The sequence below is a fragment of the Petromyzon marinus genome, chromosome 4 (assembly GCF_048934315.1).
Source record: "Petromyzon marinus isolate PM22_M1 ecotype Great Lakes invasive population chromosome 4, UKy_Petmar_22M1.pri1.0, whole genome shotgun sequence".
Taxonomy (NCBI): domain Eukaryota; kingdom Metazoa; phylum Chordata; class Hyperoartia; order Petromyzontiformes; family Petromyzontidae; genus Petromyzon; species Petromyzon marinus.
This window is the reverse complement of record NC_133670.1, coordinates 6,662,108-6,789,366: the sequence shown is the minus strand read 5'-3', so window position 1 is coordinate 6,789,366 and position 127,259 is coordinate 6,662,108. Positions and strand designations below refer to the sequence as shown.

General features: G+C 45.4%; 2 protein-coding genes across 12 annotated transcripts in view; both read left to right on the top strand.

Annotated features, from left to right (window-relative positions):
• Positions 1 to 6,266: 6,266 nt before the first annotated feature.
• LOC116938802 (insulin-like growth factor 2 mRNA-binding protein 3) lies at positions 6,267 to 90,956 on the top strand. Of its 5 annotated transcripts, none has more exons than XM_032946457.2 (16): positions 6,267 to 7,349; positions 13,431 to 13,491; positions 54,586 to 54,634; positions 56,145 to 56,196; positions 58,740 to 58,803; positions 62,351 to 62,647; positions 63,460 to 63,594; positions 66,668 to 66,790; positions 68,778 to 68,913; positions 72,980 to 73,102; positions 73,891 to 73,962; positions 75,940 to 76,056; positions 78,089 to 78,163; positions 78,686 to 78,817; positions 81,703 to 81,816; positions 85,687 to 90,956. In XM_032946457.2, the coding sequence occupies exons 1-16, from the start codon at positions 7,172 to 7,174 to the stop codon at positions 85,786 to 85,788; spliced, it is 1,830 nt and encodes a 609-aa protein (XP_032802348.1). In that variant the 5' UTR covers positions 6,267 to 7,171; the 3' UTR covers positions 85,789 to 90,956. The 5 variants fall into 5 exon arrangements, with proteins under 5 accessions (XP_032802348.1, XP_032802353.1, XP_032802347.2 ...); XM_032946456.2 differs by lacking the exon at positions 6,267 to 7,349 and adding an exon at positions 10,249 to 10,468; XM_032946462.2 differs by lacking the exon at positions 73,891 to 73,962 and having other exon boundaries at positions 6,270 to 7,349.
• Positions 90,957 to 118,871: 27,915 nt separating this feature from the next.
• Positions 118,872 to 127,259, top strand: part of TYSND1 (trypsin like peroxisomal matrix peptidase 1) — a 12,219-nt gene continuing 3,831 nt past the window's right edge. For 2 of the 7 annotated variants that reach the window (XR_012930485.1, XM_076055195.1), the window contains exons 1-4: positions 118,873 to 119,028; positions 120,050 to 120,115; positions 121,487 to 122,736; positions 124,798 to 124,928. Coding sequence is in view for 5 of the 7 variants with exons in the window: in XM_076055195.1 (XP_075911310.1) it covers positions 119,020 to 119,028; positions 120,050 to 120,115; positions 121,487 to 122,736; positions 124,798 to 124,928 (1,456 nt within the window). In the remaining 2 variants the exon portion in view is untranslated. The other 5 variants (XR_012930488.1, XM_076055211.1, XM_032946463.2 and 2 more) reach the window with 5 other exon arrangements.

Sequence of the window (127,259 nt, the reverse complement as noted above, 5' to 3'; positions counted from 1 at the left end):
CACTCCCCCCCCCACACACCACACCCCCCCCACACACCACACCCCCCCCACACCCACACCCCCCCACCCACACACCCCCCCCCCCCCACACACACACACACCCCCCCCTCCCCCCCCCACCCACACCCCACTCTCACTCACCCCACACCCACACACTCCTCCTCCCCCACATCTCTACCACTCCCCACCCACTCTCCCCACACTCTCTACTCTCTCCCCACACTCTCCCCACTCTCTCTACTCTCTCCCCACACTCTCTACTCTCTCTCCACACTCTCTACTCTCCCCACAATTTCTACTCCCCACACTCTATACTCTCGCCCCACACTCTCTACTCTCTCCCACATTCTCTACTCTCTCCACACTCTCTACTCTCTCCCCACACTCTCTACACTCTCCCCACACTCTCTACTCTCTCCCCACACTCTCTACTCTCTCCCCACATTCTCTACTCTCTCCACACTCTCTACTCTCTCTCCCCACACTCTATACTCTCCCCACACTCTCTACTCTCTCCCCACACTCTCTACTCTCTCCCCACACTCTCTACACTCTCCCCACACTCTCTACTCTCCCCACACTCTCCCAACTCTCTCTACTCTCTCCCCACACTCTCTACTCTCTCCCCACACTCTCTACACTCTTCCCACACTCTCTACTCTCCCACACTCTCCCCACACTCTCTACTCTCCCCACACTCTCCCCACACTCTCTACTCTCTCCCCACACTTTCTACTCTCCCCACACTCTCTACACTCTCCCCACACTCTCTACTCTCTCCCCACACTCTCCCCACTCTCGCTACTCTCTCCCCACACTCTCTACTCTCTCCCCACACTCTATACTCTCTCCCCACACTCTCTACTCTCTCCCCACACTCTCCCCACTCTCCCCACACTCTCCCCACACTCTCTACTCTCTCCCCACACTCTCTACTCTCTCCCCACATTCTCTACTCTCTCCACACTCTCTACTCTCTCCCCACACTCTATACTCTCCCCACACTCTCTACTCTCTCCCCACACTCTCTACTCTCTCCCACACTCTCTACACTCTCCCCACACTCTCTACTCTCCCCACACTCTCCCAACTCTCTCTACTCTCTCCCCACACTCTCTACTCTCTCCCCACACTCTCTACACTCTTCCCACACTCTCTACTCTCCCCACACTCTCTACTCTCCCCACACTCTCCCCACACTCTCTACTCTCTCCCCACACTTTCTACTCTCCCCACACTCTCTACACTCTCCCCACCCTCTCTACTCTCTCCCCACACTCTCCCCACTCTCCTACTCTCTCCCCACACTCTCTACTCTCTCCCCACACTCTCTACTCTCCCCACAATTTCTACTCTCCCCACACTCTATACTCTCGCCCCACACTCTCTACTCTCTCCCCACACTCTCTACTCTCTCCCCACACTCTCTACTCTCTCCCCACATTCTCTTCTCTCTCCACACTCTCTACTCTCTCCCACAATCTCTACTCTCCCCACACTCTCTACACTCTCCCCACACTCTCTACTCTCTCCCCACACTCTCTACTCTCTCCCCACACTCTCTACTCTCTCCCCACACTCTCTCCCCACGTTCTCTACTCTCTCCCACACTCTCTACTCTCTCCCCACACTCTCTACTCTCCCCACACTCTCTACACTCTCCCCACACTCTCTACTCTCTCCCCACACTCTCTTTCCCCACACTCTCTACTCTCTCCCCACACTCTCTACTCTCTCCCCACACTCTCTACTCTCCCCACACTCTCTACTCTCTCCCCACACTCTCTCCCCACACTCTCTACTCTCTCCCCACACTCTCTACTCTCTCCACACTCTCTACTCTCTCCCCACACTCTCTACTCTCTCCTCACACTCTCTCTCCCCACACTCTCTACTCTCTCCACACACTCTCTACTCTCTCCCCACACTCTCTACTCTCTCCCCACACTCTCTACTCTCTCCCCACACTCTCTACTCCCTCCCCACACTCTCTACTCTTTCCACACTCTCTACTCTCCCCACACTCTCTACTCTTTCCACACTCTCTACTCTCTCCACACTCTCTACTCTCTCCCCACAACTCTCTACTCTCCCCACACTCTCTACTCTCTCTCCCCACACTCTCTACTCTCCCCCCACACTCTCTACTCTCCCACACTCCCTACTCTCTCCCCACACTCTCTACTCTCCCCCACACTCTCTACTCTCTCCCCACACTCTCTACTCTCCCCACACTCTCTACTCTCCCCACACTCTCTACTCTCCCACACTCTCTACTCTCCCCACACTCTACTCTCTCACCACACTCTACTCTCTCACCACACTCTCTACTCTCTCCCCACACTCTCTACTCTCCCCACACTCTCCCCACTCTCTCTACTCTATCCCCACACTCTCTACTCTCCCCACACTCTCTACACTCTCCCCACACTCTCTACTCTCCCCACACTCTCCCCACACTCTCTACTCTCCCCACACTATCCCCACACTCTCTACTCTCTCCCACACTTTCTACTCTCCCCACACTCTCTACTCTCTCCCCACACTCTCTACTCTCTCCCCACACTCTCTACACTCTCCCCACACTCTCTACTCTCTCCCCACACTCTCCCCCACTCTCTACTACTCTCTCCCCACACTCTCTACTCTCTCTCCACACTCTCTACTCTCCCCACAATTTCTACTCTCCCCACACTCTACTCTCGCCCCACACTCTCTACTCTCTCCCCAACATTCTCTACTCTCTCCACACTCTCTACTCTCTCCCCACACTCTCTACACTCTCCCCACACTCTCTACTCTCTCCCCACACTCTCTACCTCTCTCCCACATTCTCTACTCTCTCCACACTCTCTACTCTCTCCCCACACTCTATACTCTCCCCACACTCTCTACTCTCTCCCCCACACTCTCTACTCACCCCACACTCTCTACACTCTCCCCACACTCTCTACTCTCCCACACTCTCCCAACTCTCTCTACTCTCTCCCCACACTCTCTACTCTCTCCCCACACTCTCTACACTCTTCCCACACTCTCTAGCTCTCCCACACTCTCCCCACACTCTCTACTCTCCCCACACTCTCCCCACACTCTCTACTCTCTCCCCACACTTTCTACTCTCCCCACACTCTCTACACTCTCCCCACACTCTCTACTCTCTCCCCACACTCTCCCACTCTCGCTACTCTCTCCCCACACTCTCTACTCTCTCCCACACTCTCTACTCTCCCCACACTCTCTACTCTCTCCCCACACCTCTCTCCCCACACTCTCTACTTCTCTCCCACACTCTCTACTCTCTCCCCACACTCTCTACTCTCCCCACACTCTCTACTCTCTCCCCACACTCTCCCCACTCTCGCTACTCTCTCCCCACACTCTCTACTCTCTCCCCACACTCTCAACTCTCCCACAATTTCTACTCTCCCCAACTCTATACTCTCGCCCCACTCTCTACTCTCTCCCCACACTCTCTCCCCACACTCTCTACACTCTCTACTCTCTCCCCACACTCTCTACTCTCTCCCCACACTCTCTACTCTCTCCCCACACTCTCTACTCTCTCCCCACACTCTCTACTCTCTCCCACACTCTCTACTCTCTCCCCACACTCTCTACTCTCTCCCCACACTCTCTACTCTCCCCACACTCTCTACTCTCTCCCCACACTCTCTACTCTCCCCACACTCTCTACTCTCTCCCCACATTCTCTACTCTCTCCCCACACTCTCTACTCTCTCCCCACACTCTCTACTCTCTCCACACTCTCTACTCTCTCCCCACACTCTCTACTCTCTCCTCACACTCTCTCCCCACACTCTCTACTCTCCCCAAACTCTCTACTCTCTCCCCACACTCTCTACTTCTCCCCACACTCTCTACTCTCTCCACACACTCTCTACTCTCCCCACACTCTCTACTCTCTCCCCACACTCTCTACTCTCTCTCCACACTCTCTACTCCCTCCCCACACTCTCTACTCTCTCCACACTCTCTACTCTCCCCACACTCTCTACTCTCTCCACACTCTCTACTCTCTCCCCACAACTCTCTACTCTCCCCACACTCTCTACTCTCTCCCAGACTCTCTACTCTCTCCCCCACACTCTCTACTCTCTCCCCACACTCTCTACTCTCTCTCCCCACACTCTCTACTCTCCCCCCACACTCTCTACTCTCCCCACACTCTCTACTCTCCCCACACTCTCTACTCTCTCCCCACACTCTCTACTCTCCCCACACTCTCTACTCTCCCCACACTCTCTACTCTCCCCACACTCTCTACTCTCCCCACACTCTATACTCTCTCCTCACACTCTCTACTCTCTCCCCACACTCTCTACTCTCCCCACACTCTCTACTCTCCCCACACTCTCTACTCTCCCCCACACTCTATACTCTCCCCACACTCTCTACTCTCCCCACACTCTCTACTCTCTCCCCACACTCTCTACTCTCTCCCCACACTCTCTACTCTCCCCACACTCTCTACTCTCCCCACACTCTACTCTCTCACCACACTCTCTACTCTCCCCACACTCTCTACTCTCTCCACACTCTCTACTCTCTCTCCCCACAGTCTCCCCACACTCTCTAATCTCTCCCCACACTCTCTACTCTCCCCCCCCACACTCTCTACTCTCTGCCCACACTCTCCCCACACTCTCTACTCTCCCCACACTCTCTACTCTCCCCACACTCTCTACTCTCTCCCCACACTCTCTACTCTCTCCCCACACTCTCTACTCTCCCCACACTCTCTACTCTCCCCACACTCTCTACTCTCCCCACTCTCTCTACTCTCCCCACACTCTCTACTCTCTCCCCACACTCTCTACTCTCTCCCCACACTCTCTACTCTCTCTCCCCACTCTCTCCCCACACTCTCTACTCTCTCTCCCCACACTCTCTACTCTCCCCACACTCTCTACGCTCTCCCCACACTCTCTACTCTCCCCACACTCTCTACTCTCTCCCCACACTCTCTACTCTCTCCCCACACTCTCTACTCTCCCCACACGCTCTACTCTCCCCACACTCTCTACTCTCTCCCCACTCTCTACTCTCTCCCCACTCTCTACTCTCTCCCCACTCTCTACTTTCTCCCCACACTCTCTACTCTCCCCACACTCTCTACCCACACTCTCTACTCTCCCCACACTCTCCCCACACTCTCTACTCTCTCCCCACACTCTCCCCACACTCTCTACTCTCTCCCCACACTCTCTACTCTCCCCACACTCTCTACTCTCTCCCCACACTCTCTACACTCCCCACACTCTCTACTCTCTCCCCACACTCTCTACTCTCCCCACACTCTCTACTCTCTCCCCACACACTCTACTCTCTCCCCACACTCTCTACTCTCCCCACACTCTCTACTCTCTCCCCACACTCTCTACTCTCCCCACACTCTCTACTCTCCCCACACTCTCTACTCTCTCCCCACACTTTCTACTCTCCCCACACTCTCTACTCTCTCCCCACACTCTCTACTCTCTCCCCACACTCTCTACACTCTCCCCACACTCTCTACTCTCTCCCCACACTCTCTACTCTCCCCACAATCTCTACTCTCTCCCCACACTCTCTACTCTCCCCACACTCTCCCCACACTCTCTACTCTCCCCACACTCTCCCCACACTCTCTACTCTCCCCACACTCTCTACTCTCCCCACACTCTCTACTCTCCCCACACTCTCCCCACACTCTCTACTCTCCCCACACTCTCCCCACACTCTCTACTCTCCCCACACTCTCTACTCTCCCCACACTCTCCCCACACTCTCTACTCTCCCCACACTCTCTACTCTCTCCACACTCTCTACTCTCCCCACACTCTCTACTCTCCCCACACTCTCCCCACACTCTCTTCTCTCCCCACACTCTCCCAACACTCTCTACTCTCCCCACACTCTCTACTCTCCCCTTCCACCCTCTCGCCCTCCGCTCCACGTGCTCTGATCGCTGGCCCGCTGCTGTTGTGGTGGTGGCCGTGGTGCAGGTGGTCGTGGTGCTGGTTGGTGGTGGTCGTGTCCGTGGTGGTCGTGGTGGTGCTGGTGGTGGTGCTGGTGGTCGTGGTTGGTGCTGGTGGTGCTGGTTGGTGGTGGTGCTGGTGGTTGGTGGTGGTCGTAGTTGGTGGTGGTGGTGCTGGTGGTGGCCGTGGTGGTGGTGCTGGTGGTGGCCGTGCTGGTGGTGGCCGTGGTGGTGGTGGCCGTGGTGGTGGTGGTCGTGGTGGTTGGTGGTGTTCGTAGTTGCTTGGTGGTGGTGGCCGTGGTTGGTGGCGGCGGCGGCGGCAGCAGCGGATGCGATTTTCCGCGCATTTTTCGGGAGCGATTTTATTTCGAGGCGGCGCTAAAGCCCCGAGCCCTCCTCATGTCGGCTCGGCGACATTTTACTCGCACTGAGCTCCCCACCATCACCACCACCACCATCACCACGACGTGCGGCCACGCTCGGCCGCTCCACCTCTTCTCCTCTTCCTCAACATCGTCCACCACCACCAACAACAACAGCAGCAGCAGCAGCAACAGCTCCACGGACATCAGCAACAGCAGCCACCGCGCTTCTTCCATCTGCCCCGTCGCCAGCTATAGGGCTGACCTCGGGTCGTTCGACCATCAACCACCACCACCATCAACAACAACAACCACCAACAACAACAACAACCACCACCACCATCAACAACCACCACCGTCGTGTAGCGCCAGCAGCAAGGCGGAGTTGGCGGTGGTGGTGAAAGGATTGTGTGTGTGGGGGGTCGGGGAAGGGATTCCACGGGAACGACTTCTTTCCGGCCAACAACAACAACACCAACAACAAACAACAACAACAACCAACAGCAGCAAGCATCAAGCATCAAGCAGCAGCATAATCAGCAAGCGCCTTTGTTGTGTTTCATCTGAGCGTTGTGAGTTGTTGGGGCGAGCCGTGGTGGTCGTGGCTTTCGAGTTCCGCTCGGGGTGCCCTCTTGTTGTGTGGGGGGTGGTGGTGGTGGTGGTCGGTAGTAGTTGTTGTTGTTTATATCGTCGCACGTCCGTCGTTGATTTCTGACCCACGCGGGCGACTCAAAACAACCAAACAACCAAAACAACCAAACAAAACCACCAACCCAACGCCGCCGCCCCCCCCTCCCCAGCAGCCCCCCACAGCCCCCCCCCAGCAGCCATGAACAAGCTGTACATCGGCAACGTGAGCGAGGCAACGAGCGCCGCCGACCTGGAGGGGCTCTTCGCCGAGCGGCAGCTGCCCTGGCTCGGACACTTCGTGCTCAAGGCGGGCGGCTACGCCTTCGTCGACTGCCCCGACGACACGAGCGCTCTGCGGGCCATCGAGACACTCTCGGGTGCGTTGCGGGCACCACCACCATCATCATCGTCATGATCATCATCGCCGTGGTCGTCGTCACCATCATCATCATGATCACCACCACACTCCCTGAAGTCATCCCCAGTACATCATCCACCGCCAACCAACCAGAGTCTTTCGCAGACGTTCACTCGCTCGGCAAAGCAACCAGCAAACCCGTCCGTCACCCGCCACTACCAGCAACAAGATTCACGCCGGTTGCTCGTTCGTTCACTCGCTCGGCGAAGCAACCAGCAACCCATCCACCAACCCATACACCACACCATACATCACCAGAGTTAAGCTTGGTGCTCGCTCGCTCGCTCACTCGGCAACCCGCCACCATCCACCACCGCCACCACTACCAGCAACAAGATTCACGCTGTCGCTCACTCACTCATTCACTCGCTACTCACAGGGCGCCACACCACCCAACCATCATCCACCACCCACCCATCATCATCCACCACCACCCATCATCCACCACCCACCCATCATCCACCACCCACCCATCATCATCCACCACCACCCATCATCCACCACCACCAGCCAGTCACGCTGTCGCTCACTCACTCATTCACTCACTCGCTACTCACAGGGCGCCACACCACCCAACCATCACCCACCATCCACCACCCACCCATCATCCACCACCCAACCATCACCCACCACCACCAGCCAGTCACGCTGTTGCTCACTCACGACTCGCTGGGCACCCCACCATCCACCCATCATCCACCCATCATCCACCCATCATCCACCACCCATCCATCACCCACTACCACCGGCCAGTCACGCTGTTGCTCACTCGCTCACGACTCGCCGGGCACCCCACCATCCACCCATCATCATCCACCCACCCATCATCATCCACCACACACCCATCATCCACCATCCACCCATCCATCATCCACCACCACCAACCAGATTCACGTTGGTGCTCACCCATTCACTCACTCGCTATTCACAGGCGTGTTAGAGACGATGCAAACCGATGTGCTCATTCATAGCCATAGAGGATACAGAGACTCATTCACAGACATCGACTCACAGACACACTGAGATGTACTCATTCACAGCCATGCAGGATACAGAGACTCATTCACAGACATCGACTGACAGACACACTGAAATGTACTCATTCACAGCCATGCAGGATACAGAGACTCATTCACAGACATCGACTCAGACACTGAGATGTACTCATTCACAGCCATACAGGATACAGAGACTCATTCACAGACATCGACTGACAGACACACTGAGATGTACTCATTCACAGCCATGCAGGATACAGAGACTCATTCACAGACATCGACTGACAGACACACTGAAATGTACTCATTCACATCATACAGGATACAGAGACTCATTCACAGACATCGACTCACAGACACACTGAGATGTACTCATTCACAGCCATGCAGGATACAGAGACTCATTCACAGACATCGACTCACAGACACACTGAAATGTACTCATTCACATCATACAGGATACAGAGACTCATTCACAGACATACACAAATACATTCACTCACGTACACAAACTCATAGAGTAGTACATAGAGACAGCCTCACATTGACTGACTGACTTGTATAGATAAACAGCATAGACACATTCACTAATGCAGCAGTACGGACCCAACAATACAGATTCACACTCTTAAATTTCACACGAACACTTGCAGTTATCACTCTCGCGTAACGCACTTTAAATATAAACTCACGCAACAAATATAACTCTTAACATCCTCACTTACATATTACCCCATCACACGCTTCTCTCTCGTGTAAACACAACACCACACGGAGTCAAAGTCGGCTTTACATTGGCTAGAACGTCGCCTCTTATACGCTGGTATTATATTTTAGAATTTCGGTGATTTTTTTTTATTGAAGAGGCTCGTTCGTGTTAAATGTTTGCGCAAGATGTAGGGGATTTACCCATAAAACTAGGACGCGCAGTGGTTCGTAGGGTCGATGGTCCCCGTGGTGGTGATGATGGTCCCCATGTGGTATTGGTGCGGTGGTGGAGTTTTGGTGGTCCGTGTGATGATGGTGATGTGGTCCCTCCCTTGTGTGGTTGATGGTCCCCTAGTCTGGTGGTCCGTGTGATGGTTGGATCACTGATGGTCCCTAATGTAGTGGGCCCGTGTGATGATGGTCCCTTGTGTTGTTGATGGTCCCCTAGTCTGGTGGACCCTAATGTGGTGGGCCGTATGGTGATGGTCCCCATGTGACATTGGTGCGGTGGTGGAGTTTTGGTGGTCCGTGTGATGATGGTGATGTGGGCCCTCCCTTGTGTGGTTGATGGTCCCCTAGTCTGGTGGACCCTAATGTGGTGGGCCGTATGGTGATGGTCCCTTGTGTTGTTGATGGTCCCCATGTGTCATTGGTGCGGTGGTGGAGTTTTGGTGGTCCGTGTGATGATGGTGATGTGGTCCCTCCCTTGTGTGGTTGATGGTCCCCTAGTCTGGTGGACCCTAATGTGGTGGGCCGTGTGTTGATGGTCCCTTGTGTTGTTGATGGTCCCCATGTGTCATTGGTGCGGTGGTGGAGTTTTGGTGGTCCGTGTGATGATGGTGATGTGGTCCCTCCCTTGTGTGGTTGATGGTCCCCTAGTCTGGTGGACCCTAATGTGGTGGGCCGTGTGTTGATGGTGATGGTCCGTGGTGTGGTGGTGGTGGTTCGTGCTGTAATGTTCTATGGTGTGGTGGTGGTGGCGGTCCGTGCGATGGTGGAGCGCAACATCCACACTGCAGTCGCAAGGCATCACACTCCGTAACATTAGCACACACGTGAGCGTGTGCTATGTTGTTAATATAAATATGTACTGCATGCCTGTGTGTAAACTAATGATTATTATATACACCAGCAGCAGTGGTAGCAGTGTGTGTGTGTTCTCCCGCCATGTCCCACCCACAAGTTGACAAGAGGCGGCCCCCTTCTCCTGCTCCACTGCCTTTCCCCTGCTGTCTCCCGGGCCAACTCGGCGTGCAGGGAGACGGGGTGGGGGGGTGCCCCCCTACTATTAAACCACCACGACAACAAACTATTATCTTCTTAACCAACACAGCACCGACTCGCACTAGCCACGGTTATCGCGAAAATAAGGGTATGGTGGTGGTGGTAGGTGCGTGGTGGGTTGGTGGTGGTAGTGGGGTGGTGGTTCGTGGTGGGTGGTGCTTGTTGGTGGCGGGTTGGTGGTGGGGTGGTGGTGGTGGATGGTGGTGGATGGTCGGTTGGGTGGTGCGTGGTGGGGAGGTGGTGCTTGGTGGTAGGGTGGTGGTGGTGCGTGGTGGGTTGGTGGTGGTAGTGGGGTGGTGGTTCGTGGTGGGTGGTTCGTGGTGGGTGGTGCTTGGTGGTGGGGTGATGGTGCTTGGTGGTAGGGTGGTGGTGGTGCGTGGTGGGTTGGTGGATTTGTGGTGCGAATGCCACCACCAGCACCACCACCGCGGGCTAGCGGGGGGTGGGGGAGAGTTTAAATTTGTACTATTTTTTTCATGGTAAATACCACATCGAGCGACAAGTAAAAAAAAACCCCGCCCGTCGCCGTCGTCATTCCCACCACGCGATGATTTTGGTGTTAGGCGATAGTTGTAGCCCACGTGTTTTGTTTCTGTCGGGGGGATTTTAATTCTCTAATTCTCGGGGAAAACCGCGAGAGGAGGGGTGGGGGGGGGTGTGTTTGGGGGGGCTTCCCCGTGCTTAAGTCGAACCGGGGATTTGTCACCATCGTTTGGGGGGTTCACGCCACCTCGGCCCCTGGCACCCCCACAACTCTCGATCCTCGTTGACCATGCGACGTCGGGTTGACGTGAGAGACACGTCGGGTTGACGTGGTGGTGGTGGTGAGGCATGGTCGTGACCGACTACCTCTGTCCTCGTGTCCACCCATCAAGCCACCATCAACACCACTACCTTCATCACCACCATCACCGCCATCGCCACCATCGCCACCACTACCTTCATCACCACCATCGCCACCACTACCTTCATCATCACCACCACTACCTTCATCACCACCACTACCTTCATCACCACCACTACCTTCATCACCACCACTACCTTCATCGCCACCACTACCTTCATCACCACCATCGCCACCACTACCTTCATCACCACCATCGCCACCATCACCACCATCGCCACCACTACCTTCATCGCCACCATCGCCACCACTACCTTCATCACCACCATCACCGCCACTACCTTCATCACCACCTTCATCACCACCACTACCTTCATCACCACCACCATCGCCACCACTACCTTCATCACCACCACCATCGCCACCACTACCTTCATCACCACCACCATCGCCACCACTACCTTCGCCATCACCACGATCACCATCGCCATCACCACCACAGTATTCTTCACCGCCACCATCTTCACCATCACCGCCTTAACCGTCACCACCACCGTCATCTTAACCACCGTCAGCACCATCTTCACCATCACCAACATCATCACCAAACATCTTCACCATCACCACCATCATCACGTCTATTGTATGTCCTGTATGTTAAACTTCTTTCCCACCGTACCTAGCCAACCGCGCTAGTCGGAGGTGCGGGGGAAGGGCAACAAACTAAGCATTGTTATTGTCGTTACTATTACAATAACACTGTGATAGTATGCCGCAATTCTTTATCGCTATAGTGTAATTTCTCTATTCCCACTCGCTGCACTGAAGTGCATGCGTGTGTATGTGTGTGTATATATACTGTAAGTTCTTTATAACAAAGCGAGAAAGTTTTACCGTGCCTCCTTTTGTTCTGCGTTTAACTTGGGTTAAGTTTACGGATTTCTCGTTTAAAGTCGTGGTCGTGATTGTTGTTGAGGGTGGTGACCGCCATCACCACCACGACAACCACCATCATCACCATCACCACAACAACCACCATCATCACCACCACGACCACCATCATCACTACCATCACCATCATCACCACGACAACCACCATCACCATCATCACCACCATCACCACCACGACAACCACCATCACCACCACGACAACCACCATCACCATCATCACCACCACCACCATCACCACCACGACAACCACCATCATCATCACCATCACCACCATCACCATCATCACCACCATCACCATCACCACCATCACCACGACGACCACCACCATCACCACGACAACCACCATCACCACCATCATCACCACCACGACAACCACCATCACCACCACGACCACCACCATCATCACCACCATCACCATCACCACGACCATCACCACCACGTGTGTGTGTGTGGGGAGGGGGGTTGCACGCCATCTCTCGTTCGGTAACGCGTTCTGTAAACGATGTTAATCTTTAAGAGAGAGAATCTGCAAACAAACGAGCATATATAATACTACTACTACACGATCTTATAGATGCGACAGGGGGGGGATGGGTACAAGTGTGGTGTGGTGTGTAAACCACCGGGGCCACGGTCGCGTAGAGAACAAAGCGCCACGCTTAAGACTTACCGAGTTTGATGCCCGCGCACCACAACCATCAACCAACATCACCATCAACCAACATCACCATCAACCAACATCACCATCAACCAACACCACCATCACCACCATCAATCACCACCACAATCAACCACCACCACGACCATCAACCAACACCACCATCACCACACTCGCCACCACCATCAACCAACACCACCATCAGCCAACACCACCACACTCACCACCACGACCATCAACCACAATCACCACCACGACCAACGACGACGATTATCTCGACCCTACCCTAGGTCGGCTCGGCCTCAAACGAGCACCTGGCGTAGCGGTGTGTAGTAAACATCTCCACTGGGGGGTGGGGGAGACAAAGGCGGCCGGGCGTGGTGCTGGCCACCCAGCACCCCCTCGTGTGCCACAGTTCCGACCTTCGTGGCTGTTGCTACTCGCTAACAGCACATGCCCTCCCCTCCATCATTCTGTTGATGGCTACACGGGGGGATCTTTGTTGTGAACAAAAGGTCCCGTGGTGGTGATGGTGGTGATGTTGGTGGTGTTGGGGGGGCTTTGCTCGACTCTTGGTCTCCTCTTCCTTCTCCGCAGGGAAAGTTGAACTCCACGGGAAGGCGCTCGACGTGGACTACTCCGTGGCCAGAAAGCAACGGTGAGCAAACACACAAACAAACACACACACGCAGAATGTTTAAATATCTAGAGGAAATGTCGTCGACTTCCGATGCAATTTTAATGTCAAATTGTTAGCTGCACGCGTTGCAATTCGTGGTTTAAAAAAAATCAATGCGGGTTACATATCAGCTGGTAAAGTTGTAAACAGGTTTTTTAAAAAAAAAAAGTTTGAATGTATATTCTTGGTTCTTTCGGTAAAGTCACGTAGAAGGGAAACAATAAAATAATACAAATATAAAACAAGCAATTGCTTGTGTTGCAGTCGAAACGTCGTGAGAATTGTATTGTTTTATATATTTTTTATTATTTTATTGTTTCCCTTCTGCGTGGTGGTGACTTTACCGAAAGAACCAAGAATATGAATCCCTGCAGTCACGAAAGCTTTAAATCAAAGTTTGAATGGTTTCGGTACAAGATCCACGTGTTTTGCCTACTGGTTTATCCCCCCAACTGCGTGTCGTTACTATTTAAGCGCTATTCCCATTAAGAACATGTCCCACGGTGTGTTTTTTTAATGTCAGCAGTATTATTACTCAACGTATCTGATGACAAAGTGTAGAGTTTGTTGTTGTTGTTGTTCATACCTGTCAATTAATTCGTGTACAGGGAAATTGAGTTTATCAGGCCCATACGGCCTGCGGACGTTTCAATACTGACAACAACAACAACTAAACATTGTTTATTTGTGTTGTGTTTCTCCCTTGTTGTGATGGTACTTTGTAAGGATGAACTTTGAAATGTATAAGGGCACGGGGGTTGACCATTAAGGTCTGTGTTAATGGTCAGTAGTAATAAGGTAGGACACTGATAAGGGGGGGGTTGACAGCTATTGATATTTTAGTTTTTATTGTCATCTTTGAACGGTGACATAATCTTGCACAACTTAGGCTAGCCCAGAAACGTGAAAAACAATAAATTCGTTGTTGTAAAAAAACGTTACAGTTGTTGTTGACAGTAAAGAGCACCAGAGTTGCTTGAGTTAAAACTTAAGCTGACAGCTTCAAGCCATGCTTTGTTGTTGGTTCAACGCGCAGTAGTCGGGGGAGGGGGGGTTATTTGTGTCGTTAAACCCGCCACCACCCGACACGGCCCAATTAGTAAGGGGGTTTTGTCCGCACAAAACGTGACAATTCGTTCCTCGTACAGCACTAAACCGGTTGTGTTGTTGTACCCGAATTGTAAATGTTGTAAGTGGGTTTACTCAACACACAACCGGTTAGTGCTGTACTAGTAACGAATTGGCACGTTTTTATTTTCTCTCCCTTACAAACCCCTTGGCGATTGGCAGCGTCGGGTGGCGGCGGGTTTAACGACACAACATTTATATTTAACACGCTCTAACCCAAAAAAATACGATTAGTCGTCGTCGCAGTAGTTAGAGAACTCGCCCCACGTGTTGGCCCGGCTGTGTTTAAGATTCGGCGTTTGGTGCACTCAACATCTTACTCACAAATGTTTGTAAAACAAAACAAAAAAATCTATTCTAGCTTCGGGGAATTGTGAAGGGTGTAACTCTGAGCACCGTTTAGTGCGGCAGAGTTAACACTGACCTTGTTGCTTACCTTAATTCGATTGGTGGGATGGACGACAACACTCATAGATTGTGCGACTGTTTGTGGATAAGGAACAGAAGAATGTGGTGTGTAGCTGCAGTGCTAAATAAGGCCATAAGTTATTTTGTTTAGTTCACAGGATTCTTAATAATTGTATCATGACACACTTTGAATGGTTTTATTTATCCTTTATCGCTGAATACTGTGGTTTACACGACTATAACGCTGAGTATATATTGTTGAAAAGATTTGGTTATTCACAATTCCACCAGTCACACTCGATTGAGAGCACTTCTCACCATGTGATTGGAGTGTGGTTCACTGTTGTGGTTCACTATTGTCAGCTCTATCATATTTGGAAGACTAGAAAAGTAGACCCTTGGATGCATTAACTGCTTTTAGAAATTGAAACTCTTAAAATGGGCAAAAATGAAGGTGACTGGCCTTAGTCTTGCCTTCTCATGATTAACACGTTGCTTTTGAAAGGTAGCGATTTGCTAAATGCAACGTGGATTGTGTTTTTGTGGAGCTGAGACCTCTCTGCATCGTGTATAGTAGTAACTTCCTGCAAGTTATACACAGCACACGCATACAGTATACGCCCCTTACATTGTACACAATTTGAGGCTGCAAAATGTGCGGGCAAATTTTACATTGCATGTTGAACTCGCCTTCACTCACTCGTTACGTTGTGGTACATGATGGGGTGTAGGACACACTCTTACAAGTCTTAAAGATGACGCATCGCTCGGTTTGCTATACTGTGTATTAGTAGTGGTTTAGGTTGTAATTAATTGCAACGTCGAAGACAATGCCACTGTGCAAGTCCGTCCGTCTTGTGAATGCGGATACAGCTGTCGGTGGCCTCGCTCTATTGGGTTATACATTTAAAACATTTGCGCTTCCACTCGTAAGCTTTGTCAATGAATATGGTATTAAATATCCCCGGCTTTATAATAATAATGGTCTTTGGGTCCTCGGGTAAGGTTATATGTGGGCACTGTACATTCTTGTGTAATTGAGACACAGTGGCGGGATGGGGACACGTGTGTAAAGTGGTGCGACTCTAACTGTGGTGCCACCACCACGTGGCATTCGTGGACGTTGGCAGAGCCCCAGTGTGAAGGTACTTCTAAGGCTTGTTTAGCACTTACCTTTAGTTTGTGTGTGTTAAAATTCAGGCTGTCTCAAAAGAACAGGGAGGAGGAGGAAGTCCACCGTGGCCATTCAGTGACGTGTGACAGTCCGGGTATCGTGACTAAAGAATACATTTGTAAACCACATCGTATTGCTTTAAGCTCCGCAACGAGTTATTCTTAACCGTCAACACTTACTTACATAATCATTACATAATTCAAACTGAATGGATGTATAAGGGGAAAAGGAGCCATTTAGAGCCTAACTTTGTTCTCAAGTTTGTTAACTGAACTTTTTTTTTTAAATGTATGCATTGAGATGAAAATACAAAGTATACCTGGGTTTGTTATGAACCTTGATACGAGTTCCAGATTATTTAATTACTTTATCCTATGAATTGCATAACGTGTTTTGTAACGAGCTGCCATTCAATGGCTGATATGTAAGGGTATGCATTGTCGCGAATGTTTATATACGTGAAAGACAATGTGGTGAAATGTGGCTAATGAATAGGATTTATTTCATTAAAGAATAAATATATATTTTTTCAATTATAATCGACACGAACCTTTGTTAAGGATGCGTGTCCACGTACGTGCATCCGTTGCAGCCTTATTGTTCTTGTTGTTAAGTTTTATTATTCATGAGCGGGTGTACAGTGGTTTGCACGCTTTCGTTATTAGGTAGATGTTGGATATGTCACGACAGTCGACGTTTGGGGAACGACGGGGGGTAGGTTTCAAGGTATTACATAACGCTCTTTCGTTACTCAAAGCCTTCCTAATTATGCCCAGATCGTTGTTAAGTGCACGATGTTTTGTCCAGCAGCAACTCGTGAACATCTCGTGTGCTCTCACTGCCCCCCCCCCCCCCCCCACTTTAAATTATTTCAAATTTAAGATGTTAACAAACTCTTTGAGTTCTGACCACACACACACACACAGCAACTGCAAAAGAGGGATGTTGTACAGTGCATAATGATGACCACGTCATTTGTTTCTTCGTCGACTTTTTCCATGCAAACATTCCCCCATCTCTCTCCCAATTTGAAATTGCCCGGAAAATTTAACGTGGGACATGCAAATGCACAATACTGTATAACTTTCCATCTGTGTCACCAATTAAATGGTATTCACTTCCATATGGTGAGTTTCTTCCCCCCCCCCCCTCTCTCTTCCAGGCAAACTGGAAATTCTTGGAAGTTAAGCTGTCTGTAGCTTTTGTCACTGATTTCCCCCCCCCCCTTTTTTGGAAGTTACACATGTGTAAGCGCTTTTTATCGGTAAAGCGTGGCACTCGTCGGTTATTCGATAATATAGGAGAGAGAGAGAGATAAAATGGAGAAAAGATCAGGAAATGTTGTGCTGTTATGCCATGATATCTAAAAGAAAAATTCATTTGTATGCTTCATGCTGCAGGGAGAAAAAATACCCACATACATTCTGTGACTATCCGTGGTATTCCACTGCCTCTTGTGTGTGGCCTTGCAGTAGTCGGCTAGCACTGTGGATTTATTTGAGAGATTGAACATCAGGTCCAGTTATTGAAGGTGTTGTAAATGATGTGCCAGTACATAAAGTGAATGCGCGCAATACGTGTACTTTCCCATTAACTGCTGCTGCATGACGTGTCGATGTAATAAAAGTACTGCAATTTACTTAGAAACGTGACCTCACGTTACGTGATGTGTCCACGTCTGTGCTTTACATGTATCGGGGAGTAATGTATTTCACAATTTGTGACATGATCCAATGAATGTGTTGTCATATCTCGTTCAAGAAATTATCGGAGGAATTCTGACTTTATGTCATTACTGGAATGACAACGCCTTGCAGTAAGGCAATTTCTAAGTGGTCGTAATTATTTTTCATTCCATTGAATAATGTCAGATGCGCATATGGCAACGTGATATTACTGCCTGTATCATGATATCGTTGGGAAATGATGAGATGCTATGTGTACACCATGAATGCTTAGGTGTCTAGGGAAAAAAATGTGATTGCTAAGAATTTAAAACACCAATTTTTGTTATACATTTAGTTGAAATACATTGTGTTTTTTTTAAATATACATATTATTACTGTGCTTATTTGGTGTAAAGCAACAAATACATGAGTGAAAATGTAATATTTACTGATTACATATACTATTCAACACGTTAAAACTACTTGTTAATGTAATCTGCTTACATGGCGATCATATACAGACGGAATAGTGTAACACTGCCTTCTCGCATTAAAAGTACAATAACCGTGCAGTACCTATTGTGGGACTAGTCGTTATGTGCTGTCCGGTGGGGTGTAACTGCACACTTTTATTCAGGGTGAATTGCTTTGGGTAACGTGTCTTGGGTTAGGATTACTTTTTAACCAACAATTGTTGTGTAATATGGAATATCCCGGCACACGTGAATGCACCGAACAATGCACGGTGTAATAGTGTACTGGGAACATATTCACCATTTGGTATTTATACTTCGATTTAAGGCGACTACACATTTTTAGGCTCCAGTTCAAGTAACCGTAGATGGCTTACCATAGTCGTGTATTGAATGTGAGTGAAGTGTGTAAAGTGTTAATCCATTTTATATTTTGCAAAACTATAGCACGTTCAGTATTGTGCTCCATTATCTGTTATTCTGTTCCTGTGTTATCATACCGAGTCCCCATACTGTCCCATTGTGTAATCTGGCTGTTTTACACTGGAATGGAGGAATGATGGGAGTATTGCATGTGGTGAGAGGTCCAACTGCTGAGAATTGTATTTGTTTGAATTATAATTAATAACCAATAATTATTGATGTTAGTGTTGCTGCGTCATATAGTGCTGATGTTTACTGTTATGCTTTGCCAATGGGCAAACAATACATGTAGGTTTTGCTGCACTTGCATTGTGTGGAATGTGGCTGTAGCAAGTGCATGCGTAGCAATTAATGAATTCATTAATTTATTGAAGCATACAAACAATAAGGAGGGGTCATCATCGCTAAAATAGCTGAAAATGTCAAAACCCAAGTCTTTTAGGCGCAGTTTTTTAAAAATACTTGGCAGCCAAACGCATGCATGATATTTCTTAATTCTCTGTAGGCCACATTTTAATAGTGGATATTAGTGAACAAACGAGGCAATGGATTGTGGGAGGAGTGCATTGGCGAGAGCTTGAGAACCAATACTGTGACTACAATATGTTTGTACGTTTTGAGCAGAGATTTGATCGAACGATTCTGTTATACCTGCAACATGTTTTAAACATGAACACAGATGCATGGTTTCAATTCGGACAGCATTGTGGGTAAAAGCCATTCCTCCCGTTGTGACGTGAAAATTAAATGTTTAAAAGCAATAATTAAGATATTACAACTAATTGTCAAGATCTACACTTACCCCCACATTTACACCCAAACAACCAATCAGGGTTTATCATAGGCAAGGGCAGTGATTACATATTAACAAAATTGACGGCATTCTACCTTGGATGTATGCAGATCCTGTTTATGTACATAGGTTAAAATGTCTTAAACTTGTCAAACATTTGACCTATGTGGTTAAAATGGACCATTCGCTGGTGCTTTTAAGAGGTTATGGTATTTTGGGATGACCCATTTTGAATGCTAATGCTGCAGCCAGAGTACTTAATAATCAGTTCTTTAAACTATCTTACCAACGCAGGACTGAATTATATGGCAAGATAAGTCGAGGAGAACTTGTATCCATGACTCCTATTATTCATGACTCCTGTTATTCATGACTCCTATTATCCACGGGAGCTGTACTATCCGTGAAAACTCCCAATTACCCAAGGCCCTGTGAGTTCCCAACAATCTGTTTTCTGCTATGTAAGTCCAGAACGGTGTTCAATTCCCAGTATTTTTTCCCAGATCAAGGGGAGTCATGTGGCATTTTATTCCAGGTATCCACAATATTTTTTTCTATGGATAAGTGGAATAAATTGGTGGATAATCCCGTGAATAATATGATCCATGGTATTGGTCCTCCCATATGATGGATGAGTTCTGCATGTAATTTTTTGTATGTTCAAGCTTTTATTATTGGATGTACATGATGTAATCCCTTTACAGTAGTTCATCCAGCAGTAGATTGATATTGAACAATATTATTTTGTAATATTACTCCAAGCAAGTTTGTATTACTTGCGACACCAAACTGAATACTTTGGTGTTCCTCAGTACTGTGAAGTGTCATTGAAAATTATAATATGCTGTGTTTACAGTGAAGCAATTGCAATCGTACTAACCACACAATAAAACAATTGCATACAACGTTCTAAGTACGCGAATATATATTTAATATCTACACTTTACAGGACGAAGTACAATTACAATATATTCTAACAAACTAATTTACAGTGCAGTATTCGTTTCAATATTCTATATTACACAATACTTGACAGTGCTGTACTTGGAATAAAAATCATCGTGAAGCAAAAAAAGAATGCCGCAATCACATTTTTGTCCTTTGCAATACGGTTTGCATTCCTACCGTTCTATAAAGTTCATAATTTTCACCTATATTCATTAAAAGCAACAACAAAAAAGCCTGATTTTATTTTAAACATTGTTTAGATAAATGGATGGGAGTCCGGGGTGTAGTAGGCAGTAAATAAAGTAGGGATTGATATGTTATTATTTTAAAGGGGAAAAGGTAATAGTACAGTCAATGTTTTGTCCTGTTGTATAAAAAATATATGCATCGAAGCAATGGTCATTGCATGAGATGGTAACTAATGTTGACTGTAAAAGAGACGACTGCATTACAGCTATAGTTCCTGAAGAAAGATTTGGAATAAGAACTTCCAGGTTAAAAAATTAACCCCCCCCCCCCACTCCCGGAAAATAGTTGAACTTTCTAAAAGTGGGAAGTGTAATTGTACACTACAATTGCAAGAGTGTTTCATATGGCACAGCAGTGGATTTGTACGAGACAACTCTTATTACATCGCACTGTATAAAGTATTGTATATCAGAGAACCAGCTGATATTATACACATGTAAGCATTATTCTTATTTAGGTTCCTTCAATCTTTTAGAGTCGATGGGCCCAATGAGATCCTCAACACCTCTTCCTGACTTCCAGCTTCACGGCTCCCTATGCTTGGAGCTCTTTCTCTGATAAACTGGGTAAAAGGCAACACAAATGCCCCATAATCTGTTACTAATAAAAAAAATAAGCCAATAGCTTAGTGTGCTCTACCTGGTGAGATAAAACAATTGTTGAGTTTTATTTGTAGATTTTTAAAGTGATTTGTTTACCTTTTACTATGTTTTGCACACCTACCGTATATTTTTTTAGTAACGTTTGCTGTTGTAACGTTATGATCTGCCCCTTACTTGGACATCTTTTAAAAATAGCTTTATAGCTCATCAGATTCTTCGGTATAAATGAATAATTATTTAATAATAGGGTTTTTTCCCCTTTTTTCTGGCAACAAAACTGAAACCTTTTTACAAGGATTCATGTCTGCATTAACCACAATACCTGCAGTCAAAATGCAAACAAAAGACATACTATGATAATATATGCATTGTCCTTGAAACTGATTGGTCCACACCAAGGGACGGCTTTCTTTTGAGCCTCGACCCAATTGGTGCTCGACCAGATGACGCCAAAAGGCGTACACTGGACAATGCATCATATTATCATAGTGTGTTTTTTGTTTGCATTTTGACTGCAGGTATTGTGGTTAATGCAGTAACATGAATCCTTGTAAAAAAAGGTTTCAGTTTTGTTGCCAGAAAAAAGGGGAAAACCCCTGTTATTACATTTTGGTACTGGCAAAGGAGGTCTAATGATGTAAAATAATTACTTGTTTTTATCGACGGCGGACATGCCTAAACCAGTGCATAGGACAAATGAGGACGAGCTGAAGTTTTTTTTAAAAACATTTTAATATCTGTGCAAACGTGTGGATTGTGCAGCAGAAAAGTTATGCGCAGGCACGACTAGGATGCACACTCGCACCATATACAGTACTGTCTTACGTTTGTCTTTACTGGTGTTTGCTAAGCCTACGTTCTTGTATGCACCGGCACTTATTCCCCTCTGTGCCAGAGATATAAACCAGCCTTACGCGAGTATGACGTTCTCTTGACTTGACCATTTAAAACCCACTGACTGTTTTAATCTGCATGTTGTCAAATGTTATTCTTATTTCGCAAAGTAAAAATGCTCAGTTTGGTTCAGAACCTGGGCGATTATTCGATTTAAATCGATTAATCCGGCCAAAATCTGTCTTGATAAAAAAAAATAGTCGACTATCTGGGGCCCTTTAAGAATGGGCGATACCCCAACACGCCGGCTCTTGAAGGCTGGAAACCCCCACAAGCCACGCCCATCACCTCCCGTCCAGTGGCACACGTTGAGTGGGAACGGCAGTTTAAGACTTTTAAGCGCTCTCGAAAGGGTTAACTTCCGGTTAAGCATTTTCTATAACCAGTCTAAACCGATTTGAAATGTCTTAACGTTTATTGCCTTGCGTATGCTCTTACCCGTTAGTGCAACGTTGCAGCGCTTACATTGCGCTAATGCATGCACCACATGCAATCGGTATCTTATCCGATTTGCTTCAACGATTTTGTTGTGGGCAATGCGACATTTGACCCCGTCGAGTTGAATATTTCATAAAAAAAATATGGAGAGAACATTTTTTTCTTAAATTTGGCTCTAGCCCTTCCTTTGTCCCTTCAGCGTGCACGATTCTCCATGTTTCGCTGAGGGACAGCGGCGAATTGTGCCCTGGAACATCATCACAGTTAAACTCTCTTGGCCTAGAGATCGTGGCTATTTTCACTTGCTGCCACCCACTGCTACAAAGCGCTATAGCGTTATAAACATTAACAAAAAAATATATAAACTGGCTAAAACTGGTAACCAAATTTTTGTTTTTGCTAAAGGTTTCAGTTCATGACTATAAGTGGATGACATCGGCTTATGGTTTCGGTTCGGTGCAATTCTGAAGGTGCAGAACGTTAGAATAACCCCCATGACCTGCATGTGTGTTTGTGTGTTGAACTTCTTTTGCAACGTACATAGCCAACCCTGCTAATCGGAGGCATTTATCCAGCAGTGGATTGCACACATTGGCAGTGCATGTGGAATAGCAGGGTATTTGTACGTTTTAATAGTCATAACAAAATAAACTTTAATTCTGGATGGTATAATTTGGGAGAGTGTCAAACACTTGAAGACAACCAGGTACAGAAGATGGCGGTTTTAATTCTTCAATAAAATGGCCTCCCACTGGAAGCCTCTGCAAATGCCACAACTAATGTATTCTTCTCTACTTTCTGCTGATGGCACACATACAGTGAATTAGTAATTGCCCTCAGAGATTAGGATCGGCAGGCCAGATGTGGAAAATCATTACACGAATTAACGACAAACGATTGTGTTCACAATGTGTGTTTTTTTCAGGTAAGTGCCAAAGGGGAGTACATTTTCTAGCAATGTATACCTGGGAATTTCAATTAGGTTGGAGAGTTTTTACTATTTAGGTTTGGGAAATTGACACACCTTGGTTTTGGGATACGGTAAATAAAATCCCACGCTCACCTATCTATTTCTTTGGCATCATTAAGAATGAATACTTGGGGAATTTCAGATTTATCACAAATGCTTCATTCACATTCATTTGTAGCATTTTGCATTATTAAACATACTAAATATTTAATTCAAATATCTCAAGGTTTGCCTGCAAGTGAACATTGAAAAATATTAACTATATTTGTCTTGCAGTGTTGCCATTCGTGGTAAAATGCAATTGACTTTTTGAACAAATAATTAAAACAAATCTGCGGTAGAGAGCACAGGGGGAGGGGTGGAATTGGAGGTGGTCGAGTGAGTGAAGGGGCTGTCGGGGATGGGTATATGAATGGTTTTCTATGACCCTGAGTTTGCACTCGACTCCACAGTTAAAATTAATTTGGCCGTATGGAACGCTCTTCCGATATTAGGAAGCCACTGGAGCTATGCACTTTCCAATCATCTAGATTGAAAACGAATTTATTTCGAACTGCTTTTTGTGTTTGAGTTTGTCTTTCCCCCACACCTCGAATTAGCACGGTTGTCGATGTACAGTGTGAAAGAAGTTAAACGTACATACAAATACCTAGTTATTTGAGAGTTTTCTATTTGTAGAAATGGTTACCAAATTTATATTTTAAAAAGACCAGTCATTTGTTTTCACAATCCCAAAATATCCTTGGTTTCTAAAGGCACATCAGATTCTCGTTTATTGAAAAGTATATGCTCTACCATTATGCCTGGATTTTTGCGATCATGAATTCTGTTGAATATGACTCTGGAAATTGCTCCAGTCATCCAGCTTCCCACAAAGCAAGGTCTTCAACGGAGTATATAGAATTTACTAAAACCTTTTAATAAGATGGAAAACGGATTGAGGTGATACGCTCCCACCAAGGCTATTCACAGGAAACATGCCCGAGAAGATGAACATTGTGTGAATGAAGCGATGAGATTGGTCCATTTGGCTTATGGCATTGCAAGACTATATGAGGAATGGGGCTGATGTGGGGAGGCCTTTATCTTGCAGTAGATTGACAATCTGTTGATAATAATGATACTGCCTTGTTGGGGGGTGTTATTGCAAATGAGATCCACGAACACCACATGCCCTCATGCTTTGGTTAAATTGACTGGCTGCATTTGCCACTAACCACGATGAATTTGCTCTGAATATAAATAAAAGCATTGGTTTCTGCGTATTGTAAAAAGTGTCTGCAAAGGTGTCAGTAAAATATTCAGTAGAATGCACTCGCAATAAAATTAGTTGTACGTGTTTGACAATTGTACACAATTTTTAAAAATGTGTTTTCAATGTATTGAAAGACTACGCTAACAAAAATAAAGGTACTTGAGCATGCTTTTACAGCACTTGCAAATGCCATGGGTGCACACTTCTTGACATGCTGCACACTTCTTGACATGCTACACAAGCTGTGGACGGTACAACACCTCTAGCGTAAGCCTGCTTGCACAGTTCTATCGGCATGTGTTGATGCGCATGGTTAGTTGGCGCTTTATACATGCTGCGTAAGAGGACATGTTTTACAATTAATCGACCTGATATATGCTGATGTTACATTTAGGCTATATTGACGGAAACTAAATAATGCAAATGAGACAAAATAAGAAAAAATGGAAGAAAAGGGGACTGAAAAGTTGACTTAACCATGATTCCATTCGTGGAAATTGAATAGTGTGCGTAAGATTAACACTCAAAAGTTCAAGAGGCGGCACATCAAGCGCACATTTAGCGCCGTGTGTATGACTATTTTACATCGACAAAATGCACCTCGTAAAATTGTTCAATACTTTTCATTTGTGCTCTGCACATGGATTTGGTGTGTACACTGCAGTAGAACTATAGTAGCTGTAACAATCCAGGGGATATAATCGCAAGGATAATTTTCTTGAATTAAATAATCCTCGTGGGCTGTGACATGGCCTGGCTTTTAATGCTCACGCTGCTTGTCGCAGAGGGTCACGGTTCGAATTTGACTAAAAATACGCCCAGCCTTTCGATTGAAAGCTTTCGTAAAGTTTCGTGACTGCTTCAATTTGAAGCACTGTCGTCCCGACAGTTCTGTTCTTTCACCTGAAGTAGGCTACTTGTGTTGTGGCCGAAACGTCGTGAGAATTTTATTGTCTTATTTTATTATTTTATTCTCATTCTACGTGACTTTACCGAAAGAACCAAAGAAGATACGCCCAGCCTGTTTCACTCACAGAGGACGTTAAAGATCCCATGACATCGTTTGGAAAAGTTGGCCATTATGTGCTGCTTCAGTGGTCCAAATTTTCAAAATTTGCACACAAATGACTCAATTGGGATTATCCATGACAATCATCGCCCCCCTCAGGAGGAAACTTAGCAGAACCCTCATGAAGAGGCATGAGACTCAATGAGGCCTTTTTAGATAAACAAGTGTGATACATTATATAACGTACAAATGTGCACCGGTCACAGATAATTGGAATGGATATAGCACTACATGCTAAAGAAAGAGCCGTGGGAGCTTGGGAAGCGATCTCCTTGCGTCTGCCATAGTCACATATGTGTTTTCCGTGAGAGGAATTATTGTCTCTGTGGGTGGACGGGTGGATGCGTTGGAATGTTAATTTTACTTATGAGTAAGAGAGGGTTAATTCATTAAAAAAACAGTTGACTTATTCAAGAGCAGTTTACAATGTAATCTATCTGTTTTAATATACTATTTATTGCCCTCTATAATAATGTCATGAACTCATACACTACTTAAAAGGTGACACATGGTACTGGCATACATCCTGCTGTACCATTTGTATCTGTTTAATCCTGTCATGGAAATGAGAAGTGCAAAGCACTTTCTTGACACTACTTACCAAAAGTTCCACGTTGCACTTGAGTTGGTTACCTGTATCGCTCATGCTGCTACCTTTAACACGGGTGATGTACAAGCAGCATGGCTGTTGTGAAAATAACCCGTGGGACTTTTCTGATGAGACCTTGACACTCAAACTTGGCTCTGATCAACTCGGGCGGGATTTGCACATGTTATCGCTGCCAGAAAGGCTTGCAACAAGACGTATTTGCAGTCAGACACTAGGGAAGAGGTGGGAGTATCCACACTTTACTCTCCATCACACACGACTCCCACAGATCGATCATGTGCGGTGGTACCTTATTTATTATACTACTGGTTGGACAAATGGAAGGATTTCCACCATTGTTTCAGCTGCCGCATTCGGAGATAAAACCTCTGGATTGTAGGTCCAGTGTGCTAATTGCACGATGGCAGCATCCAGAGAAACTGGTATACACACATTATATTTCATTAACTATTACTGCCACTAATTTTGGATCTCTTTGAGATCATTTAAGTGGACATCTAAAAGCGCCCAGTGTTGTCTGGCTTAATACATGCCAGCGGTTTCCTTTTCACTTCGATGAATTGAATGAAGAATGTTGAATTGACTGCTTTAAAAAAATGAAGTGCTCATCTTCCAGTGTAATGAGACTGTGCTATGTAATTCTGAAGTTATTTTCGTTGGATTACGTGTAACATGGTTGCGGAACTGTTAAATCAAATGAGAAAATTGTATTCACAAAGTGCAGCTAGCTACGTTATTTAATAACAGTTTTTTTAAACAATTGTTATTATGGAACACCAAAAATAGGCTCAATATTCAAGTATGCCCCCCGATTAACAGCAAAGCTAAATAAAATTAGTATGGTTTTTAAGAACATTCATCTTGTCAATCCAATGCTGGATGAAGGCCCCTCCCCATGCTGCGTGGGCCATCGGGGTTGTTTGACTATACTTCACCACGCTGGTCAGTGTGGCTTTGTGAAGGAAGGTGCCTGGGTTCATTGGGCAGTTTGGTAACCACTGTGTGACCATTTCGCCCCTACCTCCCTTCCTTTACCGTTTTTGTTTAATTACGCCGATAGGCATAAACTTAAATGACTATTTTTAATTAAAAAAAATCCTGACTTACTAACGGGGATATAAATAGCATTTGAAATGTATTGATGGAAGAAGAAACAAAAAAATAATATGTATTTTTCGTTTTGGAATTTCAGTGAATGCTTATTGATATATAATATATAAAATTTTCCAAATGAGGCAGCAGGCAATGCTTTTAAGCATTCCCAGTAAACCGTTAGTATCTTTCTGGAAGTTGTCCTTTGCTTGGAAATTAAGCATTCAGGTGTTTTTTTTTTACAGTAAACTATTTCCGTAATTTTACGTCAAGAACCGCGGGCTATGAGTGTTTGGGCAAGTCACCATGATTCACCACCCTCTTGTGCCGTAAATGATGCATTACTTGTAACTGCTGTCAAAAATGTAAATGCAATGAGGTTATTATTCTAAGTTAAACATTTGTACATCCATCTACTGTATATATTTTTTTGCGATTCTGCTGGATAGTTCTCCAATATGTTTTCAGATTGTACTGCATATTCAGAATTATGTCCGAATTCCTGAAGTAGCTCCTTGTCCCGGGAGCTTCTTCAGGAACTGAATTCCTGAGGAAATTCCCAGCCTGTGGAGCGAAACGTCAGTACACCCCAAAAAACAGGCGAATCCATTGTACGCCTTATGAGCTTATGGTTATTTTAATTTATTTACGCAAAATGGCCTTTTACAATACCATTCGATAAAGATTCCCACGCATACACAAGTGTGACATGGGGGATGTGGTGTGGGATATGAGGACAGGTGGAATAGACAATAGGGAAAAATAGAGAAATGGGGGGGAGAGACGGGACATGGAGGAGTGCAACATGACAGAAAGGAGAAAGGGACTCGAGGAGAAGAGGGATATAAGAGAGAATTGATGGGCGCTGCAGTGTAGAAATATTTACGCCCTCATTTGCAATGCAGGAAGTCATGGGTTCGATCCGGACCCTGACGCCTATATTTTTGGCGTATGCATATCTCTCTCCCCGTGGCCGCATGGATTTTTGTTCGGGTCCTTCCGGTTTTTCCCTCCACATTTAGGAATGTGCTGTTTGTGGTATTTGGCTGCATTCAATTTCCACTTGATAAACCACTTCATGAAGCTACCATTTGTGGCAGGTCCCTTCTGAAAAATTATTATATAGTTCAGTGGGCCTTACTTTGTAAAAGAAAAATTATTTGGTTTTTGTTAGTAGTTAGGAGAGACATGAAAAGCAAGAAAAAATACGAGATGAGAGTGGGGATTGGTGAGAAATGTGAAATATTAGATAAATAGATCAGCAGAGGAAAGGGGATAGATGTGAGGAGTGATGAGGGAGACACACAAGCCAGACAAAGAAAGGCATGATATGCACTAGAAAAACGAGGTGAGGTGAAGAGGTGTAATTAGATAGAGAAAAAAAAACAAGATAGAGGTGTGAGGGGTGTGTATGTTGAACTTTTTTCGCACCGTATGTAGCCAATCATGCTAATTGGAGGTGGTGAGTGATAAGAGGAGACATGAGGACAGAGAAATGACCAGTGGTAGATGAGGAGCGACAACCTCCGACAATGGAGAGTGGCAGTGATGTAAAGTGCTGATGGGATTGGCATTTTCAAGAGGGTCAGGGGGTTCACCAATGTTCATTGTAGGAGTTGTGGAAGTGACGTTTGGGTGTAGGTTTCAGCAGTGATTATTTTATTGACATTTTTCACGGTCGATAGACTCCATATGTATGTAGCACGTTTGTGATTTTGTTTTATTTTGTAACGAAAAAAATCTCTAAAAGATCGATCATTTTTTTAAATAACCGTGAAGTATCCTTGCTCCAAAAAACCACTTGCACTGTCTGTGCCAGAAGACTTGTTGAATCCTCTCGTAGGCATGTGTTTGTGCAATAGGCTGAAATCTTTTTCTGCCATATTTAGTATAATATTTAAAGTTTATTTTCACGTAAGCTTATTTGTGACCGGTCACCGGAATATTTAGTGGTACTTAGGGTATTTTTAAGAGAGGCGATTGAAGAGCGCAGAACGATGCACCGAGGAGGGTTTCTCTTAATATCAAGTACTGTAATACGTTTCATTTCCAAGCAAGAGCGTGAGTCTCAGTGAAGTGAATTAAAAATATAATTCGCAACCCTCAAAATCCACTGCTCGACGTAGGCCTCCCCATGCTGTGCTGCCCATAGGTGTTACTTATGTTCGACCTTGTTTCACCATGCTGTATGTCGATGAAGCGGGAAGTGGTCAGAACTGCTCGGATATTTCTTGCTACTGATGTAGCCGTTGACCAGGAAGTGGAAGATCTGTAACTGGGTTTAATAGTGCACAGCAATCACCGCTGTGCTACCCTCTCCACCGTTCTGCATGAATAAGTGTGTTTTAATTTTGAACGTCACTTTGAGCTGCATACACAGTGGTGGGTATGAGAATCTCAAGATTCTGTGGTGATGGGGGGGGTCCGAAGATTGTGGGAAAGTGAAAGTCACATTGAAGTGTTTTTGCGTTTTTTATTGGGCTTTATTAACAATGATGATAATGATGCAAGTCGGGCATAATGCATTGAAACACATTGTTATATAATAGCCAGCTGCAGTTTCTGAAGAAAATATCTCGAGTTTTTGCTGTTTTGCAACCACGTTACACAATCAAACAAAAGTAACTTTGCCATTACAACTTTAGCATACAGCCCCATCACACTGAGGTCAACAATTCATTTTAAACAAAAAAAAGCCGTCAATTCTGCGTTCGTCATTCTCCCAGTGCCTCGGTTGAGTTTTTTGGACACTCAATGAAAGCATCTCGATGTCTGGATTGGTGTGGGCATTAGAGGCTCAATGGAGGCATCTGGAATTCCATCGGGGGGGTTTCCAGCTCCTTAACACTGGATAAACAGAAGAAACATGGGGCTATACATGCAATTGCATGAGACGGTAAAGATATCTTTCAGGACATTTGGGGAGAATGATAAGTGGTTGTAAAGGCGTGGCGTTTGAAGGAGACACAGAGATGAATTGAAGGCATGGACATATTTTGAGCGTGCAAGAGAGCTCCACAGGCCACAGGGTAACACGTGGTGAATGCAGCCCACCAGATCTTGAGGAATGATCTGCATCGAGCACTTAATAAATGCCAAACAAATTTTAGAAATGTCCAACATGGCAGGCAGCATTCTAACATGCAGCTACATTCAGGAGTTGACACAGGAGAGGCCACATTTGGGAAGGTATTTTATCCCCTGGATACTGTGCTGAATTTGTCCTGCATGTCAGCATGTTATGTGATATTGGCCACCATGGTCAGTCGGATGCATTGCCAGAAGCAGATGTATCTGGCAGCAGTCTTAGTCAAGGAATCGTTGACACAGCTGCTGATCAATGAGGGCTGGTGTTAGAGCCTGAGGATGTGTAAAAATGTGAGCTTTTACACATTGAAGAATTGGGATAGTTGAGGCATCCAGGCGGCACAGACCACTGATTCCCATGTCAGGGGTACTGGGCAGTAACCACTTGTGATTAAACCAGATGCTCAAGTTTGGTAGTCAACCCAGTCACTCACGGTGACTACAAAAATGTCCTGATAAGTTTGAGCTTGCATCTTACTACTTTGTCTTCCACTGAAGAAGATAAACATGTCATAAGTGCTATTTATGGGAAATAAAATGTCATCCAGTGTGGGATGAGAGAGGCTTATTTATTATGGATGTTCACTCTTGAAGCACCTTGCCGGTATCGTATTGCGGGGCCGTTCAGAACACGGGGGGGGGGGGTGGCGGGCTCGGCTGGCTTTGGATGTTCCAGAAGAGCGTGAACTTGTGACTTGACTCGAACGGCACAATTGGAATAGTGTCAAGTAGCGTTTTAGTATGTTTGATCAGCCGAGGAAATCGGTGGCAAACTGACTTCATACGAAACGTTACAATACGTTTTTAAAACGCAATTTAGCGTAACATTGAAGTACATTTTTTTAAATCATTTACAGTCGTTGATTGCAAATGTTAACACGGCAGAAAGTAACATTTAGAAAACATTCTCCACCCTCGTGTGGCGTGGTTTGTACTGCACTTCGCCCCTTGGATATTTCCCATATGTTCAAGCTTTAGATAGTTAGTGCATGCGTTGCATCATCCTCTACGTATTGTCCATTCAATAGGCAGGTTACGGAGTATTAATGCGTCTCGTCCAAGGAGCTACATGATTTCACACTCATAGTAGGCCACATGCAATTGTGTTGCAAGCTTAATATTACTCCCTTCTCCACTCTAAGTTTTCTCATATTTTTGCAACTTGTTTACAGTACTTTTGATCCGGTAGAACCAAATTAGTCCATTAAGTTATTATAGTGATATCAAGTCGATATGATGGGGGTATGTCGAGTGTTTCCTGATTGTAGACAAGGAGAGTATATATTACCAAGTATTATACATATACTGTGGGTATTATTCCACATGCATGCCTTTTTTACTTGTCGCCGAATGATTGTTACTGTGAACGGGATGGTATGATGTCGATAGAAATGCTGTGTAAAATTATTTTGCGCGATAAGTCCACAGGTTCGTATGCAAGACATGCATCTCGATTCCTGATGAGGTGTGAAGGAGTGCGCTTTTAAATGCGATGTAGAGGTCAGCTTTTGTGCATAGATTGGGACTTCAGTCGTGAATCATCTGGAGAGGCTGGGCAGGGCACCGTTCATCCCGAAGCCAGATCTTAATTGGTAAAAAAAAATTACAATGCTAAAACACAAAATTAAAATGACGATTATTTAAAAACCCACGACTCTAACCCATATTTATCAAGTCGTGATATTCTTATAGTGTCTTTACTTGAGCGCATAACACTTGCCAGTTCTCCCTCGATAGCAAAGGGCGCTGATTCGACGTGTTTGTGAATGTGACACCTAGAAGTACATTGGTGCTGCTGCTCATGGCGCGGATCTTTGCTCGGAATGGGATTGACACCATAATTTTATATAGCGTTATTTGTACACAATTGCACTGTGTGCCCTGTGGGCATTATTGCACACGGAGGATGACGTGAGTGTACTGAATACAATTTTTTCTGAAGGCACACATTGTTGTGTTGCTTTTGATAATTACGTTCAGTTTTCCACAAAGCGGCAACCTGTTCTAGTCGGGCTGTGTTATGGATGTGTATTATGGATGTGTATTTTATCTTTATTTTTTTTTATCATGGTCCACCCTTAGTAACTGCCCCAGAAATATATCTGTGAAAAAGAGCTTTATAGCTCATCGGATTCCTCCAGTTTATATAAATATTCTGATTGTGACATACAACAAATGCAGAAAAGTTTGCAACAAAGCACGCAGGAGTGCGTGCTTTGAATTCCACCGAGTAGCAGGAAGAGGAAGACGTGGATTGGAGAACATAAGCTCGTCAAAGTGGGCTTGAATTAGAACCTGTTGATGGAAGGGAAAATGGCGCGGTTGTCTAAAACTAATGAAATGAAGTATACCACGGAGCGACGAATTTAGCTTGTTCGCAGGGCCTTCGTGGATTATTGCGTCACGGGATATTGCGGGATTGTGACGGGCGGCTTGGAGGCCTTCTTTCAGAATCGGAATCTTTATTTCTCCTGGAGGAATCCGATGAGCTATGAGGATCTTTTTCACAGATCTTCAGTATGTTCAGTAGTGGATAGACCATGCTCAATGATGTTGATGTCAGGCATTGGAGAATCTTCTATCGAAGGTGGAGGATCGCGAGACCACGTGAGGTTGTAGGAAACCTCCTGTAGGGAGGAGTACAGCAAGTAATTTTACGAACTTATGCTGCTTTTCTTCTTTGCTTGGGTTGCTCCTGTTTTTTTTCCATGACAATACTGCTTTCCACAAAACATCTCCTTCATTTTTCTTGGTTCTTTCGGTAAAGTCACGTAGAAGGGAAATAATAAAATAATACAAAACAATAATGATAGTTTTTATTTAACGCTTTCGTGACTGCAGGGATTCATATTCTACGTGACTTTACCGAAAGAACCAAGAATAATAATTATAATACAAATAAAACAATTATTGTTTTTGTATTTTATTATTGTTTTGTATTATTTTATTATTTCCCTTCTACGTGACTTTACCGAAAGAACCAAGAATATGAATCCCTGCAGTCACGAAAGCTTTAACTCGAAAATCTCTTTCATTCTTTTATTTAAAGTCCTGGCAGATGGTAGTTTTGACTAAAAAAAAAGGTTTTTTTTTTACCAAGGTACAATGCCAAATGCAAAAGTAAACGTAGAAGAAGTTACCAAACATTGTAAGAGGACGTTTTAAAATTAGAGTTATGCAGATTGAGACTTTGCTGAATTAAGCTATTGAGTATTGAGTTGTCCACTCATGCTACTACCCAAGAATGAATTCCCTACATATTAGCAGAGATAACAGAAGTGCTTCTGTGTTTCACTTGCGGTATGTGGGAATGTCATTGTTGGGGGGAAAAAAAGTTAGAACAAGCCGGATGGGCTTTTTATTTTAACAGCAAGGGAATAGTCTCATCTGCATGGCCTAGCAATCATTCTTGACCTCGCTATTCGAGGATGCGACTTCTGGAGACTTTAATTCACATTGCACAGCATAAGTGATGTACATTGTACAGCTCCGTAGTCGCAGTGATGTCATTGTACAGCTCCATAGTCCCAGTGATGTCATTGTACAGCTCCATAGTCCCAGTGATGTCATTGTACAGCTCCATAGTCCCAGTGATGTCATTGTACAGCTCCATAGTCCCAGTGATGTCATTGTACAGCTCCATAGTCCCAGTGATGCCATTGTACAGCTCCATAGTCCCAGTGATGTCATTGTACAGCTCCATAGTCCCAGTGATGTTATTGTACAGCTCCACAGTCCCAGTGATGTCATTGTACAGTTCCATCGTCCCAGTGATGTCATTGTACAGCTCCAGTCCCAGTGATGTCATTGTACAGCTCCATCGTCCGAGTGATGTACATGGTACATCTCCGTTGCTAGTACAGTGTTCCCTGGTTATTTGCGAGGGATGCGTTCCGGAGATGCTTATGGATAGAACATTCCACGTACAATCTTTTTAATTAATTACCTTGAATAAATACATAAATAAACTATTAAATGCACCTCATCACTTTCTCACATCACATTCTCATCACTTTATCTAATTACTTTATCTCTCATCACTTTCTCGCATCACATCCTCATCACTTTATCTCTCATCACTTACTTTCTCTCTCGATGCAGTCACGCAGCGTTCCAGATGCGATTCATTGATAGCCAAAATCGCAGATAGCTTGTTCGTGAAGAACGAGGGAATAGCGTACGAATCTTTACAGATGGCGAGAAAGTGTTGGATAGGAACCTTTTTCTGGATTTAGTAATTCCATTTATTCGTGTAACGTTTAATCTATTATTGCTGGTGGTAGCATATCCCATCGCCTTGTCACTGCAGTTGAGCGAATTACTTTGTGTGCAGTATTACTTGCGCGCACTTTACGTTATTTTGTCGATTTATCGTTCTTTTTTTCATGGAGGAATTATTTTTTGTAACGGCCAAAAAATATTTCATTTTCAAGAAAGCAATGTAGTGTGAAGCGTGATCAAATAGACTTTGTTCAAGTTACAACATTTATGAGTGAAGTAGATAAGTCTGCGAGTTGATACAAGAACATTGATGGTCTATTTACTCGATTAATTAACCACGCATAATGGCTTAGTATAAAGATATATTTTATTTTGTTGCCACCAGGAGGCAACATTTAAAACACACTCATGAGGTTCAATGTTTTTTTTTTGCTCATTCCCTCAGCGGTATGGGAATGTGCCGAGTCCCTGCAGTTTCCTTTGATGCACTTCGCCGCGATTGCTTACGAGAAATAATTTAAGTACGAATGTTTCAAGTTTTTACCTCGTGGAATTTCACAAGGACGGCTGGGGACGCGTGCAGGACGGTGCCGGTGCCATGCTGTTTTCTGTATCCATGACATTCCCTGGCACAAGCCAAATACAGTCCTGCCAAAAATAGTATCTGACCACCCAAACTGACACGAGTGTGGCATTGTGAATCACTTAGACTGGTGACCTGTTGTAATCCCCAATTACACATTGTGTGGTGAAGCTTACATCTCTGCTGGGTTTTATTTCTCTACTCTTCAACTGACCTCTTTTCCACCGTCTCTATCCATGACCTGAATCATTCTGGACGTTGGGTTAGTCTAACAAAGGTGTGGATGCAGGGGAGAGAAGAGGTGTTTTGCTCATCCCGGGTTTACTTTTGGCAGCGTTTGGATTTGCAATTTACGTTTACAAATCAAATCTGGCATACGTACGTTGTCGCAGTTAATTACGGTTGCATTTTTGCATGAGAGTTGACAAAGTGCAGCCGTGCGAAGTCCCAGAAGAGTAAAGAATTTGGGAATTCTGGGTAGGGGTCATGTGACGAGATTCGGCACAGTTGCCCCAGAATGTGTATTGTAAATTCGGCTGCGTTTTCTTCTGCATGAATTTGAGTGAGCTTTTTAGACTTCTGCAGCAAGCTTTGCACGTCGTAGGAAAACAACATATTATATTTCCCGAGTGCTTACATTGTATCAGTCAACATTAATGCAATGAAGAGAAAAAAATACCAAAATGGAGCACTTTTTTCATTGTTCTTATACATAAATATATAAAACACTTAAATGCATTTTTTTATGATAAGCGAAATGTTAACTTTTATGTTAGCCGTCATCAATGATGGGTTCAGAAACTTGGATCACAGGTTACAAAAAAACGAATACCAACTTGGACGCGAGTGTGTGGTTGGGTGGCTCTGGCGTCCGAGCACTGAGCTGGCACCGCTGAGACGCTGGGTTCCTATCCAGACATGTGCTCATCATTAAAACTGGCTTCTCGGTTGTAGTGAGTTGGTGGCCTCAAATTTGTTTGATTTGGATAAATCCCAGCTGTTAGAATTGAACACCTCGGTCAATTTCCGGTAACTTATAATAGGTGACGACAGCACACCCGTCCGCCTGTTGTGTTTATCCTTTTTTGGACGGCGTTTATTGACAGTTGTGTTGAGTTTTTGTTTATTCGTTTCTTTGTGCATCACTGCCAACTCGGTATCACACATTTGTTTGATTAAAACAAATATCGGATTAATTGTCATGAGACGAGTTGCTCTGTGGGAAAGTGCGGATAACGGATGACTTAAAAGAGATTCCGGGTGTTCTGTCGTCGTTATTGTTGCGATCGCTCATGCCCGCCGGTGGCCGTTTGCTGACATGGGGGGTGATGCTTTGCTCTGCGTGCGTTCGGATTGGATTCTTCGTCAAATTACATGATGCCCTCTGGCAGACTCGGAATACAATTGGGGAACCTGAATCAACAAACAATGGAGAAATAAATGAAAAGCAGCTCAAGAAAACAATGGATTGACTGACCTCTTGTATTTGATAACGAACTTGGAACAAAAATGCGCTTGGGTAAAATGAAAACAAAAAAACTCGTGTGCATGATGGTGTGACTGGGATTTTTTTTCTCATGTTCTATAAAACTAACTGCGATGTCACAAGTTCAAAACCCAGAATTGTAGCAATATTAACTCTATGCTCTGCCATGGTCATTAACTCCATGAACCACTTGGCAACCTCATCTTGTATAACCCTTTGCATATTCTTTTGGTCTTTCGGTAAAGTCACGTAGATAGGTTATTTTCTTTGAACCTATCTACATGACTTTACCGAAAGACCCAAAGAATATTAATTCCTGCAGTCACGAAAGCTTTAAATAAAAATTTATCTATTTGATGTTTGCACAAAAAAATTCCTGTAAAAAAAACTGTAGTACGTTAAAGAATTGTTGTACCATGAATTTCTACACAAGTAAAAATTTGGTTGAAGTTGGACTCTGTAGTGTAAGGGGCTAAATGCCTCCAAACAATAAAAAATCATTGTATTATGGTAATACATTTTCTTTTGTAATATGTATGAATCATGGTCACTAAAAACTAAAAAAGACACTTCTTCACTGTTTGAAAATAATGATTCTACTTCCTCATTCAAGAATTAAACCAGAGCCCTTTGTAATTCAACAGGGCACATTGTCACCTACATCATGGTGGCATTTAGCGGAGTCATGTCTTTGGCTCTTCTTGAGAGTTGTTCCACACTGAGCCCTGTCCAAGTAAGAGCTGTGTCATCAATCCAAGTTTTTCTGGGTCTTCCTCAGCCTCACTTTTCTCGGAGCTCGCCTTGAGTTGCCATCATCTCCAGGCAGCCCTTCCGGGTTTTTACGTAGGACATGTCCTAGGAAAAATCATATTCCTCTTCTCCTATTGATGCAAGCAACCTCCTTTTTTCTAAGGCCGTTTAACCGAGGATCAATTTGTTTGGTGTTCTACTTCTGCACATATATAGTTTATTGGTCAAATAAAACACAATAACAAAAGTGGGTTTGTCTTTGGGGTTTGAAATTTAGGTAACAATTTGGTAATGTACCATATGTTGTTTTGCAACATTACTAATCATATTCCAATAAACTGATCACGAATGTTTCAAGCTGCCAAGCTATCAGATCGGAAAAATGTAAGATGACATCCGATTAACTCTGAATTGAATTCAGGTCTGCTTTGGCCCAATGTTATTGAGTCCTATTAGCCCAGAAGCATGTATCCCTGAGTGTCCACCCTGTTATTGGGGTTTATTTTTATTTTTTATAAAGGAACTTGAAATAATCCATTTAGCAGCACAGTTTCGGTTGTATGAAAATGCAGTCTGTTTATCAGTGAATCATTGGTAAATTCTGGCTAGGGAATTGCTAGATCATGTATTTTGGTGGTGCCCAAATATTTAAAGCTACAAAATCTTTTTTTAAAGTAGAGTTTTACGTGATTATTCATATTGTGGTCAGTGACAAGCTCTGAACATTTACATTAGAACACCATTCAAGTGCCCGGTATGAAAGGAATTTATCGAATACACTAAATTTTCGCATTTAATATAAATTCAATGAGTACATATGGACTGGGCTAAATGCTACGTGGGCCATTTTGGTGGCAACGGCGCACATGAGAGCGATCCTCGGTTTCGAAGGGACCAGACGCACTCCAGACAGTCTTTGAGCTGATCAAGAGAGGGGGGGGGGGTCGCTGCCCGGGACAAGCACAGGACTCCTGTTCCCAGGTGGACACTCCCAGGGTCACAGAAACCTGAGTGGATTAGGGTCTGCGACCCATAGTGCGCCTTGGTGGTGGGTGAGAGACCCTCTAAATGGCCTGGTATGGCCTCCACCAGGGCCCAGTGCGCCCCCCCCCCCGCATGCCAATGCCAGCAAGGTGCGCTACCGGCGGAGTGCCTTGGAGGCTAAATCGGTAACTAAGGTGGTACAGGAGGTTTAAAAGGAATCTCTGGCATCCATTTCTAAAGCCGTCCGCTGGCATCGGTGAACCTCAAAGATGCATGTCTACATGTGGCTGTAAAGAGGTGGGACTTACAGGTGCCTGTTGTTTAGTGTCCTAGGAGACCATTGGGAATTTAGTTTCTAGCCGTTCGGCCGATCGGACTCCCCCGAGGGTCTTCACAAAGGTCCATATAGTAGTCGTCGTTGCCCATCTAAAAGCCAAAGACAAGCACATGCATCCATACCTGGACGGCTTACTGATAAAGGGGCGGACTAGGTACGCTCGAGAAATCTCTCTCGGAAGTAGTACGGGGGGAGGCTCTAGGAGCACGACTTTGTGTTAAAATGGTGACGTATGCAGTCTCATTCCATCGCGGAGGCCCAAGCGCCTGGCTTGCCATGCTCGAAAATATTCCAGGGGTCGGGGTATTGTAACAGAAGAAAAAAAGAATAATAATAAGAGTGCCACAGAAGCAAGGCAGCATCGCTGGTCTCGGCAAAAAGGAGGCCAAGCGAGGATATTCCTGATGGCCTTTGGCCGCATGGTGGTCGAGATGCTACAGTTGGGCCAGGTTACACATGGCCGGGCTCTTCAGTGGTGCCTGTTGGACCATTCGTACCCCTTACGGGGGAGATGTGTCATTGGTTTCCGTTGTCCCGACCAGCCGAGTGGTGGTTGAACGCATCCCCAACTGAAGAGCAGGGTCCTCCCTCCTCTGGGGTTTTTCAGGGAGCAAGCGGTTCTGGAAACAGACACCAGTCTAAGGGGCTGCGGAGCATGCTGTCAGAGACCGGGCCCTTTAATGGCAGTCATCCTGAGTGGAAGCAAAGAAGGAAGGTATCCATTTCCTGGACCTCAGAGCCATCAGACTGATGCTACAGTGGCTCAAGGAACTAGTGGATGTCCTAGTTTGCCGTGACGCGCAGCAGTCGCCATGGTAAACATGCAGGGATCAGCAAGGTTTGACCAGCTGATGCAGGAGTCGTATGCCCTGTTATCCTGGGCAGAAATGAACCAGGTGATTGTTAGCACGTTATCTGAGAGAATGCCAAACTGAACCAGTTTGCATCCAGGTTCCAGCAACGGGGTGCCCTAGTAACTGATGCGCTACCGCTTCTGTTGGGCCAGAGACCCCGGTTACTTTTTTCCTCCCTTTCCCTTCACCCCCAAGGTTCTGGAAAAGATCAGCAGAGACGGCTCATGGGGATGCACATTGTCCCCAACTGGCCCAGGAGGTTGTAGTTCTCGGACCAACTGGGCACTGCCCCAGGGCGCAAATCCTGGCAGCTCTCAACGAGACTGGACCTACTCATGCGGAGGGGAATTCGGTGTCAGGATCTGACAGAAATGCAACGGATGGCATGGCAGTTGATGGGGCATGATTCGCCAACTTAGGGGTGGACAACGAAGTCCAAGACCTGCTCAAATCCAGACGTGAGTCTATGTGGCGAGTGTACAATTCAAAGTGAAAATGATTTGACCGTTAGCTAGGTGCTCGGAGTTACTGCTAACGCTTAAGACAGTTTAACTGATGGTTGCCATCTCCGCTTGGAGAGTGAGCGAGCTGCAGACCATAGTGGCCAATCCCTGATAACAGTCATTTCAGAGGGAAGGGCTGTGTTGACTTTTATGTCAACCAGGAAATTGTCCTTCTGTCTTTCTGTTCTGCCTCCCTCTTCCATTCACCGGTGGAGACTAGGTTACACAGGTTACATCCGATAAGGGCATTGGTCTTTTATTTTTGCAAGGATTCAAGGCCTGGAGGAGGTCGGAATAGCTCTTCATCCTGTAAAAGTCGGCAGATAAAAAAAGTAGAGCGCTGGCGTCGAAACAGAGAGTCGCTGCCTGGGTGCTGGAGCACATCCTGGAGGCCTATGAAGAGAATGGACAAACAATCACAGGGAGGTGGAAGCCTCACGTGACTTGAGCGCTACGGCAGTGCCGCTGAAGAGCATCTGTACAAAGGCAGCGGTGTAGAGTTCACCTCACACTTTTACCAGCCTCTACCATGTTGGACACTTTGGGGGTCCCAGGAATGCAGTTTTTGAGAGAGGCTGTCATTTCGGTTTCAGTTGCCCAATCAAAAACCCATTTGAGATGGGGAGAGTGGAATAGTCGATGTTTCCCGCCTCCTACTAGGCTCCGGTACGGGTTCTTATTTATATTATCGGAGCATGTCGCCGACTGACTACTGTGGGAATAAACAAGAATTTAGTACTTTTGCGCCAAATCTGCTTTTCATAAGTGGTCGCCGCCATGCTGCACGTCCCGCCCAACCACCCCCTCAGAATGCGTTTTTCCCAATAAAGGGGTAGGTGGATATCTAGCGTACAGTGGTACGTACTTAAGGGCCAGTACGTGGCGCCCGTGCTCTTACGAGTCCTTGAAACAGAAAATACATTTTGGGTCGTTTCTGGAACCCATGTTTCATTACTCGCTAGTGTTCGCCGTTCTCTGTTTTGTGACACCCCCCCCCCCCACAGTGGGCTTTGTTAATCAGTAACTGAGGAAATGGTGGTGAGTGGTCACGTGGGTGGGGGCTCTGTCCCCGGTCACCATCAATATATGGCAATTCATTTTATATTAAATGCAGCATGTAATGCATGGGCTAAGTTCCTTGAGTGCCATGCACTGCAATGGCGGTCTAAAGTACGTGATCGGAGCGTGTTGGTGGCCACTTTTGAAAACGCAGATTTGATATAAGGACTACAGTTTTGTTTGAACCATACTGGGAATAATTTGGGACGGATTAATTTCAATATGTTATTCAATACATCATGGGGTGTTCTAGTGTCCACGAAGCCGAGTAAAGTGATGCAGCCCACCCATCTGAGGGCCCCCTCACATGGCCTGGCCTGCCCATTCAGACATCTACATTCTTCCAGTGGCTCCTACAATAAAAGGATTGGTTACACCACAGCTATGAATGCTACGGAAAATTTGGTGTCATGTTGGGGAAGAACTTAGATTTTTTTTGCAGTTGCGAGCGGCACTTTTTTAACAAATCCCCACAGAGTTGCATCAATGTCCGTCTCCCCTTGTCATGTAACGTGCATTGCTGCTTTAACCCCGCGTGTGTTTTATGAAGGTATCTTCAAAGACGTAAGGAGGGGGGCTGATTAATGTCTGAAAAGAATCGGTGAGAGATTTGTCAGCCCTAAAATATGCAGCACTGGTGCATTTGCACCACCCCACAATCGCAAGGGAATGATGAGGGTTTAGCACAGGTGCATAAGCGGTTGTCTAGGCAAGTCGCTAACATGTGTGTCACTGAAGCCGGTTTGTATGGGGTTGATTCCTGCTGTCACGTGTGGTGATTTGTCAACACATTAGCAAAGCATGATGTGTCTGTTATAAAGTGGACATTACATTCCCTTACGTGGTTGCAGGAGTGCGACAAATACATCTATTATAAAAGCCCGGCGTTCCGTTTGTATGTCAACTAAATTATAAGAGCCTTTCAGAAGGCCTGAATCAACAAGTTATAGAAAGTGACCCCCTCCCCTTCCCAGAAGTGGGGGTAACAAGTTGATCCAACAGGTTTACAACAATTGTTGACCCACCCCCCCAAAAAATATATATTTTTTAGGCATACATGTCTACACACCTACATACAATACAGGCAGTAGTGTCTGCATATATTGGGGGCGGGGGGGGGCATCGTTGGGGGTGACGTGCAAAGCGCCGAGAAGCCCTCTGCAGGAGGTCAAATAGGGCGCCGAAATTCCAGTCATGAAAAATCAGTGTAGTGATAACTAGCCATTATTTTACAAAAGAAGGAGCATTTGGCCTGTGTGAAGACACAAGAGTACCTGGACAAGACACGGGGCATTGTCCCCACAGATCACAACAGGCGTTTTAATGGGTTGACCGGAGCTACGTGCAATAGAAGAGTGTGGCAAGAATAGAAGGCATTTCACTCTCGAATTGTATCACACTCGGTCACCCTTGGTAATACAGTAAATGGTCACCTTGCACCTCGTCACTTCTTGCTCTCTGCCCCCTTGTCACACGTGCCACCATCCCACCGAGAGAGTACTTCTCTATTAGGGCCCCTATCTCTTATCGCACGCCACTTCTGTTTGTCCACCTTATCCCCCAACTCCTTTGCCTCGACCCCTCCAGCTAAAGGGGGTATGTGCCATTGTCACGCTACTCATTTTTTACGCGAGTATATTTTAACGAGGCTCATGCAATTTTAATGCTATTATTCTTTGTATCACAATACAAGTTTGATTTTTTTTTTACCAGGTAAGGCCCACTGAGCTTATATAGCTCTTTCTCAGAAGCATCCTAGCCACAAATGATAGCTCAACGAAGTGGCTTATCACGTGGAAATTTACAGCAGCCGATTACTTTAAACGCATGTTTCTAAATTTGGAGGGAAAAAAACTGGAGGACCTGGAGAAAAATCCACGCAACCACGGGGAGCACATGCAAACTCTAAATATTTAACTTTAACTCTGTATTATTACACCCATCACCGAATTTGCTTGTGAGAAACACTATAAACGGGGTAGCGTATAGCAGTGTATTCAGAGACTTCAAAGATGAAGTCCCTGAAAGGTGTGCACTTCATGAAACGTGAAATGATTGCACATGGTTGTGGCATTGACACCCACAAATTGGCATCAATTTAGAAATCTCATCTGATGCAAGAGTAACATGACTTAACTTTTTTTCTTAGCGGTTAACAGCCTACTGCTGGGCCCAAGCTCCTCCTCGTTGTCTTCCACTCTTCAAGATCTCTTGTCACCTGCATCCAGAGCGGCTCTCACGAACTACCACAGCGTCATTCATGCGCGTGCATGTTTTACGTGTGCGGTATTTATACGTAGCTGCTGTTGCCTGCGTCCGCCGTGTATTTTGCGAATGCTTGAAATAACATGCGCGGGTTTATCCCACATTTGCACCGTGGTGGAACACGCTATCTGTTCTTGCGTAGAATAGCACCATCACAAGGCAACATACTTGTGAAAAATACAATTTCACAATACTACTTTGCAGCCCTCTTGCCAATCCACCGATCGCGGAGAAGACATTCGCTCTTAAAATGTTCAAAAGGCGTGCAAAATAAAAACTCAACATCGGTGGCGCGTGAGATCTGAACCGCTTCTGCCCCCCAACTTTACCAGCGCACACTGGACAGCGTCGTGAAATATGGTCAAACAACCCCCCCATGATCAGTAAGATTTAAAGCTTTCGTGACTGCAAGGATCCATACTCTTTTGGTACGTGACTTTACCGAATAGAAGCAAAGAGTGTGTATAGGTCTTCTTCATCCAGCAATGGGTTTGACAGCGCTTTAAATAATTAATCTTTGGAATTGCTGCATGTGCATCTTCGGTATGTGAAGCACACAGGAGGGGTTTAAATAGAAATTATTGAGTCAATGCACCACTTCCAGCTGTCACGTACAGATCATGGTCATTGATGAAGGAATTCTGCATTGTTGCTGCGATAAGTTAAGTAAAAGAGGCATTATCGTGCAGTTTTGATTTTCACCATAACCACTGCGTTTTACGAGCGCGCAATATTATCCACACTTTATGGATGACGTGTTAGCCAATCTGTTCATCGTGTTGTGATTGGTTTGTTTAGGCGAGTATTTTACATTCAGCTGGTTTTCCCCTCATGAAATGTTTGAAATAATTAGAATGATGGTCACAGATATTTAGATGGGTTATTTAGATTATCATAGTCTTCATCGAAACTTGCGCTCTGCAATATTCAATATTTGTACATTTTAAATGATATGTTGTCAAACAGTTGTCCTTTGCAAGTATATACGTGTAATGATGCTGTAATTAATTATTAGCATTATCCAAATAAATTATGAAGCATTACTTGAAGTTGCACACGACAAAAAAATCGGAACATTAATCAATTAACACTGCATTAAGTAAGCATTTTTTTAAAGTCAACATTTCAGGCAATGGATGTACTACGGAGGGTCATTTCCCCAAAACCTTGCCCAAAGTAACTTTTCCTTTTATGGCAGTGCTATTATTATCGTATGTATTGCGGTTTTTTTTATTGTGTGTGACATGAGTTGAGGAATTCCTTGAAATATGTTTCTCTTTGGAGCATTGTAAGCTGGCAGGTCGTATATTGTATGAGCATTTGTTCTCATGGACACTTTGTGTGTGTGTGTGTGTTCGCGTGCGTTGTATGTGCCGTTGAGCGGTAGTGTAGCTGTTGAGCGCTGCACTACGAACCTGGCGACCCGACTTTTGATTCCCGCTCACGGCCAACACCGGTGACGATTATCTGAACGGGTCTTGGGCCACCCCCTAGGTCGACTCGGCCTCATATGAGTACCTGGTGCGGTGTGTAAAAAAAACATCGCCACTCGGGAGACAAAGGAGGCCTGGCGTGGTGCTAGCCACCCACACCCTCGTGTGCCGTTCCGGCCTTCATAGGGTGCTCGCTAACAGCACTTGCCCCAACAGTCTGTTCAGGCTATACAGGGGATCTTTGTCTTGTTGTTGTATGTGTGTGTGCGCGCATGCGTTTGCATGCGCGTCTTTTTTTCTGTTGTGTGTTTTAGCGAGGAGAGTGGTGGTGCAGTAGTTGGTACACTGCGCTATAATCCCAGAAAACATGGGTTCATTTCCCAGACACGGTGCAAGTGTTAGCTGAACCCGTTCCATGACTTGTATTGTTCAACTAACACCTACGTTGATTACTAATAAGTGCATTTTGTAATACACTAAACGCTGGATATGAGCACCCATGTGCTTCTATCCGACGTTTGCTCGCATCAAGCGGATTATATATGGGTTAGTGTGCTTATACACGGTGGGAATATATTCAGCTTCTACCGCATCGCCATTGGGGAAGACAAAGGCATCCAGGCCTGGTGATGGGCACACTTTCACTCGGGGGTGCCCCGTCGCGGTGATTGTTTGCCTCTTTTGCATTACCGAGTTCGTAATCCGTGCACATTTAACCGTGGATCTGCGCGCGGATGCACCTACTGCAGTCAGTGTCAGCGTGCGCACACGTGTGTGCTTAATGCCTTCTTTTGTACAACACACACACGCACGCACGCAGGCATCTCTCAGAAATGATCCACACTTGGAGCACGTGCACGCAGGGTGAGCGTGAACGAGCGAGTGCGCACGCGCACGGGAATAAGATGGAGGCTTGCCCCTGGGGCTTGAGAATGTGGCTGCTGAATGGCGCCTGCCTGGGGAGTTCAAAGGTTGCCCGGCTGGAATGCTGGGAGGGATGGGTGGGAGAGTTGTGGCGGGGGGCGGTGTGGGTGCTTGGGTTTCTAAACAAAGATAAAGGCTGTAAAGTGAATGAGTAATACGTGGGAAATGATGGAGGAAACTGGTGGGGGGGTTGGGGGTTTCCTTTGAATGGTGCGGTGGCTTCTCTATTTTCACAAACATAAGCTCATAAAGAGGCGTTTTTTTAAAAAAAATATTTCTTCTGTTATTAGGGTCGTGGGCAGTTGGGATTCTGTTGGAGGTGTTTTTTTTATTGCAAGAACATCGCAGTCTCGTCCTCAACCGTAGCAACATACCAGAACGTCTTCTGGTGCCTCTTTGCTGCTCCCAGATGGTTTGCACCGTCTTTTTTTTTGATTTGCGTGCGTTTATTTCACTGCGAGACTGAAGCGTAGAGCCTACGTGCACCTGTACCTGACTTATCCGATTGCAATTGCATTGTTTTTTTTGACGAGCGTGTCTTTAGTTTGCGGCTGTTAAATACCTCGTTGTGCAATATTCATGAATGGCGCCATGTGGTGAGATGTTATCTCTTTCGCCTGGTAAGCAGGAGGTTGAGGGTTCGATCCCGACCCCGACGGCCTGTATGTTTGGAGTTTGCGTGTTCTCCGCGTGGTTGCGTGGATTTTTTCTCCGGGTCCTCCGGTTTTTCCCTCTAAATTTAGAATCGTGCTTTGGGAGTATTTGGCTGCTCTAAATTTCCACGTGATAAGCCACTTCGTTGACCTATCATTTGTGGGCAGGTCGCTTCCGAATAAATAGCTACATAGCTCAGTGGGCCTGACCTGGTAAAATAAAAAAAATAGCTCCTTATCTGCAATTTTGACGTTTTTTTTGTCTTTGTTGTGTTGTTGCTGTACTCGCACGCCACGGATCCCCTCCCCATGGAAAATAGCCGGGAAACTTGCCGAACGGGACCATCTGTGTAACCGATCGAATAAACTTCAACTTATTGAATTGCATTGGAAGGGATAAATACACACCACGTAAATACATGTTCTTGTCCTGAATTCAGTTCTCCAAAGCACCTGACGGCTAAATAAAATGTTGTAATACGCAAGCCTAATGCTGTTATTCAGACCTGTATTACGTAGCAGTTTACAAATTTACAAATTATTCATCTGTTCATAAATTATGGACAGATGAACTGTTAACTGGAGACTCTCAAATGCATACGTGCACACGTGTCCAACTTTACCTGGATTGGTCATTGAATTGGAAGTATTTATATGTTTCAAATTGTACATGCCTATCGGCATCAAAGATAGCATCATGGTACATGCAAATGTTGTGACTTCATGTAAAATGACGAGAATGTACTGTACTCTCCAATTTGGGAAACTCTAAAGAAATTAGCAAATGTACGCGTAAAAATCTGCGGCGGTGTGTACATTAATTTTACATAGTAATTTCACTGAAATTAGTCACTTGAAAATTTTCCTTGTATAAGTCTCAGCAATGAATGGCGTGGTCTCGTATTAGCTAAGTCCTCACCATCTGTCTTGCCTGACAGTATAAATTATCACAATTTCCTCTTCTTTTGGGGAAGAAAAAACACTTCATCCAGCATTTGGCTCTTCATGAAAATAGAAATTTTCATTACGAGCTAATTCAATATTTGACAGAGTGGAACTTTGCGTAACTGTTCTGAAATTAGCCCTGACAGGTTGTGGACCACATTAGCGAATACTGTAATTAAGAGGTCACGAGTAACGGCCATCGTCTTTTGCCTATTGCATGGAAGTTTTATTTTCTATTCGATTATATGACCTTTAAAAAACATGTTTCTGGTCATCATTTTCAGTGGGCTATTCAAAGTAACCATAAAACAAATAGTCCCCCCCCCCCCCCGATTCCAGCATCAAATTTGCTCTTCCCCCTCCTAAGTCTTTGGTAGCGCGTGTGGCATAGCTGCGGCTCGGGTTTCTCGTGGTGTTCCTCGGTGAGAGGGCCCACTGACGCCTCTCCAAATTCCCTGCCGTCTGATGAGCGCGGTAGTTATTTGTGGAAATTTGCACGATGCAGTGGGTGAGGTCACCCTGTAAATGTACCGCTTCATTTAATCATCGCTCCCGTCTGCCCTCCAACCCCCCAACATTTGGGTTTCTCTCTGGTCCCCTCCGGTTTTCCCCTCCACATTTAGAATCAACATCACGCGTTTATATGATTTTGATTATTTTAGCCGCTATACGTTTTCTCGTGATAAGCCACTTCGTTGAGCTATCATTTGTGGCCAGGTCACTTCTGAAAAATAAGCCAATAAGCCAATAGCTCAGTGTGCTTTACCTGGTAAAATAAAGTAGTTTAATTGGTATATTATTTGAGTGATTTGCTTACCTTTCCTGTACTTTTTACTCCTATCGTGTTTTTGTATTGTTTTCATTGTTGTTGAAAAAGAGTTTTAGAGCTCATCGGATTCCTCCTGTAAAATAAAACTGATTCTGATTCGTTTCACCAATACCAGCCACCTTGTGGACAATCACCAGCATGCATAAACGTTCGTCATGGGAACAATGATGCACGAGGCGCCCCCGCATGAGTGGCAGGAGCCTTGCGAGCATGTGACTGCCTGCAGTGGGGAGACTGCTTCGCCTGCTTGGCATTCCTTACATTTCAGCAGGCATCCTGTTGGCCTGCAGCAGCAGCAGCAGCAGCTCTCATAGCGAATTTATGATTCACGGTCATGCAGCATACGTGGCAGAATGTGGCTTTGTGGGCTATCCAACAGATGTCTCTTAAATGGCACCGTTATTTTAAATGTGTATTTTGGTTTGGTGTTTTGACAATTGGCTTAATGTAACACAGTATTGTCACAGGTGCGCTTGTATTCCTGTTGTGGCTTTTCAGCGACTTGAAAAAAACTTTTTCTTAATGTTTGCAACGTAGAATATTTGATTTGCCAACACGTTTTAAAAAATATTTTCTTATTCTTAGGCACGTCTCAAAAATCGTACTTTGTTGTTCGCTTCCCTTTCCCAACATTCATGGAGCACTTTTAAATCTCGGCGCCAGAATCCCCGTGTGTGGAGCGCATGCGCAACATACAGTTTACAGCAAGAGCCCCTGAATCCATGCAGGCGATGTACTGGAAGATGTGGCAGCATGCACTTCGGTCACGGAGAAACGTCTCCTGGCGGTACAACTCCCCGCTGCACTGCCCCGTGATTAGACGTGACACAAGATCCGACCGGGACATGCAGGCACACACACACACAAAGACAAAGATCTCCAGTATAGCCTGAACAGACTGTTGGGGCAAGTGTTGTCAGTGAACACCTCTGAAGGCCGGTCTGGCACACGAGGGGGTGGGTGGCCAGCACCACGCCCGGCCGCCTTTGTCTCCCTAGTTGGCAATTTTTACACACTGCATCAGGTACTCATTTGAGGCTGAGTCGATCTAGGCCGAAAACCGGTTCAGATAATCGTCACAAGAGTTGGCCGTGAGCAGGAATCGAACTCGGGGTCACCGGGTTTGTAGCGCGGCACGTTAACCGCTACACTACGCGCGTGTGCGTGTGTGGTGCGCACGTGGTGAAAACGGCACCAGCCGCGACGGTGTTACCCGGTGAAATTGGAGTTTGTGTTTACGAAGGCCTGCGGTATTGGGAGAACAACGGGGAGAATGAGAAAAACTAGCCAGTGAGCGCGCGAGAAGAGGGGCAGTCTGTTTAGTTGTCGTCTTTCCAAGAAATTCCACGCAGCGCAAAAGCGCTGCCGCTGCCCCGTCGCAAGCAGCAGGCTGGAAATGTTGTTTGCGTCGCGTCGGTTGCGAGCTCCGTTGCCGACTGTCTGGCGAACTCGCGGAACCACCGTGCAAACCAGGCTGAGGTTGTGCCACCGGTGAAAGTGTTCGGCGCATAGCGTTCGAAGCCATCAAACTTGCGTTTTTGTTTGCCCTGCATGCGGCTCATAGCACCTGGGCTGGCGGGCTGAGCGACTTCTGTGGAACCAGTCAAAAGCGCCTCATTTTAGAATGATGGTTTTTATTTATTTTTTTCCTCTGGGCTTTTGTTTAGAATTGTCATCGATTGCAACTCATCTGCAAAGAAACATAAGGAAAATCATATACATATTTGTCTGTTATGATGCATCATCACAGCTTTTATTTAAAACCACAGTTCACTGTATGCACGGATACAATGTAATAACCTCATCACCAGTTTTAATTACAACTGCCTTATAATTTTAAAACATATTTAGTAAGCTACCTTGTGGTCATGGCCTGAAGTGTTTTTAAGGGGGCGTTAATCTTGAGGGTGGTGAGATGTTTTCAGTGTTTTGTGGCATTATTGATGTGATTATACGATAATATTGCATTCGCCAGTTTAAATTAATTCGATTCTGTTTGGAAGTAGGAAATTCCTGCAAAATATGTGGTGATTCACATTCTTTGCCTTGAGTGGTGTTTACGTAGCACGGATGCTTGATATATACAGTGGCGAATGCACATTGCATATTCGTCAAGACACAATAATATCCCATTGGCTCATGTAATTTATTTTTACAGCTCACGTTGACATTCTCAGGCTATCTCATCCATGCTGAGCATGTGTGAATCACACCTTTAAATAGTCGTGGAAAATAATTATCATCGTGAGCCATGTTTGATCCACTGCTGGACGAAGGCCTCCCCCCACAAGCCCTTGCGATGTCTCCTGGTCGTCCTTGATTGTAGTAATCCACTTAGTCTGGTGCACACAAACTGATTTCACTGGGCAGTTATAATTACAGCAATAGGTATTAGACTTTATTTCAAATGATCATGATCTCCTTAATTGAAATTATTATTAATCTAAGCACTTGCTGTTTATTAAGACCGACCAAACATTTTTTACTGTGCTTCAAAAATCTAAAATACCTGCCACTCGGTTTCAGAAAAAATATGATGTTTTTCTATTGAGTGACAGATTCTAATGCTATTTACATTTTACTTTCATCCAGCACAGAATATATCGGAATAAATCTGTCCATTTTAGTCATGATCTCCATCTCACAGCAGTATTTTTCCTCTATTGTAAGCCCAGTGAGGCTTTCCCTGGCTAAGCGCACATCACAATGATAGTGATAATAAAATCCCAAAGGTGGGAATCAAAACCCCTTAACCTCCACTTGCAGTGTCTCGAATTTAGAGATACTATTTTTTAACAAGCTTAAACAATAAAAAGAAGACAATAGAGAAATACATATCGAGACAGATATATTTTGTTTGGCATGAAAATAGATGTTAATTGAAACAGTACTTTGATTACCCTTGGCTCATCTGATCTGATTGAAAATGAATAATTATTGGACTCGGTCTGTCGAAGCACAAATTCCCGGGTTGCCCGTAGTCCATCTCTCCGGGTTTTTTCACTGCACTTTAGCCCAATTGTATGCCATAATTCACAAAGGGCAATGTCACAAGCCAAAAATTACTTTAAAGAGATTCCCCAATGTAATGTAATAAAATTACATCAATGTAACTTCTTTACAACTGCGATGTGTATATATTGTTTAATTTACAAATTGGTTTGTGACCAAATGTTGTTATTATTTTCCCAACCATGATGTGAAGATGAGCTTTTAAAATGTGATGAAATTGCAAGCACTCTCAAAACTGACTTCTACCAATCGGAAACAATTTCACATTTGTAGAGCTTCATTGTTGCCGATTACTGCGTTTTTTTAAAAATATTATCAATGAATACCTTTATTGCGGCTCTGAGACCAATGACAATTGCATCGTGCGTGAAGAACACACGTTAACAACTCGCACGCTTGCAGTTTTACGAGGTCGGGACCGTACAGGAAACCTGTTCTCGTCCGACAGCCTTTCCCAAAACTGGTCGACACGGCGTGACCCTGATGTATGCATTCTAGAAAATGTGTCTCATTGAATAGCACGCCCATCTGCAAGCTAAACCCCATGTGCCCTATATGCAGTGCCCGTGCAGCCAATGGCTGCCCCTGGCATGTGTGCGCATTTGATGCAACCTCTCTATGCATAATGCAGTAAAGCAGGGCTTAATGCATTTGCATTTGAAAGGCATATTGGTTGCTTCGATGGTGAGTGCAAAAATCAAACAAAATGCTATCTTGTAGTGCAGAATACTGAGCTAGTTCTCCCCCCCCCCCTCTTCACACCATTGTACGTGGCCAGTACAGTTCCTCGTTACTTGGAGAAAAATAATAATGTAAAAAAATAGGTGACCTGTGACCTGGAAGTGGTATTTTTTGTTGTAACATGTTCCCTGAATTCTCCGTGACGCCATTATGAAGAGGCTTGCCGTGCACTCTAAAAGCTGTCCCATAACTTAGATTTTATATATCGTTGCACCACAGTTCATCGTACAGTACTGATTAATTGTTTTCCTATTCCATCCAAAACGATTCCTTTTTATTACCGTGCATGGCACGAGACTCAAATTATTTATTTCTAATGTATCCCAAAATCGATTCATATGCATGAAAAAGAATAGTTAGGATTCATTGAGACTGGATGAGAATTATGAATGAATGTGATTATGAATCAGGTAATGTGAGGACACATTTAAAATACAATAATTACACTTCATTCTTTACCACTGTTATTGGACAAGTCTGCTCGGTAACATTCTTAAATGCATCACAAGTGTTGTATTATGCTGCATGCATGATTTGCAGCCTAGCAAAACGAACGCTTATGAAAGTTTGTGCCTTTGCAAACTCGATTCCCAATTGACTTTAGACATTTAAAATTCCTATCCTTGCCCACTGCATGTTTATGCTTTTAGTATTCAATCGTTCCGTTATCAAATGTGATCACAATTGTGCTTGTGCCTTCATGGACAAAGTGAACGAGAGTCCTATCTGGAGAATCTGAGGTGTCAATGGCTCCGTGTCTCATACGGGACGACCCAGGACAAGACACCAGAGCTATTTCTGTGTTGTGCATAAACGAGCTCCTTTTAACAGCAACCACTATGATGGCCTTCTGTGTTGTGAAGATAGTGGCGTACTTTGTATTAATCGTATAACATGTATACAACATACCATATTGCATATTAGCCCTCAACTGGGCTTATCCCGATTATCTCAGTTCAGTCAACTGGGCTATAAGCGTTCGTGCTTCGAATTCCAGTGGTGCTGGCTTAGTTGTCTAAACCACCAAACAGCCAGCCACTTTTCACTTGCCTCGTGTCATTATTGCCTACAATCAGAAAAATCTGGAATGCGGCCCCGATTGCGTCAGATCTCATAAGCTTAAGCAGAGTTGCGCTTGGTCAGAATTTTAATGGGTGATGACCGGGGTTGCTTTGCACAATGTTGCAGGCATGGGGCGACGGGATGACCAACAGTAGATGGCACTGTTGAGTCCTGGCTAATCGCCTGATGAAGGTGGTTGTAATCACCGGCAAAAACGTCCTACTCGAATTGTAAACGTTGTGGGTTTACTCTCGAGCACACTGGTGTGCTCTCGTAGTCACTAATTGGCATGTTTTGTTCACGTGACAAACCTTACGAATTGGCTATGTTGGCTGGTGGTAGGTTTAACCATACATTTATATTTACTCCCATCCAACCCCCCAAAAGACCTTTGTTATGGATAGTAATGGTCGCGAAAGCGTACGTGTTCAACTCGCTCCCCATGTCTCTGCATGGTGGGTTTGCTCTGGATACAGCAGTGTGGCCAAACATCCCTATCTAGGAACTTCCTGAAAAGTCTTGGCTCGGTGAGGCTTCCCCGTGTGTGTTACTGCTACATTTGTATTGGTAGTTTGTCAATGATGCTGCAAGTTGGAAAATCAAAATGAGAACATTTATTCATACTCGAGGAATACGATGAGCTATGAAGCTATTTTTCACAGATGTCCAGTAGGGGCGGGTCAGAACTTTACAATAACAAACAATACAAAAACACGACAGGATTGCAAAGTATAGGAAAGGTAAACAAATTATTTGAAAACATATATATACAAATAAACGTTTGTTTTTATCTTCCCTGGTAAAGCCCGCTGAGCTTATTAGCTTATTTTTCAGAAGCGACCTGATCACACACATGATGGCTCAAAAAAGTAGCTCATGTGGAAATGTATAGCAGCGAAATAATCTAAATGCATGTTTCTAATTATAATTGTGCACAACTGTATATACGCTATAAAGCTGCAATTTGTCATGTTGATTTTTTTTCTCTCCTGATCTATGTCATGGAACAGGAATTTTTATGACCCAGTCTGCATTGTTCACTGCTGTTTTGCCGCATTTTTTGTTTGTTTATTTGGTTTGTGCCAGTTGTGTTTACGACGTTAATTGTAAGTTTAGCAAACGTCTCACACTGGTGGAATGTTACGTCGGCAGGAACCGGAAAATCCAAGTCAGGAATATACCTCCTCAGCTGCAGTGGGAGGTGAGTCCCTCGGCCCGAGTACATTCAAGGCCAACACGTTAAAAGCCAAACATTGTTACCCATTTGCTTCTAAGAGCCTTGGAGTATATAACCGGGTGGTGCTTGCTCGTGCTGCATGCAGGTGTGTAGCGATGAGCAAGCATTATAAGCCCCCTCCCCCACCGCTATCCCAACCCAGGCTACTTGGTTCAAGAGTGTTTGGCTGCTTTAAATGCCCACGTAATGAGCCACTTCCTTGAGCTATCATTCGTGGGGCCACGTCGCTTCTGAAAAAGAGCTACGTAGCTCGGTGGGCCTTAGCTGGTAAAATAACAACGTGGCATTAGTGTATTACTGGAATTCACACTTTACCCAATCGGGTTGAGCAATTGAATAAATGTAACATTTCTTAAATGAGATTTTTACATTAATTTTACATCGTAATGTATGTAAATAGATATTTAGACTGTTATATATTATATAATGTACATTCATATGCGTTTTAGAACACGTTATATCGTGTATATACAGTGCATAACGTGTAACATATAAATGGGTAGTATTTACAATGCATACTCAACACGGCTATGCTGAATTGTTATTGGTTGGAGATGGGGGGAGGGGGGCTGGGGGGGGAGACTTACCTACCTCAAACCAATGTGGTGTAAGGCGACTCGCATCCGTGGAAAACGAAGAATCTGTTTAGTGGAGGCAGTTTTCACAAATTGATTAGGGACAGGGAATGTGCAATGTTCACTTTTATGAAACGAAGTGAAATAATAATTGGCTTGCTTGGTATTTTTTTTTTATTTCAAAGCAGATTTTACTCAATAAACTGTGGTTTAGGTTTACATATCGTCATTGATGAGAATGCTGACTCCATAATATGTGAAAATGTCCGTTTTTCCTAATATTGAATGTACTGGTGTCATGTTTGACACTGAAACAAGATTACAGTAATTTTACTCATTTGATTAAATCAAAAAATCTCCACATATCTACAATTATTTTCTTAGAATAGTTTTGTCATTTTCTGATACGACTCAGGCATGTCTCATTTACAAGTGAATTGTGGGGGAAAAAGCTCATAACGTTTTATTTATTTATATTGTGACGTTTTCTTGTCGTGAATAATTAAATAATTTTAAAAGGCAATTGGGAATGTATTCGGTGGCGCGGTTTTCGCATTTTTACCTGTACGCATAGCGGTGGAATACAGTGAAACTCTCACTTATATTGATGAAGGTTTGTATGTTGAACTTTTTTCGAACCGAACGTTGCCAACCGCGCTAATCGGAGGTGCAGCAATTGTGTTTCCCAATAAGAAAACTTCTCCACTCAGAGCATTTCTCATCTTGCGCGTAAAAATAACCTTATCTGTAGATCAACGCAGATAATGAGATGCATTTGACTTGCAACCCCTTCATAAATAGTCCCACTGATTAATGAGCCTGGTAGGTTTTGTTTTTTTGCTATGCCCTCTAGTGCAGTGTGGTACGCCAGCTTGTGAAGGCCGTTGTTATTCCCCCAGGTCCTGGATGGTTTGTTGGCGCAATACGGCACCGTCGAAAGCTGCGATCAAGGTAACCTGCTGTTTATTTCAGCTTCTCACTCAAGCCCATGAATGTAGTTGTCTGTGGATAGATTAGGATCGGCGCCACGGTGGCGAGATGGTAAATACCTCGCCTGGTATGCAGGAGGTCTTGAGTTCGGTCCCGACCCCGACGCCTGCTGCATATTTGGAGTTTGCGTGTCTCTCTCCCCGTGGGTCGCGTGGATTTTTCTCCAGGTCCTCCGGTTTTTCCCTCCACATTTCGAATCGTGCGTTTAGACTCATTGGCTGCCTACATCATCGCCTGGTACAATCTTCCCTCTTCTCGGTTAAATGGTATTGGCGCAACCCTGCAATTGCTTGCTTTTCGGCACTGCTGTAGCAAGGCGCTCACCTGGCTGAGTCTCAGGTACCCACACCGGCCACCCAAACCCGCAGCAGCTGAGAAGGGTCATGGCTCCCAATTCGAAGGGAATTTTGTGTCAGGGCAATTGTAAGAGTGAGGACCTGGCAGAGGAGACCCCACTTTGAGTGACCCATAGGTATCACAGGAATCCTGCAGAGGTCGCCATAGGTAAGTGGTTCTCAACCTGTTTTGGGTACTGGTACCCCTTGTTGAGTTTTGTTTCAACCGAGTACCCCTTGCCTGACCCAACATGGTTCTGAAAAATAAATGTATGAATAATGCACATCAAGATTTTAACCAATTGTCCATTTTGTGAGGTACCCTACTAACTAGCTTGTTACTGTAAGCGCATGACAATAATGCAACGGACGCCCTGCATGTGTGACGTCATTTGTTCGCGCTTACTGGTTACTCTTGGAAACCACATAGTTTATGATCAGTGAATTTATAAACGTATTTAATATAGTTCTCGGTTACCATGTAGATTTAAATTGTATCGTAGTTATGGCAGATTAATTCCTGATTATTCACCAACGACTCTCTTGTACAATAGAATTTCACACATTTAGAAATCACCTCGCGTACCCCGCTGGGACATTGCCAAGTACCCCCAGGGGTCCGGTTACCCTCGGTTGAGAACCACTGCCATAGGTGACTTTGTACCGGAGCTTAAGGTCCCAAAGTTCACGGATAGACGTGACACAATTACTCAGGATTACAGGACCACATTCAGGTCCGTCCTCTTGGTGAATTTGCTGATGGCTTTGCGAGTGTTGCCGCACAAAAACTATTTTTTGTTCGACCCAGCAGTGGTGATGCAGTCTGCCATGGACAGGTCCCTCAACAGGGCTTTTCCAAAAGCACATGACCGCAGCCATTTACAGTTCAGTTCCATTTATTTGGTATAGCCCTGTGAGCCATTCGGCTCTTGAATCGGGTGCAACCGCAACAAACAAAAACATGAACAAGAAAACGTCTTAAAATGACTACGTGACTGTGCAAACAGAAAATCCAGGAAAAAACATCAAAATATTCCTGAAAAAGCACCGTACACCAACGCTGTGTGCAAAAATCCCAGTGGGATGCAAGTCAAACAACAACAACAACCACAAGACAACTTGATTAAGGCCATCAGTCTAACTCCGTACTACAACAAACAAAAACATGGCCAAACCAAAACACTTTTTGAAATCACCAAAATAAAGCCATAAATGCAATGTAACAGTGATCACAGGGACTGTGACCGAATTTTTAACAATAAACTACATAAAGAACATGTAACACCAAACCCTCGAGTCATAGCTGGCTGCATGAGTCACTTCACAACAATAGGGCAGCGGACTAATTTTGGCATATGCTGGGAGGTAACTGAATCAGAATCTGTATTTATACTGGAGGAATCTGACGAGCTATGAAGCTTTTTTTCACAGATGTCCAGTCGAGGCAGATTAGAACTTTACAAGAATAAACAATACAAAAACACGATAGGCGTGCAAAATATAAGAAAATTACAAAAAAATATATACAAATAAAACTGAACTATTTGATTTTAACAAGTAAAGACCGCTGAGCTGTTAGCTACTTTTTCAGAAGCAACCTGGCCACAAATGATAGCTCAGCAAGTGGCTTATCACATGGAAATTTGTAGCAGCCAAATACTCTAAACGCATGCTGATTATAAATGTGGAGGGAAATACTGGAGAACCTGGAGAAAGATCCGCATGACTACGGTGAGAACATGCCAACTCCAAAATGCAGGTGTCAGGGTCTGGATTGAACCTACCACCTCTTGTATACCAGACAAGGTAGTTAACATCTCGCCACCGCTGAGTTGGCACAAGCATTTCGTTGGCCCTAATGTCCATTGGTCATCCTGAACCAGCGGTGAAAATTTTACATTTCTCTAGCAGTGCCAATTTATCAATGACACCTACTGCTGAACTTCAACGAAGCAATACTTGATTGACCCCAAAGGACAGTGGGCTGAATCAACTCCGACTGAGGTTTGAACGCACAATATTTCCATTTTGCGTTCAGTATTCTTTCAACAGTACCATCCAGCTGAATATCTCATGTTATTAAAATGAATGCTCATCTGTTACAACCTGTATTGTAAATGTGTAAAACTTTTTTTTTCTAAATAGGTGTCTATGTTTGTGATTTCCCAGTGACGACAGACAGCGAGACGGCCGTTGTAAATGTCACCTTTGCCAGCAAGGACCAAGCCAAACAGTAAGTCTGAAGCTCTTATATAGAGCCACCTCCATGAAACCTCGTGTGTGCACCACAGATGACTCATTTAGCATTTAGCACTTACAAATAAATGCTTGCAATGCGAGTTGAACAATGCTCTCTATCGAGGGCTCTACATGGTTATTTTCCATGATGATCCAGCAGTGGCTATTTGCAAGCATTATAAATACAATGGAGAGTATCAGTTTAATGGGGGAATATGAACTGCGTCCACCCTGTAAAGTGTGATTACCAGGGTGAAACAGTGGTAACTCGTGCCTCACAGCAAGAAGGGCCTGAATTCGATTCCTGATTCAAGTGCCTGTCTACGTGGAGTTTGTATGTTCTCTCGCCCTGTTCTGCAGTGGTTTCCTTCGGATTCTCAAGTTTCTTTCCAAAGCTAAAGACATATAATATAATTGGCATTTGCCAAACATTCCAAGGAAATGAGTGTTCTGTTTATTCTGTAATTTCTGTAAGATGATTCATCTTGGAGTTTTTTTCACCGATGCACATCGTAAGATAACTAAATAACGTTGCTTTTTTGTAACAAAATGACTCTTTTTAAATCGTAATCCAGTTATGCAGTTCAACTCTAAAGCATGGGAGAAGTAGTTGAAGTGACTTACTTCACTTTTCTATTCATTGCTCTTGGATTGCTTTTTTGTATTTTTGTTTTTATTGTTGACGCAACTCGCTGCCCCGTCCCATCCTTGACATCTTTGAAAAAGAGCTTCATAGCTGATCGGAATTCCTCCAGCCTAAATAAAGATTCTGATTATCAATGTCATTCTGCGCTATACACTGCTTAATGAAAATCAAAATAGTGTCTCCAACGTGCATGTGGTCCATGTGTAGTGAGTTCAACCGAGTCGCAGACGTATACTTGGAGGCAACAGATTTATTTAACTCCAACACACGGGGTAACTGCCCCTTAACAGAATGACAACCTATGGTGGTGACCACCAGGCTAACTACACTAGTTACAACATAACTTGTGTAGTTAGCCAGGTGGTGACCACCAGGCTAACTACACTGATTACAACATAACTGCTACTACGGGCCGGGACCACAGCTCGGGGCCAGGTCCACGTGTTGGAGACTCGGAGAACGTAGAACGTTGACGAAGGTTTCTTCAGGATGAACAACAACGCCGGTCCCTCTGGGGGACCCGGCTGATATTATCTGCGGCTTGGCCGGCTCCGCCCTTGGCCACGCCCACCTTCCAGAATCCTCGGGAAGGATCTGGACCCCGACCACGTGACCACCCCTAGCCCCCACTTGGGGCCCCTTTGTAGACTTAACAACTGGGTCACGTGTCCTCTCGGGTCAACCAGAGTGCCATGGCCTTTAGTTACCTCATTCCTACGGCCGGCACTCACACAACCTGTCCTGTAGGGCTGGCACTGCACGCCAAGCGTGGTGCCATCCAGCGCTGTCAATCAGCGCTCACCTGGCCCCTCTAGGGCCGGTACTACACCCACACCACTGTGGTGTCTGTGATGTTGTTACATCGCACGCCGTGGGTCTCTATGGCCGGTACTACACCCACACCACTGTGGTGTCTGTGATGTCGTTACACCGCACGCCGTGCCCCTCTAGGGCCTGTACTACACCCACACCACTGTGGTGACCGTGATGTCGTTACACCGCACGCCGTGGGTCTCTATGGCCTGTACTACACCCACACCACTGTGGTGTCTGTGATGTCGTTACACCGCACGCCGTGGGTCTCTATGGCCGGTACTACACCCACACCACTGTGGTGACCGTGATGTCGTTACACCGCACGCCGTGGGTCTCTATGGCCTGTACTACACCCACACCACTGTGGTATCCGCGATGTCGTTACACCGCACGCCGAGCCCCTCTAGGGCCGCTACTACACAGTGACATCCCGCGATGTCACTACACACGTGTTCTTATTTCTGTCATGTATCTCGCAGCGTGTTCATCATCATCATCATCATACTCTATCCCCTGCTGCATATAGAGAGCAAGATTATTTCTATAACTTGCATTATGATCTTTAATAAACATGTTCCCCTTTCTGTCTCTGCCATCGTATTACACGTGATGTACCCCTCCTTTCTTATTTACACATTGTCCTTGTTGTTTGTTAACGTCCATGTATATGGTTATATCAGGTTAATGTGCATTTTATGTACTTCTGAGCACAAAAGACATGTTGGAAACCATTACAGAACCCCATGCATATATATCGATGCTTTTTTTCTTTGTCAATAAATTATTTGTCCTGTAAATCCCCAAGTTATTTAATAACGATATAGTAATTTTTATTAGTACGTTACCAGTTCAGAGCATATGCATAGTTTAAATTGGTTTGAAACATTGTGCATTTAAACCAGTATTGTGACGTTCACCTTGTGAATTAAAATTAAGATCATTATGACGGTGGTGGAGTCTTTGCTTTGGGTGTTAAATGAGATTATATGAGAAGTTACAATTAGAAACCAAAAATGGCCAATTTAATCGCAGACCTTTGGGACCCCAGGAAGCCTCCCCTGCAATAGTTTAGGTATTTTCCGGCATCTTCAGGAGCAGACAGCAGTAGCCTGGCATCTCGCATGTAAGGGCATGCCGCATTTGCAGATAAAGCGGTGAGAGTATTGAGGGCAGTTTCACGCCAACGCTTCTTGTGTTTTAGTTTGTTGTCCTTCCCCCACGCCTCCGGTTAGCGCACGGTTGGCTACGTACGGTGCAAAAGAAGTCCAACGTACATATACATGTTAGCCGTCCTTTGCAACGGAGCAGTGGATTTGGCAGTTTGTGCCAGAAGCGTTGGTCTCACAGCTCGGATGTGATGAGGGCATGTTCGCTGAGGGCATCCCTTTTATTGAGCCTGTCTCATTCCTGAGTCATATTTTACTCGTGGGAGGAAACCAGGATACTCAGAGAAAACCAACACATTTGAGGATAGAGACCTGGCCAAATATAAAAACTTCACCCCTTTGCGTGAATACAACGTAACACAATTATTTATTGGTTCAATATATATATAATCTAAATGCGACCACATCTCTACATGCTCTAGAGTTGTGAAACTTATGCATAGCGGAAGATCTGAGGGTTGGGTGGGGAGGAAGTGTGGAGGGAAGCTTGAGAGTGTAGTCAAAATCAGATGAGAAGTTAAATTAAAGATGGAGATGGATTGAGCGGTGATGACTTTTTTTTTATTATGTTAATATAACGGTGGCAAGATGTACAGGAGGTCGTAGGTGCGATCTGGACCCTGACACCTATATATTTTTTTATTTGGAATTTAATGTTATCACCTTAGTCGCGTGGATTTTTCTCCGGGTCCTCCGGTTTTTCCCTCGAAACGTTAGTTTATTTGGCTACTATAAATTTCCACGTGCTAAGCCACTTGGTTGAGCTATCATTTGTGGTCAGGTCGCTTCTGAAAAAAGAGCTACACGGCTCAGTGGTCCTTTCCTGGTAAAATTAAAAGAGTTAAGAGTCATTTGAGTGACGGTGAACGCTCGTGCGCGTCGTTAAAAGCACCATCCCGCCTGTTGGTTTGCAGAGCCCTGGAGAAGCTGAACGGCCACGAACTGGAGAACCACGCCCTCAAGGTGTCCTACATCCCCGACGAGACGGCCCCGGCGCAGCCGAGCGGCCCCCAGCAGTCCGGCCGCCGCCGGGGCAGCCAGTCTGGCTGCTCGGGGCAGGGAGCCGCGGGCGGTGGCGGCGGCCCCTCCGGACGCGGGCGCCAGCAGGCCGACATCCCGCTGCGCATCCTCGTGCCCAGCCAGTTTGTGGGAGCCATCATCGGCAAGGAGGGCGCAACCATCCGCTCCATCACCCAGCAGACTCAGTCCAAGTGAGTGCGTGAGCCTCCTTGCAAGGCCCTGGTGCCCCGCACCCCCAAACCCGCGGCAGGGGAGCAGGAGTGGCGTGTCGCGTGGAGTTGCGCGGAGTTGTGCGCTTGCGATCGGTGGTAAAGGGTAAAGGTGCAGGCCTACAATTTTTTTTCGTGAGCGTTTTTTTTTTAATCGACATTAAAGAACCCCAGGATACAGCAGGAGATGACGTGTAACAAGCTTTGGGCGTAATGCACCCTCAAAATTAGGGAACGTACGAACGAGGGCCTCGGCGCGCGCTGCCCTTCCCGCGGTAGGGGTAACGATCGCGAGGAATAATTTAAGAAAACAGAACCCAAGATTAAAGAACGGAAACGCGATGTCTAAGTTTGTCATTATTGTTATCTCCCAGTAGCAACGGTTGCCATTGTTAAGGAGGGTGGTTGCAGTCATGCATGCCGATGGAGGGACCTCCACTAGAGGTAGCTCTAGAGAGCAATGGAAGAGGTGGAAGTACCCACACTTTATAAGCCCTGCTCAGAATAATTAGAAAAAAATTTAGAGGCCCTTCACAATCCCCTGGCGGAATAAGGGCTCCCCCATACCATCTCGGTCATGCGAGTTGTTTGACCATACTTCGCCATTCTGGCGAGCACGGCCAGGGGCACGTGACATCCTTCACATCGTCAGTATTACGTGACGTACGACGCCATGCGGCCTGCCAGCACACGCGCGAATTTCTTTGTGGTCCGCCAGCAAAATATAGGTTAAAGAGTCCTGATGTGTGAGAAATGAAGTTGATTGTCCACCCCTCCCCCCACCGTACCCCCAGGGTGGACGTTCACCGCAAGGAGAACGCCGGCTCGGCAGAGAAGCCCATCACCATCCAATCGGCTCCGGATGGCTGCACGGCCGCGTGCAAGATGATCATGGAGATCATGTTGAAGGAGGCGCAGGACACAAAGTCGTGAGTCCGCCGCTCACAGCCGGCGCCCAACAGAGGGGACAGATTTGTCGTCGGCTGCTCTTTCGGCACGAGTTTTCCTCGCCGCAGTCAACGCCCGCTCTGAATCGCTCTTTTGCGAGATAGTAGCTGCATTTGGATTGGTTGACCAGTGAGATGTGATTCATCTAAGCCCATAAAACTCGTGCTGAACAAAACTAGATTACAGTGATTTTACTCGTTAAATTGAAAAAAAAATCTCCATGTCTACGATTATTGTCTGAGAAATCTTTGTTATTTTTCTGATATTTTGTTAAAGTACTGCTCAACTCCAGGATGTCTCATTTACACGCGAATTGGGGAAAAAACAAAATATATATTGTGACCTTTTCTTACCCTGAATTATTTCACAAGCAATTGGGGATGTTTTTTTCGATTTAAAGCTTTCGTGACTGCAGGGATTCATCTTCTTGGTTCTTTCGGTAAAGTCACGTAGAATGGAAAGAAAATAATTTAAAAAAACATAATAAAATAAGATTCTCACGACGTTTCGGCCACAACACAAGTAGCCTTCTTCAGGTGAATAAACAGGACTGTCCAGAAGACAGCGCTTGAGTGAACATTGCCAAGCATGGGCCGCGTCTTTTAAGCTGTGTGGGCGGAATTAACTCCAGGTTCGATTCAACACTGTACATATAATTCGTGATCTGATCTCATCTGTGAAGGATGTGATTCCTGACATGCAATACCCCGGTGTCTACAAACTAAGCTGTGTCTGCGGCAGTAGTTACATTGGGGAAACTAAAGGACATGTCTCGGACCGTGTTCGTGAACACAAGGCAGATCTGAAACACGGTAGGACCAATACCTCGGCCGTGGCGGATCATTGTTTCAACGCTGTGGGCTCACATTAAATAGATTTTTCCAAGACGAAGGTACTCTACAAACCCACTGGCTATCATCAAAGATTTGTTCATGAATCCATCTAGATATATAAACGCAGACACAACTTCAACCTAGAAGATGAGTACAAATTGAGCAATCATTGGAAGGACGTGATTAACCAGGTAAAGTCTTAACCTGCTGTGATGTTTCCATCCTTCCTGCCGATGTTAGCTGACTGAGTTGCATTACTAGGTAGGATGTCTTTGTATTGACAGGCTGGAATGTCCTTCTCGATCTGCCACCGATGCATCATTGACATGCTAATCTCTCACAATACAATGGCCACTTCCACAGCCTCAGGGAGACCATCTCTAGCCCCGCCCTCTTACCCTCAGGGGATTCCCATCTCAGGCCTATAGAAGACCTTATTTCAATAGCTTTCTCTCTCTTGATTTGAAGCTTTCTTGACTGCAGGAATCCATACTCTTTGGTTCTTTCGGTAAAGTCACGACTTTACCGAAAGAACCAAATAGTAAGCTTTCTCTCTCTCACCTGTGTTGCGATCGAAACGTCGGGATCTTATATTTTTCTATCTACGTGACTTTACCGAAAGACCCAAAGAGTATGAATTCCTGCAGTCACGAAAGCTTTAAATCAATGTATATATAGACATATAAACATTGTCTATGCCCTCCAAGGCACAACCCAAATAACAAATCACTTGAATATGTAGAAGCATTTTTGCATTGCCCAGGCTGTGCCCTGGGCTTTTCAGGTTCAAATTTGTAACTTTTTGCGTGAGATGCGAATTTAAATTTAATGTGTGGAGCGAGCTCTAGTGGTGTGACATGACAGAGTGTACGTCAGTAAAAATGACTGAAATCACACCAACGCGATGTCACCGGAGAGTTTGTTACGGTTCTGAGGAAGTTGAAGCAATACCCTCGCCCCACAGGATACGCAGCATGGTTACTTATCTCCAAAATAAGAACTGTGGGTTGCTTTTCCCTTTAAAAGATACAAACTACTCACATTGTTCCATTCCGGTTAATTTACCTTTTACGGTTTCTTAAGCATTTTTCAAAAATATTGGCCTACCACGAGGTCGGGATGGTGTTGCTCTTGCTTGTTGGTCTTACGTGTTCTATCTAAATGAATGCATGCATTTCCCCATCGTACGTTTATTTAAGAAAAATGAATGACCACAGAATCAGTTTAACACGTAGGCTCTCGCGACCCATATTATTAATAATGAAGGTTTTTGGTATAGGTCGCGTAAATTTGTGCAGAATACCGTATTCTTCCACGCACTGCTTGGATATCCCGTGAGCAGTGTATTACCAGCGTTGTTTTTTCCAGTATTTTTGTTGTATCTGAGGGGAGCCTTTCCAACATGGCTAAATTTCTGACTTCACCGTGTCCAGGTTCAAGCGGTTTTTTTACTCCACTTTTTATCGTTAATTCACTTGGAAAATGTAGCCCATGTGTTTCCGTTGTGACGGAAACGTGCAAAGAGTGATGGACATGTCTGCGGCCTGACGTAAAAAGCAAAACTCGATAATTTACCTTGTTTAAATGGTGTTATTTTCCCTCCGTGTAGTTTCCTCACAATACAAACGGATATCATTTCCTGCCCAGGATTGCCCTTTTTGTCTTTCTTCTTAATCCATAAGTTGGCAGTTCACATCATTTCATTAATACTGGGGAAATTGCTTTCCCTACAAGTGATTATTAAACTGTGGGGAATGTGCGGGGGGGGGGGGGTCACGTAGCAATTGTAAACATAATAACTGAAATTTTACAAGCAGATTAAAATAAATTGCGACTGAAATAATGCCGAAGCTCAAATGAATACCACATCAGATATGTATCAGATGGATGTGTGTATGCATTGCTGAATCTTACTCTTTCCTTGAAAGTAAATGTGTTGCTCATTAATTATATATACTTTTATAGCAGATGTTACCATAACAAGTTTCATGTCATCATAAATTCTAATGTATGTGTTTGAAAACAAATGTATTTTTTTCTTAAAATTAGTGAAGACAATTGAGTAAACCTATGAAGCAATAAGTGGTAGTACTTCGGTGCCAGAATTTTCGAGGGTAAAATCCGTGGCAACAATTTTTTTTTACTTTGCAGTTAAACTTAAAGGCTGTCAATGGTATTATCTTCCGCGTCCCCCTTTTACCACTGCGTTGTCTTCCTGCAGAGGTGAGGATGTTCCTCTGAAAATCCTGGCCCACAACAACTTTGTAGGACGCCTGATCGGCAAGGAAGGTCGTAATCTCAAGAAGATTGAGCAGGACACGGAGACGAAAATTACCATCTCCCCGTGAGTGTGCATCCATCACAAACACGCCTCTGCTGCCGGATGTCCTCTCATTAAGCGGTAGTACAGCGGTTAGCGCACCATGCTACCAACCCGGTGACCCGGGTTTGATTCCTGCTCAAAGCCACACCAACACCAGCGATGATTATCTTGCACCGGTCCCGGGCCTTAGCCTAGTTCAACTCGGCTTCAAATGAGTACGTGGGTGATGTGTAAAACATCTCCACTGGGGAGACAAAAGCGGCCGGGCATGGTGCTGCCCACCCACCCCCCTCATGTGCCGTGCCTGCCTTCATAGGTGCTCACTACTAACAGCACTTGCCCCAAAAATCAGTTAAGGCTATAGAGGGGACCTTTGTCTTTGCTCTCTTTGAGGTGAATGCTCGTTTAAATACACAGCAATTACAAATTCCATACATGGGGGAAAATGTTAGTCCTTTTTGTTTTGCCACATAAAACTTCTGTATGGCCACAACTTTACCACCGTCTTTTTTTATACGCTTCTACATTCTGATTTGGCCTCATTAAAGCGTTCTTTGGACTGACTGTGAAACTGCACATCTTTGAATTTCACTGATGTCTGTAACATGGCTCTTTTTAAGTTTTTAAAGTTTATTTTGTTTAACCAGGTGAAAACTCAATGACCAGGATGAGTCTCATTCACACATAATTACCTAATTATTGTACATGTTTTTTATATGCTGTGATTGTGTGCTGTGCTTTGGCGCGGTACTTAAGTTCGCTTCAGTATAATGCACATGCAAGAGTCTTCCACTTTACAGTAATGTACTTATGTGATTTGCTGAAGAATAGTTTTCTGTGTTTTGGGTGTTTAGAAATGATTAAGAGATACCCGTGCAATTTGGACAAATCTTTGTATTTTTGAGTCCACATTTTTTCTCCCTTCAACATGGCGACAAATTCTGATTATGCTGGTGGAAGAAACTTTGTGCATTGCTAGATGCTTATTATAAGCAGTTAGTAATCTTTTTGGGTGCCTACGGTGGTGAGATGTTAATTACCTTGCCTGGTATATACAGGAGGTCATGGGTTCGACCCCGACGCCTGCATATTTGGAGTTTGCACACTGTCTCCGTGGTCGAGTGGATTTTTCTCCTGCTCCTTCCGTTTTTCCCTCCACATTCATAATGAACATGTGTTTAGAGTATTTGGCTGCTGTCAATTTCCACGTAAGCCACTTTGTTGAGCTATCATTCGTGGCCAGGTCGCTTCTGAAAAATAGCTATATATATCTCAGTGTTATTTGGCTTCATATTACTCAACCCTTATGTTTTTTTCATGAATTACATTGGAGTGCCTTTGTCAGGTGTGTCAATTGGAACCCGCGAGAACATGACTTAACCCAATGGAGTCACTCGCTTCATGTGTAGACATATGGGAGCAGTTAAAGTGTCACAAAATACACAAACAGGATCGTAATGCCTGTAAGATAGCATTTGGGTAGGTTTAAAAATGATTCACCTGCATGTTGATGCTCACTCATCTTTCACGCTATATGTACAAATCAGCCCATTGCTTGTTTGATAACGGTTCCAGGCATGCCTTGGTAATGTAAGTCCCCTAATTGACCTGTGTGCTTTCACTCGGTGTCTAAATGATGCCACGGCCTTTGACAGTGCATAAACTGTAATACCACCAATCCCCTGTTCAACTGCAAACGTTTACCCTCAATGGCATCTTCTTTTACAGGGCATTGTGGATGGCAACTGCTTGTTTTTAGTTAGATTTGCAAGCTTATTACCATGTGCATATATATATTTTATACTGCCTCCATCCCGACCTTCACCCAGCAGTGAATTGATTGTGAAATATGATGATGATGATAATACTTGCGACAGATAAAGTGTCTACTAATTTGCGAATCTTGAAATAGATGCTTTTCTATTGGGGGCTTCTGGTGTGTGCCGCCGCTGCTGCTGCTGCTGATGTTGTTGCGCATGGTGATTTAATAATTTTTGGTGGACCTCAGTTTACAGGACCTGACCCTGTACAACCCGGAGAGGACGATCACCGTGCGGGGCAGCGTCGAGGCGACCTCCAAGGCGGAGGGGGAGATCATGAAGAGGCTCCGAGAAGCCTATGAGAACGACCTAGCCGCCATGAACGTGAGGATTTAGCTGTTGCGCAATCAGAAACCTCTTTAAGTTGGGTGCAAGTACAGTGGGAGCATTCTCATTGTTATACCCTGTCTTTAGTTGTTGTTGCAGTTATTGTAACATAATCGCTTTTAAAATGCATTTAAACGCACATAGGGTTTTTGATTCCCAAGTTTACATGAAGTCCTCGTTTCACGCGGTAGATGCGTTCCTAAAAAGTGCCGCGTTAGGCAAAAAGATTTCCCCATAAATAATGTAACAATAAATGTTGCCCAGATGCGATGTACTACTACTACTACTGCACACAGTGAGATGGCGGGACAATAACTGAGGGTATGCTGCCACGTTACTGTGTCATTCCGTGCACTGTGTATCACTGTACCGCTCAGCCGCGCAGCTCAAGAAAGTACTTTGTTGCCGACCGCTGAGAAACTGCTTCATAACGGTGCGCGTTTCGCGTTATAACGTTGCGCGTTCCGTGTTATAACGGTGCACGTTTCGTGTTATAACGTTGCGCGTTCCGTGTTATAACGGTGCACGTTTCGTGTTATAACGTTGCGCGTTCCGTGTTATAACGTTGCGCGTTCCGTGTTATAACGGTGCACGTTTCGTGTTATAACGTTGCGCGTTCCGTGTTATAACGGTGCACGTTTCGTGTTATAACGTTGCGCGTTCCGTGTTATAACGGTGCACGTTTCGTGTTATAACGTTGCGCGTTCCGTGTTATAACGGTGCACGTTTCGTGTTATAACGTTGCGCGTTCCGTGTTATAACGGTGCACGTTTCGTGTTATAACGTTGCGCGTTCCGTGTTATAACGGTGCACATTCAGCGTTGTGCGAAAAGTGTTCCCAAATGGAAGAACCGCGTTGGAGCGAAAACGCGTTGTAGTGTGAACACCGCCACGCGTTAAGCGAATACTTTACATTTAGTATTCCCTCGTTATTCAAGAACTTGTTACCTGCCATTTTGACTATTCGCGAACCGCATCTGGAAATCTACACGACTGCATAGAGAGAAAGAGACAAGCTAAAACGATGATGCATGGTGCACAGCATCATCGTAATTTAAGGTAAGTTCATTTCTAAACTATTATCTAATATAATAATAATAATGTGGTTTTTCCCCTTTTTTCTGGCGACAAAACTGAAACCTTTTGCAAGGAATCGTGTTTACATTAACCACAATACTTGCAGTCAGAATGCAAACAACAAAAAACACACTCTGATAATGTGTGCATTGTCCTTGAAACTGATTGGTCCACACCAGAGACAGCTTTCCTTTGAGCCTCGTCTCATACGGTGTTCGACCAGATGATGCCAAAAGGCGCATAGTTCAACTGTGCGCCTTTGGTGGAACATCGTATGAGGAGGCCTCATGATGACATATATGATCTAATACTTATTGAAACCAATTTTTTTGTGTTATGATAATTTCCATACGTTTAATAGCTCATGTATTATTGATTCAAAAGACAGGTTTTCATAGGCCAATATCATTATCCGCGAAATTTGCTCTTCACGAGCATCTCCGGAACTTATCCCTCGCTGTGAATAACAAGGGATTACTGTACTTTCGACAATTCTAGGGTTACCTTCAACTTTAAATATGTTCACGTGTATCAGCTTTAAAAAGGTGATTTATTTTATCTCCCTCCTTCGATACGACGTATAATGCTGCCCCCAACGTGTCACGTCTTGCAGATTATAACAACGGGCCTAGGGGTGCAGGCTTTCCTTTGGGCAGGAGTGGCGTGCTGGCTGGCAGCAGGTGGCGCTCCATTGCCGCCATGCACTGTCGCTTTGCTGGCGCCAGGGAACGTTCCTCCTTCAACATTTGTTCCCCCCACAGAAACCAATATTTGTTCCCACGAGGAACCAATATTCAGGAATTTGGGTTCCCCCTCTGAATATTTGTGTACCCCCTTTCCCCCCCCCCCCTTATTTGCTTGTTGCAAAATGATCTTCTCGTATAAGTCTGTGTCCCTGTAATTTAAAGTAAAAACCTTTTTAAGGCCACGTTACAAACCTATCTATTAAACGGTTCCACATTTGGTTTTCCGTGTAGTTTAACTTGTTATGCAATCTGTTTGGACTTAACTTTGTCCAAACCAATGTAGTTTTCGTTTATTTGCCTTTCCTTAGCAGTAACCAGGCCCAACTAACCCTAATATGTTCAATGGTGGGAAAGTATATTGATTACAAATAGAGGAATCGATATTTATTAATACCACCACCTGATATCTGTCCAGTTGACATTTTTTTCACGTAATAAATGGGCAGTGAGAGAGGGATGAACACAGGACCCTGGCCCAGGCATCGATAGACCGCTCGACCTCAACACCGACAAGAGCCAGCGGCATCGGTGTCCTGTGAGCCCAGAACTTGATGAGGTTCAGGGACCTAGCACCAACAAGAGTCCAAGGAAAAAGCCCCAAGTACCAATGAGATTCAGAGGGTCGACGCTAACAAGTTCCGATGCTGGCGAGCACTGGAGGGCTGGCACCAACGAGGTTTAATGCCGACAAGGTCCTTAAAGTTCAACACCAAACAGAGCCCAAAGGCTGAGGTCCAGGAACATATGCCAAAAGTCAGTGGGAACGAGCGCCAGGAATGTGGAGAGGTCAGGAAAGGGTTTTAGGAGGCAGCACGGGGTCTAAACCAGTGATTGTGGGGGGGGGGGGGGGGGTGGGAATTGAAGACGAAAAATGAAAACCGGAGGAAAAAAATAATGGCGGTAAAAAAAAAATCATGGGGTATAGGAAGGCATTCGGGGAAAAATAGGATTTAACATCGGCAACATTTTGCACTCTGCTGTCTCAACCCAAGAGGAGCTGGTGAGGTCGGCAAGGCTGAACGGCACCCTTGTAATGACTTGCGTGCCGTGGCACATAGCAGTGTGCAGGCAATTAAGGTTCACCTTGTCTCTGTTCTGTTTAAACTGAACACATCTCTTCAGTCACCGTGCCTGTCTTGTCCACATCTGTTCTTACACACCTCTTGTCTCTGGCTGTATCATCGCTTTTACTCTGGCAGACGGGTCTCTGTCTTCACTCATGGCCGTCTCATGTCGCTGTCTCTCACTCTTTCTGGGTCTCATCGCAAGGACTACTATCTCTGATATAAAATTTACTTTATTATGCAGCTTCAGCGCTCCGGCTTTTGTCACACACCTGCTAAGTTGTTCCTATTTCGCTACATCTAAAATCCAAAAGGCGCCCTGTCCGTACCCCACTGTCTCTGCTCCATCATCTACCCAGTCAGCGTCACAGCTGGTGGAAGCAGAGCTGCTGGTGACCGTGGTTTAAGCTTATCATCCGTGAGTTGCAGCGTTGTTGTTTGACCACACTTCACCACGCTGGTCAGTGTGGGTTGGTGAAGGCATCTAACTGATATGGGAACTCGGCACAATCGCACAGGGTGGGGGACCCCTCCGGTTGTAATTTACGACAGTGATAATGATTGCAATTACAGCTGCGACATCAATTTACTATCACAATAACAGTTCTACCACATGTGGCTGTGCTCCCACATGTGATCTTTTTTCCTTTAGAACATTGTCACTCCTTTAATGTTTTAATGTGTGCCAGATGGCAATAAGTATATTTCATGTCACCGTCATGATAGTGTTTATTTTTTAAGTAAGATGGTACAATTCAAGAGAACGTTGAACCGTCTTACAGCTCTTAGTGATGCCAAGAAAACACAACCCAGATTTGTTATTTTAGTGTTACATTTTTTTTTTAACTTCGTCCTGTTGTAAGTGCTCAGGTCACCATATGAAGATTTTTTTAGCTTCAAATGTTGGTCAGGGTTAAAGCGGTAGTAAACTCAACCGATCATCTTTTTGGATACGATAAAATGGTACTGCTTTGTAGGAAGTTATCAGTTGGGAGACTGGCACCCTCCAAGGGAATGTGGAATTTCCCACACCGGCTCAGGGCTACAAGAGAGAGAGAGAGAGGGCTGCTGCCCCACGCTTGTTGTTGGTGCAGGGAGATGTTGCGAGTTGGCTTTGTAAATTGCTTCGCCGTTTTTTTTTTATCTCGCCACGGTTGTGTTTTTGTGCCGTTTCAGCAACAGGGAAACCTGATCCCAGGGCTGAACTTGAACGCAGTGGGGCTTTTCCCCCCATCTATGCCCGGAATGCCGGCCTCATCAGGGCCACGTGCCATGAACACCCCCTACATGCCGTTTGCGGTAAGAACTCTGCCCTTCCCCACTTCCCCTCTCTCTTAGCTTTCCATAGAGCACCTGAATCAAATTTGTTTGCATGTTTTCACTGAAATGTATGTTTCCCTGCATGGCGTAAAGCCATTTACAAAAAAGTGCCGCGTCGAATGATATATATTTTTTTCTCGTTTAATTTTCCTTTTTAAATGTCTTATTTTATGTTGTTTTGTGAGTTTTGTAATACGGCCGTCTACAGCGGCACTAGTTATTGGTGTGGAGCAGTCTTCCAATGTCTTCTCTTGGGGCTAACGCGACACAGAGACGAAACGTTTCGGCTGTGCTACTGCTGACAAAGACCAAAATCCCCTGTATAGCCTTGGACAAACTGTTGGTGCAAGTGCTGTTAGCGAGCAGCTATAAAGGCAGGCACGACACACCGAGAGTGGGCAGCACCATGCCGGGGCCGCCTTTGTCTTCTTATTAGCAGTGTTACACACCGCACCAGGTACTCATTTGAGGCCTGGTCGACCTAGGGGAGGCCCAGGATCGGTTTAGATAATCGTCACTGGTGTTGGCCATGAGCGGGAATCGAACTCGGGTCGCGGGGTTCGTGGTGCAGCACGCTGACGACCACTGCAACGCACGCACGTGCACACACGCACACACACACGGGCGCCGTATTTTTCTCCTGCTGTCCACGACTTTTTGTGCAGCCGTCGCTTTCTCTGTGGGTGTCGTGAGTCGTCGTTCCCCCCCGCCCCCCCCCCTCCGTCCGTCAGCCCTCTACACCGTCCCTGTCTCTGTGTCTGATTCAGAGTCACCCGTCGTTTGTGGGTGGTGCCTACGGCACGTCTGGTGTCACACCGGCAGTGGCCCAGCCCGCAGCTGTAAGTGCAGCTAGAGGGGGAGCCCCTGCCCGTAGCGTTATAGTCTCACAGTCCTGGCTCCTCCTCCTCCTCCTCACTGTTGTTCAGCGTTTCCTCTTCTTATCCAGATACAGCGGAAAGTACTCTGTTGCCAAACATAGTCGTGGAAGAGTCAGAAGCTAGTGAAGGCATTTAAAACAAATATATATATGAGATCACAGGTTATAGCCACAGCTTTGTGTAAAAAAAAACGAGCAGAGATCTCAAAGGATGCCTTGAGTTTTTATTTATTTTATTTTATTCAGTAATGAGCCAAAGGGAACACAACACATTACCGTCATAAAAATGTTTGTGTTTTAGTTGCAGCATACGATAGCCATTTAAGTATATGTTACTTGAGACCATGAAATGTGAAGTCTTAGCTCTTGCAGACTTGGTAATTTTTTTTGTTTTAAATGAGCATCATCTATTGCTATCTGAACCCCCTTTTTTCTGTTTAATATAAGGGCAGGAATTGGCTGTTGCATATTCCATGTATCAGCTTCCCATGTGCTTTTGTCTGTCCGTGCGTTGCCCTAACCTGCTTGCAGCACAATATATTAATTCGTGATTCGTATTTTCGAAAATTGCTTCTAGTACTCTTCGTGCTTGTTCATCGTCGTTGTTGTGCGTGTGTGTGTGCTCATGTTGCTGAGCCAACATTAACACAGGTTCACCTCTGTGCGATGCTTCTGCTTCTTAGAGTGCTTCTTCTGCCTCTTTAGTGTGGATTAATAACAGCAGATTAAAGATACCATTTTAGATTTGTTATCCGCTCAATTCTTTGTTCAGAAGCAGAGTGGATCTCGTCGGTTCCTCCTTTAAAGGAGTGAAGACATCAGCAGCGACGGATTGTTTACGGTGCGGTCGATGGTTTCGGGATTTGTGGCCGCGCACTCGCAGGCCGCCGAATCTTTGATGCGCCATTCGTGCGCATCAGGTGACCGCCTCGGCAATGCCCGGTCTGGATTCGGCTGATGGTCAACCATTGGCGTGGTGGAAAGTTAAAACCGGGAGGTTCGACGTTAGAGAGTGCTTCTGCAATTGTAAATAACCTTATTGCTTGAAAATGTAAAGTAGAGTAAAACTTCTCAAAGTCAGACCAATTTGGTACAACTTTTCTGGTTATGAGCGATGTCTGGTGTACTGCAAATAATGAAATGGTAATAAAAACCAACATGCATATTAATAACATTTATGTGTAATTACAACTTAAGACATGTAATTAATGCTCGATGACAATTAACTATTTACAGTGAAATATTTTCAATTTTAATAACACGGAAATTACTCCTGTATAATGAACCTGTTAGTTATCACCACCATGAATCAGAATTGGAATTGCTAACATTCATTGCATGTGGACAGCTGCAGAGGTATTTTGACTTGCTTGACGAATATATGTTATTTGTAAGAGAAATGTGAAATAATGAGACCATTCACAGAGAATGCAGACGACCGTGGCTTCCAAGTGCCATGCTCACCGGATTTTTGTACCACTCGGCGTAATTAATGCGCAAACGATGTTCCTGCCGGAGTTTTGTATCCTCTTTATTTCTCAGTTTAGTTGTTTATTTTCATGCAGCTTGCACTGAATTCTAGCTTACTTCAGTCTGGCTTGGGGAGATTTTACGGTGCAGTCACATCCTACATTCGTTCAATTAACAGATTAAATCGGCGATGTCACAGCTCTGCGCGCTCCCTCTGCCCCCTTTCGAAGCTTTGCCTGGAAACCATGGCTCGACCCTCTGCATGTTTTTGTCACCGACCCCCAAAGCGTCGTGCACGTTGGTGGCTGCGTCCACAGCGAGGCACCGCCGCGGATTCCAGGCGACCCGCTGCCCTGCCGTGTCGTGCGCGTGTGTACATGTTTGTCTGTGCGCCTGCCCACCTCCCACCCCCCACCCCGTGTGTTTGTGCTGCATGCACGCACGTGTGTGTGTGTGTGCGTGAGAGCAGCAGACGGAGCAGGAGACTGTCTTCCTGTTCATCCCTACGCAGTCGGTCGGTGCCATCATTGGCAAAAAGGGCCAGAACATTAAGCAGATCTCAAGATTTGCAGGAGCCTCCATCAAGGTACATTTGCGCGCGCGCACGTGTGTGTGAATGGCTTGGTGGTTTCTAGAATACCTCCATTGTCGAGGATTAAATGATTGTAGATTGCGGCTAATGGGTTGTGTAAGAAATACTTATCGTTTTTGGTGAGGAGCTACGGATATGTGAAAGAGAGACGCATCGTCTACTAGTTTATTTTGTAGATTGCATGGGTAACCTCACCGGGAGACCACGGGAGGAGGGGGGATACCTCGGGCTAGATGGAGGGAGACCGTGAGAGCGGATCTAGGAGGTCACGTGCCTACTATGCAGCAGCTGTGGTATCTAGCGCAGGGTAGAAAGCAAGGTGTGGTGGCATGATGACAAATGGCTTTGGCCATGATGACATCTTGAGCTTGACAATGCAGTTGTAATGTTACATATTCAATTGGTAGACTTTACTTTAAGACGGTGGAAATTAAGAGATATGATATTGTGCTTAGAAAAAAAGACTAATGGCAACAGTTTGAGTATATTACAGAAATGTTAGAAGATAGTTTCAGTCAGGATAGTCTACACAAGGGAAGAATAAGATATATTTTTAGAGATATAATTTTCCCATGAAAAGGTACTTGATTTGAAAAACCATCCAACCCAATGGACTCATATTTTTGCCACTTCCTGTTTTATTTGAACACCGCATTAAATGACAATTACACTGAGCAAAGTTGCATGGAAAACATTAAAGTACATAACTGTGTTGTGATTCATGTGCTCTTCAAGTATGCGTATAAAATGCACATTTTACATGGAGTAGCATATGTTTATTTTGTGTCTCCGATGAATCATGTGGCTTCTTAGTCATATGCCTCATTCTAATACAGTTTTAGCAGTGAGCTTCATTTACCCAGTTGGCAGACTTACACGAGTATTAGTCACAGGATCTTGAGCAATTGATGATGGATCAGCAATGCATCTAGATTGATTTTATACATCCGTGTAATCACGATTGTAATTTTGATAGACATAAGATGTTTCCCAGTGAAATATATCTTGTTTTATCCAAATAATTTGTCAACAATTTCCTAAAAAGTAACAGATTGTCATAAATTCATGGGCTCAATGCAAAACGTTAAAGAAATTACTTTTTAATATTTTTTTTATTTGTAAACAATTGTAAAAGAAATCGGTAAATACAGTTTGTTCTAGAAATGTTTTGTGTTGGTTTTAGGCTCCAGATAAAACGTTTAAATTATTTAATCAGTCATGTTTACTTCATGCTTTTAACAAAGTAGCAGAAGTCAGTAAAGTTTAATGTGGGTGATTTTATGTACATTACATAAGAGGGCACATGCAAGAGTAAGGCAGATGAGAAAGATCTTCCATATAGCCTACACAGGCTGAATTTGTCTAATAAGTTAGGGCACTGATAAGAGGTAAACAGGTCTGTAGTGGTAAGTGTACTAGTGGTGAGTGTAGTAGTTGTGATTGTCTTCGTGTTTCTCCCTTATTCTGATGGGACTTGTAAGATGAACGTTGAGATGTATAAGGGCACGGGGTGACCAGTAAGGTCTGAATTTGTCTGTAATAAGGGAGGCACTGATCAGGGGTTGGCAGTCGGGGTGAGCGGCGGTTGCCCTGCAGATTCCAATTGAGTTCTTTGCGGTCTCATTTAAAAAATAAATCGGGCAAACTTGAACCATGAGATTTGGCCCACTATTGCGAATGACGTCACGGGACGCTTGAACGTCCGCTGTGAAGCAGACGGCGTGTGTGTTTTATGCTTAATACGCACACTGCGGTATTAACCAGACGGGCCGCTGGAGCCCCCCCGAGCCGCGAACCTCCGCGTCGAGTGGCTAAAACGCTCCGCCGCTGGGCCGTGCCACCGCCCAGTCGTGTGAATGGTGTTAATGCTGAGCCATGTACTTTGGCGGTATCTAGCACGCAGGAAAGTTTTTTTTATTCTTTTCCTTAATGTTTCTTGCCCAATGGACGCTTCTCCGTCACGAAACGTGCGCGCCGGGCTGCACCGTTGCGACTTGCACCGTGTGTGGCCCCGTCTTCTCCGCAGATTGCACCTCCTGAAACACCTGACGCCAAGGAGAGAATGGTCACCATTACTGGCCCTGCTGAAGCACAGTTTAAGGTGAGAGTATCCCCTCGTGGACATGCCTATTACTTTGGCATTGAAATTATGAAAAAAAAAAGGAAATTGTTTATTAAATATAATTAAGTTTTTTTTATATATGTAATGTGTGTTTTTCACCATAATGCCATGAACTCGAGAGATAATTACATTCATGGTAAGAAAAAAATGCGTACGTTACAATAGCAATCACTTGCTCCATGGATTATAATTACACACAACGTTATTGCTTATAATTGGTACCGTGTTATTAGGTGAGGGGGAGGACATTGTGTGGGCACTGATTGTGGGGTTCAGGATCAGAGTTAATAGCATTTTGATCCACCGCTCTAAAGCCAACACCCACCCCAACGTTCAAAACGGCGGTTTGTGCTAATTACACCACTTATCTCTGAGTAACAGTCGAACTTCAATCTCCACATCGCTGTGCAAAACAAATGTGACGAAGGATGGCAAGCTTCTTCGCGGCATCCTGGGCGGCGTGTCACCTGAGCGCTTGTTGTTGGCTGTGCGCGTCTTCAGGCCCAGGGCAGAATTTATGGGAAATTAAAAGAAGAGAATTTCTACAACCCCAAGGAAGAAGTGAAGCTGGAAGCACACATCAAGGTCCCATCGGCCGCTGCCGGCAGGGTCATCGGCAAGGGAGGGCGAACGGTACGATTGCAACTGCTGAACAGGCCGCGCGCTGGTCATGCCGACCACTCGCAGATGAATAGATACAGGGTGTCCAAAAATGAATACACCGAAAAAGAACGTTGAATGGTTTTATAATGGTTATTCGAGATGCTGACGTAAAATGTATATGTATACATGTGATAGACTTATACGTTTTTGTTATGGCATTGATTCGATTTTCTCGAATATTCTCGAATATCTAATCAATATAATTCAGCATTTAGCCTCTGAGACTTGACTTTAAAAAAAAAAAATTGGTGTGAAGTTGTGTGATTGGGTGGACTTGTCACATCAGAATATGGAGTTTCTCCTGAAAACAGAAAGTACCAATAAATATTCACGAAAAACTCAAACTTATACATCCAATGCATATATTCATATCAAATTTACCCCAGTATCTAATAACAATATATATACCAGCCCTGTAGTGTGGCTGAGGTTCAATAGCCACGTGTGGATTTTTTTCTCAGAATTTCATCACTTTGGCTGCTTTTATGAAAAGATAATACAATGCGATGTTGAGAAGACAGGCACTTCCACTTAACACGTGGAACACATTCTTGTAGTCGTAATGTTCTGTTATTTCAGGACTGTTCTCACAAGCAGTTTTGCATGCTGTAATAACATTTTCATATTCTATGGTTCTTTCGTTTAAGTCACGTAGATAGAAAAGATTATAACAATAAAAAATGAAAACAAAGTGGATAAAAAATATTTTTAAAAAAATGTATTCACTTTATTTTTATTATTTTATTGTTAATATTTTTTATTCACTTTATTTAAATTTCTATTATTTTATTGTTAATATTTGTATTTTTTATTCACTTTATTTTAATTTGTATTATTTTATTGTTATATTTTTTTCTGTCTACGTGACTTTACCGAAAGAACCATAGAATATGAATCCCTGCAGTCACGAAAGTTTTAAATCAAAATTATAATGACATTGCTAAGGTTGTTCTGCAGTGTGTCCTGCATCTATTTGTCCTTGCAACCTTTTCTCACTGCAAACAAGCCAGGCATTATTCTATTAACTCTTGCAGTCCGTACGAACACATGATACAATAGTGTTAACTGTTTTGAGGCATTTTGTCTTTCTGTGTTTTGCATTTTTCTATCAATTCGTTTGTTAATTATCTTAATAGGCACGAGAGTCAATTGATATCTCTTTGGATGGGAATGTGTGTGTGTGTAAGTGTTGCCTCAGCACAGTTACCTGTACGTTATCGGATTTTCTTCCGATTCCGCTCCGGTGATGTATGTGTGCATCACCGAAAGGGAACTAGAAAGGGAAAAACAAATACTCTATCGCTACCGAGACTCTCATAAGGCCGTATGGGAGGGGTCGTGTGGCACAGTTTGTCACCAGCTATCACAGAAGTGCGGTCGTGTCGCTACAGTTCTCTGCGGCGAGTACAATGTCTTTAAAAACAGCAGCGCTACGCCTCTCTAAATAAAATTTGCGCTAACCGCTTGCGCTTTCCAAGATTCAGCGGTCAACGGGGTCACCCACCCTGCAACTTGCAGTGATCTCCTAACGGGAAAAGGTTAATTTCTACAATTTACTTGGAGACTTATTTGGAATATTGAGCTCTCATTGTAAATGTTCTTTCGTACACATTTTTTAGGTGGCTATGTCCTTGGGGAAATTTGCTCTGAAACTTTTCCAGAAGGCTCTAGGACTTTAATCGTCGTCATTTGTTCCATTCAAACTGTCCTCATGGCAAGCCCACCACACCACCTGCTAAGGCTGAACCACACTGATATTTAAATGCAGTTAATTTCAAAGTACAGTGTTTGGTCCAGTTGACACATGGATTTGCTGTCATAATCACTAAGCGTACACAAGGTCATTTTTATTTAGAATGTTCCCAGTTTTTTTATACCACTTTCGCTGCCCATTGGACTCTTCTGATATCGGTGGAAATTAACTGGTGTGATCATCACAACTGCATCAGAACATCAACACGCTGATGCGCACAGCTCCTTCATGAATGGAAAATTAAAAGACACGTCACAGAAGTGCAACTGTGGCCATACAACCTCAACTATGGACCATACGGTAAACCACTGCAGTCTGCGTTCCTTCAACAGAGGAGGAACAGCAAAAACTGCACCAACTCGCTCGCCTGAAGCCCCTCTTGACTTGGCCAGCAACAGAACTCAACATTGACATTTAGCTCCTGAACCATATTGCCATCATTAGCCGTGTCCAGAAAAAACAACCCAATGTAATGCCCTCTAATAAACTAACACTGTGATGGCACCTCTGGCCAGGGGCGGAGCCAGGATTTTGACTTTGGGGGGGGGGCTGACTTCAGTATTCTGAGATATCCATTGTTTATCTTTTCCAATGGGCGCCACAAATGTATAAAACACATTTAATTGGATTTGAACGCGGAGTTTATTAATAGGTCGGAGCCGCTGATGTGGCTCAAGCAGCCTGCAGGGCAGCACAAGGTGGCAGCCTGCAGGGCAGCACAAGGTGGCAGCCTGCAGGGCAGCACAAGGTGGCAGCCTGCAGCATTTTGCAGCAGCCAGATATCCGGTTATCCCGATTACCGACTTTCCCAAAATTTCAGCGGGGGGGCTCAGCCCCCCCCCCCCCGCAGCCCCCCCTGTGGCTCCGCCCCTGCCTCTGGCACATATACACAGCACATAAGACGACTTTATGTCATCCAGCCAGGTGGTGCTGTGACAAAGTACTCAACTCACCAGTTTTGTAGTCTTTCCCCACACCTTTGATTAGCATGGTTGACCACGTACGGTGCGAATTAAATTCAACATGTGCAGGAATAGAGAAAGTGTGAAAGCGGTATCGGTCATCCCTCTGTGCCCCTCCTCCCCCGGCCCGCCCCGTCCAGGTCAACGAGCTGCAGAACCTGACGAGTGCCGAGGTCGTCGTGCCGCGGGACCAGGCGCCTGACGATGACGACCAAGTTGTCGTGAAAATTATCGGGCATTTCTTCGCCAGCCAGGTACGGCTGCCGCCGTGCGGTGCCTTTTGCGCTGCTCAGCCTTTTAAGCCGCACTTAGTCTGGCGCGCTGGGGCACGCCTCTTATCCGCCGGCACTGGAGGTTGCATTGGTGGATCGCCCAGACGGCGTGTGTTGGGGCCAGCCCACCACCCCGGCACGGCTGTGAAGGTGGCTGTGAAGGTGGCTGTGAAGGTGGCTGTGAAGGTGGCTGTGAAGGTGGCTGTGAAGGTGGCTGTGAAGATGGCTGTGAAGGTTGCTGTGAAGATGGCTGTGAAGGTGGCTGTGAGGTGGCTGTGAAGGTGGCTGTGAGGTGGCTGTGAAAGTGGCTGTGAAGGTGGCTGTGAAGGTGGCTGTGAAGGTGGTTGTGAAGGTGGCTGTGAGATGGCTGTGAAGGTGGCTGAGAAGGTGGTTGTGAAGGTGGCTGTGAAGGTGGCTGTGAAGGTGGCTGTGAGGTGGCTGTGAAGGTGGCTGTGAGGTGGCTGTGAAGGTGGTTGTGAAGGTGGCTGTGAAGGTCGCTGTGAAGGTGGCTGTGAGGTGGCTGTGAAGGTGGCTGTGAAGGTAGCTGTGAAGATGGCTGTGAAGGTGGCTGTGAAGGTGGCTGTGAAGGTGGTTGTGAAGGTGGTTGTGAGATGGCTGTGAAGGTGGTTGTGAGATGGCTGTGAAGGTGGTTGTGAAGGTGGTTGTGAGATGGCTGTGAAGGTGGTTGTGAAGGTGGTTGTGAAGGTGGTTGTGAAGGTGGCTGTGAAGGTGGCTGTGAAGGTGGTTGTGAGATGGCTGTGAAGGTGGCTGTGAGATGGCTGTGAAGGTGGTTATGAAGGTGGCTGTGAGATGGCTGTGAAGGTGGCTGTGAAGGTGGTTGTGAAGGTGGTTGTGAGATGGCTGTGAGATGGCTGTGAAGGTGGTTGTGAGATGGCTGTGAAGGTGGCTGTGAAGGTGGCTGTGAAGGTGGTTGTGGAGGTGGCTGTGAAGGTGGCTGTGAAGGTGGCTGTGAAGGTGGCTGTGAAGGTGGTTGTGAAGGTGGTTGTGAGATGGCTGTGAAGGTGGTTGTGAGATGGCTGTGAGATGGTTGTGAGATGGCTGTGAGATGGTTGTGAGATGGCTGTGAAGGTGGTTGTGAAGGTGGCTGTGAAGGTGGTTGAGAGATGGCTGTGAAGGTGGTTGTGAAGGTGGCTGTGAGATGGCTGTGAAGGTGGCTGTGAAGGTGGTTGTGAGATGGCTGTGAAGGTGGTTGTGAAGGTGGTTGTGAAGGTGGCTGTGAAGGTCGTTGTGAAGGTGGTTGTGAGATGACTGTGAAGGTGGCTGTGAAGATGGCTGTGAAGGTGGCTGTGAAGGTGGTTGTGAGATGGTGGTTGTGAAGGTGGCTGTGAAGGTGAAGGTGGTTGTGAAGGTGGCTGTGAAGGTGGTTGTGAAGGTGGTTGTGAGATGGTTGTGAAGGTGGCTGTGAAGGTGGCTGTGAAGGTGACTGTGAAGGTGGTTGTGCGATGGTTGTGAAGGTGGCTGTGAAGGTGGCTGTGAAGGTGGCTGTGAAGGTGGCTGTGAAGGTGGCTGTGAAGGTGGCTGTGAAGGTGGCTGTGAGATGGCTGTGAAGGTGGCTGTGAAGATGGCTGTGAAGGTGGCTGTGAAGGTGGTTGTGAACGTGGTTGTGAGATGGCTGTAAAGGTGGTTGTGAGATGGCTGTGAAGGTGGTTGTGAAAGTGGCTGTGAAGATGGCTGTGAGATGGCTGTGAAGGTGGTTGTGAAGGTGGCTGTGAAGGTGGCTGTGAGATGGCTGTGAAGGTGGCTGTGAAGGTGGCTGTGAAGGTGGCTGTGAAGGTAGCTGTGAAGATGGCTATGAGATGGCTGTGAAGGTGGCTGTGAAGGTGAAGGTGGCTGTGAAGGTGGCTGTGAGATGGCTGTGAAGGTGGCTGTGAAGGTAGCTGTGAAGGTGGCTGTGAAGGTGGCTGTGAAGGTGGCTGTGAAGGTGGTTGTGAAGGTGGTTGTGAAGGTGGTTGTGAAGGTGGCTGTGAAGGTGGCTGTGAAGATGGCTGTGAAGGTGGCTGTGAAGGTGGCTGTGAAGGTGGCTGTGAAGGTGGCTGTGAAGGTGGCTGTGAGATGGCTGTGAAGGTGGCTGTGAAGGTGGTTGTGAGATGGCTGTGAAGGTGGCTGTGAAGGTGGCTGTGAAGGTGGCTGTGAAGGTGGCTGTGAAGGTGGCTGTGAAGGTGGCTGTGAAGATGGCTGTGAAGGTGGTTGTGAGATGGCTGTGAAGGTGGCTGTGAAGATGGCTGTGAAGGTGGTTGTGAGATGGCTGTGAAGGTGGTTGTGAGATGGCTGTGAAGGTGGCTGTGAAGGTGGTTGTGAAGGTGGTTGTGAGATGGCTGTGAAGGTGGCTGTGAAGATGGCTGTGAAGGAGGTTGTGAGATGGCTGTGAAGGTGGCTGTGAGATGGCTGTGAAGGTAGTTGTGAAGGTGGCTGTGAAGGTGGCTGTGAAGGTGGCTGTGAAGGTGGCTGTGAAGGTGAAGGTGGTTGTGAGATGGCTGTGAAGGTGGTTGTGAGATGGCTGTGAAGGTGGATGTGAAGGTGGTTGTGAGATGGCTGTGAGATGGCTGTGAAGGTGGCTGTGAAGGTGGCTGTGAAGGTGGTTGTGAGATGGCTGTAAAGGTGGCTGTGAAGGTGGCTGTGAAATTGGCTGTGAAGGTGGATGTGAAGGTGGTTGTGAGATGGCTGTGAAGGTGGCTGTGAAGGTGGCTGTGAAGGTGGCTGTGAAGGTAGTTGTGAGATGGTTGTGAGATGGCTGTGAAGGTGGTTGTGAGATGGCTGTGAAGGTGGTTGTGAGATGGCTGTGAAGGTGGTTGTGAGATGGTTGTGAGATGGCTGTGAAGGTGGTTGTGAGATGGCTGTGAGATGGCTGTGAAGGTGGCTGAGAGGTGACCAGATGATGACTACAGTATGGTAAGAGAGATTGCGGATCAATGTTATAGATCTTTGAGCCTTGTGTTACTCGATAAAATGTGTTTTTCTCCAGGTACTACAATTCCCCCCCACCCCCCCACCCACATGTAAAATAATCACTAAGGAATTGGCCAAAGATCTCAATGTATTTTCTGATTTGGTTGCAACACGATTCATGTGGACAAATAGCAACACTGCAGCATTTCTAAAACCCGTATACTTACCTGTTACATGGAATTCGGCGACCCCATGGCCTACGACGCCTCGGTCCTCCGCGTGCTCTCGCCAGGGCTGTCTTGTTCTTGCACATTTTACAAAAAAAGCGCAGTAAAGTTCTTCAAGCCTGGCAGAAAACCTCTTCAGACTTCCACATTCACTGACCGCGGCGTTTCACCGTTTTCTTGCACAGCGACGGTAAGTTACTCGGGGTTAAACTGCTAAGCATTATTAAATTGTAAATATTTGATACATTTTTACGTGTTGATTAAATGTTAGACGGTAATTACATGTGAATGTAATTTAACTTTTTATAGGAATGAATTATTTAATTACTTGCAGTATGTCAGACATCCCACATAACCAGAAGAATTTTTTTTTCCCCAATTTGTCTGCCTCGAGAGGTTTTTACATAATTTAATCCGCTTTGAGGTTGATTCTGCCAAAAGCGTTAATGAGCTTCTACCCGCGCTCTACATTCATGCCCATGTCTTCCTTGTAATTCCACACAAATTCGATCCACATGCTTCACTTCCCCCTTTATATTACCTTACCAGTAGCAACCGCCACACAGCCTGTGTGCTTCCAGGCACGCGATTTCATTCCTCCATGACCATTCCCCAAACGTCTGCTCCGTGTACCCGTAATCGGCGCATCGCTTCCGTCGACCCTTGCTGTAACCAAAGAGTCCTTCCATTCCCCGACCCGCTCTCGTTTCTCCTGAAGACGGCGCAGAGGAAGATCCGTGAGATCCTGCAGCAGTTTCGGCAGCAACAGCAGCGTCAGCCACCCGCGTCCGACCTTCCAGGACAGTCCCGGCAGAAGTAGCACCACCCCACCACGCTCGACCTCCTGGCCAGTCCACCAGCAGACACCACAGGGATGGGGGGAGAGGGCTAGGCACCCAAGCAGGGAGGAACTGCTAAGCACCAGTGTTAAAGGCAGAAATCCGTACAAAGTTTTCAGTTGTTTTGTATTGTAACGTCAATTAACAAAAAAATGTTTTTGCTTCCCACCAATTGTCTTAAACCAACGACGATGAAATGTGGACTTTGTTTTATCACCTGCCTTTTATGGGGGATTGTATATCTCGCCTGGTCCTGTTTCCTCCCCTTTCCCTGTAACCAAAGTATTGTTTTTCGCTTTCCCCCCCCCCACCATTTAGAATTTTTTTGTTAAAAAAAAATTTGGCTTTTTTTTTTTGAACAGGCATTGCTTAGTGTTTACAACCGGCTATTTAAAACCAACGGCATAAGTCCTTGCTTAGGCAATGGGAATCATTTTATTAGGTCTTTACTATTTTTATAAGACGCAGTGGGACACTGCAAGGGAGCCCAAACTGAGGAGCAATGAATGTGCTGGCCAAGGCACAGACACGTGCTTTTTTTTTAACAGAACTACCTCAGGCGTTAAGTACCTCAGAGTTCCTTTGTTCCTTTGGGATGTTTTGTATGCTTTATAAATTGAAAGCCTTGAGCATTTTATTTTTTTAATAAAAAAAGGGTAAAATGTGTGTGGGGCCGTCGGTTTGGGAGATTGAAATACCGTTTGTTTTTTTTTTGCTTGCCGAGATGTACATTTTCCCACTCCCGAAACCGACAGCTGAGCGTTTGTGATAAAAAAAAAAAAGTTTAAGTGACGCTTCAGAAATTTCGAGCCTCATTTCTACTGAGGTAATGACACCACCACACGTTTCGCAACGATGATAATGAAGACTACACACCATGCCTATGTACACGCCATCCAAAGAGCAATGCCAGTTATGTCAAAACGTAATAATAAAAAAAAATGACCTTTTTACAACAGCGGTGACAAAAGTAAAAAAAAGGTATCACAATGTAAGAAGTTGTTTGATGTGTGTATCAGGCGGCTATGAATACGAACGTCGGACACTGCTGCTAGGCCGATAAGTAGGACACAGGATCTTCCGTTTGTTCGCCTGTTTTTCCTGCAGTCAGTTCGGAGGTCTTCTCAGCGGCGGGAGCCTGCGTTGCTGGCTTGCGTGTGTGCGTGCGTTTGTTTCGTTTTTAAAGCTTCGTGCTCCACTAATCAAGGAGAGGTCTACCTTTTCTCTGGCCCCCGATGTGAGAGTGCAAAACCCATGTGACGGAAAGACGAATCTCGAGGAGTTTTTTTTTCTTCTTCTTCTTCTTCTTCTGCACGAGTCGCGCTTACTCTGCAGACTAAATTCTCCCTGCGTGGAACTCGGAGACCCGATGTATATCTGCGATTGTGTATGGGGATCGTCCAATTACATCTCTCGCTTTACAGGGTGGCACCCTGTCACACGTAAATGTCCCATTGTAATCGCAGTGTTTACATTTGGGAGTTGATGGTCATCGACAGGGACATCCTTTCTCTTTCCGCAAGATGCCACCCTGATCTGAGAATAATATTTCCCAGTCTCTGACGTTATGGCGCCTGTGTTCCCTTAAAGCTGTCAGAAATACCCTCACTTTTAACAGGCTAATTGTCGTGCTGCTTTTACAGATGTATCTGAATCAATTTCACAATGTAATCAGGATTTGTGGATTTTACACGTGCATGTTTTCTCTTTAAGCAAAATACATTGCTGCATGACCTCAGGTATAAACTGCAGCAGAAAACCAAGTGTCTCATCTGACGTGGAGAGAAAATGTGTTGTTATTGTGAATCATGGTTTTGTGGCAATGTCACTTCGACACGAGCGGATGAACTATAATTTGTGACGAAGCCCTCAGCATGCTATGGGGATACCGTTTTTTTTACGGATCACCTTTAAGGGAACACAGATTGGTGGGAGTGAAGATGTTTGATATTCCAGCGATGATGATGATGAGCTGCACAGCGCGTCATGCCACGCAGCCTTGGTCACGGCAACTGCTATGCATGCTGGGAAATCTGGATGGCTTGGACCAATCTGCAGGTGGAATTTTATGCACATTTTATGGATAATGATGGTGAAAATTTGCATCTTGATTTCACTGTTCTGGAAAATTGGTAACCATAAAAAAATGCAATCCATCCGTCGCTGGGAACAGCCTTTGGTAAATGAATTTCAGTAAAACAATTTACTCTCCAATAAATTAGTGGCTCCGTATTTTAGGATCCACAATTGGACGTGTCCAGTTCGAATGTTCGTGCCTCAGCCTTGCCCTGCCACAGCACATCGCACAGTCGCTGTTATTGCTGCATATCTATTAAAACAATTCAACTATTTTTTTTATTTTACCAAGTAAGGCCCACTGAGCTATGTATAGCTGTTTTTCAGACGCGATCTGGCCACAAATGATAGCTCAACTCAGTTGGCTCATCACGTGGAAATGTATAGCAGCCAAATACTCTAAATTCACGTTTATAAATGTGGAGGGGAAAAACCGGAAGACCCGGAGAAAAATATAGTAAACATATCGCCACCGTGGCATCCATATCTGCCTGGTCCACCAACGCCACATCTCACCACTGCCACGATCTCAAGGAAAATCTGGTGTATCTCTGATCAAACCGCCAAAGGCAGATAATGAATGTACCCCCATTAAGACCACACAACAGCAATACAAATCTACAGTCGAACACACATTGCACGGTTCTATCCCAGGGCAGCAAAAACCTCTTGACGTGTGATAGAGAAAAAAAAGTAGCAATTAACTTTGCTATATTATTGTAATCTATTTAGCCTCTTTTTGCTTTTTAAGGCATATGTGAGGATCGTTCAAGGTTAACCTACATGTTTTTTTCTCGTTCAATATGCATATGAATTTGTTTCTCGAGGTAGTTTCATGACTATCCGTTGGAATGTACTTCTTTACGCGTGTCTATGCCAGCAGAATACAAGTGCACACCTATGCCTGCTTGCATAGCGTACGTCACCGCAGGACTTAATGCCAGCACGTGCCTTGGGGGGAGTGGGTGGGGGGGGGCTCCAGCCACGCAACATGACAGGGGGGGGGAGGACACATTAGGGCCTTGGTGGTGGGCAGCGAGAAACCTTCCGCGCAGATCTGACCGAGAGCTCGTCCGTCCCGCCTTCTACGTTGGCCACGTTGCGCATTCCTTGGGCAGCAGATAACCCAGCACTTGACTCCTGCGCCCAGTTACAGGTGCGGATCTGTCGCTTTACACCCGCTCCCCAGATGTCGACGTTAATGTTGCGCACAATCGCGACACTTATTTTCCCGGCCACTGCGAAAGTTCTACGTTTGTGAAAAGCGCACAGCAGGTCGGGTTTAGGGTGGCTAGAAATGTGCATCGATTGTAACCCGATTTCCGTCTCCTTTGGAAGCCGTTAACTCTGCGTCACTCAAGAGTAGAGTTATGCTACTTGTTGTCGCCATACTGTTACCTACATGCAGTCAAAAGTATATCAGGTTTTTTTTTGTTTGCCTTCCAACGGTGCCGCGTTATTCTTAGACTCGACACGAGTTTCTCAGTGTTCGGAGAAAAAAAATGAGTAGGTGAAACTTGAACGGGTCCGCGTGTGAACGACGGTGCAGAAAAAAACTTAAACATCAAATCGTGCTCAGTGTTTCCGGTAACACTACCCGCCCTACGAAAGCGTTTCGCGCATTTCGGTTGCAACTGAACCGACTTCGAATCACGGCCTTCACTCAAGTCGTTCACCGACGGTGTGGACGAAATCGTCGAGGCATCAAAAAGGGCTGAGCGGCGGCGGCGACAACAGCGCCGGACGGAATGGAAGCGTCAAAATATTGGCGGTGCATTCACCCGATCTTAATTCGATTTTATGGGATCGCAGAACGTTGAGAAAAAGGGTTATTCCCTTGGAAAAAACAATAACGGTGTGCATAAAACAAAACAAAAAAAATTCCTCGCGCGCTCCCACCCCAAACATCCCCCTTGGTTGCACACACAGAGCCCAATCCTTGTGCGTCGTCCGCGCGCGGAAAGTGGAGCGGCCTTCGTCTGCGCGCGGTACAGCGGCCCCTCGTCCCTTCTCCCCGTGTACAAGGCGCCGAGAATTCCGAAGGGGGGATCTAAAAGGTGCATCCAAATATGGGGAAACTTTTCCCACGTCCCCCCCCTTTACAAAAGAGCTCATCTTTATGCTGGATCTACCTCTTCAGATTTGTGCGGTGTGCATTGCTGTCGTGGTAAAAAAACAACTCATGTCCGGTTGAATAGATCTTAATTGCAGTTGTAGTGGGTAATACACCTGGTTATATCGGTATATAAAATTTAGTCTTTTTAATATACAGATTTGATTCGACAGCTGATAAGAGGGGGGGGGGGGGACAATGTTTTTTAATTTATGGCAACGCAGGACAAAAAAAAATCTCTGACGTGGGGCAGGAGTGGAGAGGTCATTGGAGTAGAGTTTTTGTTTTATCACTTCCGGACGTCATGAACATTGAATTGTGGAAATGGACCCGACAGGTGTTCATTTCCACACTTTCATGTTTTTTCTTTTCAAGTAAATTGACAATTTTTATCAAACATAACTACTGCTAGTCCTAGACATTTATTTCAACACAAAACTTGTTGGAATTAACAAAGGTTGGTTTATTAAAAAAACGTGTTTTTCTTTTGAAAAAAAAATTGCCTCTTTTTCTGCATAGCTAATCCATATTCTTGTAGTTCGTTATTTTGACGGTGAAGTTGACTGGGCTGTTTTTTTGTACACTTTGGCTCCGTGTGTGCAAGAAGGGTTGTGGTTCTCTCATCACTCATCGCTTATTGCCCAGATGCGACTTCATTTGTCGGCTTTTTTATGGATCCGTGATGTTTTTAGTTTAATTCTTTCTTGCTGTTGATTTACCTCTAATAATCATTTTTTTATTTATCTATCATTCCCAAGTCTCCTGCTGCTGCTGCTGAGAGTGTGAGCAATGTACACATGCCAGTCCTGTTAACGGGCCCATGTCAGTTCGCATTCAACAACCAGGTTGCACTGTGCTCGGACCCCCATACATAGATTTGATTTATCACGTCTCTTCATATCAGACATGGCAGTTGCAGTGAACTCAACTCTCAATAAAAATTGAAGCAGTTTTGAACAACCATTGTGGAGTCCATTTTTTCGTGTTGAAACGCTGATATTAAAATGCGCAACGAATGGACGCACGCTTGATCTTCTTTCCTGTGGATTCATAGCAGCAGATTAAAGATGTAATTTTTTTTATTTGTTGGCCACTCAATTTGTCTGTTCAGACGCAGAGTGGATCTCGTCCGTTCCTCCTTTAAAGGAGTGAAGGGCAGCAGCTGGTCACGATGCGGTCGATCGTTTGGAATTCGTGGCCGCACTCGGAGGCCTCCGAATCTTCGATGGGCCATTCGTGCAGCGGGTGACCGCATCGGCCATGCCCGGTCCCTGATATGTTTAATAATCTGCTGCCGTAATAAAATGGTACCATTTACCAGGGTTAGTTGTCAAGTCAAGAACATGATCCGATGCAGAATTAAGTTTTGTCATCCTGCAGGAATATGGCATGAGGGCCATCTAATTAAATACTTTGCAAAAACTCCTTTGCTTTGGTCATAACATAAAAATGTGCAAGCCTTCATCTGAGGGAGTATATAGGTCACAGGTAATAATGCAGGTTTTTTTCTTTTACACATCCCATCGGGCGCACAGCTTTCTGAGGAGTGCCTAATTTCAGCAGCGTTTGGTTCACTCCGTAACAGGTTTTGGCCGCCTTTGTCACGCACACAGCAACTAAGGGATTCTAGCGACACGTCAACCCGCTCTAAACTCGCTCCGTCAACACTCGAGTGGCCACGTCCTCCTTGCGTTGTTTTTACACCTTGAGGTTGCACTGCGCTGGAATTTAGAACTTTTAAAAAAAATGGCATTTCGGAACACTCGGAAGGTTTTACATTTTTGCTAAATCATTTTATTTTTTTAGTAGCGTTCCCCTGGTTACAGTTTTAAATGTTTGCAGACTCATTCTTTGTAATAAACCAGTGGACTATGAGGATACGGTGCTGGCTTGAGGAGGCCTTCATCCTTGCAGTGATTGATCATGGCTGATGATGTTAACGCTGCTCTCAGCGTGTTCCATTACTTCTCTGTAGCCACCTCATCCATGCGAGACACCGTTTGATCATTCCACAACAGCCCGGTGCTGAATATAGCTTCTTGAGTCCACGCAAATGCAAACCCCGTTCAAGACTCCAACGTTCCTGCCAAAAACGCTTCTGGAAAACCGGCTGAAAGCAAGCAAGACTTGTCGTCATCCAGCAGTAGGTTGAAAGGGGGCTGTAAAAATATTAAATTTTACATTTCATATTCACCTTGCTTGAGGTAGCATTGACAAGTGTAATATTTCACATGATAACTCGGGGACAAGTATTAAGACCTGAGGGAGCATACGCAAAGTTATGGCCAATGAGGCAATGCTATGAGGGGAAAAAAACACCAAAATGTTAAACGAATGGCTTCGTAGAATTGTTACGCTTTGAAGCGGACCTTTTAAAATTTGAATGCAAAAATGTATTAAAATAAAGTGACAGTATATTGTAAGTGATCTTATTGACCATATTACACGAAAACAGGTAAAATACAAATCACAGAGCATCAGGTAAGGAGATGCACTCCCACCAAGGCTGTTCACAGCAGAACATATCTTTTGAAATTATCTTCGAGAAATAAATACAGAAACATTAATTGGCGCTTTGACAATCCCGGATATGCTGATGGCAGCTTTCTTCTTTTTTTTAAGACGGAGTGAGAATGAGTTCAGATAAATTATTGTCGGACTTGACAAAGAAGGCTGCAAGGTAGAGCTTAATATAAATGTGAGCAAAACAAAAGAAATGCACAACACGTTTGCTAAACAAAATAACGAACGTTGGCAGGACCCATTGCAAATCGTGACGTGTATCCGGGGCAGCTATTGAAGGTGGATTGAAATCAAAATGAGAACGCAAAGAGAACTCGAGTAAAATTAAGCAGCTTTGCAATTTTGAACATGTCAATGAAAAGAAGCCGCAGTATTGTCTGCAGAAGAACGTTTTAAATCACTCCATGCTGCCAGCTCTGACGTGGATCATCGTTATGGGCAGGAACAAAGAAAATGTAACTGGCTGAAAAGACCGCAAAGAAGCATGAACAGCTTCATCATGGTACCTTTCTTGCCAGTATATCAAAATATCAGAATTGGTGTTACCCTTTCACCCCGAGCTATATCCATGCCCTGATAGTTAATTGTCTTTGTGCCGTTCGCCTGGTGGCGTTCTCTGGTCTAGCACTGTTTGAGACGAGGCTTTAAAAGAAAGCTGTCCTCTCGTGTGGACCAATCATTACCTTACTAGAGCATGTTTTTTGTTTGCATTGTTCAGCACAAGTACGTGTGGTTAATTCAGACATGATTCCTTGCTAAAGGTTTCTGTTTGGCGTATTGACATCTTAACACAACTGTTTTATTGCCAGAAAAGGTAAAATATTCTTATAAGCATGAAGAGGCACATGCTCGGGAATTCTACTGCGAGTTCAACAACGCACAGACACGTGCCCTGTGTACAAAAAAAACCCCTCTCGGCCTTGGTATACATTATGCAAAACCACCAGTTATTTATTGTGGGCATCTTGTCTTAAGTGACCATCAATAAACTGAGCAAAATGTTGACCAACCAGCAGTAAGACAAAGACAACTGTACACCGGGTTTGCGTAATGAAGATAAAAAAGTCAAATTCAGTTTCATCACAGACAGGTTAATTGAATAAAATATCAAGGGCAGTTGGGCCTCGTGACTGGGGCTGCTTGTGCTTCTAAGGAGGTCTGACTCCTCTCTGCATTTGGCGGAATAAATTCCATTGAAATGTTTCACCGTCACTTTGATAGGCATCATGTCACAGCTGTCGCGACAACGTAAAAACACTATCGTCGCGATTACATCGAGATTTACAGCAGCAACATAATGCGATGCAAGGCAGGAGGAACGGCACGAATGTTGCCGGTTAGCGTTTAGAAATTTCATCATTTCCACAAAAGAGTTCACTTACTGTGTAGCCCCGTACAATAAAACAAAACAGACGTTATTAGCGCGTGACTGCCGATCACCCCACAGAGTGTTTTTTTTTTTTAAACCCGACTCAGGTTTCGGGCTAAGCGAGCGCGAATCGTCCCACACGCTTTGTTATTGCAACGCAGCCGTGGGGGTCGAGCACGTGGTGGGGCTGGGAATGTGACTGATAACGATGTCAACGGAGCCTGGAAAGTACTCGAGTTTCGCCACAGTGGTAACACACACACACGACACGTTCGGGAAACGCGTGTGTAACAACACCTAGAGCGCAGAGTCGAGTGATCTCATTGCCCAGGAACGCATGGCACTCTGCCAGTAGTCGCCAAAAACACAACTGGCAGGAAATCACGGGCTCAGAAAACACATGAGGTCTGCACTGTGAAACAAAGCCATCCGATTATATTATTATTTGAACCTCGTGCAAAGTCCTTCGGTTGGCTTGTTGTATACGTGCACAGCAGTGTGTGCATGCACTTATTCAGTGAACAAGCCAACTTTGGCATGTGGTTGGTACCGTTAGGCCAACGTTGGCACAACGTTGGCACAACGTTCCATGTTTGTGCATGGTCGGATATAGCTGGGCCTCTGTCGTTATTGCCTTTTCATGTATCGGCAGAGGACGTTGAACATCTCAGCAGCGTACACATTTTACAACATTGTGCGTTAAACTCCAGAGTTCCAAATAGTATTTGGCGCAAACATTCAATAAGTGTTCTTTGGGTCTTTCGGTAAACCCACTTAGATTAAAAAAATTAAATCACGTTTCGGTCGCAACATCGTCATCAGGTGAAAAAATATTTTAATTATTTAAAAAATCACCTGATGACGTTGCGATCGAAACGTCGTGCTATTTTTAAAACATTTTTCTATCTACGTGGCTTTACCGAAAGACCCAAAGAATCTGAATTCCTGCAGTCACGAAAGCTTTAAGTCAAAATGAAAAGCACTTGTTGCATCTTGGTTCTTTCGGTAAAGTCACGTTGAAGGGAAACAATAAAATCATATTTTATTTTATTATATTTTATTATAATTGATGTTATTGTTTCACAATTTGGGGGAGGGGGGCGGAGGAATCGCCACTTGCGCCAAATGCGCACCGAAATCACCGGGACGATTGTGAACGAACAACGGCGTGCACGAGTTTGCCTACGGTGCAGATTTCCCCATCGTACGAGGGAAATGTTCAAGAGGGGGCGAGTGTAGGAGCCGCCTTGAAATCCGCCGTGAACACTGCTTCCAATTGCCGCGGTGGAGCGAGCCATCTCCCGCTGGCATCTCGCGCCTCAGGGCGATGAGTCAGCCGGCGCGTGAGTCCGGATGCAGTCTCGATGAAAACAAGCCGGGACAATCACCCACGTGGCAGATCCTGGGTGGCTTGGAGGTGTGTGGGTGGGTCGGTGGTGTGGGTCGGTCGGAGGTATGGATGGGTCGGAGGTGTGTGGGTGGATCGGAGGTGTGTGGGTGGATCGGAGGTGTGTGGGTGGATCGGAGGTGTGTGGGTGGATCGGAGGTGTGTGGGTGGGTCGGAGGTGTGTGGGTGGGTCGGAGGTGTGTGGGTGGCTTGGAGGTGTGTGGGTGGGTCGGTGGTGTGTGGGTGGATCGGAGGTGTGGGTGGGTCGGAGGTATGTGGGTGGGTCGGAGGTATGTGGGTGGGTCGGAGGTATGTGGGTGGGTCGGAGGTGTGGGTGGGTCGGAGGTGTGTGGGTGGCTCGGAGGCAGAAAAAGGATGGAGGGAGCGCATCCACAGGGAATGTGTCCGTGGGAGATTGCGAGTGGGTGAGGGGTTGAGAGTGGGTGGGGGGGTTGAGAGTGGTTGGGAGGGTTGAGAGTGGGTGGGGGGTTGAGAGTGGGGGGTTGAGAGTGGGGGGGGGTTGAGAGTGGGGGGTTGAGAGTGGGGGGTTGAGAGTGGGTGGGGGGGGTTGAGAGTGGGTGGTAAGAGAAACGTTAGGGGTTGAGTCAGACAGGGATAGGATGGTGATGGGGAGGGGGTTTGAGTAGTGGACGAGTCGTGGATGGAGGGAGGTTGTGGCGGCCGGGAATGTCTTGGGAGAGTGCTGGGGAAGTAGACGCCACGTGTCCGGCCTGTTGAGTGATATATGCGGGGGAGGCAATGGAAGCCGCTAGGGAAGAATGTGGGTGGGTGCCGTCATGGAACAGTGGGGGGTTGAAGGCCTTGCCTACGACCGAACCAAACGGAATGCCCCCCTCGATCTCGTCAGATTTGTGAAGATGAATAATGCTTGAAATGGGGGATCACCATGCATTAAAACAGAAAACTCAACGCGTGCATCGATAACACCCTGGCCGTCGGGAGTTTGAAAAAGATGGACCCAATTTCAAAGATATAGCGATTTCAAATCGGGCCCATCTTTTTTAAACACCCTGTATAATAGGCCACGTATGAGAATAGGTTTTCCCCTTTTTCTGGCAACAAAACAGCTGTGTTAAGATGTTGAAACACCAAACTGAAACCTTTTACAGGGAATCATGTCTGCATCAACCACAATGCTTGTGGTCAGAATGCAAAACAAAAAACACACTCTGATAATATATGCATATATATTCTTGGTTCTTTCGGTAAAGTCACGTAGAAGGGAAACAATAAAATAATAAAAATATAGAACACAATTTTATTGTTTTATATTTTTAAACAATAAAATAATAAATTTTTAAACAATATTATTGTTTTATATTTTTATTATTTTATTGTTTCCCTTCTACGTGACTTTACCGAAAGAACCAATAATATGAATCCCTGCAGTCACGGAAGCTTTAAATAAAAAAAATATACGTGGCATTATCTTTGAAACTGATTGGTCCACACCTGAGACAGCTTTCTTTTGAGCCTCGTCTCAAACGGTGTTAGATCAGAGGGACGCCAAAAGGGTATCTTAGCAACTGTTTTGTTGCCAGAAAAAAGGGGAAAACCTATTCTCATATTTTGGTACTGGTGTAGTGTATTAACACGCGCATACAGGGGGGAATGGTAAAGACGCGCGAGTTATGGACGATGGGGTTACGTGGGGCCGGCCAGGTGTGGCGGCAGGTAACTGTGCGGTAATGACGGGCACATTAAGCTGGAGAGCGATGTACGGCTGTGATTGGCTGGGGTTGTTGTCAAGGGCGGAGTGGCGCCAGAATGTCTGGGAATAGAGGGGGGCGAGTAACAGGTGCGGGGGGGGGGGCGTCATTGGCACGCGGCCTAATCAATTTGGTTGGTAATGAGAACGGGGATATACTCGGGAGACGGGAAGAACGAGGGGAGTTGTCGCTGGGACTGGAACGAAGCAGGTCGGGGAGAACCGGAGCGAAGACATAGGAGACAGAACAGGCTAGCAGTAGAGTAGAGACAAGCAGAGACAGAGAGAGACAGCGGGAGAGAGACAGAGATACAGCGTGAGACAGAGACAGAGAGAGACAGAGACAGCGGGAGAGAGACGGAGATACAGCGTGAGACAGACGGAGAGAGACAGAGACAGCGGGAGAGAGAGATACAGCGAGAGACAGACATCAAGTGACAGAGAGAGACGAAGAGAGACAGGGACGACGCAGAGGGACAGTGAGGGATAGGGGATGAAGCGGAGTGAGCGAGACGGGCGGAGCGCGGCGAGCGAGCTGCGGCTAAGCGGAATGACGGAGTCACAGACGTAATGGTCAGGCACTGCCTCACCAACACCAACTTGACTTGGAATGGTTCCTTCTACAAGCAAAATGAGGGTACTCCCATGGGTTCCCCCTTGTCACCAGTGATAGCCAATGTTTTCATGGAGAAATTTGAATCGGACGCCATCCAGATTTCCACCCTCAGACCTTCCCTGTGGAAGAGATATGTGGATGACACTTTCGTCATTTGGCCACATGGCCTCCCAGCTCTGAACCTTTTCCTACACCACATCAATTCTAGACATCCCGCCATCAAATTCACCATGGAAGTGGAGAAATATGGCAAGCTACCATTCTTAGATGTTCTGTTTGAGAGGAGACCTGATGGCTCATTGGGGCATTCTGTCTACAGGAAACCCACCCACACAGATTCCTACTTGAAACCTGATTCCCACCACCACCCAGCTCAAAAGAATTATCTCATCAAAACTTTATACCATAGGACTCATTGCATTTCGGACCAACACCACCTTACCAGTGAATTAAAACATGTACACCTGGCCCTCAAAAGGAATGGATACTCTGACCGTACCATCCGCCAAGCTGTTTCTTCCTCCATACAGAAACAACCACTTGATACTCCGGTCAAAACCATCACACTATCATTTATAGCAGGCGTTGCTAAAAAGATTTCCAAAATTCTAAACAAACACAAGATCCAGGTCCGGTTCAATACAGTAGACAAAATTCGTGATCTGATCCCATCCGTGAAGGATGTCATTCCTGACTTACAGTACCCCGGGGTTTACAAATTGAGTTGTACCTGCGGTGATTGCTATATCGGGGAGACGAAGCGACATGTCTCTGACCGAATTCGCGAGCACAAATCAGATTTGAAACACGGCAGAACGAATTATTCTGCCGTAGCTGATCACTGCGAATGGCTCATTAAATCAGTTAGGGTTCCTTTGATCGCTTGACCGTTGCTTGGATAACTGTGGTAATTCTAGAGCTTATACATGCTGACGAGCGCTGACCTCCGGGGATGCGTGCACTTATTAGACCAAAACCAATCCGGGCTTGCCCGGATGCTTGTCTCAAAGATTAAGCCATGCATGTCTGCGTGCAAACGGATGTTACAGTTACAACGCTGTGGGTGATCACGATATAATTTTCTCCGATACCAAGGTTCTTTGCAAACCCACGAGTTTTTATCAGAGATTTGTTCACGAGGCAATTCAGATTTACAAACACAGACACAATTTCAACTGAGAAGATGGTTTCAAATTAAGCAACCATTGGAAAGATGTTCTAAATCGAACCAAACATTAAACTAATTTTCAATGGTACAGTATATTTTTTCAAGTAGTGGTACCCCAAACTTTTGCCTCTTAAAATTCCCTTTTCACACCATCAATATGTAAACTCCCCCTCCCCTCCTCGCCGATCTGCACATGTTCACCCCCTCTACACCGTGCATCATGCTAAGTCCGCCAATTAAATGCTAATTTTATGCTAATTCCTTTGTCAAGGCACCTTAATTCCTCTCACACAGCTTAAAGGTCGCGGTCTGAGCTTGGCTGTGTTCACTCCAACATTGAGGTAGTTTATATTTTAGTTTTTATTGGTTTACTATATGGTATTCATTATATAGTGTAGTGTATACCCAGTTGCTGTTAATAGCTCAGCTTATTGAAGAATATATTGAGTACATTTATTATATTGATGTAATTGAGACTTAGTTTTTCACATTGGTTTATTGTATGATAGTTGGGTAGTGCAGCCCCTTTGGCGTCCATGTACTAGGTGCCTCTGTGGATGTGTAAACTTTGACTTTAACATAGCTATTTCTGTGACCAGTCACAAGCTAATCCCTCAGCTATTTCAATGCTAAATTCTCCTGTTTGATATGTAAACTCCTTTGTCAAGGTGCCTCACTTCTCTCACCCAGCTTAAAAGTCGCTACGAATCTTAGCAGCGTTCATTGAAGCTCTGTCGTCCCGACAGTTCTGTTCCTTCACCTGAAGAAGGCTACTTGTGTTGTGGCCGAAACGTCGTGATTTTTGTTGTTTTATTTTTTACCTACGTGACTTTACCGAATAGAACCAAATCTAGAAGTAATGTGAAGAGTTGTAATAAAAGTGGTGTCGGAGAAAACAAGAAAGTTGTCCGCGTCAAGTCGACCACTACACTGGCAAAGGAGGTCCCATGAAATAGGCCACGTTTTTTGGGCAATTGCCCTTCTTCATAGCACTAGTGCTGCGAAGTGCCATGAATGAGGCCCATTTCCCAAAACGTCATCTCTCATATTTTTTAGGTCACAGTGTTATTGACCAATGTGTCGAGATTTTCGTTGCTTGTGCTTGTGTTTCACTGCCAATGCAGCATCAGCAGCCAACAAATAATGCACGCATGAAACAGGTGTTATAGACTAACGGCAGCCGAGGATGGTACAGCAAAATCCATTGTTGTACTGTACTGTGCTCCCACGTCTATGCTCCCCAGCTTCATCAAACCGAATGGATCGTCATAAAGGCTGCGCGTGCAAGGTTTGGCGATGGCTGTTTATTCTCACATGGTGGTCAAGATGTCTTGTGACCCCCCCACCCTCCTCCCAATGAATTGACGCCCTAAAATCTAAAATGTTTTCTTCTTTTGCATATTAATTTATTTTTTAAATAAACCCTTACTCTAAACAAATATACATATTAAGTCAAGGGAGATGCTCTCCTATCTTACAGTTACATGCTAATTTCTCACATTAACATCACTAGCCCCGCCCACTTCTTTATGACCCTTGGGCTACACCCATTTCAAACCTTTTAAAACAGTCTGCCTCAGCAGCAGACCAAGCTTTCCCATAGTTCCATAGTTAATTTATTTGGTATAGCCCTGTGAGCCATTCGGCTCTTGAATCGTGTGCAACCACAACAAACAAAAAACACGAACAAGAAAACATCTTAAAGTGACTATGTGACTGTGCAAACAGAAAATCCAGGAAAAAAAACATCAAAATATTCCTGAACTAGCACCGTACACCAACGCTGTGTGCAAAAATTCCCACCTGATGACGGACACTTGTGTGTTGCGCCCGAAACGTCGTGATTTATTTTATTTTTCTACCTACGTCACTTTACCGAAATAACCAAAGAGTGTGGATTCCTGCAGTCACGAAAGCTTCAAATCGAGAGAGAAGTTACAGAGAATTAAATAGAGGGTCACAAGACATCTGGACCATCACCCTGTACAGAGAGGATAAGAGAGAGAAGTGGGGGGGGGCTGATCTAGTCGTAGTAGTCACAATAGGGGGAGGGATGGGGGCACCATCTGCTTGTTGTTTGCGGAAGGTGGCGGTGTGCTGCGGTTGGGAGTGACTGACGGTTGGACATTGCATCCCAACCCACAGCTCCATCGTGGGGCAAAAGCTGGAAAGTCTCGTCAATGGCGGGGTTTTGGTATTAGGACCCTTATAGGGTTTTTTTTGTGCGTCTTGTTGTTTGCAACGTTTATGGTGTGAAACGCATGTGCGGCGGCGTCTATATTTTAGCGCGGTCAGGGTTGATGTTTGTTGAATCCTGTGGCATCAGCACTAAACACACCACCCCCCACCCCCGGCCAAAAAAACTGAAACAAATAATGAAAATGATCGATGGGGCCTGCAGCGCCACCCACCAGCGTGGTGCAGAACATGAGGCCCGTACTCTCTAGCAGCACGGGAATGGCTCCCACTGCCATGCCTAACTCTAGAGTCTAGACCCGTGGTTCTTAACTCTAACTGCAGCCTTGCACCCCTTTGGGTTAATAAATAACATCGGGTTTGATTAAACAAAGTACTTACGTGCCCGTGCTCAAATTGTGTTTCGATTTTTACCTTCTAGAAAAATGTGGCATGTCTCGCACCTCCAGAGAGGGCATCTTGCACCCCCAGGTTAAGAAGAACCGCTGCTCTAGATCCTATGGGTCTATCTCCCCAATGAGACCATCTCACCCATATGCCTCTGTGAATGAGCTGTGCCGGGTGCATGTAGGTGAAGCGTGTTGTACAAAGGCAGCGAAGGAGTCTGCGGTTTTCTCTGGAGAGTTCGGGATAACCCGAGGTCAGTTCTCGCGTTATCTCAAGCTACGCAGGCCTTTCCCACCAACCTCCGATGTCAAGAGAATTGACGGACACTGCCGGTTCTCTTGTACCCGCCGTGGCTGCGGTACAAATATATACACGCGTCCAGATGTCCCAAGATTCACAAAACTTGCTCAAGATGTCAGGTCGCCGTTGTCTTACTCTGCACCTCGAAGAACTTGCTCATTAATCGGTTTTGGTTATGTTTACAAGACCCTATGTTGGTAAGTGTAAACGTCTGGTCTGATTTTTCGTGAATAAAAGTCACAGATATGATTCCCCTCCCCAACTTTTGATGTTTCTATTGCTCATAGTATAAAGTATAAAAGAGCTCAATTGTACACATTTTAATTGCAAAAATCGAATGTTAGGTACATATACCAATGCCCTTTATCTCTATATATTCTCTTCTACATCACAATCGGAAAGGATAAACGAGTTCAAATATTCCCGCTTTCAATACAAAAAAACCGAATCATACAATTATTATATGTACAGTGCCACAAAATGCAAGCTTGTATGACAGTGCATTTAAATGGGGGGGGGGGGGTCCCCCTTTTCCTTTGTCAAATACTCTGGCTGGGTGGGAGTCGGTAGGGTGGTGGTAACGCGAGCACAACTTTGTGTGCAGTCAACAACCGTTGCCCTTACCCTCGCCATCGGAACGTGGAGTTTTCGTCACAATCACGAATCTGCAAACTAACTAAACTACGTCTTATTTCACCCAGGTTAGGCCCACTGAGTTAACATCGCTCTTTTTCAGAAGCGACCTGGCCACAAATGATAGCTTAACGAAGTGACTTATCGCGTGGAAATTGCTATAACAGCCAAAATTCTCTAAACGCGTGTTTATAAATGTGGAGGAGGGAAAAATCGGAGGACCCGGAGAAAAATCCACACAACCACGATGAAAGAGAAGACACGCAAACTCCGAATATACCACAGGTGTCACAGGGTCAGAATCGAACCCACGGCCTCCCGCGTACCAGGCGAGAGAATTAACGTCTCGCCACCACGGCGACCCCGATGTTAGACGAGACATTGACTGCCTTCCAATTCTCGTGTGAGTGTAAACCCACAAGGACGTTTAACTTGTCAAGTTTAGTGCCATTTCACCACGCAGCGGTGTGTCATGGCATTCAAGCTGCCGAATACATGAAGCATTTTTTTTTCAGTTTTTACTCTTTAGGAAATCCCACCCTGGACGGGGAAAATTTCCTGAAAAGTTATTTCGTCAAAATCGTGAAGGAAATTGGCAGCCACTCACAGAGCCAGGCATGGGGCACTGTGGTGTGTGGACATCATTAAGGGTAACCCACCACGATGCGTTGTCTGTGACATACAAAGACAAAGATCCCCCGTGTAGCCTTAACAGACTGTAGGAGTAAGTGCTGTTAGCGAGCACCCTATGAAGGCCGCCACGGCACACGAGGGGGGTGGGTGGCCAGCACCACGCCCGGCCGCCTTTGTCTCCCTAGTGACGATGTTTACACATCGCACCAGGTACTCATTTGAGGCTGAGTCAACCACGAGGAGGCCCAGGACCGGTTCAGATAATCATCACTGGTGGCCGTGAGCAGGAATCGAACTCGTGTTGCCGGGATCGTAGCGCAGCGCGCTAACCACTACATTACCAATGCGATATGTCTGTGACATACACACACACGTGTGTGTCAATAAAAAACAAAATGCATTCATGAGACTCTAACTCGTTGGCCTCTCCATGTGCTGTGAAGGGCCATTGTCCGAAACGTCACCTGTTATACATTTATTCTCAAGGCAGCGTTGTTGTCTCGGACTCGCTGTGCGCTGCGTTGCACCACTATCCGAGTAGTTAACCTCGCATTCAATAAACTTTCAGAGCCAGGGTGAACATCCGACTCCGACCTATTTAATTAATTGAACGAGGTAAAACTGATGAAAAAACACAGCACAAAATACAGCATCTGTTAATACTTATATCAATAGAAGGAACATATATCAATAGAAGGAACACTGCAGCATCATATTGTCTTAGATAACATGAAACTCAATAGGTCCTGGATGGACTGAATAGCTACACAAGAGAATAAGCTACTGTGTTAAATAAGGTCACATCGTGTAATCACCATACTGCAGCCTAAATGTACAGCATTGCAAATAACACTGAACTGTGGATGAGATACTTCTTCATCCTTGCTCTCAATATTGCATTAAAGTTACATGGGTACAAGTCTGACTCGACTTATCCAATTACAAGTAACATTCACAATAATGCAAGTGGCAGGCTTCGTTGTTAACTAGGCCTCATATTTATCGTAACAATTTAACAGCATTATAAAGGCATTTACAGCATTATAACGGCAATGCTAAAATTATAACAGCATTCCCAGCATTATAAGAACATAAACGAGCTTTCAGACAATGCTTGTTAAAGTCCTGCAATGAACAGATACACCTATCTTCACTGAGACGCTATTTTTTGCCTCCATTTTGTATTCTGTGTAATGGCTGACACCCCGCCTCATAGGCTTAGAGAATCTTAAACCGTAACTTCCTGGTCACGTGACCAAACACAACACCATATTAGGAAGTTCCTGTGTAACCAACACTCCCATGCCTGCCATGGGGCAGAACAGTTGTTGGCGAACGCATCGATTTGCGTTGCTGTTGTGAACTGTGCTTGTGCACTACTGCCTGGGCAGCATCTCGCCAAATAATTTATTTAAATATGTCAACGCGGGTCAGTGGCTCCCACCTCCCGCAGAGCCGCTGTTTGAGTTTGCAAAGCCAAAAAGGTCACTTTGCTCAACACAAACGTCAGTGGTGATGATCGAACAGCAATCAATCCCATATTCCTTTGTGATACACCAGCCCAAATCTCCATGTGGACCACCAACTCCCCAATCTTTACGTGATTCATCAACCCACGTGTCATATCCTGGCCATCTCACAGTCCTGTGGTGTTTAGGGTGGGATGTGCGGGGGGGGGGGGGGCTTCACAAATCGTGATCCACCAGCCCATGCCTGCATCAAGTACAGTGTTGGTGTGTGCACGCAACACCAGGGTACGCACTTAAGGTAGAGTTGACCTAAGCAAGTGCCACTGTTGTGGTGAGCCTCGTGTCAGAGAGTTTAACCGATTGTTTTTTTTTTCCCGGTGGTTAAGTTTAGGGAAACCACTCTATCTCTGACCGCTCTGACAGGGCAGGACAGCTGATGACAGTTTAGATTTTAGATGGAACATTCTCGAACTGGTTAAAACTGGAAACCCAAATCTGGTTGAATGGCTTTCGTTCCTGAGCGAAAGAAAAAAAACATAGTTTCCGTTTGGTTTTTAGTCATGGTTCACAAACCGTGACCAATGTAACGGTTATTTCCGGTTAACGGTTATGGTTTTCGGCTCGGTTCCACTTCCTAATTTTCGTACACCAGAAATGTCGGTGGCCAACACCCGGCTTCTCCGCACGTCACGCCTCGCCCGTCGCCCCTCACTGATGTCCACTTCTCCCCCCCCCCCATCCAATGTGTGCAGATACTACTGTCGACTCTATTGTATGTAGGGTGTGTAGGCATAATGCCTACAAAAGAAAACTATTTGGGGGGGCGGGGGGTGTCGACAATTGTTGTAAACCTGTTGGATCAACTTTTTACGCCCACAATAAAAGTTTTTGGGTTAGATCGCAAAAGTATACATGTGTCGTAACCCTCCACCACCCGACACAGCCAATTAGTGACGGATTTGTCACGTAAACAAAGCGTCAATTAGTTACTACTTCAGCCCACCAATGTGTTGGAGAGTAAATCCACAACATTTACAATTTGAGTAGGACAGTGCATTTAAACATTTACAATTTGAACATTTATTCTTTCGCGATCTAACCCAAAAACTTTTATACCTACTATAATCACCCAGGAATGTCCTGAATGCTCGTCACGTCACTCCACGTCGCCCAGCCCCCCACATTAATATTCATGAGCAGGTGACGTCCTCCAAATGGACACCTCCCACCCCTCATTAATAATAATTAGCAGGTGACGTCACTCCACATGGGGGGCCGAGGCGCCTCCTCCCCCCTCCTCGGCGTCAACTGACAACCCTCACTACAAAGGCAGAACCCTCACGTCATCACGTGATCTCCGTAACGCTGTTGTTGAGACATCGAAGTAAATAGGACGTCGTGATGAACAAGGGATTATAACTTTACAATGAAATAAGTCTGTGTCACCGCGGCCTTACAAATTGCGCACGAATTGATGCAATGAATATATCATGTCGCACTCTGCTTTTTGCTCGCAAGTTTCAGATTTACTGCAATACACTCGTCCTTGGACGGGCAAAAGGCGAGTGATTCATAATATTGGTCGCTATAGCCTACTACGTGTTAAACTTTTTACCCCTTCATCCGGGGACGGCGGGGGGTCCACTTTCTATAACTGTTTGATTCAAACATTCTGAAAGGTTCTCATAATTTAGTTGACAGACAAAAGGAACTGCCGGGCGTTTATAATTATAGATGTGTTAGAATGTGCGTGTGCGTGTGTATGTGACGGTGTGCGTACACATGGGGAGCGATGGTGCATCTGTTAGTGCACTGGCCTATGAACCTGGCAACCCAAATAAAATTCCCGCTCACGACCCCAATAACAGTGACAAACTATATGAACCGGTCCTGGTCCTCCCCTAAGTCGGCTCAGCATTAAATCAGTACCTGTTGCGGCACGTGAACATCCACATTGGGGAGACAAAGGCGGCCAGCCTTGTTTTTGGTGACCCACCCCCTCATATACCGTGCTGACCTCCATAGGTGCTCGATAACAGCACTTGCCCCAACAGTCTGTTAAAGGCTACAGTGAGGGAAAAAAGTATTTGATCCCCTGCTGATTTTGTACGTTTGCCCACTGACAAAGAAATTATCAGTCTACAATTTTAATGGTAGGTTTATTTGAACAGTGAGAGACAGAATAACAACAACACAATCCAGAAAAACGTGTCAAAAATTTTCTAAATTGATTTGCATTTTAATAAGGGAAACAAGTATTTGACCCCCTCTCAATCAGAAAGATTTCTGGCTCCCAGGTGTCTTTTATACATGTAACGAGCTGATATTATGAGCACACTCTTAAAGGGAGTGCTCCTCATCTCAGCTTGTTACCTGTATTAAAGACACCTGTCCACAAAAGCAATCAATCAATCAGATTCCAAACTCTCCACCATGGCCAAGACCAAAGAGCTCTAAGGATGTCAGGGACAAGATTGTAGACCTACACAAGGCTGGAATGGGCTACAAGACCATTGCCAAGCAGCTTGGTGAGAAGGTGACAACAGTTGGTGCGATTATTCGCAAATGGAAGAAACACAAAAGAACTGTCAATCTCCCTCGGCCTGGGGCTCCATGCAAGATCTCACCTCGTGGAGTTGCAATGATCATGAGAACGGTGAGGAATCAGCCCAGAACTACACAGGAGGATCTTGTCATTGATCTCAAGGCAGCTGGGACCATAGTCACCAAGAAAACAATTGGTAACACACTTCGCCGTGAAGGACTGAAATCCTGCAGCGCCCGCAAGGTCCCCCTGCTCAAGAAAGCACATATACATGCCGGTCTGAAGTTTGCCAATGAACATCTGAATGATTCAGAGGACAACTGGGTGAAAGTGTTGTGGTCAGATGAGACCAAAATGGAGCTCTTTGGCATCAACTCAACTCGCCGTGTTTGGAGGAGGAGGAATGCTGCCTATGACCCCAAGAACACCATCCCCACCGTCAAACATGGAGATGGAAACATTATGCTTTGGGGGTGTTTTTCTGCTAAGGGGACAGGACAACTTCACCGCATCAAAGGGACGATGGACGGGGCCATGTACCGTCAAATCTTGGGTGAGAACCTCCTTCCCTCAGCCAGGGAATTGAAAGTGGGTCGTGGATGGGTATTCCAGCATGACAATGACCCAAAACACACGGCCAAGGCAACAAAGGAGTGGCTCAAGAAGAAGCACATTAAGGTCATGGAGTGGCCTAGCCAGTCTCCAGACCTTAATCCCATAGAAAATCTGTGGAGGGAGCTGAAGGTTCGAGTTGCCAAACATCAGCCTTCAAACCTTAATGACTTGGAGAAGATATGCAAAGAGGAGTGGGACAAAATCCCTCCTGAGATGTGTGCAAACCTGGTGGCCAACTACAAGAAACGTCTGACCTCTGTGATTGCCAACAAGCGTTTTGCCACCAAGTACTAAGTCATGTTTTGCAGAGGGGTAAAATACTTATTTCCCTCATTAAAATGCAAATCAATTGATACAATTTTTGACATGCGTTTTTCTGGATTTTTGTTGATATTCTGTCTAACACTGTTCAAATAAACCTACCATTAAAATTATAGACTGATAATTTATTTGTTAGTGGGCAAACGTACAAAATTAGCAGGGGACCAAATACTTTTTTCCCTCACTGTAAGTCGCTTGACCAGGTTGCTTCTGAAAGATAAGCTCATAGCTCAGCGGGCTTTACCTGCTAAAATAAAAGTTGAATTTTATTTGAAGGTATTTTTTTCGAGTGATTTTCTTACCTTTAGTAGACTTGACACTCCTATTGTGTTTCTGTATTGTTTGTTGTTGGAACGTTCTGACCTGCCCCTTCTGGACATCTGTGAAAAGGGGCTCTAGAGCTGATCGGATTCCTCCGGTAAAAAATAATAAGATACTCTGATAGCGGCTCCAGTCTGAAGCGGAACTCACCCTCTGAGTCGGTGCTTGAAGAAAGCCCCCATCCAAACAAACGTAACGGCACTGCATTAGGGATGAGGAATAAACCAGGCACATCGGTTAACGTGGATGTGTTGGTTCCAATACATCGACGTTTCCCTTTCCATGTTTTGTCTTTTCACGCCCAAAAACCCCCCCCCCAACAGCTGACAGTGAAAAAAAAAACACAGCCGTCTCCAAACGTGGCGGACGCGCAGTGTCTACTGCAGACAGATGTCACGTGAATGTTCTGGGAAGTATAGGCGCAGTGCGCTGTTGGTTGTCGAGACCCTGCAATAAGAGCCTTGTTGCCTTTGTGTATGATTGTATAATGTTATTATTCATTCCGTCTTTCGACATACTTTAGAAAGTAGACTTAACATTGCCGTTCAGCGTTGACCCGTCAACAACAGCAGTCTCCTGCTTTTGTATTTTATTTGAACAATGATTCATTCTTGTTTGTGATGCACGACTGCCTCGCCTGGTATGCACGAGGTCGTGGGTTCGATCCCGACCCTGACGCCTGCTGCTGCTGCTGTATATTTGGAGTTTGCGTGTCTCTCTCTCTGTCCCCGTGGTCGAGTAGGGTTTTTTCTGGTTCCTTAGGTTTTACCCTCCACATTTATAAACACGCGTTTAGAGTATTTGGCTGCTATACATTTCCACGTGATAAGCCACTTCGTTGAGCTATCATTTGTGGCCAGGTCTCTTCTGAAAAAGAGCCACGTAGTTGCTCAGTGGGCCTCGCCTAGTAAAATAAACATAGTTTTTGATTTAAAGCTTTCGTGACTGCAGTGATTCATATTCTTGGTTCTTTCGGTAAAGTCACGTTGATAGGAAACAATATGAAAATAAAATATATTTGTATTATTATTGTGATAAAAAGGCAGAAGGCGGCCGCTTGGGCAGGTTCGACCCTCGACACAAACGCACACCACTTTCTAAGATAAACTGTATCATAAACTACAAAAACTTTGACAGAAAAAAACCTATGTTTATTTTTGGTTCTTTCGGTAAAGTCACGTTGAAGGGAAACAATAAAGCTAATAGCTCAGCGTGACTTTACCGAAAGAACCAAAAATAAACATGTTTTTTTTTGTCAAAGTTTTTGTAGTTTATGATACAGTTTATCTTAGAAAGTGGTGTGCGTTTGTGTCGAGGGTCGAACCTACCCAAGCGGCCGCCTTCTGCCTTTTTATCACAACAAGTTGTGTTTCAGTGTTTCATGATTGGTTAGTCGTTGTCTTATTTGGTAACACAAATTTTCTCAAGTCGAATATCACATCAAATGTTTTCATTCTGCCAGCGTCACGTACATCGATGTGCCCATTACAAACATCGAGTGGTCGTTATATATCCATGTACGGCTTGCAATGTCCCATCCAGAGTATTGTAATCACATCATCATAATAGTAATATTCAGTGCTTTGTCAATCCACTTTAGAAGAACGCCTCCCCACGCAGTGTTAGTCATGGGGGTTGTTTGACCATACTTCACCATGCTGGTCAATGCACATTTATGACGTGGATGCCCAGAAATGGTTCAGATATCACTCACCACTAATGGCATCCGTGGTCGAGAATCAAACTCGGATAATCGAGTTTTACAGTACGTATGTGCAGGGTATACATTTGCTATCCCTGAGTACCTGTCACAGTCTATCGATATCAGCTGACAAGGAAACATTAGCAGCGAATGTGTTTTTTTTGTCTCTCTTACCGCTCTATAATGCCACGTGCGCCTCTTTGGGTGCCCACCAACACAAATCGACCAAGCAATCTCAACGCAGGCTAAGAGAGGGGATCTCTGCGTAAAAGACATTTGCCATATCACTATCGTAAATCAGTGGTTGATTGACGTTATTGTAAAGCACAACTACTATTCAGTGTTGCGTATGGGCGCCACAGTGGCGAGATGTTAACCACCTCGCCGGGTATACGGGAGGTCGTGGGTTCGATCCCGACCCTGACATCTGTATATTTGGATTTTTCGGATTTTCCGGATTTTCGCTCCAACACGAGCAATCATCATCAGGTGGGAAAAACACAGAAAGAACATTTGTTGCCTTTCGAATGTTTGGCTGCAATAGATTTCCACGCGATAGGCCGCTTCGGTGAGTTATCATTTGTCGCCAGGTCGCTTCTGAACAAGAGCTACGTAGCTCAGTGGGCCATATCTGGTAAAAAAAAAATAATTGTTTAGTTTAGTACACAATAGTATGTCGTATTATAAGATGACTAAATGCGAAGGTGTCTTTAAAATGTGTTCTGTGTTTGGGCAGCCCACGTTAAAAGTATATTGTGAGTCCACAATGATTGATGGCAGTTTGTCCGTGTAAACGTGTTGTGCTGTAAGCGTGATGTTACCCACATGTACAACGGAGTTGTTTTTACCGAGTTGCTGTTGGGTATTCTGTGTGCCGCTTTCTGCTGCTGCTGCTGCCAAAAGCCTCGTGTGCTTTGTTCTGTGAACTCATTCCCTCTGTGACTCCGTGTCACCGAGCGCAATTGTTGTTTTTCAATATCGCGGTCGTTTGAATTATTTCGTGTTTTTGTGATTGAATAATTGTGTTTAAATGCTGCGGGAACATTATGTCAGTGCTTTGTACCCGTGACCGTGATCTGCGGCCGTCTGCGCTTCTGTGGTCGTCTGGAACGCTCTTCGATCTGATAATATGCAGCCAATTGAGCTATGCACTTTTAAATCTAAATTGAAAACGAATTTCTTGAGAAGTGCTTTTTGTGTTTAGTTTATTGTCCTTCCCCTGCGCCTCTGATTAGCAGGGTTGGCTACGTACGAAGGAAGTTCAACATATATGCATACATCTTGTAATCTCATTTTTACTCAGCTTAGCGTAAAATACCCGGACTTTCAACTTTAAATTGCGTGCGGTGATAATGGATCCCTCCCATCTGCGGCGTGGAAGATGAGAGGCTTTTGCGGCCCACACTATTATGTGGAAAACCACAACGAATGTCATCCAAACGGTGGCCACACATCAATTATTGACCACCTGGTGAGAAGAGCAATTTATGAATCCATGAAAGGGGCCCTCCTCAGGGCCAAACTTTTCATCAAACCGCCCTGCGGTACGGATTATTCTTGTTTTGATAATGGTATTAACGTGTTTAAATGCTGCAGTGGCTTTATTTCAGCGTTTGTACCTGATACCGTGGTCCTGTAATCTCAATGGTGAGAGCCTTTCCCAGGTGCCGTCTGAGCAACCATATGATTATGCATGTATGTTAAACTTCTTTCGCAGCGTACGTAGCCAACTGTGCTAATCGGAGGCATCTCGTGAAGACGCTGAAGGTGGACAACATTGGCGACCTCGCATGCCAAGGAACCCGCGATCCACGGCGGCGGATCTGGAGTATGCTCAGCAACTGGGAGACGCGTGGTTACCTGGGCAACCAAATCGTTTCACCTGGCACCCTGAATAACGGGCCATTCAACCGATGCACGAGCGGTGGCGGTTTAGTTGACTACCTCGCCCGGTATACAGGAGGTCGTGGGTTCGATCCAGACCAGACTTGGGCAACGTACGGCCCCCGGGCCATATACGGCCTGTTGGGCTTTTTAATCCGGCCCGCCGAACTTGTCCAAATATTATTATTAAATAAAATTTTACCTTTCTCCTGTAATGCCCCCATTTCCCCATTAGATGGCGCACTTTGACCGGGAGTTATGACATGTTTTTGTATTGTTCATGTTCGTGCAATTCGTTAAATTGCCTTGCAAATAAATGCTTTGCTACCTGTTAAAGGCCAAATCCTTTAATGTAATGATTTTTACATGTCATTTATATTAAGTTCACACAAACACTCCATCCATCTGTTCCTGGCCCGGCCCCTCTGTCAAATTTTAGAACCCACTGTGGCCCGCGAGTCAAAAAATTTGCCCACCCCTGATCCAGACCCTGACGCCTGCTGCATATTTGGAGTTTGTGTGTCTTTCTCTCCCTGCAGTCACGTGGATTTTTCTCCGGGTCCTCCGGTTTTTCCCTCCACATTTAGAATCAACATCGCGCGTTTACAGTATTTGGCTGCTGTAAATTTGCACGTGATCAGCCACTTTGTTGAGCTGTCATTTGTGGCCAGGTCGCTTCGAAAAACGAGCTATGTAGCTCAGTGGGCCCTACCTGGTAAAATAAAATAAAAAGTTAGCTTAGACATGCCACGGACATCGTCTCCCGCAGGTTTGTGTAACGCAGACGACGTGACGATGGCGACACGATCCCACGGCATCCTCGGCGAGATGATGCCGTGAAGGCCACTCTCAGCTCTGACCTCAGCATCGTGACGCAGCACTTCGGAAAGTGGCCACTGAGACGGAACACAAATCATTCAATCAAATGCGCAAACTCCAAATGTACAGCAGGCGTCAGGGTCTGGATCGGACCCACGACCCACATTTATACCGGGCGAGGTAGTTAACGTCTCGCCACTGTGGCGCGCCGTGCCCCTGTATCATTCCCGTTCTTCTGTTACGTGCACTGATGCCTACTTTATTGAGGGCGATGTTGGCACGTAGAATAAAGATTGATTGGTTTGAATCGTCTTGGTGTTTCATGTCGACAATAACAGCAACACAACTCGACGTGCCTTTCTCTGTCAACAAGATGTGAAACGGCCCGAGGCCCACCTACCTTGCCATGACAGTGACATTTATTGAACGGCTCACGAAGGCTGCCGGCTAAAACTAAGACAAGGGTGAATGTCGCTCAAAAAACTAATGAGACCCAGAAGGTCAAAAACAGTCGAGGGTTTGGGTGTTTTAAGGAAATGCTGCTGGTTAACCTAAGGGCGGCCAATAAGCAGACTTAACAAATATACAATTTTCGTGTGGAAGCATAGAACAGAGGTCAATTAATTACATTACCCACAATGCTCCACAACAGCGCATGGAGAGTTGTCATACATGTGTGATATTATAACAAGAAAAGAAAAAACGCCACTTTTTCAAAATTTTCTTGCTGTGGTTTTCACACCTGATGATGATTGCTTGTGTTGCAGTCGAAACGTCGTGATAATTTTATTGTTTCATATTGTTATTATTTTATTGTTTCCCTTCTACGTGACTTTACCGAAAGAACCAAGAATATGAATTAGAGATCTGCTAAAAACCTTCCTCATATGAGGCCTCAATGTTTTTGCGTAACTTTCCCTGCTCCATTTAGTTTAGTGACAGGGTGAGAAATGAAGAAGCGAGAGGAGAGACTCAAGGTGGTAGAAATCACAGAGAAGAGAGAGAAAATGCTGCTGTGGTTCGTCCATGTTGAGAGAGTCGACAGGGACATTATGTGGGTCAGAAGGTGGCAAGGGATGCAAGTGGAAGGAGAGAGATCAAGAGGAAGGCAGAAGAGGAGGAGGAAGTGGGGCGATGCGGTGCGATTGGACCGTGGTGGCCCGAGGAGCGGAAAGAGAGATGGCGCAGGAGAGGGCAGCGTAGAGAAGGTTGGCAAGGACAGCGGACCCTAGCTGAGTGGGACAAACGCGTGGAAGAAGAAGAAGAAGAAGATTTGAGTTTATACAGCATCTTGCAGTACTTACATTAACACGCAATGCACATTAAATCACCTTGCAATGTTTGCATGAAATCAAGATCTGGGCTTTCCGATTATGTAAGTAATTGATTGCTCGACCACTGATCTCAAGTGGCTTGTGATGTATGTTTGGATTGTGCCATTTCGTGTACGATTCTAATACATAAAAAGTATGATAAAAACGTACCTTATTTATTGACCGATTGAATGTCCACTGAATGTCACGAAGATGGCTTTTTGTGTGATGATGCATTTCAGATTATGGATTCACATTCATATGAACAGGAATAGAGCATCAGTAAGCTTGATGAGGATAGGCGGTGCACTTTTGATATGTACCCTACAACAGCATGTCCATACGCTCTTGAATCCCATTGACAAGGCATCTGTGTGGTTTCACCGAAATAATTGTAATCCTTATTCGCAGTTGCTGGGCTTTGTTCCAACAGGTTACTCGGAGGACTCGTCTATACGTGAGACTTAACATATAGTGGCGTGTCCGGACATTTCACCGCTGCACAATCGAGGAATGCATCTGAGCGGTCTATCGGGCTGATAATCAGAGGAGCCCACATGCCTTGCGGGCTTCTCGACAAACATATGGAACCCTGTTATGTAACCTGGCAACTGGGCACTCGCAAAATGTTTGAGACTGGGTTTGTGGTCTGAACGGGGTTTGGAAGTCACGCGCTTCGAGACTCGGGAGCCTAAAAGCCGACTTGTATTGCTTCTGCAGCAATCCATCAATCAATGAATCATTAATCTTGGTTTTGTGTGTCCAATATCGCCCTCGACAAAGTAGACCCGGTAACGCCCCCAGCAGGCGAACACCGGCTTAGCAAAGTAAACGTGCAACCGTGAGCAACGGATAGCATAGGAAAGGGTAAGTAGTAAATACAAATAAATTACGCTAAATGAAAATTAAAGAGAGAGTTTTCATTTTTTTTTACTTTAGATTCTATGGGAAAACAAGTCCGAGCAGATGTGCCCCATAGCTGTCAACCCATCATCAGTGCCCTCCTACCTTATTCCAGACCAATTCAGACCTTATTGGTCACCCCGTGCCCTTATAAATCTCAACGTCCATCCAACAATGTTCCATCACAAGGGCGAAACACGAACAAATGGACAATTATTTTAGTTGCCCGCATTCAAACGGCTGTACGCCGTATGGACCTGACAACTCTGTTTCCCTGTACATGAATACGGGGCAAACCCTACGGGGTTGACGGCGCTGATGGGGTTGACAGCACAGACTCCGGAATTGAGATTCATGCGGAGCGTTGCGGAAGTCCGGTGGCAGGCAGCGCGGCGTTCCAAATTTTTGGGGCTGCGCTCCAGAAGGGCCTCGTTCTCCCGGTGTCGGATGAAAAGAGAATCCAGCCACGCAGCGTGTTACGTGGAGTACCTGTGTGCTTGTGCCATCAATGGTTTTTTTGTTAGATAACTTTGCTTTTCAGCAATTGAGATTAATAATCCTTTACAGTGCCTGCATCAAAACAAAGCTTAATATACGCTCTTTGAACAAGTGCACTGATATATATACATCTCAGAAGACGAGCTGGGGTTGCTCCTTGGTTAGTGTTTGTGGATTTGAGACTCTTCCTGGAAATGGCAGGTCACGTCGGCTGGGGCTGCTGGGTAGCCAGACAAATGGCAATGCAGTAATGGATTAAATCCATCTGTGAGGATATTTGAGTGCGAGCCCCTTTCTATACTTTGGGGCGGGGGTTTGTCTGGTTACGAGTTTAATTTCCTACCCACAATGCCAAACATCCCCGACGCATCCCGATGCAGGTCCCCGCCCCCCCACACACACACTTTTATAAGTCTTGCCTGAGTAAATAAATAATAAATACCATTGTCATTATTAGGAATTCTGCCAAACAATGGGCAGGTCTCTTAATCCCCACTGCCTCCGTCAACGCCACAGCACCTATATATGTACGTTGAATTTTTATTCCCGCAGTACGTAACCAACCGAGCGGGGGGGGGAGGGGGTGTTAGGAGAGCAAAACTGAACACAAAAAGTGCAGCGAACATCGGTACACCCCCAGTCAATCGACAGATCGCGTGGATTGGAGGGAAGTCTGGGCCCTCTCGCCTCTCCCAGGACTTCTGGGTCAGCGTGGAAGAAGTCGGCCAAAGTGGTCTCTGGCACTACCCTCGAACGCCGAGGACCTTCCGACGGCTCAGTGAGAAAATAAATCGCTCGGCGGTACATTTATCTGTGGTCTTCTCGAGTAGAACGATTGTGATTGCTGCTACGAATTGCACTTTCATGACAGGATGGACTCACTCGGGCTTACATTTTCCTTGCACGCTCCGATGCCAAGTTGCGACGGGAAGCTCTTCACTTGACTGCTGAGAGGAGAGGATCAATGCTGCCATCTGCTGCTTACTCCTTCGTCTTTCGCACGGCCGGATTGGGAGAGCAACAGTCGCGAAACGTTGGGGGGGGGCCGTCCATAAATGACGTCACGCACCTAGCGGGGGTGGGGGGGGGGTCAGACATTTGTGACGATGTGTGACGTGGGGGGGGGGGGAGTTTGAGAAATGTGACGTCACATCAAAATGCGCAACTTTCAATAAATAAATATAGACAACACGTTCTACTTAATTAAATAGACTGTTTAATAAATGTTTTACTCCTACAACATCAGAGTGCAGCGGCACATTAAATACGCACTACAGTGACAATAGTTTAAAGCGATTTGAAGCATGTTTATATTTTTTTGGGGGGGGGGGAGCGAGCAGAGCTTTGTGACGTCATATTTGAGGGGGGGGGGTCTGACTTTTTGTGACCCCGTGTGACGACGAGGAGGAGGGGGGGGAGTCAAAAATCGTCCAAAATCGCGTGACGTCATTTATGGACGGCCCCTTGCTGCGGTTCACGAATTTCGACGTTTTCTTCAGCCAATCCAAGGCGCTGTCGTGGAACGCAGCGACACCGCTTAAAGACGTCCCTCGCACGGATGGCGCTGTAACGGGATACAATGAATCCGCGGCAGGATGAATAATAAACTACGTGTTTAATATAGAAGCCCCCCCATTATATGGAGTCAACGGGCGTGGCTTGTTGCCCGCATTAGGAATAGTGGAAGGGGAATCGACGTATTTTGAACGACCCAAATGCTTGATCCATGCTTGATCCATGCTCGAACACATAGCTGTGATATTTACAATCTATATATTTTTACTTTAAAATCGTTCAAGTGATTCCTGTCTCGTGATTTCTGTATCTAAAGAGACGATTTGGCCACCCCTTGACGCTGATTGGATTCCTTATTCATGAACATCATTTTTCATTCACTCTGTCGCCGATTAATTGTTTCCTGTTACAGCGCGTGCGGCGATTATGTGGTTCGGAATTGATCACCAGTCGCAGTTCGGCGATTATTTTTTAGGGGCCGTCCATAAATGACGTCACGCACCTGGGTGGGGGGTGGGAGGGGTCAGACATTTGTGACGATATCTGACGATGGGGGGGGGGGGTTGAGAAATGTAGGGAAATCTGTCCACATCTGCCCACATGGCCAGCCAGCACTGAACCAATTTCTCAACCACATCAATTCCATACAACCATCTATCAAATTCACCATGGAAGTGGAAAATAATGACAAGCTACCATTTCTGGATGTTTTGATCGAGAAGAATCAATGATGACTCGTTGGGGCATTCCGTCTACAGGAAAGCCACCAACACGGATTCCTATCTGAAGCCTGACTCCCACCACCATCCGGCCCAGAAGAACTCCCTCATCAAAACACTACACCATCTCCGACCAGCGCCACCTAGCCAGTGAACTGGAGCACGTACACCAAGCCCTCAAGATGAATGGATACTCAGACCGCACAATCCGCAAAGCTGTAGCCCCAACCATGGGTAGAGAACCATCTGAGGACCAAATCAAAACCATCACCTTGCCATACATAGCAGGTGGTACCAAAAAGATTTCCAAAATCTTAAACAAACGCAAGATCGAGGTCCGATTCAATACAGTACACAAAATCCGTGATTTGATCCCATCTGTAAAGCATGTGATTCCTGACATGCAATACCCTGGCGTCTACAAACTAAGTTGTGTCTGCGGCAGCAGTTACATTGGGGAAACGAAACGACATGTCTCGGTCCGTGTTCGCGAACACAAGGCAGATTTGAAACACGGCAGAACCAATACCTCTACCGTGGCTGATCATTGTTATAACGCAGTGGGCTCGCACGATATTGTTTTTTCTGAGACCAGGGTACTCTGCAAACCCTTGGGCTACCATCAAAGATTTGTCCATGAAGCCATCCAGATATATAAACACAGAGACAATTTCAACCGAGAAGATGGGTACAAGCTGAGCAATCATTGGAAGGACGTTATTAACCAAGCAAAGTCGTAACGTGCTGTGGTGCTTCCATCCTTCCTGCCGCTTGGCTGTCATCTCCGACTCTCTGAGTTGCATTGCCCTGTTGGGTGCCTTTGCATTGACGGGCTGGGGTCTCACTAACTTGGCCACTTCTGCTCCCTTAGCCTCGATGTATCGATGGTTCTGGCTGTGTGATGGGCTGTGTGTCTCACTGGCGCGACCACCGTTGCGGTGGTTCTCTTGCGTGGACGCGCTTGCCTCTCACAGCGCAGTTGGCAGCGCCGCAGCTTGTGTTACACATAGACGGGACATTAACTTTCTAACCCATGTGAGTGGTACAGTCCAATCTATTATCTCCCCCCCTCTCTCCGTGTTTGAGTGGTACAGTCCAATTTATGATTTACCCCCCCCTCTCACCGTGTGAGTGGAGCAGTTCAATCTGTAACCTCACTCCCCCCTCTCGCCGTGTGAATGGTTTAGTCCAATCTCTGAATTACCCCCCGTCCTCTCCCTGTGTGGAAGTGGTGCAGTCTAAGCTGTAGCTTAACCCTCCCCCTCTCCCCGTGTGTGAGTGGTGCAGTCCAATCTCTCACTCCCCCCCCTCCCCACATGGTGCAGTCTGACCCGGAAGTCATTGCGTTGTGTGTTTGTGCTCACACGTGTGTGTGTGTGTGTATCGTAAGTTTACGCTTGAATGATGTATACAGAAGTATAAACAGTTGCAGCTTTGCCGTTGTTGAATGTGCACATAATGGGGGAGGTTTGTATGAACACACGCGTGCATACAGCCATACACGTGTTTGTTAACGCTTACATAAATAATGCGAATGTTGCAAACAGTGACATCGCTGTGACACAAACACGGTCGCATTGGCAACTTGTAATCTGTGGTGACACTTGGTTGATGTGAGAAAAAGGTTGTATATTTGTCCTGTTCGTGGTTGGGTTTTTTTTAATCGCGGTATAAAGTAATCCCCCTTGAAGAGGTTTTAATTCCTAAGGTGGTGTGTGTCTGTGCCCTACACGTGACTTCACTGAACTCTGAACCTCCCCCTCTGATGTGAGTTTTATCTGTTGACCAACTGGGCACACAAAAGCCCCATCGTACAGGTTTCTCAAGCAGTTGGCTCGTCGCACGTGGAACGCCACGACCTATAAGACTTTGCCCAAATAGCCATTCCCCACACAACTGTCGTACGCCTCTTTTAAAATGCGAACATAAATCCCAACGATTTTAATAACGATGGTTATTTTCTCTTTCGCTGCCCTCTGCGAGTTCCACTCACTGATTTTCCTGATCCTAAGCGTTCATAAAACTCGACAGGACGGGTGGTTAATTCACGTATCCATCTCGAAACTATTGTTAACGTTTCTGCCATGTAACCACACAGGTATTTGTTTTGTTATCAAAGGAAATGCCTTGTGCCCAAAACTATTTGTGGTCCGTTACAATAACCCAGTTGTTGAACAATCCCCCCGTTCTTTTTTTTTATTTAAATACCAGATATGATTCTGGGCAATTCTAAATGAAGTAAAATATCCCGCACTGATTTTGCGCCGGCAAGAGAAAATATTTTCTTATGAACGTATATATTAAAAACAAAAATATAATTATTTGGTGAATGTATAGGCCTCAGTGGGCATTGCCTGGTAGGAAGGGGATGGTTTAGTTTCATTTGTATGCGTTTTGGTGATTTCTTTACCTTGTACTTTGCACTACTATTTTGTGTTTTTTTTTACTGTTGTAACGGTCTCACCCGACCCTACTGGACAATATTTAGAAACATGCGTTTGGAGTACAGGGTAGTCCTCTACCTACGATGGAGATGCGTTACGACGACCCCATCGTAAGTCGAAAATATCGTAAGTCGAAGATGGCCCTAGCCTACCCAGGAGTCTTAAAGAATGGTGATAATTTAGCAAAACAGAGCAATTTACAGTACCGTACTCTATAAACTATATACTGTAAGTATTTATTCATTACAATACTGTATTGCACAGTAAAATTTAAAGTAAAAAAAACCAAGGTAAATTGTTAGCCTACCTATATGAACTGCAATTTAATAGAAAGTTTTTATTTCAGGAAACAATCCTATCTGCTATAAAAAAACTTTTAACATGCATTGAACGTATGTATCGTGGTAACCCTAAAATGAAATCGCTAAAGCTACGTATCATACATGCATTGAACGTATCGTAACGTATCACATTCTGCTGTACTCGCCAAGATTCTGTTCGTCGTCTGCATACTTGAACGATGTTAGGTTGTTGATGGCAATTTTGTCACATCGCTATCGCCATCGTAAGATCGAAATATCGTAAGTCGGACCATCGTAACTCGGGGACTACCTGTATTTGGCTGCTATACATTTCCACATAAGCTACTTGGTTGAGCTATAATTTGTCACCAGGTCCATTCTGAAAAAGAGCTTTATAGCCTCGTGGGCCTTACCTGGTCTAATGAAAAGGATAGTTTAATCGTTTTTATTTCAGCCACTGGAGGTCAAGAATAGCTCGGTGTTCCCCCAGATGTCTTCGCTACAATAAAGAATAACAAGCAGAATGCTGATCCCCTCACTTCTGGGATTTATGAAACTTCCCTACTCTCTAGAAGCCTTGCCACGTTTATTCTCATTCAGGAGCTCTGAGGATTCTAGGGCTCCAGCCACACGCCACCGGGTCCACCACCTTTGAACTCTGGAGGGTCTCCTCACTCGGTCCCCTGCACCCATATGTCATGGGTCTTCACCAGTTCCTTAAAAATCGCACGAGACAAAGCTGCAATCAAGAGAATATCACCGGAGCCACCCAAGGCCCTGTGTGTACCCTTGCTGGCTTCAATGGTTGAAAGTAGAGACAGGGGCTGAAATATCAGAACATTCAGTGACTTGCTCCTCCTTGGCTTTACCCTGGAATGGTTTACTACTTTAAAAAAAAAAATATCTGCCCACTTTAAAAGGTCTGATAATTGGAACTGAAACCCGCTTGAAAAGGACAATGCATCCACTCTAGACCACTGGTTTCCGACACCCGTGGTTTGCATGGTCATGGAAATTAATCTGCAGAATTGCTGAAAGACAAAAGAAAAATTACTCGCAAAACACGATATTTTGTAAACGTATTTTTTTCACTCAATTGTTTTTGTTATAATTTTACTGCATGGTGGTCCTCAGTTTTGTTCAGGTCTGTGCTTATATTTATTTTATTTTCCTCAACAGGTATTCCAGATGGCAGAAAATGTGTGCTGCATTGTCAACATTAGATCCCATCGTGATACCGCAGACCATGCCAGCCGGCCTCCCAGTCCTCGAGACTCAGTCGACCATCCCTGTGATTCTGAACTGGAGCAAAGCAGTTGTAGTGGTATCCTTCTGGATTCCAGACAAGGCTCGGTACTCTGTCCCATCAGTGCATTTATTCCATTTTTGACAGATCTGGATTCTGAAAATGCCCAAAAGAAAGGATACATGCAAGCCAGAGATCTCTGCGAACTGGAGATTTCAGTTACTCTTGGCAAGAGTGATGCCGACAAAAAAGGAAGACTTCTCCAGACACACGTGGCGGGACATAGAGCTCTGTCTCTGAAGCCGTCCAATTTGAAGCCAACTTTTAAACAGCTACACACTGCAAACATTGTGACAATGTTTCCGTGCAAGGAGTTCATGGAAATAATGTCTCACTTGCTGCCTCAGAGTGAAAAGTGGAAGTTTATCGATAACATTGATCATTTAGGTAGCACGCCAGAAACAGAGTGGCAAGTGAGTAAAAAGCAGCTGCAGGCTGCAGGCTTGCTCGGTTGGTTTGCCCTGCTTTCGCTGGATGGCTGGAGTAGCCATGGCTTTGATTCCCAACTTTCGTATATCCTAGCAAGGGACCTTTACAAGGGCCAAGCGGTTCTCACCTGTGGCTCGCCTTTTGGCAGCTTTTTCCCCGATGTCTTTTTAAACTCGTTGAGTAAGGGCATCGTCAGCGGTCTGGCTGGCAGAAATAACGAGCTGATGACGACCGATGCCCGCTGCATGGTTGGCACCGAGGGCGGAGCAGTGTTCGTGGAGGCGCCCCCCTCCTCCGATGCTCCCAGTGGACGCCCGCTGCTGGCCGGAGTCATCGTGGTGCCGCTTTTCTGGAAGTCAGGCGAGTTTGTAGGCCTCACCCTGGTCTGCTCCGTCTCATCCATCTTGAACAGTCTCCGGCAAACGCTTGAGAGAATTTCTGTGGATTTCAGTCGCTCAATCGGGGGTTTACGATTTGTCAGGATGCAACCTTGCATGGGGATTCTGGACTCCTGTCCGAATGGGACGCTTGGCGGGCTGAGCAACGTGGTGCTGATTGAGCAGAATGCGACTTGGGGCTCCGGGGTGCTGGTGGAGCCGGCTCATGGATTGGTGGTCACTTGCCGACATGTGGTGCAAGGGGCGCCCAATGGGAAAGTGAAGGTCATGATCAGGGTGGACACTTTTGAAGAGAGGTAAACGCACGATGCCATCATAACCGAGTATGACGTTTTGAAGATGCTACTGATTTAGATGTTTGGACCTTAAATGCTTCAGTAATTTTGAATGGCCATAGAAATCATCCAAGTTGGCACAGCTGTGAGCCATTGGTTGAAATTGAACACTTGGTGTAAGCCAGCCTCTCTGTAGGATTACCACTGGTGACCTCCCACAATCTGGTACTATTTAACTACCCTAAAGGGATTATAGACCAACCCAAACGGGGATTTGAATTTGTAACTTTAGAGTTGTGAGTCATGCACTCTAAAACACTGCTACCCTTTAGGCTAACTAATAGTATCCCACTGTATTATACTCAAACATTTGTAACATATCAAAGGTCCATTTTTTTGTTAAGACAGCTGTAAGTAGGACCATGTTTGGAGGAAGTTCAAATATACCAATGTGGTCTTTTCTAAATTTGGCAAACATAGTGTCTGTTTTTGGTAGTCATCGTAGAGTCTTTGTCATGTGTTTGTCATGTGTTTGTCATGTGTTTGTCATGTGTTTGTCATGTGTGGCCCTTAGTGCCTCATCGGTAGCCTCTATCTGTACTCATAAGAGACATAGTACTTAACATTGAGTTATTGAACCTTGCTTGATATGATGTAGGAATAAAGTGTGATATATATAATAATATCACCTTCAATAACAGACAATATTTAAACGGCTGCCAGATTTTCGGATCCATCAATATTTGTTTAAAATTTTAGATCTATATGCCTTTCACAAAAGCTCACCATCGTTGGGAAAAAAAAAACAAAAGTTTAGAATACGATCAATAAGTCCATTGTTACACTGGAACATACATTTGTAAGAAGGGACACAGAGGCTCAACATACGGAAAAAAGGGTCTCTCTTTATTCACACGTGGATCTCCCAGTATCGGCCACCATCATCCTCCTCCTCCCTCTCTCCACCCCGTCTCTCTCCCTGTACCTCCTCTCAACTCGTCCCTCTTTTCTAACACGTCGAATGCTTTCGCGACCAATGTCATCCATGATACAGGTTGTTCGGGTTAGATTGTGTGAATATATAAATGTGTCATAAAACCCGCCACCACCAAATGTGGCCGTCGCCTGATGAAGTTTGTTGTAAGTACTGGCGAAACGTCGTACTCAGATTGTAAATGTTGTGGCTTGGCTGTCCAACACACCGTTACGAATTGGCATGTTTGGTTTACTTGTCAAACCTTACTAATTGACATGCCCCCAACCCCTGTCCATGGATGTGACAGCTCTGCTACCTTATGCTATTTTTCTAAGGGTGCTTATAACGCCTCTATACATTCATAGCACACTTAATTTGACTAATCGTACTACTATATAATGAGCCAGGAATGTGTGTACTGTGTGTGACGTCACTCCACATGAGGCCCACCCCCCCGTGTGACGTCACTCCACATGAGGCCCACCCCCAGCCTCATTAATATTAATGAGTGGGTGGATGTTTACACTAAGGCAGAGGAAGGACGAGCTGAATTAAATAATTGATTACGTAAAGTCGCTTGAAATATGACGTTTCTTTACAGAAAGTGACGGTAAAAAATAAATCTAAGCAGTACATTGCTACGTCCGTGCGTGACGTCACTGCAAAAGAGCCCCCGCCCCCTTAATTAATATTCATGCCCACGTGGAAATTTACACTAGCGCACAAGAAGGTCGCGAACTCCACATGCCGCACCCCTCTCATTAATAATCATGAGCGAGTGACGTCACTCCACATGCTGCACCCCTCCACAACCATTAGCGGATGACGTCACTCCACATGGGGCAACCCCCCCCCCCCCATTAATAATCAAATTTACTGCAATATACACCCGTCCTTGGATGTGCAAAAAAAAGCTAGTAAAATAATAGTTCTGGATATTAATAAAGTCGGGAGTTTGATAACCATTTAAAAAAAAAATGTATTTCTGTCTTTGAGCTTTGATACTGATACTCCTATGAATGACATGAGCACACCTGTCATCGCACACTTGCGCGGCTTGTACCCCGCTCCACTCGTGAATGATTCCTGTTGCACTGTTTCCACAGCTTCACTTGGCTGGATGGAACAGTTTTGTTCGCCACCAGCCTGGACTCAGCCTATGACCTCTCTGTTGTCAAGCTCTCCCAGTCCTGCCTCCACATCCCGCACATGGAGATATCACAGCACTACACGGCTGGTAAGGAAAGCAAATTCCGTGCCGGGCTCACAATTCATGATTGACGGAAACAATTTCATTGTGAGCATTCTCCCCTCCCCCCCCCCACGGAAAAAAATCGGGAAAGTTTAGATTCTGCCACCACACAAATAAGGCACCTTTACTGTTTGCAGTGGCCGAAACACAACAGAGGGCTTTTTACCTCGCATTAGCGCGTATGCTGTGCGTGCAAACGCGGGCAGTCGGTAAGCGCGAAACGAGGCCTCGAATCCGGGAGAGGGACCACGTGCGGTGGGGAGATACAGAGAGATGCCTGGAAGAGGGGATTGGCTGGAGGCAGAGAATTGAAGGTGATTGGAGGAAAGATACAAACGCAAAGGGCCCGGGAGATGACCGGTTGACTGACAGGAGAGCGGTTGAGAATCGTTAGAGTCGGTGGAACCTTTGAGAATGGAGGGTGGGTGGGTGGGGGGGGCTTGAGGGATATAAAAAGGGGAAGCACAATGGTGGTGGGGGTGGGGAGGGGAAGCTTGGAGACAAGACTAAGCTGTGTTTGAGGGCAGTGTTCGTGTCCACAATAAAGGCTCTTAGTAAATTGAAGTACGTGTGTCGGTCGGCATTACACTTTTACCAATATGAGCCTCGATATTCAAATGGGTAGACTTTAAAGAGGGCTGGTATGTCGCCTGCCATTTTACCATCAGAGCTCGTTACTGTACGATGTTAGTGTAAACTTTATGGCCCTAGTAGCGGCACAAAATAATCCGAACAACTGCAGTCAAACTACTAGAAACAGCTGATGTGTATTAATTATTGGATGCCGGTGGCTGTTTTGGCTGAATGTTATTGTATTACAATGGTTTTGAAATCCTGCACTCGGATTCTTGCAGTGCGTAAAACCAGGCACAAGCTGCATTAACATCAAATTACAATAACTGATACATTTAATATTTATGTTGTCTAATAAATACATTTATTCGTTTAGTGTCTAGCATGGAAACCTTGGTAAATGTTGACCATTTGTGGGGGGCATAAAAAACAAATATACCCCGTATAGCCTTTTGCAGACTGTTGGGCCAAGTGCTGTTAGTGAGTACCTATGAAGGCCTAAACAGCACACGAGGGGGTGTGTGGCCAACACCACGTCCGTCCGCCTTTGTCTCCCCAGTGGTGATGTTTTACACACTGCACCAGTCACTCATTTGAGGCTGAGCCCACCAAGGGGAGGCCCAGGACCGGTTCAGATAATCGTCACTGATGCTGCCCGTGAGCGGGAATCGAACTCGGGTCATTGTGTTCGTAGTGCAGCGCTCTAATCGCTGTGCTACCACTCCCCTTTGGGGTCCACACATGGTCGGTAACGGTGCCTATATCATCATCAGCTGTAAACGTCTCCCCTGGCACACGACGCGTGAGTGGATCAGCGGGAAGGGACTCCTGCACTACCCCTTGCTGACAACAACGAGTTGAATGTTATCTCACTTATATTTGAGCTGGACTTATGGGGCGATGGCTTTTTTAGGTTTGTATAAGAATCGCTGTTAGACGCTCTGCATGAAGAGAGTTATATAAAACAAATAATTTGCTTAGGATTAGGGTTCTTATACAATGCATTACTCATAAACAGTTTATTGTAACCTTTGACGTACCGAGACGTCTGCAAGTTGCAGGGTGTGCCCCGTTCACCGCTGAATGTCGGAACGTGCAAGCGGCTCACCGTTAATTTTAGTTAGAGGCCTAGCGGCGTTGTTTTTTTAAAGACATTGCACTCATCGCAAAGAACTGTAGCGACACGACCGCACTCTACGATAGCTGCCACCAAACTGTGCCACACGCCCTCCCGCATGGCCTTGTTGGAGCCTCGGTGCGGATAAAGCTGTTTTATTTTTTCTTCCGGTTCCGTTCCGATGACGTACATGGATGTACATGTCCGTCATCGGAATGGAATCAGAATGAAAACTGATGACGTGCATGGGAAAGGGTTAAGTGCGGTTCACAGCACCGATCCCAACATTTGACCATCGGCACTGTCACTGTCTGCATTAAACTGTGTGTTGGAATCTTGACTTAAAGCTTTCGTGACTGCAGGAATTCATATTCTTTGGGTCTTTCGGTAAAGTCACGTAGATAGATTCAAATAAAAGAACACAAGTGGTCGTCTTCAGGAGAAGGGGGGTAGGCTTCCAAGGCAAACTGTTTATAAGGGTTTGAAATGGGCATAGCCCAAATGTCAGCAGCCAATGATAATGTAAGTGGTGGGCAGACAACCCAACGGTGGTTGGTTTTCCACCAAATGAAAGGCTGCCAGGTGAAAATGTGCATGTTAATGAGAGATTAGCATGTCAATGAGAG

Coding starts and splice junctions, on each gene's coding strand:
- LOC116938802 (XM_032946456.2), top strand. CDS start 10,264: ATGTCCCACCCACAAGTTGACAAGAGGCGGCCCCCTTCTCCTGCTCCA. Junction 73,963..75,939: donor CAGTGGCCCAGCCCGCAGCT/GTAAGTGCAGCT, acceptor GCGTGAGAGCAG/CAGACGGAGCAGGAGACTGT. Junction 81,817..85,686: donor GGCATTTCTTCGCCAGCCAG/GTACGGCTGCCG, acceptor TTTCTCCTGAAG/ACGGCGCAGAGGAAGATCCG.